At 39.8% G+C, this 144,179-nt stretch overlaps 5 protein-coding genes across 12 annotated transcripts; 3 read left to right on the top strand and 2 right to left on the bottom strand.

The window, feature by feature from the left end:
* The first annotated feature begins 25,453 nt into the window (after nucleotides 1-25,453).
* kcnj13 (potassium inwardly rectifying channel subfamily J member 13) lies at nucleotides 25,454-33,311 on the top strand. The gene is made up of 2 exons (XM_086035982.1): nucleotides 25,454-25,970; nucleotides 32,039-33,311. The coding sequence occupies exons 1-2, from the start codon at nucleotides 25,454-25,456 to the stop codon at nucleotides 32,611-32,613; spliced, it is 1,092 nt and encodes a 363-aa protein (XP_085892108.1). The 3' UTR covers nucleotides 32,614-33,311.
* A 4,112-nt stretch (nucleotides 33,312-37,423) lies between these two features.
* On the bottom strand, nucleotides 37,424-56,990 carry efhd1 (EF-hand domain family, member D1). The gene is made up of 4 exons (XM_086036807.1): nucleotides 56,544-56,990; nucleotides 44,894-45,041; nucleotides 42,840-42,974; nucleotides 37,424-42,376 (listed from the first exon to the last, which is right to left on the bottom strand). Exons 1-4 carry the CDS (start codon nucleotides 56,858-56,860, stop codon nucleotides 42,242-42,244), a joined length of 735 nt encoding a protein of 244 aa, XP_085892933.1. The 5' UTR covers nucleotides 56,861-56,990; the 3' UTR covers nucleotides 37,424-42,241.
* Nucleotides 56,143-76,636, top strand: nlrx1 (NLR family member X1). Of its 3 annotated transcripts, none has more exons than XM_086036797.1 (12): nucleotides 56,143-56,325; nucleotides 58,163-58,229; nucleotides 59,669-59,781; nucleotides 60,120-60,510; nucleotides 62,346-62,577; nucleotides 63,831-64,998; nucleotides 66,666-66,849; nucleotides 67,960-68,055; nucleotides 69,287-69,373; nucleotides 70,069-70,320; nucleotides 70,849-71,059; nucleotides 74,603-76,636. In XM_086036797.1, exons 2-12 carry the CDS (start codon nucleotides 58,210-58,212, stop codon nucleotides 74,738-74,740), a joined length of 2,892 nt encoding a protein of 963 aa, XP_085892923.1. In that variant the 5' UTR covers nucleotides 56,143-56,325; nucleotides 58,163-58,209; the 3' UTR covers nucleotides 74,741-76,636. The 3 variants fall into 3 exon arrangements, with proteins under 3 accessions (XP_085892923.1, XP_085892922.1, XP_085892924.1); XM_086036796.1 differs by lacking the exon at nucleotides 56,143-56,325 and adding an exon at nucleotides 57,711-57,896; XM_086036798.1 differs by lacking the exon at nucleotides 56,143-56,325 and having other exon boundaries at nucleotides 58,213-58,229; nucleotides 60,101-60,510.
* A 734-nt stretch (nucleotides 76,637-77,370) lies between these two features.
* LOC147145349 (Na(+)/H(+) exchange regulatory cofactor NHE-RF4-like) lies at nucleotides 77,371-92,627 on the top strand. Of its 6 annotated transcripts, XM_086036800.1 has the most exons (13): nucleotides 77,371-77,512; nucleotides 77,853-77,908; nucleotides 78,637-78,727; nucleotides 82,410-82,437; nucleotides 83,017-83,078; nucleotides 83,164-83,375; nucleotides 84,683-84,754; nucleotides 87,123-87,255; nucleotides 87,386-87,522; nucleotides 87,621-87,828; nucleotides 89,491-89,687; nucleotides 89,782-89,868; nucleotides 91,001-92,627. In XM_086036800.1, the coding sequence occupies exons 3-13, from the start codon at nucleotides 78,646-78,648 to the stop codon at nucleotides 91,028-91,030; spliced, it is 1,248 nt and encodes a 415-aa protein (XP_085892926.1). In that variant the 5' UTR covers nucleotides 77,371-77,512; nucleotides 77,853-77,908; nucleotides 78,637-78,645; the 3' UTR covers nucleotides 91,031-92,627. The 6 variants fall into 6 exon arrangements, with proteins under 6 accessions (XP_085892926.1, XP_085892927.1, XP_085892930.1 ...); XM_086036801.1 differs by lacking the exon at nucleotides 78,637-78,727; XM_086036802.1 differs by lacking the exon at nucleotides 78,637-78,727 and having other exon boundaries at nucleotides 77,420-77,512; nucleotides 77,865-77,908.
* nlk2 (nemo-like kinase, type 2) lies at nucleotides 91,275-131,831 on the bottom strand. The gene is made up of 11 exons (XM_086036799.1): nucleotides 130,082-131,831; nucleotides 120,590-120,719; nucleotides 120,449-120,504; nucleotides 109,033-109,139; nucleotides 108,834-108,919; nucleotides 107,852-108,061; nucleotides 105,489-105,590; nucleotides 103,936-104,022; nucleotides 102,148-102,346; nucleotides 100,949-101,042; nucleotides 91,275-99,225 (listed from the first exon to the last, which is right to left on the bottom strand). The coding sequence occupies exons 1-11, from the start codon at nucleotides 130,552-130,554 to the stop codon at nucleotides 99,171-99,173; spliced, it is 1,599 nt and encodes a 532-aa protein (XP_085892925.1). The 5' UTR covers nucleotides 130,555-131,831; the 3' UTR covers nucleotides 91,275-99,170.
* Between the last annotated feature and the right edge of the window lie 12,348 nt (nucleotides 131,832-144,179).

Below are 144,179 nucleotides of genomic sequence, written 5' to 3'. Positions count from 1 at the left end.
TAATGTATATCACATTTATGTATTTATTATGTATTATACATACATATGTAATATATTACAACCAGAGCTGTGCCCACATTCTGCAGCGTGCTCCCTTGTTAGCGTTTTTTTGTTTTTTCTGCACAAACTGCTGCATACTCTTGGGCAGTTCAAGCCAAAAACGTATGCTCTACTTTGTACATTTCTGATGGGGAAAATTTGCATTATGGGAAACAAAATGCTCAAAGAATCTTGAATGATAGTGACCTTGCAAAATTAATTCAGTCTTTGTAAAATCTCAATCCGAAAATAGGCTCTGACTAAAAACTCTGTAAACTTGTCTTAAAATGTGAGCAGGTGTGATATGATAGCCTTCCGAGGGTCTTCCAAATCGTCTCAAATTCCTCAGATGTAAAGGTAGCAGAAGGTATCGTCCTATCCAAGGCTGACAGGCTAAGCATGGTTGCTATCTTTAATATGTTCAAATGGTCTGCCAAGTATGACAACATGAATATAGTTAGCTTTTTTTTTTTTTTAATTCAACTATTTTGTGCGTAATGAGTTGCTGCAGCAGGTGATGTCCTTTAACAATGAGGCTTGTTAACTGGGCCCTTACTTATACTAATTCGATTTTGAAAACAATACATTGTCTTGCAAGGATTGCGGGAGTGTCGTTAGTCAGTAAACTCACGTTTATTTCCAACAAAACACAGCAATTGTATGGGTGTATAGCTGACGGAGGAACAATCACCTCACGAAAAGCGCACACTTCTCTTGCTGGAAAAGTGGTATCGATTAATTCCCTAGTTCAGGTTGTACCCTGCCTCTCATGCAAACTCAGCAAGAATAGGCTTCAACACTCATACCCTGTGGAAGATAAGCAATACAAAGAATAGATGGATGGATAGTGTAATGTATTGTGAGATAAGTTCATTATCTGCAATTGCTTATGGAGGTATCCATCTCGCTTGCTGTACTGAGCAGCAGCAAGTCACGGGAGTGCAACAATAAACAGACATCGCTGCAGCCTGATCCGACACAGTTTGGCTCGTCTCTTACTTACTCGAATAACCTACATACTTTACGTGGAGTCAGAAGTTGGTCAAGAACTGGAAACACACAGCCATGGCCACCGCCGCAGTTGAACACCCAAAAATCAACTGGGATGCTGCGGATTTTATCAAGAATTTGTGAGGTTCCGCTGCTGTGCGAATTTGAGCTTCGATGGCCCCCTCGACGAGTTGGAAAATAAACAACGTGGGGAATGGCTTGAGACGTGGATCGGCAAACAAGGTAGAGAAATATACAAAACGTTGGACTGGGCTGATGGTGAGAGGCAAGATCCCGTGAAAATTTTAGAAAAGTTTGCCAACTAAATTAGGCCAAGGAAAAATAAGAGGATAGCAAGACATCATTTCAAACAAAGGAAGCATGATGCGACGGAGAGTTTTGATCGTTTTGTGAAAGACCTAAAGCTTATGCTAATGGGCTGCGCGAATGCCGACTCTGACGACGTGTTAATTGATGCTATAATAGCAGGTGTGAGAGAAAAGAGGGTCCAAGAAAAGTCCAAGAAGATGTGCAAATGTCAACAATGTCCATCAGATCAAAGCGCGCAATGATCAATAAAAATGTGCATGGCCAAGCACATGCAGCCAAAAACCCATTTGAAAGTGGCAGCGGACAAACAATCAAACGGCTGTTTTAGATGTGGCAAGCAACCGCAGCATGCGTGGAACCAAGGAAAGTGTCCTGCAGTGCTCTCACTGCCACAAAGCAAATCACTGGGCAGCTGTGTGTTGCAGACGAGGTGTGAGCTCCATGAGAATTGAACATGCGGAGGAGAACACGCAAGATGAAGAAGTCCTGGCCATTCACTAAAGGTGTGAGGAGGTTCCAACGTCAATGGTGGATGTCGACAAGTGGGTTGTAAATATCAACACACTAGCTCAGGAGGTGGTGTTTAGAATAGATATAGGCGCTATGTGCAACATGTTGACCCTAGACAACTATCAGTTACTGGAGCATACAGGGGAGCTAAAGCACTATAACCAGACCCTAAACTAAGACCTGTTGCTGCAGTAGATCTTCTGCTTAAATACAAAGACCGTCAAACACAAGCTAAGCTAGAAATAATCAACATTGCTCAAGAGAACGTACTCAGTGGCGCTACAGCTGAAGCCTTGGCTCTGGTTGCGTGGCTTAACTCCCTGCAAGATAGTAGGGGTGGAATCAAGGTTGGTGCTGCTGATAGCACGACACTGACACAGTATGCACCATGTCACTGGATGGTTTTACAATCTCAAGCTAAATTTTAATAAGTGTCACATCCTTCAATCTGACGTACAAAATGTTGGCCATCTAATAACAGCTAGCGGTCTTATGCCGGTCCCCACTTAAGACCGAAGCGGTGATGCGCATGCCAGCTCCAACAGATAAAGAGCGCGTCCGCCGTTTTCTCGGGTTTGTGACATACTTGGCAAAATTCATACCTAACGTGAGTATAGAAGATGCTACACTGCGACAGAACCTGAAGAGTAAGGTTGACTTTGCATGGCAACCAGCGCAAAGGCAATCATTTGAGCGACTCAAACAGCTGTGCATGCACCCACCAGTGCTCAAGTATTATGACACAGCCAAGCCGGTAGAGATATACTGTGACGCCATTGTTGCTGCAGGACGACCGTCCTGTCGCCTTCTTGTCCAGGTCGCTAACTGACTCAGAGACAAACTATGCACAAATAGAAAAGGAGATGCTTTCTATTGTGCATGCATGTGTCAAATTTCACCGCTACATTTTTGGGAAACATGTCACAATATATAACGACCACAAGCCTCTTGAAGACATTTATAAGAAACCGCTGCTGTCCACCCCCATGCGCATCCAGGGAATGCGTCTGCAACTATAGTGGTATGACATCAAAGTCAGGTACAGAAGAGGGAAGGACATGCAGCTGCCCAACATTTGTCCAGGGCACAACTAAGTGACAACACGACTGAGGCAGGTGGCCTTGACAGTGTCTCCATGCTCGGCTTTGTCTCCGTGAGTGACCAGAACTATACAGAGCTGCAAGAACGCACAAAAGAGGAATAAAGCTGTCTCCAGCAAACGATCCACAAGGGATGGCCTATAAGCAGGAGGGAGTTAGCCATTTGAGTGCAATCATACTGGGACTCAAGAAGCCAACTGGCTGTGTCGGATGGCACAGTGTACAAGGGATTGCGCATTACAGTGCCACCCACCATGCGTGTACACATGTTAGAGCTCACACATCACACTCATCTAGGTGTGGTAAAGAGCAAGCAACGAGCTTGTGAGGTCCTATACTGGCCAGGAATGAGTGCTGAAATTGAAAACACGATCTGGAATTGCTGTAAGTGTGACGAAATTCAAAACAGACTTGCCAGAGAGCCGCTCAAGCCGACGGAAATGCCAGAACTACACATATGGGGACTTTACATTTTCACTTGCCTAGAGCACAATACTACATTTATCTCTACAAGGGCCTGGTGTCCACTTAGTGGTGAAAGAAGAGTATAACACATTGCAGGTTAGACTCAAGATGGCTGCCAATACACCCAAAAGTTCAGTCGGTTGCTCCCGATCCAAATGTCGATCAGGTAAAAAATTCAGTCAAATTTTGTGGCTGATTCTTGTTCCGATATGTATAGAAGTATTCAGGGTTTGTTACTGAAGTCAAATTTTATAAAAGTTAGTAACTGTAATGATTTGCTGGTAAACATGGTGTACACGTATGTGGACAGAAGGACTTAAGAAAATTTTGATGATCATGTCCACAAATGACAGAGGGGGGCAAAATGTACTTTTTAAATTGTATTTGGGTATCATTTTGATAGAAAAAAAATAGTTTACTACGTTACAAGAAGATATGACGTTATGTTATGTTATAAATAATTATACGTAGATTTTTTTCTTATTTGATTTTTCAAATTTTTTCCCCCTCAGAGCGTTATTCTGTATCACAAGTACTGCAGTTGCTGGGGTTGATTGGTGGAGAAGAGTCAGAGGTGGGAGGATTTGTCACACATTGGTGATTCTGTGGGGGATACTGATTATCAGACCCCATGAAAGGAGCCAAGCAGAAGTGATGAAGACAGTAGTGGGTGTGAGGACCCAATTCCACAGCCCTCTCAGCCTAGCAGAGGATGTAAACATCTCCATGATGAATATGAAAGATATTGTTCAGATCGTGACAATTCCAGAGCACACTTCCACGCATCTCCCTAAGGCACAGCAGGATGAGGGTGGCGTTTCAAGCAATGTATCAGAAGAGAAAACAACAGGACCAAGTCATCAAGAGCAGTACAAGAAAGGCAGTGGTGTGCGATAGAGGGATTCTCCGCTAACACCAAATCGAGCCCAGTTTGAGCATGAAAAGGATAAAGATATTGATAAAGATTTGTTCAAAATGATGGCTGATTGCTCTAATGCTATGACACTGGCTAGACATGGGGACCAACTCAACACATCAACATTTTTTTGGTGCTTGTGTTTTGATGTCTTGTGTCCCATATCCTGCTGTATTTTTCACTTCAAAAAAGAATATCATCTAGTTCCTTGAATTTTGTATTGAAGTAACTATGACCTTCTTGGGTCAGAGGGACAATGACAAGTCTGGCTTTTCAGAGCAGGAAGATGACCCAGATGTTTGGGACCAGGGAAAAAGAACATCCAGTGTCTGCTTATAGGCAGATTGCAACTGTTACACAGCCTTTCACACATAGGTGTTAGGATGTTTCCACGGATGGAACAAAGCTTGAAGTTGTATTTTGGTCATGTAAGTGAAATGTTTTATGTTTCATGACAAGTTCAGAAGTTGAAATGAACAGTTTACAACAGTAACGATGCAAAAATGTTCGCAGCACTTAAAAAGAGCCATGTTGCTCACATGGGCACGATTGTTGTTTCTCATTTAGTTTTTATTCAGGGAAAATACTGCTGTGTTCAGGCACCAAATACAGACTTTTGCACATCATTACTCAACTGTGACTTTATTTATTCTGTGGAAATATAAAACAAATGTCCACATATGTGGACATTCTTTTTCTCAGAAACTACATAATGTGAAAAGATAATTCTTTGTATTAATAGTCATCAGGTCCCAAAGAGCCCAAATAGCCAAGAGGAATTAAAAATGCAAGCCATGCAAGAGTGTGGGTCTTAGGAGGTTATACTAGTGGACTACTACTCAAAGTACCTTGAAGTAGACGAATTAAAAAACCAGTGTAGCAGTGCCACCATAGACGCCCTGAAGGCTCAGTTTGCCAGACGGAATCTGTCGCACCCTTCGTACGGACAATGGGCCACAATACTCTTCTGAAGAATTCAAAGAGTTCTGTAAGGCTTACGGCATCTTGCACAAAACGTCATCACCTCACACACCACATTCAAATGGAGAAGCAGAGCGTGCAGTGCAAGCAGTCAAGTAGCTATAGAAGTTAGAAGCTGGAGTAAGCACCAGACAAGCACCTGGCGCTACTGGACTACAGGACTACACTTGATTCAGTAGGCCTGTCACCAGCTCAGCTACTCATGGGCAGGAGGCCTCGCAACAAGCTGCCGACGGCACGTGCACTGCTGGAACCTATGGCTTATTATGTCCGTAGCGTTAAGCGCTTGCTCGACAGGTCCAAGTCCACCCAGAAGTTCTGTTATGATCGCAAGAGAGCAGCCAATACTCGTCTCAACCTACAACCCGGGGATGCGGTGCGAATGGCACCATACCCAGGCAATCCCAGAGGGTCTCCAGGTGTTGTACTGCGTTCCCTCTGTGCTCCACAATCCTAAATGGTGGAGAGGGGGGGGTAAGTAGTTCCGCCGTACCAGCCAACACCTTCGCACCAGCACTCCGATTGCCAACCGGTCTCGGCTCGTGATCTGTTGCAAGTCCTGGCCTGAAGTCCCTGAGCTGACACCGACTGCACAGGGCCCATCAGAACTGCAGTCCTCGTCACCGGGAGAACGACCTGGGACTGAACAGCTCCACTCAGGTGAACTGTATAGCACCCGGCGGGGTAGAATAGTGAAACCCCCTGATAGACTGAATTTGTAGTTCCAGAAGTAGTGTTACCATCAGAATAGGGAACAGGCGTGGTAAAGATGCCTGACGGAAGTGATGTGCTGGTCACCTCTCCTTCCCAGTTAGCATATGATTTAGCCTGGTTAGTCATGTAATGGGTACAACCATTGTAGTAGGTAGAGCACCACCGCGTTGCAGGGTCTGCTAATTGTTTGCGTTTGTTGTGTTATAAGCTTTATACTGTTTGCTAGCTGTAACTTAAGCCATTTGTCCACTCAGTCTGTCCGCATATGTTGTGTTGGTTGGCCATCGCAGTGGGCTTGGGCACGCGGGATGTGGCCACCGTCGGGACATTTTCAATTCCATTGTCTTGTGTTCCGCAAACATTTCTCCAGCACACGCCTATCATTTACATCTCTCCTCTGTCAAACCGAGCACCGTCATTATTTCCGGCTTTTGTAGCATCATGCGTGGGGCGTCACCGTGTGACGTCATTGGGACGTCATAATGGAATACCGGGTTTTTAAGTCAAATAATTATTTTGTTGTTTTTGAGCATTCCAAAGGCGTAAGGTTATGACTGGTTGAACGATTATATTTTTCTATAATTATGAATATTTTTGTTGGTAATATGGATGTGTATTGATGAAGAAAACCGTTACTTTGGGAATTAATTGGCTTAGGGGAGGGGCCTAGGGGCTTTAAAAGGTGGCCATCCTCTGTCATTAGGGGAGTGTGAGCCAGGAGAGAAGAAGACAACAGAGAAGAACAGCAACATTTTTTTTTCCATGTCAGAACTGTTTTTTGGACTTTATATCTTTATATGTACCAATAAATTGGAAGAAAAGCACAGCACCCTTGGGCTATGGCATATTATTATTGAGGACTATTTTGAACCCCGTCACACTAGCGAGTTAGGAATATTTGTTGTTAGTAGCAGTCTTACTGTCGATCTATGGTTCAGTCTGGATGAATATTGTGGTGCGTAGCTGAAGAAGGGAGATGTAATGTATTGTGAGATATGTTCAACAATCTTATGGCAGTGTCCATCTCACTCGCCGTACCGAATGACAGCAAGTCACCGGAGTGCAACAATAAACAGTGCTGCAGCCTGTACTGACATACTGTTTGGCTCTTCTCTTACTATTCCTAGTAACCTACATACTTTACAGATAGGTTATTCAAATGAAAATATTTTTACACAAGTAACCTACATACTTTACGGATAGGTTATTCAAATGAAAATATTTTTACACAAATAGCTAGTTTAGCTAGTTTTTCAATGAAAATGCAAGCAACACCCTTGTGAGGATAGGCGGATTGGATAATGGATGGATGGATGCAAGCAACCAGTAAAACTTTGGTTGATGTTGGATCGTGGCCGAATAACTTAGTGAAACATCTCACGTTGTTGGTTCAAGCTTTCTTTACTGGCACTCACAAAGTACGAACACTTCTATTGATATTGTACATCTTCTCTCTGTTTTTAACATCTTTACATAGTATCTAACAGGTGAATTCGCCCTCTACTGGGGAACATTGTAAACAGCAACATATGCAATACTTTCACTCTCAGTATACCACAGTTGATGAATGTAATTCATTTTGAGACTAGAGGTTACCAAACCAAAATATCTGTGACCCAAAGAAATGGTTACAATTCAAGTTTATGGAAATAGAACAAACCAATTCCATCCCGAGAACCAAATTACATTTACCTTGTTTTTATGGGATTAGTTAAAAAGAAAAATGTCAATGAACTCTTTTTTTGTCTCTCTATTCTCACTAGATTTCATGAACTCAAACTTTGTAGTAAGCTCAGAAACACCAACACCATTGTCATGTTTAGCTATGAGTACCGTCTTTTTCAGTAAGACAGTAATACTTTGTATTTGCACATGCACATTTGACTTTCATGGGACATCAAACAAAAAAACGATGTGAAAGATGTGATGCACAGAATGATTAATCTTTACATTGTATGAGTAAAAACATAACTGAATAACTGAACATTTTGATGTGATCATAGTAACTACTTTTGTGTTGTGAAATATTAATGTTGAGTTGTTTGTTTTTAAGACAATAAAAATATCAAGAAATAATGGGGTGATCTTGTTTGATTGATGGCTAGTCTTATCTACTGAAGACTATCATTCTTACTGAAAATAGTATTAGGTGTGCAGGCCTATAGCTACAAAAACGTCAATGCTGGCGAACAAGAGTTCCACACATTTTTCAAAATGAATCTGGGTTTATTATTAATAATAATTGCCCACCATCCGCTCGCTTCCTACCGGTCTGGAATATGTGGCTTCTTTATCACTGTACCTTACGAACATAACACTACCCTTGCGCAGGGCTGGGTCACTGACGGTTTGAAAACAAGCTAAACTAAAGGGTAAATAGCCCGTTAGGTGAGATAAGTAGATGCTAATTGCGCCAAGGACTCTGGGGAGTGCCAAAAATCGGCTGAAAACTCACCTTCAATATAATCAAACAAATTATGACTATTGATTTTAAGTCAAAAGGAAAGAGGATAAAATTGAAATAATATAAACAACCAAATAAGTGAAGAAAAGCAAGGGGAATTCATTTGAAATCAGTGTTCCGTCCTGTGCGTCTCCTGCGTCTGAATTAACTCCTGAGTTCCTGGGTATGCCGCCCTTGAAATCACATTTTTAGTAAGAAATAAAACAACAACAGACAAACAAACAAAAATCATATGAAAGCGCAATAAGACTATGTAAATACATTATTTGATGTTAAACTAAAAAAGTTAAAACAACAGTAACAGCCTCATCTATTCTAGAGAAAAGTGAAACATGAGTAAAGCAAAGGCTGTTATAGAAGGTAAAATTGTATGTACTGCGTATCTGTTACTACTTATACTTATTTACAATAACATATTTTCTAATTTATGAGATTTGAAGTGACCTCTTCAAATGCCAATGCAAATGCACTTCATGCATGTCACTGACAATGAGTAATGTAAGGAACGAAACTTCTTGATGAGCTGTCAAATTACAACTGAATGCTAAAATAAAAAGGAACAAAAGGAAAATGTTGCTTGATCACTAAATAAAATCCAATTGTGTGGATGAATGAATCTTTTGTTTTGTTTGAAGTGGGAAAGCTGTGCAAATTTACACTAATTTGACAACTAACCCTGAACATGGACTAGCTAACATAGATTGAAATTTAAAGCTAAGCCCGATTAAAATGGCTAGAAATGATAATACCAAATACTCCCTCCTCTGGCTGATTGGCATACTGCTCTCTCTCTCTCTCTCTCTCTCTCTCTCTCTCTCTCTCTCTCTCTCTCTCTCTCTCTCTCTCTCTCTCTCTCTCTCTCTCTCTGTGGGTAGTGGAAAATGTATTGATGTGACCCCAAGAACTTTCTAAACATGTCAAAATGACCAAAACTATCAAGAGCACAGGGAAGGATTGTGTAGTAGAAGATTGTTTATTCTGTCATCAGTCATAATTACAATCCATAATATATGCACAACATAACAGTTACAATCATATGTCCCATGACAGAATGGCACAGGCAGAAGCTAAAGCTTATTTAAGCCTGGCCTTTTCTCCCCCCTTAAGGCAATGTAAAACTGCATTTACCTATTTACATTTTATGCAAACACAAGACAAAACAAAATAGCAATAAATCCGTCCCCCAAACAACAACAACTCAATCCAACAATCTAACAATGCTATTGTTACAGAAACCTCGCCTCACAGTGAAAATAGACGATTACATGTAATCGTCCATGGACAGAAAAACGTATATACTTAGATTAATTTACATTCCACAAACGCAAAATTAATCACAATGCCGTGTTTCAACTAGTGGGCCTGCTGAGAACATACTCTTGAAAAAAATCTGTTTGGGTTGACTTCTGCTTTAAGCAGCAAAATGCACTCATTTTTAGCCATCTCCGGGGGCGGCCATTTTATCTTCTATCGACTGAAAATGACATCACAACTGCTCACAACGACCAATCACGGCTGACCTGTTTTCTGAATCTGAACCGTGATTGGTCGTTGTGAGCAGTTGTGATGTCATCTTCAGTCGACAGAAGACAAAATGGCCGCCCCCAGAGATGGCTAAAAACAAGTGGATTAACACTTATCCCACAAATGCAATATTTATCAGAATGCCCTGTTTCAACTAGTGGGCTTGCATAGAACATATTCGTGAAGAAAAAATGTTTGCATTGACTTCCCCTCTAACGACAGCCTTTAGGATACAGTGGAGAGAGGACTCTGTCAGTCAAATAATATGGGTGGAATCATCCATTTCGTTGTAATTATGGTCAAAAAGGTACCCGAAAATCAAAAGTGTTTTTTTGTTACGTGTTAGAGGCTAAATTGTTGAAGCTCTTGTGAAGGAAGGAAAGGACAGCATTGAATGCAGTGGATACGCTGTGGGGTTGCATAGCTCCCCTTCTGTTCAGATTGTTTCTCAACCTTGATTTAAAGGGCCTCCCTCACTCCTCTTTCCAACTATGTCTTCTCTGTCCAGAATATGTAAATTATTCTCCTTGAAAGAGTGCTGTCTCTCTTTGAAGTGCAGGTAGACAGCTGGCTGCAGTGGATGATAATGAAATCGTATTTGTTGGGTTATTCGTGCACGGCAAGGCTGCTTTATTAATATAGCGCATTTCTTACACAAGACAACTCAATGTGCTTCACACAAGCAAAGACACAACACGCACAAGCATTTACAAACATAATACTTAAATGACATTCAGAAGCAAAGCAAAAAAACAAAAGTAGCTTCCAAAATTACTAAAAGAACAAACAATGACAACATTTAAACACATTAATAGAAAACTCTGAAAACATATAAAATAAAAAAAATACTAAATTAAAAGAAATTATTTAAAACATGATAAGAAGACTCTAATCAAAGGTAATTACAGGCAAAGTGTTTAATGTGGATTTAAAAGCCTTTGCACTCGGGCAGACTTCACTTTTCTTGGGGTCTTATTTGCCATTTGCCTGCAGCATAACAACTAATGCCACGTCACCATGTTTACTTTGAACTCTGTGAGTTCCACCAATTGACCCAAGTTTGCAGATCTCAGAGCCCTACGGGGTTTATATTCAATCGGACCTTCTTTCGTGTCTTCAGGACCCAAACCATTCAGTGATTTACAGACCAGTAGCAGAATTTTAAAATCTATTCTACAGTTAATTGGGATTCAATGTAAAGCATTTAGGACTGGAGTAATATGTTCTGATTTTTTTGCTGTGGTCAGAACCCGTGATGTAGCATTCTGAATGAGCTGCAGCTGTTTGATGGGAGACCAGTAAGAATAATGAATTAGTGATTTAACCTATAATCAAGCCTGCTGATATCTGAATGCTTGTATGCATAATTGAAGAATGTTAATTTGGTAAATATATAGAATACCAACTGGATGAGGATGCCATTGGTTTGCATTAGCACCCCTGTGGCTAACTGCAGCCTCACAGAACTGCTTGCACAGCTGTAGACTCTGCTGTGTTGTTTAAAGTGGGCCTCAAGATGTCATTCAGCCGGTGCTGTACTGAAAGTGCTGCTCGTGGTTTTAGGCGTCTGTGGTCTATGTTAGACCACAAAGACCTTGAAGTGGCCAAGGACTTGGTCTGAGTGTTATGGCAACAAAAAAAGGGGTCTTCACTTGTAATAACACCACATACTAAATAATCATGCGTGTACTTTGTGTATCCGGGACAATGAGAGGTACAAACTGATTTCCTGCTGCTCAAGGGTCAAAAAGCATCGCTGAGATTTTACCTCCTGTCATGTGCTTTTGCTATTCCTCTTTGTCACTAGCAAAGAAACCCTGTGGTTAATGCGTTAACCACTCTGCGGTCAAGCAGTGATCAATTAAGAAGGTTGCTGTGAAAACTAGTGTAACATATCGTCACTGTCCTGTGAAAAACACTTATGTCAATTTTTTTTTTCAATTTTCTTATTTTTACGTGAATGGTGTTTCCACGTTACAGACATTGCATTAACGTACTTAATAATTTCCAAAATCGGACATAAGTGTTTTTCACAGGACAGCAACGATATCTTGAGAAAAACAGAACTGTTCAGCATTTCATTTAAAATCCTACAAGACCAAAACTTCATGGACTGCAGCTCGAGCGTCTTCATGATGTCCTTTTTAAAGGTATGCTATCGTCTTCTCTGCAGGCTATTGAGAATTGCATTGTTTTCATTTCACATAACATAGAGGTACAGATTGTCTGAACATTGTTTCTTATTAATGATTTATTTATTATTATTTACTTATAACTAATTTAGGTGTAATGTTTAGCAAAAAAACACACATAAAAATATCTTGTAGGATGCAAAACAAATTGTGATGGATTTGCTTGTGTACAAATAAATACTTAAATATGCTGCATGCAGACACATTCCCAACACTTTTTTTTTTCTGCAGTGGCTGCGGGACACCAACCAGCAACAAGCTGCTTTTTGAATGAACTGTGACAAGGTGTTGTTCTTTTCCCCCTCCCTCTGTCGTCTGTCTTCCGGGAACACTAATAGGCTCCATGCAGAGTAATGTGACCAATTGAATCATCCTGGACCCCGAGCTGGAAGTTGCAGAACGGCGGGCCAGAGAGCGTCGCGCTCACTAGAGCTGCAGCAGAATTTAAAAAAAAAAAAAAAAAAAAACTCAGTGGTGACACGAACAGTGTTTGTCTCAGGACTCCTCTGGGATTTATACCCTGTCCTGCCAAAGGAACTACTACAGTATTTGCAGAATTCCGATCGGCTTCGTCTGCTTTTTCCACTTGGCAGACCTCAGACCAGCTCGTAGGTGAAAAGGTCAGCGGGCCCCTCTCTAACCCTGACTGCTGATTGAGGTGAGTACGCAGAATTGACTGTCATGAGTCACGACAATGAGTTGTGATGTGATCAGTTTACTCAATTTGAGGAAACAAAGTAACTTGGCTTCAAATTTTATGACTACAAATGTGTAACTACATTAGCTATATATTGTAAAACTTGTTCGTCCGATAATACATAATACTTCAATTCAGTACATTTTTGACGGTGATGTTTCCACTACATTTAATATACATTGACAGAGAAAGGAGTATGTGATTTAATACATGTTCAGTCAGGAGATTGAATGTGACACGAAGCCATGTGAGTGAGGATTACATTCCTTTTTACTTGTTTGTACAAACTTGGTTGTGGATGGGCGAAATGGCTGACTCATCTCAGTCTTGTGTCACCACCAATTACAAGATGGTAAATCAAATTGTCTTGAGTATTCCACCAGCCTCAGGGTGTTTTTGCTGCACATACTGTATGATAATCAGCGTACGGCTTTTTTTTTGTGTTGGTTCCATCAGCCATTTGAACAAATAACATAGGAAGTTTACTTTCATAGATATTTCAAATATGTCATTCATTATGTATTTATTTAGAGTGGACTCTGTGTTGCAAACAAATTCAAACATTGAATTGGCGGCATATTAGCCCTATAGACCCTATGATAAAGAGCTAATTTTTGTTTCAGTTGCCACTGATTAATTTCATTGTAAAAAGATCTAATAGTAATGATTAGTTAAAAACATCAACAAAAACAGCAAATACTCAGAATTCAAATTTTAGTCTTCAGTTTCAGTTCTCAGTTCCCAAAAACGGGCAGTGGGAATTGTGGTGTTTGCATGTACTCCTTGTGCTTGAGTGGGTTTTCTACAAGTACTCCCGTTCCCCCCTAACCTTCCAAAAATAATGTATGCGACTCCGTATTGATGGCGAGAAGAGAAGGCTTTTTAATGAAATTATTACTGAATATTGTGAGGGCAAAATGTCTGCCCACATGGTTTAGATATGACAGTTTAATTTAGCATGTTTATATATATATATATATATATATATATATATATATATATATATATATATATATATATATATATATATATATATATATATATATATATATATATATATATATATATATATATATATATATATATATATATATATGATTGGCTGGCAGTTCAGGGTGTACCCTGCAACCCTCGTGAGGATAAGCGATTTGGAAAATGGATGGATTGATGTTAATGAATATATATATATATATATATATATATATATATATATATATATATATATATATATATATATATATATATATATATATATATATATATAGTTCCCAGGCACTGTTTCGTTCTAGTTGTATTTTACCTTATATTGCTATTGCACACACGTTCACATAATACTACCTAAAAAACACATTTAATCTCTAATTTAACGCTTGAATTGATTAAAACAGTACACAAACCAAACTGGTGGCAGCCGAGTATTTCAAAGTCCAAGCTCATGTGAAGCTCCCATCGTGCCCCCAGCCTTTGAAAACGTCACACCAGCAAACGTCTGCCCCCCATACAAAAAATACATCTTCATTTAGGCTACAACACCTTCACAAAATGTCTTCTTAAAGGTTTAAAGCAATGAGCGATGCAATAACTAAAACAATGAGCCAACTAACCGTGTCTATAAAGTGAACAATAAAATTGAAACGTCTTTTCTCTGTATGAGCCGTGGCAAAATGTCAAATTTACAATAGAATGCGAACCTTGTCAAGAAGAAATGGTAAGTGAAAGCTCAGGTCGCATGTTGTTATACAGTGAACTGATATTGCAAATTTACAGATATTATTTCTATCACACAAAGACTCCTATACGGTACATTGTGTTAAAGGCCATGTCCTGTAAATTAATGCTCTTATCATCTTTCTACAAATCTAATCAATTTTATTGACTACGATCTCTGTTCGGTAGACCGTACACATAATGACACTAAGCTAAGATAAGATAAAATGGTCTTTATTAATCCCACAATTTACAGTGTTACAGCAGCAAAGATATAGGTCATACAGACACGGCAGCATAATGTTAATGTATAACATTAGCAGCAAACATTCGGAAACAAACCTATGTAAGTATACGCAGTATAAATGTATATGCACACATACCCATGTATATACACACTTACATACAGTACAGTATAAAGGAACTCTCCTATGGCCTGTACATAGTACAGAGGGAAAATAAATAAACACTAAAAGAGATCTCTGAAGCAGAAGTGGCACATATTTGCTCTTTGAAAACCTCCAAAGCTTAATATAACTACAGAATTGCCTAACTTTTAGAAACTGTATAAAGATTTTCTGAAGCACTCAGTTGTCCCTGAACCATGAGAGGTGGCCTCGGGTTTGTCCAATATTCAAATCTGGTGATAAAACTAAGATGAATAATTACAGACCGATTAGAATTCTGACCATTATATCAAAAATGGTAGGCAAGTGGATAGCCAAACAACTCATTGATCAAAAAATATGCCAGGACATCTTGCGACGTACTCAGTTTGGATTTGGGGCCCACCGTTCCGCTGACTCAGCCATTTCTCTTTTCCTGGAAAAAAAACAAAGTGCTTTTTTTGATCAAATAGCGTTTTTTCTGCTGTATTTCTAGATTTGTTAAAAGGCTTTTGACTCTGTTAACAATTTAATTTTATTCAACAAACTGGCCTATTGTACATTTTTCACTCAAGATGATAAGAGGATGAAATCTTTCCAACAGATAGCAGTGTGTGCAGGTTAATGCCATAAAATCCTCGTTCTTTGAGTGTTCTGCGGGTGTTCTGCAAGGTTCCATCCTTGGGAGGGATTTTTTTATTCTCATATTATGTTCATGATCCACCTCAATGTTTGATGTGATGTTATTTTTTTTCAAATGTGTGCAATGTTCATACACCCGCAAAAATGTTGAAAAAAACTGTCAATATCCTCACGCTACAACAATTCAAATACAGTTCTGCTTGTCAAGAGCAGTGTGAGAACAGCATGTATGACGTTAAAAAAAAAAAATTTAAAAAAAGCAGGAGAAGGGCTACAAAGTGTTAGTGAATTTAAAGGGGAAGTCAACGCAAACATTTTTTTCAAGAATATGTTCGATGCAAGCCCATTAGTTGAAACAGGGCATTCTGATAAATATTGCATTTGTGGAATAAGTGTTAATCCACTCTTTTTTAGCCATCTCTGGGGGCGGCCATTTTGTCTACTGTCGACTGAAAATGACATCACAACTGCTCACGGCGACCAATCACGGCTCAGATTCAGAAAACAGGTCAGCCGTGATTGGTCGTTGTGAGCAGTTGTGGTGCCATTTTCAGTCGACAGAAGACAAGATGGCCGCCAACAGAGATGGCTAAAAACGAGTGCATTTTGCTGTTTAATTTATATTCCACAAACGCAGAATTAATCACAATGCCCTGTTTCAACTAGTGGGCATGGGAACATATTCTTGAAAAAAATATGTTCGGGTTGACTTCCACTTTAAGTACCTGCTGATAGTTTCACAGTTTGTTTCATTGAATCACATTCCCCCTCGCAGAAAAAAAAACTCCAACACACAAACATGAACATGTATGACTTCAAACAAACAAGCACTTCAGTGGCTGAGGGTGCTGCATAATTAAAGTGGTATCTCATGGAGCGGCAAATGCTCGCAAATGTAGCGAATGTTGGATTCGCTAACTTTTCTGATGGATGTTGACAAAAATCAGGGCCAGGATTATTTACTCATTAGCAATATTTTGCGACTTTTAGCGATGCTAAGAGACAATTTTCAATGTTCGCACAAATGTTTGGGAAAGTGCAAAAGACAGACGGCCACTATTTACGACTGACTGGGTTAGTATTATGAAGATTAGCAACTATTTGACACTCCTTTGCCGCTGTTTGGGAACCTTTGGGACCTTTTGACACCTCCTGGAGTAGCAGCAAATCTATGGACCCAATGAAAAAGCGTGGAAACCTTCCTCAGCATTCAGTTTTCTGCTGTCCATTTTCGAAGACGGATTTTGAAATTAATTTCTACGGGTCAAGCACCAACGGGGGGGATCTGCAGCATCTTCCGAAGCTGTAGCGGGTTCTTCCTCGGCCGAAACCACGGCATGAACGTCAACGGCTTCCCCTTGTTGCCCTCCTCTTTGTTTGTGTCTTGTTTAGTCTTGCCTGGCATGATGATCAATGTGGAGAATGGGTGCTGATGTTTCAATGAGCAGTGAATGCTTGTGAAGGCTTTGCGCATGAATGGGTCGACATATATTGGAACCATGGTCATGTGGTCTCTAGCAATGGCAAATATAAAAACAACTTTAGCAAGATGAAAATCGTTTTTTTTTTGTCCATACAAACAAAGCAAGAGATAATAGGAAAAGTATGAAAAGGGATGCGTTTGGTTGATCTCGCCAAAGAATCCGACCGTAATATACGAATAGTCGCCACGTTATTAAATCAGTTCTTTACAAAATGCCAGGCAAAAACCAATTCGGAGAGTGAACAGAGGGCAAAAAGCGATCAGGACAGCAATTAAAATGTAGACGACCATCATTTTTATTCTTTACTCTATTCTTTGTTTTTTACATTATGCACATTTATTGTGCAATAATCTAATCGTAACATGTATTTGTTACATGTTTTGATGCGTTTTTATGCATTATAAAACATTTATGTCTGAATATTGAGGGGCTTGGAACGGATTAGGGCATTTACATGGAAAACACGTCTCTACTTACAAAATTTTCCACTTAAGAAATTTCTTCCAGAACCAATTAATTTGGTAAGTAGAGGTACCACTGTGCCTTTTATAATTTCACACTTTATGGGTGTGCAGACACTTGAGAGACACACATATTTGATGCAAGCAATTAAAAAGGCCTCACCCCCCTTGTGTCCGTTTAAAATAAATATTGGAAAAGAAAAAAGAAAACAATGGAAGCTATGCGTTAGAGTTGCTCTGATTGTTGCTAAGGTCACTGTTTCAGACAGCTCTGACAGACTGGCCCAGTATAATGAAGCCTTAGGCAGCACATGATTAACATGTGACCACTTTACAGACTATCATTCTGATGCTTTCCCCACCGCATTATTAATGTCATTCATACCACATATTACACAGTAGCTACTGTATGTTAACAGAGCTGGGCTGTTCGCCTATGTGATGGACCGGTCCGTCTACCTGCCTATGACGGATTCCCATTTTGTAGGCGATAAGCGAAAGACGGGAAACTTAAAAAAAAAAAAAAAAAAGATGCTATAGCAGCAATGGCCGAGGCAAGGCTTCCGTTTCCTGTTGGCCGTAGGCAAGGCTTTTTGACAGCTCCTGGGTCCTAGAAAGAGATGTATTTAGTCTGGCCATGGTGATGCTTCCATGTCACGGGGGTGGGCGGGTGGTAATGGTTCATTGGAGGGGTGGACGTAAGGACGGAGCCGCTTTAAGAGGACGAGGACAGACTGAGTTAAAGGACGATAATTTTTATGAATAAGGACGGAGGGACGAAGTGTACCCAGTTCGCCAACGGAGGACAGACCGGCAAAAAAGGGTCAAGTGGCCAGCTCTGATTAGCTTGAGGAACCAACAGCTGCTGCTTCATTCTTGTTGTGCCACAACAATAAATTAAAGCGTTTGCAGTGTGTTCAGGCACGTTTTCTCCGTGTAGTATAAAAAGAGAAAACCTGGCACTCTTGAATAAAAATGAAATGCCATTCTAAAAGCATTTGTTGGCCCCAGAATGAGGTCATTCACAGAAACATTCATGAAGCAAAAATACACTACGTGGAGTATACATTCGACCAAAATATGATCAAATTCATGAGCTTTGGTTCATTGAACTCGTTCAGGTGCAACACTGCCGAGCTCAATCACATGAGCTTTTGGAGACTGATCTAGTGTTTTTACTCAAGTTGAGTATGTGGTTTGATAGTAACCATTAGATCAAGGGGTTGCTAGGGGGTTAAATCTACCATGCGGGATGAATTTGAAAGCAAAAGAATACTGTAGAGACTCTGCTGTTACCTGATGTGCTCAGAGTTCTTTCATTTCAGACTGTCGGTGAGGCTGTTAGTGTGAATGTAAATAGGTTCAGTTCCAACTTGTGATTGGAAGAGAAAGCCGAGGGGGTAGGCGCAAGGTAAGGAAGAGGGAGACTATGACGAGGTTCACACCGCAGGCAAATGCGACCCAGATCAGATTTTTTTTTTGCCCATATGCAACCTGTATGTGATTTGCGCGCAGGCAGAGGGAATGTCCTGTCACAGGGGGATAGAATCTGCAAAGTTATTTTGAGTAACAGTATTGACTAGTTAACTTTAATTTAATCCAACTTGAAGCATGAAGCATAAAGTGGACATTTATGGTGACAGTAGTAATTCAGCCACGGTTCAGATCGATTCATTTTTACGCATGGTTATGACGTGACGTCATCATGAGTGATGTCTCCATATGACATAGAAAAGCCATGCCTCGTAATTTCCCCTATATAGTGTATTTATTCTACCTCCTACTGAATCACTTCACTGTAGAAATGCCCCGGCACGCTGGGCCACATTTACTTTTGTAAACAATACATCATGAGTGACGTAGTCTCTTCTTCTGTGCATGCGGGTCACTTTGGCATACAAAACTTGCACACAAAAAAATTTTTTTTTTTTTTTTCAAAAATCTTAATTGAGCATTAAGACCTGCCTATGTTGAGAGGGAAAGGGAAGGTCGAGGCACAGACTTTTATATAATGTGCTAACAAATGGTCCCTGAAGCTAGAGGGCAGCCATCTTACTGTGTTGTCACTGTTAAGCCTGTATTCCACTGAGGGGCGTACATTTGCAAGTGTTTACGCTGGTAGCCAATGTTAATTTCTCATTCGCCAGACATCCGCCAATAGTTTTAATGGTTCTTCCCGTCGCAAGGAAATTTAGATTTTTGAACATGCTCTCCAATTTTGAACATGTTCAAAAATCGAAATTTCAATGGGCCAAGGAGAACTATCGGTGACCATTTAAGCTGTTGGCTTAAATGGTCTTTAAAACTTTGAACGAACTCTGACGAAAAATCTATATCATTACCCTTGTAAACACATATATTTCAGAGCAAATTTGGTCCTCATGGACTTTGCTTTTATTTTAATTGTTCATGGTTCTGACATGAGACGACTCTTTGAATGGCACATGGAGATACACCGTGTAAAAGAAATTTCTTATTGCATTATTACTGATGAAATGTTAATGTTGGGTGTCTCCAAGACTTGTTGGTACAACTGTATACTACACATTGGCATTTTCACCACAGGGATAGAAAATAACGTGAAAACATCACAGAAAAATGAATGCATTCAAGCTTGGCGTGCTTAGCGAGTAGCAACGCAAGATGGCCACCATTGTCTTTACTTCTCACTACGGCAAGTGAGCGGTATTGTTTGTCCATTCATATGCTGCAGTGTTTTTCAAACTTTTTTGAGTCAAGGCACATTTATTTCATTGAAAAATCCTGCGGCACACCAGCAGCTGAAATTGTGAAAAAAAAAAGCTTATTTTAACAAGATAAGTGTTATATTGTTCATAGAAGCATTTTTAACATTGAAGAATGACGTTATATTATAACGTCTTGAATAAGAATTAAATAAACACAAAGAAAAATGTATTTTATAATGTTTCTTATTGATACTTAGTGTGAAACATGGGCCTGTTTGGATAAACATGCGTCACTAATTCGCTTGTCTCCAAACAAAGACAATTAGCTATCTGCTGCTGCTGCCACCTGCTGGTATGGAAGAGTACTACAATGTAGTAAAGACATGATTACGCTGCCAGGCGCTAGACCGCACAGGCACACAAATTAAATGATTTCTCACAGCACACTTGAGAATATCTCAAGGCACACACACAGTTTGAAAAACACTGATATATAGCACATAGTCCATGTGTTGAGCAGGCAGCTAAATTTATTTTGGTGCAGTTATGGGTGACGGGGAACCAACGTTTATGCATTAAAGAGATATTTGATTGACCCCCTCTTTGTCAACCTTCTAATGTCTTGTCGGACGTTACAGTCAGAGCTAGGCATTTTACTAAAAAATTGTGGGCCGTTTATCGCCTTCTGCCTACAGACAGGGTACTCTTCCGCCGTCCGTTTATCCGCCGGATTTTGTCCGGCCGGAAAAAAATAGTACCCGCCTATGGGCCTGTCTGCCTATCATTTGAAACGGGCTGCCATTAGCGTTTACAACTACAAACTATGACCAACTACCGCAAAATTGATCAATCCATCCATCTAATCAAGTGCACACATAGTCGAAGTGCATGAAGGGTTCGAGGGCAGTGTACAAATATTGCAGAATTGCGACACTTCGGGTGACGTCACTGACGTTATGCCCTCTGCGTCAGCGAGCATGGCGGCTGTATGTTATGTATATTGTGTATATTATGTATTTGGATAATATAAAATAAAAATTAAAAAAAGAGGAAAAAAAAGCGAGCATGGCGGCACATGTTGTTTTTTGGGCAATTTTGCTGTTTGAAATTATATTAAAACGTCAGTAAAGTAGTAGTAATGTAAAACGCGGTCTCTGTTTTTCAGTCGATGGGGGCTATGGCTCCATTATTTGGACTATTTGCGGCACCTGCACGATATGCGGCACATGCGCAGAAGGTTGCTAAGTACGGCAGCTAAATGAGGACAAAATATGCACTGTAAGTTAACGTTAAAGGGTAAATTTTGACTTTCAAACATGGATTGAAATTTCACATATACAAATAATAAACTGGTTAGCACGTCCACCTCACAGTTCAGAGTTTGAAAGGTAGTAAGACGCAACAGCGCTCCCGGCTCTAGTGCTAGAAACGTGGTTATGCGCTCCCGGGTTTCATGGGTTAATCAATGAGAAGCAAGTTATCAACTTAACAGTAAACTGTGCTAAATTATTGATATGAGGCGTTTAAAGGGACGGTGGAGCCGGGATGGCCATGTTTTCACTAATAAGTTCATTTTATATAATGTTTGATCAGGAAAATGAAAAGAGTTGTCCATCCCATCCCATCCATCCATTATCGATACCGCTTTTCCTCACAAGAGTCGCGGGGCGTGCTGGAGCCTACCCCAGCTGTCTTCGGGCAGTAGGCGGGGGACACCCTGGGGGACACCCTGAATTGGTTGCCAGCCAAGCGCAGCGCACACAGAGACAAACATCCGCACTCACAATCACACCTAGGGGCAATTTAGAGAGTCCAATCAACTTACCATGCATGTTTTTGGAATGTGTGAGGAAACCGGAGTACCCGGAGAAAACCCACGCGGGCACGGGGAGAACATGCAAACTCCACACAGGGAGGCAGGAGCAGGGATCGAATCCACGACCTCTGAACTGTGAGGCGGACGTGCTAACCAGTCGACCACCGTGCCGCCCGAAAAGAGTTGTCATTTTCTATTTTTATTAATAAATTGGGGAGAAATTAGGAAATAAGTGACTCCATGAATAACGCCTCTTGTTAATGAGGAGAATGGCTGCGCCCCCTACCGTTCTATCCTTGTCCGGCCGGAGTCACGGGAGGAACCAATTCCAAACCCTCCATTGAAAATCATTGTACTTTCATTGCTTATAACTTCCAAAAACGGTGACCAATTTGCACCAAAATTTATGTGGACATCCTTACTAATGACCACTTCAACATATCAAAAAGATTAACCTCTCTGTGGCTGATTTATGTGAGAATGAGGAAATGTGGAAGTGAGAAGAGCTACATAGATTTATGTTGGGATGAGCGCACACTGCCTCTTTGCTGATCACGGTTCGAAGGGGCGAGGCATTAAACACCAGTCAGGATATTTACATAGACTGAAGTGGGAATGAGCAGACGTGCACATTTATTTGGATGAGGAACGGTCCCAGTTTTTCAACCTACAACACACCGTCCAATTTGGAACGTAACAGCTGAAATGGCACGTTCCAATGCGGCCACAGTGCAGTCAGCCTCACTGGAATTTTTTGTTCGCTGAACATTGGCGCTTGTTCGATGAGGGCTTACCTCACTCACGCCGCTTCACTCAGGCAGAAGGTGGCGGCGGCAAGCAGTGTCGGACAATGCATGCGACTGCTTGGTCGGCAACCCCGCAACATGAAGACGCAGGCTCATGTTCACCTCCACACACTGCGCGGACAGTAAGGAGCTAATGTTGTTGTGCTAACACCTGTTGTTTTAACGGCCTGAAGCTAGTTGTTGCTATTAGCCGTCCCGTTATCCTACCTTTAGCTGGGGAGGGAAGGGGGTGGGGGTACAAAGATGCAATCTGCCCGCCCTGCTGCTCGCTGCAAGCCGCCGTCTCCCACCTGGGAGTTGACACCAGTTTAGCGTCGCTAAATTTCCGAAATATAACCAGTCGGGGTTCGTGTGCGCATTCCTGCTCTTGTCCGCTTCAGCTTGTGAAAGTGGAGGAGCAATCGCTACTGTATTTTTGATTTTGTGGAGGTGATCATGATGATATCACGTTTTATGTCAATAAATCCAAACTATTGTGCAGAGTACTTTTAAAAGGGGGCGGGGCAATTTGTCGTAAATCTAATCACAAAAAAATACCTTAAATCACGACAGAGTATTTTGGGGGGGCACTTTAGTACTCATTTTTACATGCAAACCTATTATATAAGTGCCAATGTTGAGCTCACCCAAGTGTCCCTTTCAATTGATGATTGATTTCATTACTGTATTTCTAGTTCTTCTTCCCCATGTTTGTCACGCTTGCAAAGTTCTCTGGGGTCACATCAATAAATGCACCCCTCCCCCCACAGACAGCAGGTATTAATGAGCAATGGGCCGGAGCAAGACGGGGAGGGGCTTTATTTGGTATTATCATTTGTAGTACTATAAAGTGGGCATTGCTTTACATTAGAATTGATGTTAGCTTTTCTATTTTAAAAGTTAATAGTACTTTTTAAACCATTTTTTTCCCAGTCGATTTTTGGTGTCCCCGAGAGGCGGTGATCAGGTGCTCACTTTCTTTCCATCCATTTGCTGTCCTGTTCGTTGCTGGAGCCTGTCCCAAATGACTTTGGGCAAAAGGCGGACTACATCCTGAACTGATTGCCAGTCAGTCGCAGGGCACACCATTTGCATTAAGTGATTCCTGCTTTACTTGGTTATGGTTTGGGGGTCAATTTAGGTTTATTATTATGCACAGATCTTCACTAGTTGAATTCATTTTATTTTTTGAATTGATTAAATTATCAATTTACCCTCCACATGTAGAGGATAAATTGAAGCAAAGCAAAAGAAGTAAAATGCTTTACTTGAGTTCCTGTTTAAGAAATCAGAGACTGTTTTTCATGTTTTGTAAGAAAAAAAAAAAAAAAAAAAAAAGGTTTATTAAAGGGGGGAAATAAATCCAAACACATTTTTTAAAGAATATGTTCCCAGCAGGCCCACTAGTTGAAACACGACATTCTGATTAATATTGTGTTTGTGCAATATGAGTGAAACAGCAGAATACACCGGTTTTTAGCCATCTCAGGGGGCGGCCAATTTGTCATTTCAAGGCTCAGCTTCAGAAAACATATCATCCGTGATTGGTCGTTACCTGGGCCCTGAGTAGTTGTGATGTCATTTTCAGTCAACAGAACTGACAAAATGGCCCCCCCCCACAGATGGCTAAGGACGAGTGGATTAACTCTTATTCCACAAACGCAATATTTATCAGAATGCCTTGTTTCAACTAGTGGGCTTGCATAGAACATATTCTTGAAAAAATATGTTTGGGTTGACTTCTTTAAATATGAATAATTTACTAATCTATTTGTATGGCTTTGCAAGTGAAAGACATTATATTATTATTTATATTCATTATGCTATGATTTCACTGGTCCACTTGACATCAAACAGGGCAAGGTGATCTGAACTACAATGACTTTAACACCTGTGCACTCGACCACAAGATTACCTAAAATTACCTGAACTAAGATGCCTGAACTTTTTCATTTTGTTGTCATTCAAAAGATATCCAATGTGCTATATCCAAAGTAAAACTTCAAAGAGCGCTTTAGAAATATGTAAAATCCCATTAAATGTGAATAAGAGCCATATCGAGTCGTGCAGTGTGGTGGTAAGTTTGGAGCTCCCTGCAGATGAAAGACACATTCCTACTCTGCATGTTGCTGTGTTCCTCAGACAGATTTCCAGCTGGGAACTGCTCTAATCACCTGGCAACAATATTGACATAGAAATAGAAACTCTGGAGAGGACAAGACTCCAGCTCTCTGCCTGTCACACATACATCTGGCTGTCAGAGTTCATGTACACACTGTAGGAGCAAAAACATGTCACATGCACATTACGGAAAATTCTGGAATAATTAACAATATAATTGTAAATTAGGGAGCATTTAAAATTGAACCAGTACAGTAAGCAAAATAAGACCCTTTTCATGTTAATCATACAAATAATATCCTTGCTAATGTGGTGGCTTTTTATTGGCGTGTGTATTGGTAATAAAAAGATGATTTGCGTATGCTGTGCTGGTAAACGTATTCCATTTTAGCTTTGAGACACCAAACTTGGGTTCCTTTAATTTCTTCCAGGATCTGTAAAAATGACAACCAAATCCAATAGCAGCGTTCTGGACGGCAAGGTGTCCTCCTCCCCTCTTCTGTCATCACCAAAGCGGCAACGTCTGGTCACCAAAGACGGACACTGCACCCTTCGCCCTCCGCTGTGTCCCTCTGGCTCGTGGCTCGGAGCGTCAAGCCGGGCCTGGCTGTTAGCCCTGCATGACGTGTGGGGACAGTTAGTGGGTCTGCGCTGGAGATGGGTCCTATTGGCCTTCTGTGCGTCCTTTGTAGCCCACTGGCTGCTGTTCGCTTGTCTTTGGTACTTGCTGGCCCACATTAATGGAGACCTCGATGTGCTGGATCACGACGCCCCCCCGCAGGGCCATGTGGTTTGCGTCAAGCACATCACCAGCTTCACCGCCGCTTTCTCCTTTTCCCTTGAGACGCAGCTCACCATCGGCTATGGCACTATGTTCCCCAGCGGGGACTGTCCGAGTGCTATAGCACTGCTGGCTGTGCAGATGCTGCTGGGGCTCATGCTTGAAGCGTTCATCACAGGTACACTCACTTCTTCAAGCCTTCTTTTGACCAATATGCAACTGAAGACATTTAGAATTGAATAGAAGCCAAGGTGCATATAACAAATGAATCCAAATTAGTGCTGTCAAATTTGCCACGTTAACGAGCGATAGTTCAATTTTGTAATTGATCGCGTCAAAATATTTGACACATTTAACGCATGCGCAGAATGACCGCCGATGCATAAAATCCCACTCAAAGAGCACAGTGAGCAGCAGAGCGAACACGTGTAGCCCGCGGGAGTATAAAAAAGCATTTCGAAAGAAGAGGGCAGTTTTAAATCTCAGAAAAGTGAATAAATTGGCCTCAGCGACTGAGGATGAATAGAGAAGAGGGCTGTCTTGTTTTGTGATAATAAAGTCAGTTTATAGGAGGAACACACGACGTGCTGATAACTGTACTGCGTCTCACTATCACAGTGCATAACACTCATAAGGCAATCACATTCGTGTGCATTTCAGGGACCACTCGGAAAACATACACTCTAAGAATATAAAGAAGCATTTCGAAAGAAGAAGGCAGCTTTAAATCTAAAAAATGTCAATAAATTGGTTTGCCTCAGCGACTGAGGATGAGGGTAGAGAAGAGGGCTGTCTTGTTTTGCGTTAATAGTCATTTTAAAGGAGGAACACACGACGTGCTGATACCGCCCACAGCATAGCACAACATAACATCAGCCAATCATGTTCGTGTGCACTTCAGTGACCACTCCGAAAACATAAACTCACACAATATTACCAGAGGCACATATAAATCTGTACATTACACACGCACACACACTTTGTTTGCACACGTTTCAAATATTTCTGGCATTGTTCTGAGGCCCTTTTGCGTTTTGGTTTTTGTAGTGAATAAAAATACTGTCTACTACAGAAAGAATGTTAATAACTTTAACTTAAAAAATTAATTTTTTTTATCTCATGAGGATTTGTTGTAATAAGATAATAGATTACATAGGAACCGTATGTTGAATGTATGTATCCGTCTTGTGTTTTTTATCTTTCCATTCCAACAACAATTTACAGAAAAATATGGAATATTGTTTTGGAGATTAATTATGATCAATTATTTTTTAAGCGGTGATTAACTGGATTAAAATTTGTAATCGTGTCACAGCCCCTAATAAAAATACATGTTTCTTTGGCGCTGGAATAGATAACACTGGTAACATTGTTTTACTAAATGTTACAGTCCGAGATGCAAGTAAACTTTTGCAGGTTTTTATTTTAATTTTATTTTTTTGCGCTGATTCCAAATCTGCTCTTGTTTTTTCTCTAGCACATCAGGTTTTCAACATAATGATAATATAATGACAATGATCTACTGTAATATGTGGTATAGTAATATATTTAGTAATATTTTGAATTAAATGTTAGGTTTAGCAACAGGTGGATTTTTTTTTCTGAAACGTCATGGCTATAAATTATAATGCATGGTAAAATTTTTCGCAAGTTTTTATAGGTCAAACGTAAAAACAAAATTGAAAATATCTCAAAAACCTGATGTGCTAAAAAAATGAAGTAAAGACATTTTTTAAATAAGCATACAAAATGTGTTTGGGGTACATAAAGTCATCTATGACTAAAAAGTTGCTGTTGACAAGTTTAATTAAATGTGTTTGAGGCAAGTTTATTAGACTTCATGAAAACTAACAAAAACCTAAAACCAAAATTAAAAAAACATTTTTGTTAATGAAATAATATAAAAACGAGAGTATGTTTTGAATAACTGAAATGATCATTTTTATTAATTAATTTCAAATATCAGCTTTCAGGGTTTATCCTAAATGTATTTATTTCTTTATTGATGTTCAGTCCTAAAGAAGAAGGAAGGTCAAACTGTTGTTTATGAATTGAACTCGCATTCAACAAGGCAAGGCAAGGGAATTTATATTTCGCATTTCATATACAAAGTAACTCAATGCGCTTCACACAACCAAAAGCACAATATATGCAACACACCCACCCAATTAAGAGCACTTTTACCCTTAAAATGCGGCAGTTTAAAAAACAGTTGTTATCAATAAACTGGCAGAATGTCAATCCACCACAATACCGTTTAATCGAATCCTATGCTGTCCATAATGTGATACTACATTCCTAGAAAAAAAAAATTACGTTACATGCGTTTCCTTCTGTGTCCACAAGGTGCCACCAACGATCTAAATCTGTAAAGTACTGTATACTTCCACTGGAACGACTTTAAGTTGATCCATAAATTCAATAGGTTCCCTGCAAAATGCAATGTTAAATACATATTTTTAAAATTTTACGATGACCAGGTAAGCTACATGTCAAGCGTGGGGTCCAATGTTATTGATAACGCACGTTCAATAAAATAGATCGATAAATTATTCCGTGCAAGTTGCACACGCTATTTTCTTGTCATATTCCAGTGCGTGAGTACGCAGGATTAAAAAGGCATGCAGGTCAGCTGCAGGCATTTCCTATGTTGCAAAGCGAACAGCAAATACGCTGTGGTGTCCATGTGATTGTCCAGTTTAACACTATGTAACATGACGGCCACTGTTCACCATTCAATAAGTAATTTTCTAAATATAATTGGTAATTTTTACCAGTTTTTCAACTGAATAGCATTGTATGAAGGTATTGAAGCTATTCAAGTGTAAAAAGAATCGATTGAAAAATATTTTTCTACTTGAGTGCTTGGTGCCTGAGCACACTGCTGGAAGATTGGATTTAAAGCATATACTGTATCATTTTTACCTGGATTTGTATTTTTGGGCTTTCGTGTCACACTCCTGGACCACAGTTTTTCAGAGCACCCCATAAACTAAAACCAATATCAAACTTATTAAAACTAAACTAAAACAAAGCAAAACATTTTGAAAAATGAACAAAACTAATACAAACTAACAAACATGCTCTAAAATCTAAGTAAAATGCATTATTAAAACAAAACTAACTGAATTTGAAAAAATAAAAACTATAATGAAAAACTATTATAACCCTGGTGTGAGGCTGTGTGTATAAATGGACAAAAATGTACAAGGGGCATTTTAATTCTTGTTTGCTTGTTTGTCTGTCGGTTTTTCCTCCATTTACAATCTCTGCAATACCTCTCCCCAGACGTGTCATGCACCAAGCTGTGGGGGTGTTTTAACACTGATACATTTTCCCCCTGATATTAATTTTAAGTAACATTGAGATGTGTGATAGTGTTAACCACTGCTAATATTAAAACTTAATTAAAACCTCAGTCTTAATTTGAATAGCAGAGACGTAATGCAATGTTGAGTCAGGTCGCAGATGCAGCAATTATGCTTAACTTTGATAACAATTGATGACTACAGTCTTGTTTTTATTATCGTTGACTCAAAGTAACAAAAATATACACATCACAAACGACCGCTCAACGAGCAAGTCATCCACCCTCTAACCTTCTGCTATCATTGAAAGTTGATAGGCAGACATTCGAATGAGACGTCGCCGCCGCGGAGGGCCGGCGATCAGCTCGAGGTTATCTAGGGGTAGAGGTTTTGTGCTGGAATAAACCTCTACACTTAGATAACCTCGAGCCAAGCACAAAACCTCTACCCCTTTGCACTCCTCAAAATAGTCATCCATATTTCCTTTTTTTCCCCCATTTGAAGGGGAAGTCAACGCAAACTTTTTTTTTCAAGAATATGTTCTATGCAAGACCACCTGTTGGAACAGGGTATTCTGATAAATATTGCGTTTGTGGAATAAGTGTAATCCACTCGATTTGAGCTATCTCTGGGGGCGGCCATTTTGTCTTCTGTCGACTGAAAATGACATCACAACTGCTCACGATGACCAATCACGGCTCAGATTCAGAAAACAGGTCAGCCGCCAAGACAAAATGGCCGCCCCCAGAGATGGCTAAAAACGAGTACATTTTGCTGCTTAATTTATATTCCACAAACGCAAAATTAATCACAGTTTCAACAAGTGGGCCTGCTGGGAACATATTCTTGAAAAAAATATGTTTGGGTTGACTTTTGCTTTAATGCATTTTCAGGAAATCATTCTCTAAGAAAACACAAACTAAGTATGCATTAAGTAATTTTCTACTAATGTGTCGGCATAGCCGATCTTATTACTTTCCAGTTTAAAGTCAACCTTCTCCAACTTCATTTCAAGGATCAATTCTTTCAGAGTTGGTGTCTTTACAGCAGTCCAGTTTTTCATGATTACCTTTTTTGTGACCAAACATAAGAGCAGAAAAATAGTCTGACTCTTTGAAGATACAATGAAGTTAGAAGCGGGTAAACCAGTACAGATTTTTGTCGCGAGAGCAGGATATCAATATCAGAGCTAATCATTACGGCAGAGTTTATGTAACTTAAAGCGGAAGTCAACCCAAACATATTTTTTTCAAGAATTTGTTCTATGCAAGCCCACTAGTTGAAACATGGCATTCTGATAAATATTGCGTTTGTGGAATAAGCATACCTGTCAACTTATACGTTTTACCCGTATTTTATATGTGTTTTGATTATTTCAAATTGTGTATGCCGTATAACAATTTTTGTACAGGAAAAAAAAAATTTTAAACTCGTTTTTTGTTAGACCGATTTTGTCTTGCCCATTTTGGCTCAAATCCAGATCGCCTCGGTCACTGGTAGCAGACGACAACGTCATCGTCATCAATTAAATCGTCAACAAAAGGTCCTCAATTGTCGTTTTGCATTCCCTGTAAAAAGGATGTGAAAGTTGCTGCAATTGGATTTTACGATCTGCCGAACCATTTTAAAACTGCCAGACACGTGGAAAATATAGCGAGAAGCAAATCACACGTCTTATTGAGCAAGCACTTTGTCTCTCCAACGGCATCCCACAAAGTTACAAATGCAGAAATTTTCTTCTGCCATTTTCTTGTGGAGAACAATGTCCTGTTTATGTCTGCTGACCGCTTCTCTGACTTAATAAAAGCTATGTTCCTGGATTCACAGATAGCTAAGGTTAAAGTTTTTCATATGTACCCTAATTTCTTACTGCCTTTACTGGCATAAAGTCGATGATGGTGTGATTGCCATTGCCATAAAAATCATTTGAATTATTTTATTCATAATTATTGATTTCCATTTTTCCTATTATCGTGTTTTATTAAAATTATTTTGTTTTCATTTAATGTAAATATTTGGCCCTACTAACAAAAGAAAAATATTTTTCATTTCAAGTCCTCGACATTGCGGTCTGTTTAATTGCAAAAAAGGGGGGGAATAGAATTGTTAACTGTGGTGACAATATATATATATATATATATATATATATTTAAAAAAAGAATTATTTGTGTTATTTGGTAAATAAAATAAACTTGTTTACACAAATTACCTTTGTTCTTATTCTACATAGTCTGTCTTGCTGTGAGTAAATAGGTGCCACGTTGTGTTTGTTTATCATTGCTTAATAAAGAGAATTGCAAACATTAATAAGGGGAGCAATTGGCTGAGGTTGACAGGTATGAATAAGAGTTAATCCACTCATTTTTAGCCATCTCCGGGGGCAGCCATTTTGTCTTCTGTCGACTGAAAATGACATCACAACTGCTCACCAATGACCAATCACGGCTCAGATTCAGAAAACAGGTCAGCCATGATTGGTCGTTGTGAGCAGTTGTGATGTCATTTTCAGTCGACGGCAGACAAAATGTCCGGCCCCAGGATGGCTAAAAACGAGTGCATTTTGCTGCTTAACTTATATTCACTTATATAACTCAAAATTAAGCAGAATGCCGTGTTTCAACGAGTGGGCCTGCTGGGAACGTACCCAAACAACAAAAATATGTTTGGGTTGACTTCCGCTTTACATTTATTTTTTGTATAATGGAAGGGCTGCTTTGCATTTTTTTATATTTACATCCAGGAAATATCTTTGTCCGGCTTATATAGGTCGCTTTTCCATTTCACTGCGCAAGCCTTGAAAGGATGAATGGTGCTTTCATTTAAAAATGTCTAGAAATCTTTCAATATTTATTGCCAGACAAGTTGTGGTTACAGAGTAGGTTTGTGAAAAGAGGTGTCCACAAGGAAGGTAATTTGCCAATTCTCAATTGTCTATCAGGTGCATTTGTGGCCAAGATCTCTTGTCCTCAGAAGCGAGCCGGAGCCATCCAGTTCAGCCACCAGGGCGTGGTGGGCCAGCACCAGGGGCAAACTTGCCTCATGTTACGGGCCACAAACCTGCTGCGGCGTCCTCTGGTGGACGTGAAGGTGAGTGCCGTGCTCTACGAGGAGCATGAGGGTCAACCCCTGCACCAAACGCCCCTGGACTTCTACGTGGACCATCTGGGCCAGCATCCCTGCCCCTTCTTCATCTTCCCACTCACCTTTTACCATCCCCTGGACCGCCGTAGCCCACTCTACCCTGCCCTGCGCGAAGGCACGCCCAATCACTTTGAGCTGGTGGTGTTCCTGTCAGCCTCGCAGGAGGGAACGGGGGACACCTGCCAGAAGAGGACCTCCTACCTGCGCCAGGAAATCCAGTTTGAGCGTTGCTTCGCGCCTGCCTTGGGGCTGGATGCCTGCGGACGGTATGTGGTGAGCAACCATCACTTTGACACGATGCACTCTAAGGACCCTTTGGACAAGGACTGTGTTGTGCAGATCAACGGTGATGGCAGTGACAGAATGGAATAAGGATACTGGAGAGGAGGTTACCTGGGACAAAGGGCCGTTCATGAGGTACAATTTTGGAGGGTAGATATGGAGCAGTATTTTGTCAGCTGGAAAGTAGATGATTTGGGGAAATTACAGTTTGTGTTGAATCATTATTTTATTGTTAAACATTTGATCTGTTCCCAGCTCGTTATTTTCAGTGTTTAACCCAACAAGCCCAATTCCGATTAAAATCCATCAATCCATTTTCTATACTGCTTTTCCTTGTAAGGGTGAACTTGAGGTAGGGTCCACCATATTGTACTGGCCACTCAATTGCAGGGCACAAATATCTATTCACACTCACATTCATGGGCAACCTGGAGAAAAGCCACGTGGGCATTGGAAGAACTGAGCCAAGATTCAAACTTGGTGCCTTTCGACTGTACGGCAGCCACGCTTTCACATAATCCACTCTGCTGCCATCAATTCATATCATATAGTGCTGTAATGTGTTTTATTTTGATTTTCACTATCTGGACCATTCTGGTGCAGTTCACGTCCTCTCTCAGTGCTTGCATGGCTTTCTTACAGATTCTCAGTTGGTCCACTCCACATCCAAAAACATTCAGGTTAAGACAGATACACTGAAAATGTGAAAGATGTGTGTTCAGCCAAAGTTTGGCTCTGACCACACAAGTGAAAATTTGTGATTATTGGTCAATGTGTTACATCTGTCTGTTGCGACCTTTTTCCAAGAAATGGGAGGGGGCTGGGGGGGTCGCTCATTACATGGCCCACACAGACAACTAATCAGTCGGGACAATGTTTTACAGGCATCCGATAATCCGGCCTTTGCTGACTTTGAACGGAAGGGGGGCAGTCAGCGGCAAATTTTGCACAATGTGTGTATCCAAGATGAAGTAACACAATATTTGTTAACGTCTGAACCTAACGTGACATCGCACTCGACAACTACTAAACTTTATTTCTCCCCCAAAAATGCATAGATTCAAGAAAAAAAAAATGCACCGGTTGAACACCCACAGGCACTGAACATTATCCACTTGTATTTCTACTGTAGACTAGTGTCTATACAACCCCGCTGGAGTCACATGCAGACAACCATATCACAGCATTTAACATTGTTGAATGTGTTTTTGTGCCTTCCAAACAGTCGGCGCTTTCAGTTATTTAATTTCACTTCGCTGTGGCCACAAGACTAATTCGTGACATTTCAAGCAGCCAAACCGTGTGACCTTTGGTGAAAGCTGAAGTTATGGATTGTTTTATACTGTGTGGCTGTATAAAGGGACTCTTTTAAAAAAGGCAGAAACTTCCGTCAATGGTGAATGTCTGAGCAAAAAAGGCTTTCAAACTGCGACACACTTCAAACTACCTTTAATGACGATGTGGCATTGTCCTGATTGGATCATCTGCCCCACTGTCATTCCATCAAGTGAACAAAGACATTCAGAGTACAATTGCAAACATTCAAATTAACAGTGTATAATGTTTAACATGGTCAGCAACTGCTCATATGCCACAAATAGCCTATAAGAAAAAAAAATGTTGATTGATTGGAAGTTGTAACTGAACTTGTTGATATGGACCTTCAATTTGTTTTTGTTTTTTGCGTTGTTTTTTTGTTTTTTACTCTAACTGAGCACATGGAATATTTCTGAGTTGGAATAGCGTGTGAAGGCGCAGTAAAGTATCTAAGTGTGTATGTAAAGTATGTAAAGAAGGGACAGAGAGCAATGACTGCACTGTCGTTCTTAAAGGGCATCGATGCTGCTGATCCGTGACCATCAAACACTTATGATGGATAAGACTTTAAACATCAACAAGAGGCTGGCATGGTTCGATATTGTCCATCCTATGTCAGTCTTTTTAGCTGCATTATACAACAAGCAAAGCTAATGGTCGAGTTGGGTTCCACGCAGCAAGGCCAGATCAAATCCCGAAACTCTGAACTGTGAGACGGATGTGCAAAACACTCACTGCCTCACCCAAATTAAAAATCGGAACTATCAACATACAACAATAACCATGATCTCCTATAACAAACAGTGCTGGAGACCTAATATGTCATCAATACAAAAAGGTTGAATAAGCACACCGTTGATGTGTTATTGTAGCAGTTCAATTAAATGTAGCCATCAGCAATGTGACAGGGGAAACGTCGTAGCTTGGGTTTCAATTGAGAGTGTTGTGATTAAAAAGGGTTTCAGGAAGATCTGTGCTTTGAAGAAACCCACAATGGCCAATGGCAATCCTTTATTTGACATGTTCGAACAAAGAAACTAATGAAAAAATACTGACAATTGACTGATTTGTAGATGACTACTTTTAATTTTGAACAATTAATTGCACAAATCATCTCGTAAATCATAGTTTTTAATGATCAAAAATAACATTTTTCTGTTGTATTACATAAATGGGTGCTTCTATTGTCTTTGATATGATAAAGAATCACCGCACAATCAATCTGTTTTAAATGAAACCTTTTTAGCTGTTTCAGCTAAATGAGAAGGAACACTCCACAGCGTATGATTGTGATGGGTGAGATGTCACATGTTGTGGTGCCTTTGTACAGTGTACATTACAAGAAATAAATATTTTCGAAACAAGCCTGGCAGAAGACCCTTTTTTTTTTTTTTTACCAATGTCACAAGTGATGTAAAAGGTGGAAAGGGAAAAAATGACACATGGAGTAGCAATGCTGCCCCCACGTGGCGGTTAGCCTTAATGCATGTCTCTGAGCACAAAGAGAACATTGACGGAAAGACGGGGAGCAACATGCAAAAAAAAAAATCCAGAAAGGAAGGCCGGAGCTCTGACTCGAATCCTAAACCTCATAACCAGGAGTCATACATGTTAAACCTTTTGGCCACTGCACTGCTCATTGGAATATTTGGGAGGAATCCGTTTATTTCAGTTGTTCACCTGAAAAAGTGAAATTCACACAGGCTGTTTAGAACAGTGTTTTTCAAACTTTTTTGAGTCAAGGCACATTTCTTTCATTGAAAAAAATCCCACGGCACAGCACCATCTGAAAATGTGTGTGTGGGGGGGAAAAGCTTATTTTAACAATATAAGTATTATATTGTTTATATAAGCATTTTTTAACATTGAAGAATAACGTTATACTATAACGTCTTGAATGGGAATTAAATAAACACAAAGAAAAAAGTATTTTATAATGTTATATTGATTTTTACTCAGTGTGAAACGGGCCTTGTTTGGATAAACATGCGTCACTAAATTCGCTTGTCTTTAAACAAAGACAATTAGCTACCTACTGCTGTTGCTGCTACCTACTGGTAGGAAGAGTACTACAACGTAGTAACTACACGATTACCTGCCAGGCGCTAGACCGCACAGGTACACAAATTAGATAATTTCCCGGCACACCTGACAATATCTCACGGCACACTGGTGTGCCACGGCACAGTGTTTGGAAAACACCGGTTTAGAGTGACTCATTACATTCCTCACAAAGTGAACTATTCCATGATTTTATTTTCTTATTTTACAATTTTCATGTTTATCTCTTACAGCTAATGAAAATTAATCACCTGAAGAAATTTGAATATTACATAAGAAACAATCAGTAATTTTAATCTAGAAATGTCATTAGTAGCTGACCTCTGGGAAAGTAAATTGGGAAAGTAGTGTTTTATGACTCAACAACAATAACAATAATAAATATTATTGTAAATCATATAAATATTGATAACATTATTACAATTACTATTAATTGTAAAAAGAGTTTTCCCCTTCTGTGTGGGACAATCAAGCAGCACATTTACAAAGAGATCCTGCTGCATTTGCTTTATTAAGGGTGCGAGAAGAGGTGAGAGTTTTGGCATTTTCACCATGACATTGCGTCATCTTACAATGTTGAGGATCTGACAGTTCCTGGCCAAGACGAAAATTGCTGTGCTGGCTCTGTGATTGTTCCCTCTTTCCCAAGCTCAAAGGGGTCATCAAGGGGGATCCATTTTGAAGACATGTACCGCATCAAGATGGCGGTGACGACAGAGCTATGGGGATTCCCGGAAGAGTCCTTCCAGGAGTGCATGAAGGTGTTGCAGAGAGGGCTGGGAAGGTGCATTACACTGCAGGGGGTTATTTCAAAAGGGGGGAAATTATATTTTTATGTTGGATTTCTTCATTTGGTTAAAGGGGCTAAACATTTGAACAATAATCCATAACCTTGTTTAATAGTAATGCGACTATGTGAGCTACAGAATTTTTAAACAAAATCACCAAAGCAAACATTTGACGGTGATTTCTTTCTTGCAGTGATGCTAATTGGCTTTTACTTTGTATATGGACAGCTGAACTTCAGTATAAGAGTCCATTGAATGGGTCTGTCTGGTGTGAGGATCATGTGGCCTGTATTGTATGTTGGCTATCAAACCAACACAATGGACACTATGACTCATACAAGAAAGTCTTCCCTCATGGTTGCTGGATAGGGTTTCAGAATTCCAGGATTTGCCCAGAATTGGAAATTGTGTCAATTAATTGGAATAATGTGGAGATTTGCAGGAAAGGAAGGAAGGAAGGGAGGAAGCAACATTTCAGATTTGTCACTAAAGGGACGTTTTTAAGAAAAGTCGTACTGTGTAGTGTACACACACACACACACTAATATAAATATCCCTGCTCATGACAAAAAAATGGAAATTGTGTTTTAATAAAAAAAAACAAAAAACAAAAAAAACATGTGGTCCAACGTGAATTTCAAAAAAATCCTTTGTCAAACTTCCCACTGACACACCATTTGCTTTATTCATGTGGCAATAGTACCGACTATAAATAATGAGACTGTTTCACTTCATCATATTTTAGTCTTTTTTTATTATAGGAAGTCTGATTACAGAATATATTTTCAGATGCGCAAAAATATATTTCACTGATCATTTGTATGTTACCGTTTTTATCTATGAAAAAATACATGGTCATTTTTCAACAAGAAAATACAAGAGGCTAACTAAGTGATACACACAGTAGTCACTCATTGCTATACAAGTACAACATGCAACCAGTTAAAGAAGAGAGAATTAAGGGACAGGATCAGACCTCTTGAGCCATTACTGACGTGTCATTTCACTTTGTGATTACATTGCTGCTTATAAACTGGACTTGACTGCTCCTCTATCATGTGTTACATTGTGGCTAACGATTGAGTGAAGTTGCATTTTGAGTAAGTTCCACATAGTGTTTCTTTTATCTATACTGCTTAATATGTAACACTAGTACTTCACATCTTTCTGCAAGCAATGGATTTTAAAAGTACACATGGCTGCAGTAATGACTGGAGGAGAGTGGGATTCGAGGCAGAGGCAGCAAAATATATTAACACATAAAGGTGATTGATCAGAACTTTTTTTTTTATTCTGCATACAAAGAAACATAAAATCAAGCATTAGTTTAGGAGCTAGCTGCACTTCAAGCTATGACACAAAATAGCTCAAACTCAAAAGAACATTAGGAATGTGTACAGAGCTCACTTGTTTGGGCAGAAGGGGGGGTGTAGTCTCTCTAAATATGCAACTCTTCTTGAAAAAGTGAAACTCATTTTAAAAAAATTGCTTGCATACGAAAATTTGGTCACTGAAGTACAACAAACTAGTATTGTTTTTTTTTGTTAGCTGCGTATTTTCAAAAATGTGGCCGTGACCAAGCCATTTGTAATTTTGCCAGATTGTGACTAACTGTTCAGATCATTTACATAATAGGACTCCTACACACAGTTTCTCTACCCATGACTTGGAGCCGCCATTTCCCATCGACAGAGGAGCGATGCGGGACCAGTTAAGATATATTTTGGAGAAATGCGGCGACTCTTTTGGATCTAATTTCATGGAGATGTCTACTAAAGGTGACAGGTCATTGCCGCGTGTAATAAATGAACAGCCTCCATGGCTGAATTACCACACGTTAACGATATGCTTCATGTTTCACGTGGGATTAAATTAGAAGTCAAATGTAAAGTCAACAGTTAATCAAAGCAACTTTGCAGATTCACAAACAATTTTCACATTCCCCGGCCGCGGGGCATCGCATATTTGGCTTCTGGTACTGTAGGTCAGATGTGTACGGATGAGTGTTAATAATGCAAACGCATCACTTACATATCAGATTTATATCCACATATGAATGAAGCCCCGGTAAGATTTGGGAGGGGGGAGAGAAAAAAAAAAAAAAAATCGCAGATGTACTGGTCAAACTGCATGAAAAACAACAACAAAACGCATCACAAATATGAGCAAAAAAAAAAAAATTGAATTAACCTGCAGTGTGTACATAGCCTGCCCTTGACTCTGGACTCATGTGCAGTAGCTCCGGCCCTAATTGCCACAGTGATAAAAGCCGTTCTCCCATTGGCTCATTTGCATGAGGAAAACATCCCCAAAATCAAGCTGATGTCAAGAGACTAGGAGAAGGGTAAAACGTCAAGTGTGCTATAGTTTTGATCAATCCTTGCTGAGCTAACTAAATTTTTCACAACAATGAGATTCCTGAGAACCGTGATGAAAGCATCATTGCATATTTTTAATCAGAATAAGGCAAACTTAACTTGGCAGGTGTCAAACTCAAGACCTGCGGGCCAGATGTGGCCTACTACATAATTTTGTGTGGCCTGCGAAAGCAAATAGACTGTTTCTTGCTAAAATAACAAAATTGCAACTTGTCCTCACTTTCAAAAATGTTGCGATACTGCAAACATTTTAGGAATCATTACGAATCCTCTTTTTTTAAATAAATGTAATATTTGAACAGTTTTTACCGGCCTTCGATTTCAAAACGAATTCTTATTCAATTTGTTGTGTTTATGTAAAGAGGCGATCATAGATTTATTATTTGGATTTATACTCACACAGTAATGGCCCTCTAAAGGAAAACCGTAGCAACGATGTGGCCTGCGACAAAAATGAGTTTGACACCTTCGAATTAAAGGGAGAAAAAGGCTAGGCTATTAGGTCTCCTACATCTGCAGCAGCTATCGATCACTAAACATTCACACAACTGTATCCAATTTCATGAGGATGTCACACTACGCATATTTTGGGAGACAGAACAAGACAAGATCTAAACAAATTACCATTACATCAAACACAAAATGAGAAAACACTGACTGCATGCGCCTAATCAGTGGCTGGCCATTCAGCAGGGTCTTCCCCAACCTGTTAATACCATCACGTTGCAATTAAAAGGAACCAACTACCCATCCATCCATTATCGATACTGCTTATCCTCACAAGGGTCGCGGGGCGTGGTGGAGCCTATCCCAGCTGTCTTCGAGCAGTGGGCGGGGGACACCCTGAATTGGTCGCCAGCCAATCGCAGGGCACACAAAGACAAACATCCGCACTCACAATCACACCTAGGGGAAATTTAGAGAGTCCAATCAACTTACCATGCATGTTTTTGGAATGTGGGAGGAAACCGGAGTACCCGGAGAAAACCCACGCAGGCACGGGGAGAACATGCAAACTCCACACAGGGAGGCCGGGACCGGGATCGAACCTACGACCTCTGAACTGTGAGGCGGACGTGCTAACCAGTTGACTACCGTACCGCTGAACCAACTATCAATACAAAAAAAAAAACTCACAATGAACACCTTAAATTGATTAAGTATGCCCGAACCTCAATTTCTCCTCCGCCAGCCACCCAAATTTCAAATGCATTGATGTGTGCAGATCGCTACTGATGTTTTGCAAGTGGAACTTGACTGTCACAGTTCTGCTGTGACCAACATAAAGAGAGGATAGATGAATGTTCTTACCGTACAGAAGCTAGCATTTGAAATCACAACGGTCAGTGAAACAGCCCCATTGCTAACGGTAATATAGTTGAAGTTAAAGGGCCAGATTGACATTGAAGTGCCTGGGACTTCAAATCTAACATCCACAGTCACTTACTGGAAGCAGTGCAGCCAGGAGAAATGCTTCAAAATAGAGAGAACACTATTGAAAAGAATCAATACAATTTTATGGAAAAAAAGATTCGAATTTACATTGTAAACGTAGGCCAGCAGAAAGGTCTACCTAGTCCCGACGGCCCACCAATGTTCAAAAGCAACGTAAACTTGAGACATGTTGGCTGCCAAAAATAGCTGCAATTGCAGAAATGCTGATCGATTCTTGAATCGTATTAATATGTAAATAAATTAAGAGTAAAAAAAATTTAAAATAAAACAATATCCCACAGCAAGATCTTGGATAAATAATTCTGGAATTAACAAGCACTCTGAGAACGATGGCATCACGTCATAACCGGGAATTAAAAAAAAAAAATGTCTCGTTAGTGACGTCTCCATGAACTAAGATATTAAAGCCTCGCCTCAATTTCCCCGAAATACTCAATTTCTACCTCCCATCTAATCGCTTGACTGTATAAATGCCCCGACGCGCTGGTCCACGTTTACTTGCGCAAACACAACGTCGGGAGCGACATCGTCTCTTCTTCTGCGCATGCGGGTCACTTTGGGGGTGGTGTGTAACACATGTGTTCATACAGCAGACACACTGAGGTCGCATTTCTAATGTAATATGAACACTTAGACCAAAAATTCAGATTTTTTCTTCAAAAAATCAGAATTGAGCATTAAGACCTGCGGTGTGAACCTAGCCAAAGTGGTCAGTCACTGTCATAAAGAAATGCTGCTAATATTCATTTACGGAAAGCAAATCTGAAGTTAAATGTTGAGGGCACTCAAAAAACGTCATACATTACTCCAACAGTATGATTTGAAATAATGCTGCTTCAGGTTATTTTTGTTAAATAGTCACCTTCCAAAAATAACGGCCTCAGTCATTTGTTTTGTTTTGTTTTCTCATAAAACACAAAATACTAAAGCAAAGATGGGATATATTTATTAATAATTTAATTTCAGGGGTGGAATGGCATGACGTTGGCGCTTCTAGCAGATGGCCAACATCATGAGATGATTTAGGCAAAAAAAAAAAAAAAAAAAAAAAAAAGAATTCATGTTCAAAAATGACTCAGGCCAGAATGGTTTTATGTTAGACCCAAGAGCCAAAGGCGGGCGCTAGCATTGCATGAGGCTTTTTCCTCCTACCAGCTGAGTGAGCCAACATCACCATGCAATTATGTATTGAAATATATTAGTCAAACAAACACACAAACTGAATGTTTCTTTCCAATATGCACACATCCGAATGGTAATGGGGGAGATAAAGGGAAAAAAAAAAAAAAAAATGAGGGTGAAACAACATGAGCATACTGGAACATCACACTTCACAGACCCAAAATAGACAAGAGTACACTGAAGCCAATGAGGGGATGCAAGACAACATATACTGTACAGTGTTTACGGTATACACCACCAAAGGGATATTTTGACTTTCGGGTGAAAATGCACTCACAGACACACACACACATTTGGACTCATCCCTATTTGTTTTCGTATTTGATGTAGTGCATTTACCTTTCCATTGCTAAGCATAATTAATCATAATAATGTTGATCAAATATCTAAGTGAGTGCTTATCTAACTTTGTTATAAAGTGCCAAATTACAAGCATTATCATTTCAGAATATACTGTAAGTCACGTGAATGTACTTTTAAAATCTGACTAACATTGAATGTGCATTTTCAGGATTGCCGTCTGCTTCCTGTACAGCGTCATGAGCAGAAAGCCGACTGCAGCTGTTTGAAGGCGGCTTGCCTCTCTTTTTTCTCCACTTCCTGCTTCTTGCGTTCTTCCTTCTCCTCTCGGATCTCGGCCTCAAACTTGCTGCCCACAGACAGTGCCTGCATCTGGGGACACACACACAATTTCTTTACATCAATGTCACTATAGGCAGCCTTCTGTGCAAAGCATCACTATCTTATGATGGCCGAAGATTTTGCACAGTACTGTACATGAATTACCCTACGCAGTTTTTGGTTGAGAAGCTAAAAGAAATGAGCTTCCTTTAAGGGTGTATTTATTTCTACATATGTGGCTGAAATAGTCCCACTTGTTCTTTCACAAAGAATACATACCAGTGTAATCCACCTAGTCAGCACAAGTATAAGCTCCTTGCCTATTTCCATAGAAGGGCATAACATGAGGTGTAAGAGAGCTTAAGGGGGTCAAAAGGAAAATATGGCAGGATCAGAAAATCCTCAGTAGCTCTTAAAAGAACACCTGTGTTTAATCGAGTCGGTAGCACATATTAAACGGATAACTTTACTTGCATTTCACATGACTTACCTGGCCGAGCACGAGACAACGTACCTTAGCTTCAAAAAAGTCTTTGGCCCCGCTCACTCCCTCAGTGGAGACGTTGATTTCAGACAGTCTGGCCAGCGCCATTAGACCACTCTCTTCTTGCAGCTCCCCCGCTGCTGCTCTTCGGAAGATCAACAAAAACTGCGGGAAGGTGAACAATGGTTGAGTTTTGACTAGAGTTGGGACATGCAGACAGTATAAATATAAATATATATATATAGACACGAGAGAAAAGTTTCTATCGTGTCATTTTTCCTCATATAGTTTCTATCGTCATTTGACACCTGCATTGTCACCCACGGCAAACAGCAAGTAATAAGAACGACAAATGCCGCTCAGCTGCCACTAGGTGGCAGACTGAACTACAACAAAGGGAAGTGAATCCTAATGCATAGTCATCATACATAAATGTATGGTGCCAAATTACACCTAACAAGTTAATTAATTATCAATAAACAACAAATAATTAAGTGGGTGAAGGCAAACAACAAATTGCCAGAGCTGGGAGTCGCCTAACCGCAACAGTGTTCCGTCCTGCATATTTAATCGACCATGTGGTCCCGGTGCAGACGCCGCAGCAGCAGACACGCCGCCAAACAAAGAAAAAAATATCAAACAAAAACAACAGACAGACACACACACGCACAGCATGGTGAGATGCGTGAAATAAAAACAATATGCGGCACGTCATTCCGTCTGTGGGCCCGCAAGGTACACAACACTGTTTTATTTTTTCCTTACTCGGCCGCATGTCACGAGTGTGCCACCTGCGTGTGACGTGGTACAAGTTAAGTCGGTTCTAGACGTCGACGACAAAAGAAAAGAAGGCACTTCAAGGCATGCTGGGTACTCCTTTAAACTACACAAGGTACGCACATTTTGAGTCTCAACAAAACATAAGGAATAGAAAAAGTGACAATCACAGATTAAGTTTTTCCTGATGATTGCACTGCGGAAACTGTCCCAAAAAGCTTCGCTGGGCTGCTTACGTTACCCAGACGCGGTGACTCTGCAGGTTGAGGCGAGAGCGGTTGGACTTACGCCTCAGCAGCTAGCTAGCAATGAGCCTTGGTTGACCATTACTGCAGCGGAACACGTGGTTTCGCTTATAAGTCAGTAATCGTAGCCTCCATGGCGGCGATAAAGCTACACTTCTTTCAACTATCATTCTCACGAAGGGAGTAATTAACAGAGGGAAAGACAAAGAAGCCATGCTAGTTGCTAAGCTAACCTAATATTGTAAAAGTTGTTATAGGTTTACTTCTGAGGTTGGACTGCATACGTTGTAGAAATTTTAATGTACAGTTTTGTATCCTTTCTCTTATCTTTTCCCCTGTTTGTTTCTCGTGTTGATTGTATGGACCCGTGTATGCAAACAAAGAATATACTAGTATTATGGTAAGAGATCGGAATTAGGTGCTTTAGTGATTGAGTACAATTTTGACAAATGTCTCGCTGCAATTGCATTAAAGTGGAGCGTGTCCATCTTTGAACAGCAAAATGATTTCATGTGATTTGTTTTCTCAATACAGTCCTGAGTTTGGATTTTGACATTTGCACAATAAATGTTCTCAAAATTACAATAAAGGTCTGTCTGTCAATCTCTCTCTCACAAACCCATACTCTCACACACTCACACACTCCCTCTCGTAGACTGACTGCAACGTTGTTTGGCCGGCCTGGATATAGACTTGATGTCCAAAAAAAAAAAAAAAAAAAAAAAAAAAAAAGTTTTGCGATATTTCGGTCCAAGCAGGGTTCAAACTCATCATGTGGCGGGTCAAAGTGTTCTTGAAAAAGAAACGCACAAGGAACAAAGAAAGATAAGCACTATTACATTTATATTGTAAGACAATTATCCACCAGGCTTATAATCCACTGGGGGAAACCCTGTCAAGGATGCAACAATTTTAAAACGTACCGATTCGGTTTGTCAAATCAACTGATTTTCCGATTGCAATCATTTTTTGTTACACCCCCAACAAACCTGTATTTTGTTCATGAAACAAATGCGCATATCCATGCATCACATGGGCAAGAGAGTGTATAAGCACGCTCACCTCTCGAAAGCTCAATTTCCCATCAAAGTCCTCATCCACCTCTTTGATCATGTTCTTAAGGCCCAGGTGAGTCTGTGGAGCCCCAAGCTTCTCCATCATCAGCTTGAGCTCCATTAGGTCGATGAATCCATCTTTACCAGTGTCATACCTAGAAGCACAAGTCAGTTTCACTTGTCTTGCGGCTCTTTTTCTCATTTATTAATGACCCGCAGCCGTGTATAGTAGCGCCGATAATAGCTATGTAGCATTAATACTAATAGGTGCACTTTTTGTACCTTTTTCATTGCTTACCGGTATTTATGCACCATTGATTCTGCTAACATTCGTTATGGCCACCAGGACCTTAAAGGGATACGCAACCAGCACCCGATATCCGTTCCGAGCGCCAGCGAGACCAGCGTAGTGCTCGCTTGAAATCTCTACACGTTTATACAGACACGTCAGTCTACGTGCATCAGATAAGATTTCATCATCAGATTGAGCTTTTTATTTAGGTGAGTATTGATTAGAGCAGTTGGAAAGCAACCTTTGTTGAGCCAAAGTACCTATTTCACATTAGAAAAATCTCACCAAGAAAAATATTAAGTATGAGTACTGTATTGAAATAATGATCTTGTCTACTCTCAATTAAATCACAAATGTACTTAGCGTGAAATCTGGGCTTGTTGATTGTACACACAGCTGATATATTTGCAGGGTGAAGGAGATGATGATGGGAAAGACATCTCTCATTTGACTCTGCCACTACAGATATAGTACAGGTACTACTCAGTAAATTAGAATATCCTGAAAAGGTTGTTGTATTTCTGCCATTCAACTTAATAACTAAACTCTTGCACCTGTATTTAGAACTTGCTTGGGGCCCTTTAGCGCGAATAACCTCATTTATCGGCGTGGCATGGATGCTACCAGTTTGTGGCATATCTCGGGGGTTATGGAAGACCAGCATGCTTCAATTGCGGCCTTCAGCTCTTTATTGTTTGGGCTCTTCCCGTACAGTTTTGTCTTGACAATGCACCACAGATTTTCGATGGGGTTCAGGTCAGGTGAGTTTGCAGGCCAATGAAGCATGGCAATCCCATGGTCATTGGTCACCAGGACTTTATACTTTTAGCAATGTGAGCAGGTGCCACGTCCTGCTGGCGGATGAAGTCAGCATCTCCATAAAAGCTGTTCCACTGAAGAAAGCATGAAGTGCTCTAAAATGTCCTGGTACACGCTTATGTTTGACTTAATGAAGCACAGAGCGTCAACACGAGCAGCTGACATGGATCCCCAAGCCATCGCAGACCGGGGAAACTTAAAACTGGACTTCATGCATCTTCTATCTTGCTCTTCTTCAGTCTCTGGGACCTTTGTTGCCAAAGGGATGCAAAACGTGCTCACATCAGAAAAGAGGACTTCTGACCACTGGGCAACAGACCAGTCCTTCTTTTCTCTTGCCCGGGAAAGGCACCTCTGGCGATGCTTACTATTGAGGAGAGGCTTGACAACAGGAATTCGACATTTGAAGCCCATGTCCAGCGTCCACATTGTTTCTCTTGAAGCAACAAACTCCAGCATTGATCCAGCACTTCTTGGGAAGTTCCCCCACACTTTTGAATGGCCCTTTTCTGAGCACCCTATCCATCATGTGGTCATCTCTCCGGCTAGTACACCGTTTCCTTCCACGTGACTGTCACTCTGAGAACACCCAACCTCTTTTGCTATTTCTTTCTGTGTTTTTCCCACCTTGTGGAGGGACTCAATGAGAGTTTTCTGCACAACTCACGATCACGAGTCTTCCCCATGTCTGAACTCTTCCGAGACAACCTAAGGCAGACTTTTTAAAGGCTCGGGACCCTTTTGCCGGTGTTTTGGATTACTTGCCTGATTAGAATTTGATTCTTTTAGCCTACAAAACTGAAGCTTTTCACAGCATTCTAATTTTCCGAGTTTGTGGTTTTCAAGATGAAAATGTTAATCAGCAAAGTTACAACAAGGAACTGCTTGAGATATGTCATTTCGCGTGTAATGGCTCAATAAAATTTGTTGTTTTCATCTTTTATGTTAAATTGCGAAAATAAAACAACTTTTACTTGATATTCTAATTTTCCGGGTAGTGCCTGTAACAAGTATGTGTTGTGCTAACATCTTTAAGAATTGAAAGATATTGCACTTTTAAAGGATGCATTTGAATTATTTTGGCTATAACATCACTATATCAGTGGCATTAAAAAGAACAATTATACAATCGTTCATCATGATGATATTGTCCGGAAAATGTTATGGTGGCACCCTACAAGTAACAACTCGTTTGTGTTCCCCAACAAAGACCCATTTCGACTTGACATTACAAAGTAGATTGCCTGATAAGAGCCAGCTGTTTTCACCAAGTGGGTGAGCCTAATGTCTGATAGTACATGTATTTTTAACAGCATTCAGCAGCTGCTCACGCATGCACACTGATTTGGCTTGTTGACCTTGGAGACTTATCAGCTGCCACCAGGAAACATGTCATTGTTTAATTCGAGGTCTTTTAAAGGTCCATGAGGGCTTTGTTTTCACATAGAAATAGCCAAAGGGTAACAATCAGTATGGCCTTCATTCTTCCAGGTTATGGCTCATGCAGCTATACACTGTAATCTTATTTGACAGCAGCTGTATCGATGATTTGTCCCAATTCAATTTTTTTTCAACAACTGTTCAACAGAGCAGAAGTTCCTATTGGATAAGAAAAAAATAAAAAAAAACAGTGCCTGGCACCCAAAAGATTTGGTGGGATAGGGCAGTCGTAGTTACATAGAATTTACATGCTATATGTTGCATCGAGTAGTGCACCGTGATATTTGGCCAGAAAAAAAAAAAAAAAAAAAAAAAAAAAGATGTGGCAGGGCCACCATGGGGCTTTGTTGGGCCACCATGCAGACGCTTATCGGTTGGCAAGTACAAAGTTATGCACTCAAATCGATCAGGGCATTTTTCGGTCATTCTTTGTGCATCAGATTAAGCCCGTCCAGTAAGGAATGGCTTGAACACAATGAATAGATATTCGAGTCAGCATATGTACTTTGCAACGTTCACAGCCATCTAACTTTGCTTTTTATAAAAGGACGGCATGTGGCGTGTGCACAATTTAAGACGGCTTTCAAGATCTCACCCGTTCACTAACGTGCAGCGCATTCGGTACCTACTTGGTGCATTTTGCCGACGGAGACGGCTTACAACAACAAAGTAGGGCTACACAAGTGACATCTTATTAACACACTGCAATGTACTGTTTTATATATTTTTTTAAAAACCAACAACATTAAATTAACATTTAAACAGTAAATGGGCTGACACTTCTATCAAGCTTTTCTACCTTTGGTACTCAAAGCGCTTCGCACTGTTACCTCATTTACCTACTGATGACGGAGCATCAGGAACACGTTCAGTATCATGATCAAGGATAGTTCGACATGGTCACAACGGCCGGGGGTTTGATCCCCCGTGTTGTAGTCAAGACCACACCAACCGAGACCAAGACATTATCGAGACCGAGACAAGACCAAGACTGTATACATATTAGGCCTGCACGATGTGTCTTTTGAACATCGTGATTGCGATGTGCGCATGCGCGATAGTTACATCGTAGGATGTGCGGTTTTAACTTTTTTTTTTTTTTCTTAGAACACGCTAACTTTTGTTTTGCTTCAAAAAAGCAGTAAGTACTCGTGCTCTTACACAGCCTGTCTCGCTCACCCCCTCCTTCCTGCCAATCAGTCACCAGCCCCTCCCCCTCCTCTCTGAAAATAACAGGCGACATGGAGCAGCGGCAGAAGCGGCAGTGGTTAAACTGCCAACATCCAAAATATGAAATATAAAAAGGAAGATTCAGAACAACAAAACATCCTTTGCCAACAGTGCCTCGCCGTTGTTGCTGCAATCGCCGTCACAAGCCCCTGTATGAGCAGTTCAAACTAAGAAGTGGTACCCGAGATGAAACTTCATCGACTCAAAAAACAATTACAGACGCCTTCGCCAGCACAACTCCTTATGATAAGAAGTCCAAACAGCACAGACAAATCACAGATGCAATATGTTTTACAGACAGTTTCAGTTATTGTTATATTTTTGTGAACAACTCAGGGGACTAATGCACCTGCTCTTTAAGTTGTAATATTTTTGTTGTAATTTGTTTACAACTTTACTGCAGTTTTTTTTTAGCTTAATGTTTTTTAATTTTTTAATATTTTATAGTTTAGCTTAAAGGTGTTTATAACTCTGCTGCTGCTTTAGAGGTTTTTTATTTTCTTCTATTTTTTGAAATGGTCTAGTGCACCTGCTCTTTTTATTTTTTTGTTTAAAATATGTTTAATATTTTGCTGCTGTTTACATTGAAGTGTGAAATACAATGTTAAATAATCTATTATGTTACAGAGACATGACCGCTGTGATCCCTTTTACATACAGCAATCATCATTCACAGGTGAACCCCTTACTCTGGATTGAACGATATTACATGAATACAATGATGTCATGGTGAGTTAACCAAATTATTCCCAAACAAACCTATTCAAGTCATCTGGTGAAAATTCTATTTTCAACATCGTAATATATATATCACAAACCCCTCAAAAATCGCAATGTCATTTTTTTCCAACATCATCCAGCCCTAATACATATACACATACATAAAGAAGAATAATCACGAAAAACTAGAACAAAATGACCAGTATCTTTTTTCCATTACACTTTGGCAAGAAAAAACAACAACAAACAAGTATGTGCTTAGTGCAAACAAGCATTAAATTATAGAAGCCAGAGAAACACAATATGCATCACTACATAGTCAAAATTCACTTTTCTTTTTAAATGAAAGAAATCCCATTTCACTTTGAATTTACTGCTTTTAACGAAATTTTCTTTAACATTACCCTTACTGAGTTTTTATTCTTAAAATATGCTTTAACTTTTTTTGTCCAATATTCATTATGAAAGGGGATGTCAACCCCCAAAAATTCTTTGTAACATTTTCTATGTGCCTCCACTAGTCAAAACACGGCATTCTGATTAATATCGCGTTTGTGGAATATGAGTTAAGCAGCAAAATCCATCAGGTCTTTTATCCATTTCAGGGGTGGCCATTTTGTCACTTTCTGTCGACTGAAAATGACATCAGAGTTGCACTGGGCTCAGGTAACGACTAATCACGGCGCACTCATTTTTTGAAGCTGAGCTGTGATTGGTTAGCCAATCAATTGGTGTTCAGTAGCAGCTGCATTATTGTGTCTTCAATTTCTAAAAAATAAAGCTCTTGTGAAAATTAATACTAAATAATAATACAAAAATAAATTATTAAAATAAATACACTGGTTAAAAACAGCCCTTGAATAAACCATGGTAAAGTTCACAAATGGTAAAAAGTTCTTAACATTTGAGAACAGAAGTTCATGTGATTTGTTCAAAAATAACTTTTTTTTTTTTTTTTTTTGTTAAGAATCGGAATCAAGAATCGTTAAGAACCTGAACCGAATCAAAGAACCGGAATTGGAACCGGAATCATCCAAATTCAAACGATGCCCAACCCTAATCAAGAGTAACTATTGGGGTCTTAATGGAGCCAAAGTGGTCCTTTCCCTTGGAATGACGTATCCATGAGACACAACAAGCCCTTTCTTTGCTTTCCTTTTCTGGGATGCCAGGGACCCACATAGCACACAAAAGGGTCCTCATTCCCTTGCAGTGGCCACACATCACTGCCCTGTGGCATCAAGAAATTAGCAAAGAGTTGATTTGAGGACTAGGCCCAATAGCTGAGAAAACAGTCTGGATTTTTTTTTTTTTTTTATATACTTTGTACATGTATTATAATTGTGTGTTTGCGCGTTTTTTTTAAACGCTTAACTTGCCATTTGTTTTGATTACCACATACTGTTGCCTGCGCGAGGCTGTAGTGAGACTCATTTAAATTTTTGCAACCATCTGGTTCCGTTCAGTTCACTTTTGCTTAAACCATAGACAATACTTACGATTAGGGATGCTCCGATCGATCGGGCACCGATGATGATCGGCCGATTTTTGTGAAAAATTACGTGATCTGAATATTCGATCAAAGCCTTTAATTGCCGATCAAAACATCCGATCACCCGCAGCTCACGCTTGGCTGCCGCGAGACGAAATGGCAAAAAGTTGATTTGTTTAATGACGTCCGCCCGTCCAAAAGCATCAATCGCGCCGCCCTGCACGCAACCGCGCCCGCAAGCTACATTGACTCTAATTGAAACACGCCGCCAGAAAGGCTCCTATAAGGCAGCCGTGCCTCCGCTCCGAGCAGAGGGGAGGGACGCAACACAATGCTGCTAAGCATGAGCTGCGGGTGATCGGATGTCTTGATCGGCAATAAAAAAAACTTTGATCGAATATTCCGACCACCACAGTTGATGTGAACATAGCATTGTCTGCTGTGTGTGTGGAGTTTGCGTCTTGTAAATACTGTATATGCCATGAAAAGGTACCTCGCGCGGGGACCATGGCCAAAAGTTTCAACACAACCAACTTAATCCAACATTTGAAGAACAAGCAATTGGGAGACTATGGTGAGTTTACGAGGCTCACTGCATTGAATAAAGTCAAGGCAGACACAGCGCAGTATAAGTGGCATTATTGCCACAGGGAGATTAAAAGATTAACAGTGACTTTTTTCTCGTTGACAAATGCACAAGATAGTTTGTCTATGCACAAGACAATAAAGTTCCTGAGTCGTTTCAATTTAGGAACTCATTGAATAGTTTATTCAAGTGAAGTCTGCATGTGACTATTTTTTCTACTTTGATTATATTCTGAACCATGCTATGTTTAGGTGGCATGTTATTTATTTGACTTTTTGCATAATTAAGTCTTTTGAGACTGCTGATTATTTTGATCTGTTAAAAACTGTGTTCCTAAAAGCTGGTAAATTTAAGTTTTTCAGTTATCTTTGTGACTGAGTAATTGTTGTATAGTGCCAGCAACGGTTTTGTATTCCTTCATGCTTTTGAGAATATATATAGATTTTTGTCAAAATTACGGCAATAATATGGCTGGGGTTTTTTTTTTTCAGATAATATTGCATATTAGCAGTCACCATAAATAAATGGAAAAATATACAGATATCCCATGTAATTGGAATCGGTATCGGCCGATCTCACTCATGCATGGTCGGTGTCGGTGTCATAAAACCTGATCGGAACATCCCTACTTACGACCCCATTCCAAAGATAGCTTTGGCAAGGTCAAGCCTTTCTTTTTTCTAAATGATGCCATAAGGAAAACAGTCTGTTCAAGAAAAATGGGACACTGGGTTGTGGCTGTCGCATGGAGATGTGTCGTGTTTGTGTAATCAGTGCAGAAAAATAAGTGAAGCTAAAGGCATTCAAGACAAATGGAACTGAATATCGTCCAAGTTTTGAAACTAAATTGTATACGGTTGAGTGAGAGAACTATGCCTACTTTGTAACAGCATATCGACAGTATCTAATAAGGACTCTCTGGGTGCCCCACATTTTGGATGCAAGAGCAATTCAGTAGGAAACAAAACAATCAAAGCAGTCTTCTACAGAGCAGTCGTCATCATTTGAGTAACCACCAGTGTGGAGTTTGAGGGGCAAAAGCAAATTAGCATCAGCACAGAGTTTAACCACTGTATGTTGAACCAATAATGTTCCATCTCCAGATCACATTTTGCCCCACAAAGCTCATTTCTAAAATACCGTAGCTTCAAAATGTTGGATGAGAGAGAATGTGTGCAAAGCAATTAATGACTACAAAAAAAAGGACGTTGACAGCCAATACCTATTAGACGACCAACATCCGAGGTTTTGCTCTACATAGTGATATTCGATGAGACTTTTCTCAGAACAAATAATATCCGATTTTGACAGACGAATTCTTTTTTATTTTATTGCACTGCCATGTGACTGATCAAAGGTTCCTGATATTTCAGCCTTGAACGGCACTTTCAATGAACATCTTTTGAACACTATCGACCAGATTGTTTAAAAAAAGAAAAAGAGTTGAACCCAGAAAATGTTTGGAATTATGTATTGATAAAATGTTCTTAACCATAGTCATTATCGCTTACATTACATGAAGTCATTCATATTGGTACAGTATGTGACCGGCCAAGCCTTCCAAACATTAATAATTAAACTGTACTGGTGAAACATTACAGGTGTTTGCAAATTTCAAAACACTGCCACTCTTTCTTTGCCACTTTCCTGCTGTTTTGTTTGCAACATCACTATTGGATTTACATCTACAACAAGCAAATAAGTTCAAATTTCGGATCTAAAAGTCAAAATCAAGGCTGGTGATAAAAATGACTATTCATTGTTTTCAAATACTCATATTTATTCAACTACAAAAACTCAAAAACCAAAACTGCCATCACATCCTCATGCCCATTCATCCCTGCACATTGAACACGTGATTCTTTTTGGTCAAGTACAAAATTACCTTTGAAATGTTATATGAAATCCAAGCGTCCTGCAATTTTATTCTTCTGCAGCCACACCTTTGCTGCACTGCATGTTTGCACACATTCGAACCATGAATATATATCTCCCTCGTCTCTTTATCCTATTTATTTTATTTTCAATTTCACAAGCCTTGGGACTTACTGGTCTAACCTGGATGTTAGGAAAGTTACTTAATACGATGTAAATCTCCCTTTGATAGCTAATAATGCCATGATAAAAGCACATCTAAAAAGGAAGCACATTGTGGCTGATGCCCGATTTCATTTCTCACATTGAAACAGTTGCTTTCTGAAAGCTAACTTTGGTTAGCATACACAGGCTACGGTGCATGTCCTGTTGTGGTATGCTAACATATTGGAACGTCTACTACGGATTATGGAGGCATTAGTCAGCGAACATTGAGCAGCAAGAGGACGTGCTGCCTCACTGTGATTACGCACCGACTGTTGCGTTAAAGAATCGGCAATCTCAGTACTCCAAGTTAGCACAACATGACCTATTTTTCACAAACCCTTAATGGCAACACCTAACAATAAAAGACATAACATACTGACTCATTAGAATATACTCATTTAGATGGCTAAAAAAAATTATGTTCCTCCTAATCTTTTTTTCCCATTCCAGGTGCATACCACATTTTGAACGTGTAGATCGAATTATGCATTTTAGAGAAGCAAAACAAAAAGTTTTGGATTAAGGTTAAATAAAAACACAATTAAAAACCAATACAAGTGCTCAGTTTAGTTTTATTTAGCACAGTGTTTTTACTCATTTGATTTCACTCTCTTCTACATTAAAAAAAAAAGGATTGGTGCCCGAAAAATTGAAATATGTTTACAAGTGGGGTTTTTTGTAATTATAGGTAGTTTCATAGCATTAGTGCAACTCAGCACTGTTGTTGGTGATGAGTTGACAGGCAAAATAATAGTTTGTGGCAGCCCTACTTGACACGCTAGCGCCAAACATCATTGCGTATTGTGTTTGCAAATGGATGCAGCACCACACTATTGCACACAGACTAGCATGGTAGTGAAAATCAGGAACTGAAAATCGAATCGAATCAGGGCTTGAGTGAATCGTTACATCCCTACATTTGACCGATGAAATTACCGAACATGTCACAGTGGACCAATGACACTGCAAACATCTGCTTTGACCGAGCCAGGAACAATCAGTTTTCAAAAGGTTGGTGAGTACAACATCAGTCACTCTCTTGTGACATTGCTTCATTGTTTTTAGTTGTTGTTTTATCGCTCAACAATACCAACAACAATATTAGGCCAATAAACAATAACAGAGGGAAACATGGATCGTAATACACTTTTATTCAAAACAAAATTTGATCAGTCCTTAGGAATGAGTATGTTTTTTTGGGGGGTTTTTTTATAGCCCAATTTAGCGGTTGCGGCTTTGAATCAGGTGTGTTTTGTTGTCCGCAAATTACCATACATTTCAATTAATTGTCCAGCCCTAATGAAATGGTATACTATTAATGTCATATCACATCAATAAACTACAGCCGTTTATTTATATACACTTTACATGCACTTCATGCAGTGGGGATAAGGACCCAGCCTGTCTGTGAATAGCAAATATATATGCGAATGCCAAGCCACCGTCATTTTATTTATATTTAATTTAAACTATTTGAAAGTGTTAACTTGCCATATACAGGGTGGCCCCAAAACAACGGGCCCCAATTTTCAATAGACATCATTTCTTTTTTTTCCTTTTTCTTTTTTTTACGGAATCAAATGTAACTTGAGGTATTACTACTTTATTGTGTTTATATGTTTAGAACATTACATTAAAACATTACTCATTGGCCTTTTCTTCTTCATATATCCATTTCAAATTTCTATATCTTCTTTCAGCGCCCTTTTTTTGGGTGGTTCACCCAGTACAAACTGCATATAGTTAAATGCAGGGGTGCACATAAACATGTTGCCATTGTTGTCAAATGAGCACCAGAGGTTGTTGTTTGGTGCTCATTTTTTCTCATATTTTGAGGGACTCTCGAAGCTGCAGAGCAGCGCACAGGGATAACCGTCTTGCCGGCTATCATCCGGAGTTACAATACACCGTAGTATTGTGACAGCGTGAGCACTATCACAAACTACCTCCTTATGGCATCTGACAAAGGCCTTGTTTCCATACTTGTCCTATATGACTTTGTTTTAGCCTTGGTCACCTTTGACCACCACATCCTTTAACCCAGATTACAGCATGCCACAGGTATTAAAAGGAACTGCCCGAAATTGTTTTAAATCATAAATATGTTTAACTAAGACTCAACGCATGTAAAGCTTGATTATAGGGTCCTGCAGGAATACATACTTGGACCAGTAATGTTAAATTTTTACATGGGTGTCTCTCTAACATCTCTTCATTTTAATAACCCAATTTGGCATTCAAATTTCTAAATAAAAAGACAACAGTTCTTAACTACAACAATTCAGTGAGACCAAGCCACAAGTATGAGCCGTTCATGTGATCAGGAAACCTTTTTATTTCAAAATGTAATATGTACACTATTATTCAGTTGTCCTCTTTGGGTAACAATCTAGCCTTTAGTTCCGCTTTAGAAGTTCACAGTTGAGAGTAAGAGGGGGAAATGACTAACAGACGCGTGTTGGGTGTCTAAAAATGTTCGGTTCCAACTGATCCCTATCTCCAAACTATAATTTGCCCAAATTACGCAAAGCAATGCTCAACCCCCTACTGTTTGGGTAGGGTGTGACGTAATTAGCCTCGTTAATTCGCTCATTTAGTGGGAGTTGTTTTTTCTTCTTCTTTTGTTTCTTTTTTTTCAGATGGCATAAAACCATTTGGCCATAAAAACAATTGTACCACAGCAGCGCGATCTCGGTGGAATAGTCTACTGCGACTGCAACACAATGCCAAAGAACCAGAGAGTAGAAACTGGAAGGGAAGGCTTCATGTTGGCTACACGTGAGTAGGCCCGCACCTAGCAAATGAGGAAATAATTAACTTAATCAAAGAGCCAAGTGTTTTCACCTGGGGGCTGCGCGTCAGCATCTCCATCATAATCTCATCACGAGCTTCCACGGCTCATTCGTCTCAATCCGCACGACACGGCGATACTTCGGCGTGTTCGTGGACAAATGACAGCACTGAGTGTAGAGTACTTGAATCAGTATCCTTCTTACCGCTTAAACATCACCTCCATGTCCTTAATCTGCTTTCGGGAGAACTCCTTGAATTCCGTGTAGGGGTTGAAGACGCGGCTAGCCCGAGGGGGAGCGTTGCCCTCGTTGATGTCCAGCCGTCGGTTTAGTTTAGCAGACAGCTCGGACGTGTCGCCACAAGCTGCCTCGGACTCCTGATGTTTGGCCGTGCCGATGGTCTCCTCGGGCTCCGGCCTCTGCTCGGGCTCCGGCCTCTGCTCTGGCTCCGGCCTCTGCTCGGCCTCCTCCGATGCGGCCAGTCGTGACTGTAGCTTCTTTGCGAGCTCTTCCGACGCCATACTGTTTCGGGGACGTTGCTCACGATGACTGCTTGTCAGAACTCGGAAGAATGTGAAGCTGGGGACCCGCTTGTTGTGCTACTGTCAAACTACGTGTCTCCCGCCTGAATGACGCAGGCAGCTTCCGCTTATGTCCTTCACAATAAAGCTCAAGAGCCATACCGCGTTAGCGAAAATAGGGACAAATTCATTGGGTGTAGACTCCTCCGCTCGAAATCAGATTGAGTACAATGTAACACACTTTCGAGCCAAATAAGTAGCAGGATAGAAAATGGATGTATAGCCTATAATTCTATTGTATGACTATCCATGAAAAATTGCAAGCACATTCTTATTTTGGGGTTTGAACCTATACGAAGTTAAAATTGCATTTGTAATGGATGTTTTGTTTTATCTCATAACTCTGCTTTAACAAGTGAATAAACAGCCAACATTAGAGTAGCAACGGAAGGACGCCTTTAATAAAGGGACGGACTAAGCAAGGGCAGAGGTGGATTTTAGTGGATTTGAAACGCCCCCCGCGGGAACGTTACGCTCCCCACCTGCCCTGTACAGTAAGGACACGCCCCCTTTCCCGCTACAGGAAGTCTCAAAGGACAGAAGTTTTATGACATTAAAACACGTTAAAGATTTTTTACATTAAGTGATTTAAACTGTCCTGATTTAAAAGTGTAGTCACCCTCACTGCATGGAGCTAAAACATTTGTGACGCAGCAGTAGTGTTCTCTGTCTGGGATGAACTGCGTCCTTGCATCTTGTGTAAAAACCGTGACAGTCAGGTCCGCTCCTTCAAAATAAATCTGAACGTCATATCCGCTGTTATGTTGGCCGCGGTCAGTTTTATTTTGAAGCAGCTCTTGTGGACGCAGAGTGAAGGCGCTTCCTTCTAGGGAAACGAATGACGCTTGATCTCACATTTTTACGAGTTCATTCGACTCATGCAGGACAACTGAGATGGAGGAAAACCATTAAATGAGTGACATTTAAACAACGACATCTACTGCTTAGTGCTCTGCTGCAGACAGTAAAGAGGACGGTAAGACATTGGTATACATGCATATAATATACACGACAGCACGAGCTGTTGCTTCATATTACTTTTGTATAGCGGTTTACATTGACAGCTGACAATGCATGCAAACGCCCGGACAATAAGGTCATTCACGTTTGAGACCTTATTGTAACGATCTCGGATAAACAGAGGTGTAAATGTCGTTAAACGTGAGGATTAATTGTGTTTTGGGAAGCAGTTGGACAAGGTAAATATGAGGGAGAAAATAATGAGTGTTGTTTTCCATACAGCTAAAACCCGCATGCAATTTCCGCTGGCGTTGTAGCAGACCAGAAGGATGAGCTCCTCGTTACAGCGGTAAGTTTTAAATTAATGATCTGGAACTTTCACAATTTAGTGTTGTATTATTTTGCTTATCGTTGAGTTGTGGAACTCGAGTTCCACAGAGAGGAGAAGGATCCTTCTCGTCACTGACAAACGAAACACTGACAAGACGTGAATTCTGGAAAGTTTGGAAACACTTAATTGGATTAGTAGTCATAGTCAGGTGCTAAATTGTACATATTGAAATAAAAGTAATTATTATTAAAACTTAAATAAAATTAACTCACCCTTTGTTTTTGCTTGACAGAGGTGTACACAGATGTGAGCTGAAGGAAAGCACATCCATCCATCCATTTTTTACCCAAAATTGTGTTAGTTTTAACCCACCTGTTTTTAGAGTGTATGCTGTAAGTGTACAGACCTGTCTGACTTTACCAGAACTGCAAGCGTGTAAACTATGTGACAGCTGTCTTGAAGTCGATGTTTTAAGTGCGTGTGAATGAATTAATCTGGTTTACGTGGGAGTTAGCTGAAGTGCTGGTAATGATAGTGTATAAAGGGCCATGGTATGCATTATATGAATGACGATTCTCATGATTATGGGGAAAAAAATGAGCATGTTCTTGAAGAGCAGCATTGAAGAGTTTTTTGTTCAAATAAAGGGTGATAATTTGGTGAGCTCTCTTAAATCCCCTAGTCAATGCCTCAGGTATGTTAATATACCTGTTTCAACCTGCAAGAAGGACATTGGCAGCTGTTTTCTGCTCTTAAAACTAAATTATGTGAAGCAGGCACTTGCACAGACATTTATGGGTCAGATGCTCAAGCCCCAAAACAGGACACTCAAAATTATGAAAAACTGGAAATGGTCTTTCACTTGCCTGTTGAGACACTCAAATCGCTTCATACTCATTTCACATTCACCACTCTACTGCTGAACCATGCTGGCCCCATGCTAAGACTAGTAGTCCTTTCTGTTAAAACAATCCATACAGTCAACAAATCTATTTACAAAGGAGATGAAGGCAAGATGCAGTGCATATAAGTCTACACACCCCTGTTCAAACGGCGGGGGCTTGTGTTCAACTGCAGATCAATCAGCAAGGGGCACAATTCTCACAAGAACTCAAGTAAATGGCCACCTGATATATAAAACACATTTGGGCGGAATTGATGACAGAGAGAGTTAAAAAAAACAACAGCACTTAAGTATTGAGGAATATGAAGCAAAAAATAATGGGGCTTGAGGCAAAGGGCATGTTTTTTCTCATCCAGCGCAAAAAGGCTGGTGCTAGAGTGTCTATCTGTGCATGTGCCTGATGTGAAGCACAATCATACTGAATCAGACTTACTGTCAACAACATGATGTGTCAGGCCATCAAAGTGAGCTTTTGAGTTGCGGGAGTGGAGCATCATGTGAACAATAATTTCCTGCTGGACGGACCAGAATGATCAGGCTGTGTTTTTCTCAGACACTTGAGTCACCTTTTCGTATTTCGGAAGTGGCAGAGGAGAGCGGATGTTTGCCTCTACCCAGGTGTTGGATTTTACTGCAGGAAGGTCTGCTCCACTGCAGTAGAACCAGGTGAACAGCTCATTCGTTTTCTTTTTTTTTTTGGCCAAAGATGTGTTAATTAGCCATTAACAGACTAATGCTCAGTTTTGACACTCAGATGGATTTTAACATGTTTACTTTCAACTAGATTGCATTATATCGAAAGGGTTTATCTCATAACTATTTATTTGAGCAAATGAAGTTAAGCATGGCTGGTTTGAATTAAATCCAGTAGATCAAAGTCATTATTCCCCTGCTTACTCGTGTATCTCTCAGCTGAAATTATTTGTCAGATTAGGGTGGAAATGAGGAGATATGTTTAAACACCGAATGCTTTTTTTTTTAACAGCCCCATTGACTTTTTGCAGATGTCACTGAAATCCACAAGAGGAAGCTGTTCCTCTGGTTCAGCCATCTTCCCCAGGAAGAGAAGCAGTTTGGAGGCTACTTTAGCCCAGAGACAATGCATGTGGACCCTCTGATTCTGGAGAGGAAGCCAGAGGAGAGAGCAGGACTCCTCAGCTCCCCGCTGAAGATCCAGGCTTCCTCCGGCCCTTCTGTGGCTGTAGAGCAGCTTTTCGAAATGAAGGAAGACCGGCGCGAGGAGCGAGGATTAAACGTGCTTCTGTACGGGGCGATCGGAACAGGTAAAAGCACAGTTGTCCGAAAGCTGGTGCTGGATTGGTGTGCTGGGACCACGTTGACTGACTTCAAACTGCTGATTCCCTTCTCGTGTGAGGACCTTGGCGAGCTAACCAAGTAAGACATTTTTGTATATTCTCTCTGGGTATAAGTCCAAAAGCATGTGCTCTAAGTTAGGTTCTGAGAGGACACTACTTGTCCACAAATGTGAGCACAAATGCTTGTCCGTCTTGTATGTGGCAACCCTGTGATGAACTAACTGGTGACCAGTCTTGAAGTTACCCGGCCTTTCACTCTGAAACAGGCGTCCCCAACCTTTTTGAAACTGAGACTTCCTGGGTATTGATCAATTTGAAGGGCTATCCGTTTGATGCACACCTCTGAAGTAACACATTTGCTCCAGTTACTTTTAGTAGCATGGTTATTGTGTGTTGCTATTAATAATTCATGAGATTCAATTATGTGAAAACAAAAATCATGAATCACTTTCTCACAGCAATTAAGGAACCGATCAATCCCTAAATCTCAGCCAGTGTTTACATTTTCAAATGATCACTTCTACAGCATTCTTAGAAAATCACAGGACCCCATCATCGGTGAGATATGTTTTAAACAAGCCCGCTGGCTACTCGTGCTCCTCGGGTGTTCTACCTGGTTGGTGACCCATGCTCGAGACAGTCATTTTCTGTGTCCTCTCTGACCTTGGAACACATGAGCAATACAGAATGTGGGTCTATATATTGTCATAGAATAATTACAATTGCTTGGCTAAGATCACACTACAAGGAATGAAACTAAAGCAGTGCCAGGCAGATGGGCTTGAAGGAATATTTATAGTCAAGTTTGCCTCAAAAAACACCCGCACACGAGTATTTTGTGGTAAACAGTATTTAGTACCAGTCTCAGGTACAAGGTCATACGTTATAAAACATTTTCAAAAGCTGAAAAAAAAAAGAAAATGTGGCAATACTTTACCTTTGACCTTTAGAGGTTTCAAGAAACGATTCAACTTGAATTTACCAATTCAACAAGAATTTTTAGATTTAGGCAAGGACATTTTTGCATGAAATCTTTAGTTGCTGCAGATTCAGCACTGTAATGTTGCAAAATATCCACCTACTGTATACATCTAATTTGAGCTACGCTGGTTCTTATTTGCTGTCCTGGTCTCATCTCCTCTTTTAGAGAAGCACTCACGACCTGCTTGCCAGTTTGAGACTTGAGCAAATAAGCATGTGGGATTATGATTATTCCACGGGAAAATTCCAAAGTCAGATTATTATCCAATATGAATTTCCTGAATGATAATGGGTAACTCAAATAACATTGTTCAGACCTCTATGGGTTGCATTTTTAAATTAAAGACCCTGCTCAACTTAGTAGTAGTAATTGATTTCTTTGCACTCAGTAATGACTCTTTTCTTGTCTCTTATTGGCATTTTACTACTACAAGAGCTGGCAGGAAGAAATGAATTTGAAAAACGTTTTTTTTTACTTGAAAAATAAACATATTAATTGTGGGAAGGGAATACTCATCAATAAACAACAATCAATTAATTCTGGCGGTAATCAGAACCATTTGTGTTGTTGTCCATGCAGGCCATTCCTGTGTTTTAGTCAATACAACACAGCTTGGATATGTCATTTCAAAACAAAAGCCTACACCCAGACTTCTTAGGTTACGGCATTTATGTACCTCTTTTCTACCTTCGAAGTCACCTCATTCAACCCTTCAAACACTGAGTAATGATGATTACACATGTTGACATGGATGGAAAGTGAACAACTTATTCACACACCAATGACGCAGTGTCAGGAATAGTTGTTTCCGTATCTTGCTCAAGGGTACTTGAGAACAACAAGAGAATTGAGAATGCTCAGTTGAAGAGACTGTGCCAAGCAATTTTCCGCTAACTGTTTTGATTTTGTTATTTGTGATTTATTTTGACCAGGGTGGCGTCTTTGAGAGACCTAGTCAGTAGGAAGTACCTCCACTTGAAAAAAAATCCTCTACTGAGTGGGGAGGGCAACCAGGCCAAAGATGTTCTCTTCTTATTCAATGGGATGGAAAAGATGAAGCTTGACTTCCGGATTGGCTCCACAGAGCTTTGCAGTGACCCCAATGAGTCGCTGCCCGCTGGTGCAGTTGTGGTCAACCTTCTTCGCAAGTACCTTCTCCCTGAGGTAAAACAGCATGGACAATGGGCATGCTCGATTAGGGGACAAAATATTTAAAAAAAGATTATTTTGGTCATAATTGAAATCACGATTATTCAAACTATCATTTATTTTTGAGTACAAAACAAGAAAATGTTTACATTTTACATTTCTTGTAACACTATAATTACGTAAGTTCCTTTTGGACCAAACAAAATGTATATAATTAGATACTATAAAATAAAAAAAAGGTGCAAATGTATTAATTCAAGTATGATTTCCTTGTATAAACAAACTTAGTGCGTTGGATATAAATGCATATTAATAATAATTTTTGCACAGTCCTAATGGAAAATGGAACAGAACAACCAAGATGCAACTTGCTTAAAAATTGGACTTCAACTTCTGTGGGATTATGTTTCTATTCATTATCTCAAATGTACAGAGTAATTCATATTGAGTGATCAAATGAGAATTCAGTGGATGAATTTGAATTTGAATTGGCTCCACCCCACAGGATGTTGAATTGAAAAACACAACGAAACTCAAATTCAAAAATAATTAAATAATAATTGACTAAAAATGTAAAAGTATATATTTTTTTCCTGAATCTGAATGTGTGCACACCCAGGCCCACCCAGGGCCGGAGCGCCCCTGCACTGGCAACGTAACCCGAATTTCCGCGTAAATCTGAATTTTAGGGGAAGTCATATTTTTTTTTCAGATTATGTTCTATGCAGGCCTACTAGTTGAGATACGCCATTCTGATAACTATTGTGTTTGTGAAATAAAAGTTAATACACCCACTTTTAGCCATCTCAAGGGGCGGCCATTTTGTGACTTCTGTCGATGAAAAGTTTCTCAGGGCGCAGGTAACCGCTAATCACGGCTCAACTGTTTTCTGAAGGTGATCTGTGATTGGCCGATACCTGAGCCCTGGGTAGTTGTGATGTCATCTTCCGTCAACAGAAGTGACAAAATGGCTGCCCCCTGAGCTAGCTAAAAATGGGTGGATTTCTCATACTATATTCCACAAATGCAATATTAATCAGAATGGCTTATCTCAACTAGGGGGCCTGCATAGAACATATTCTCGAAAAAAATATGTTCGGGTCGACTTCCACTTTAACGCTTTAATACCCCCTCATTCTCAAAATAAATATCCGTTGTTCGTCGGGTTAGTTGAAAGGTGCAGCATAAATCTGAGTTATCGGTAGTATCAGTAGCAGTGATGTAAAAGGTTGCGATGTTTGATCATGTGTTTGTTGCATGTTTCTCAGGCCAGTGTTTTAGTGACCACCAGACTGTCTGCCTTGGATCGCATCCCTGCGAAATATGTGAGTCGCTACGCCCAGATTTGCGGCTTCAACGACCCAAACCGTCAGCGTGCCTACTTCACCAGCCGCCTCCTGCAGCAAAGTGGGGAACTTGTACAGGCGCCTGACGCTCAGGCTCTCGTCGAGCTGCTCTACCTCAATCTCCAGAGGGAGAGCCAGCTGGCCGCAGCCTGCTTTCTGCCTTCTTACTGCTGGCTCACATGTGCCACCTTGCACTTCCTGCATTTCACCGACGCCGCGGCGCCCATCCGCACGCTGACTGGCATTTACACCAGTTTCCTCCGGCTCAACTTTGGGGGGGAGGTACTGGGCAAAGCTACTGCGGCGAGTGCACCCAGGCAGGATCTCCACAGTTCTTTGATGTTGTACGTCGTCCGCACAGTAGGCAAACTGGCTTACGAAGGCGTGACATACAAACGCACCTCATTCTCGGAGGAGGAGCTGGAGCAGTGGATCGGAGGAAAGACCAAGACGGATGAGGAGTTGCGTCAGCTGGCTGTTTTCAGAACTGATGTGCTGGACTTTTTTCTGGCTCCCTGTGTTGAAAGTTGCAAGCATTTACCCACAGAGTTGTGCGAGCATGACGAGAGGCGATATGTATTTGCTGTTCCGGCCATGCAGGAGTACCTGGCGGCACTCTACGTGGTCCTAGGGGAGAATAAATCCGCTCTGGAGAAGCTGACCAAGCAAGTGTCCGTGGCCATCGGTCAGGCGACCGAAGACGTCAGTGCCATCGTCAACATCTTTTCCAAGTTCATCCCGCTCAGAATCTTTGCCGTCTTCAATTTGCTCAAGCTTTTCCCAAAGCTTTACGACAAAATCAGTACTCGAAACAAGGGCAACATTGCGAGGACCATGGCGGCCGAGCTCTTCCGCCAGGAAGATAGCTACAATGAGGATGTTCTGGATCAAGTCGAGCAAGGCCTCTTGGGAGTGCATGGGCCACCATCAAAACAACAGCTTGAGGGTCAGCCTTTTGAACTGTACCCCATCTTCATGGGCGGTCTCTTGCATTATGGCAACCGAGTCCTTCTTCAGCAACTTGGATGTAACATCCAGAGTGCCACCGTGGCCCAGATCACACGAGCTCTTCGGAAATACCTTGTTCGAGGTGACACCTTTCCGACATTCTGTGCTAACTACCACGCTTCACTTTTAGCTTGTATTTTCATTGGCTGAGTATTTCAAGTATGCAACAGTGGCCTAATATTTGTGTTTCTTCCGCTGGCACAACCCCCTTCGGGACTCATGTTTTGAAGGCTAAATCCAGAGCTGGGCAGTCCGTCCCGGGGCCGGACCGGTCGGACCCTCCGGCCCGGCTGGATGCCCATTTTTGTGGCCGGGGTTGGGGGGATTGGGGGTGACAATTTTTTTAAAATGGTTGGACTAAGCATGGCCGTAAGTGGATTTTAGTCCGGCCCACTAATCGGCCCTCATGCGTGCGACGTGCTCGCTAGGCGGCAAAATGTAATCTCAGCCTACTCTGTGAAAGGCTTCTTTTTAGGCTTCTTTCTACTCCCTCGTCGGCGCGAGCGACAACTGCTGCATTGATTCAGGTGACCTACACATTGTTGGCTACAGGTCTGCCACACATGCCACGCACACATCAGCAATTGTTGCTGCTCTGATCAGTCCATTATGTCACATGTTGCGATGACATACAGTTTCCCACACGGAGAGGATTGAGTGGATGCAGCACAAAGCTCGTTGCTGCTACAAAAGCAAACTAGTTTGGCAATAAAATTAAATGCATAGTCTAGTCATCTCGGTCCCTTTATGGTTGTAGCAGGCACGATATCCATTGTTATCGCTGTCTTTTTGAAGCGACGCCCCCCGAAACTCAACTGCTTCAAAACAACTTGTGTCCAGAAGTATATTAATCTGCACGCAGCACTCAAGTATGACGCTGGCACATCAAGGTGGAATACATGCACTTCTTTTGGCGTCTTTTCTACTTCCGGAAATATGCCATAGCAAACCTGCTATGTATAGTGGTTTGCTGGTATGCTTTAATTTTGAAGGCTGTGAACGAAGGGAAGTGTGAAAAATAAATAAGTAACTTGTTGACTGCGACTTCTGGCCGTCTGTTGGACCCAAATAATTATACAATACGACAAAACCAACCCCGGGGCTCACAATGGAAGTAATCCCACGCAGTTGGGTAAGTAGTAAAGTACTAGTGCCACATTTTGAAGCGTGTTGTCGGCGGGTTCGAATAGTAAATTAGCCAGCTAATGATCCTTAAAAAGCTTCTGCCGTTAGCATCCCTCCCACGGCGGCGTCAATCACGGACACTTTTTTTTTTGTCGGACCGGAGGGCAGAACGGGGCGGGGGCCGACAATGTTTATGAATAAGGGCGGGGGGTCGCGTCGGAAGGCTACCCAGGTCAAGGGTGGAGGGTCGCGGCCGGACCGGCAAAAAAGGGTCAAATGCCCAGCTCTGGCTAAATCTGTACGTTGAAGCATTTAACAGCAACTTGACAAGATTTCCCATCAATGACAGTCTGTGAAATTGCTGCGTCTGGTCGAAATGGCCACTTGATATTGACCACTATGCACATTATTACACACACTGTTATGATGTTTTGGGGGGTTTTTTTGCCAGCGATTTGAATACACACAAATTAACCATCACTATTGGTAATAAGTAGTCACACTTTAAGAAAAAAAGTTATTTAGGGAGAAAGAATTACAAAAATGTGCCTTTTAAGCAGGAAGACTCATCTATAAACTTGAGATATGGTTTAACTAACATATTTTTGTTGCTTTTCATGCTAGAAATCAACAAGCCGCAGCCACCAGAGGAGTTGATGGATCTGTTGGTCCTTCTGTATGAGTTTCAAAATCCCCGACTAACAGCAGAGGTCCTGGCCTCAATCAGAACCATCCGCCTCCACAACATACGCATGACCTCACTTAAATGCTTTGTGTTGAGCTCGGTGCTCTCTTGCGCACCTCCAAGGTAAGCCGGGGATTGTTTTTACTGCCAACTACATTGTGTTCCAAAAGCTCAGGCGGATGCCATTTTTGTTCATTTTCCTTCACTCCATGAAATTTACATGGAGTGAGGTAACGGTTACATTAAACGAGGTATCAGTGTGAAGCGCTTTGAGTGGCAGCCCATTTGTGACTTTAATTTTAGCACATAGGTCATTTTACGCAGAATTAAGTCTCAATACAATCTGTAGAATGGCACCAAATGTGTGTGTGTGTGTGTGTGCGTGTGTGTGTGTGGGTGTCAGTGTATGCGCCCAAGTAAACTAGAGTAGAACAACTGAATGTGCAACCTCGGTCGCACTACTAAAACTGTAAGGGATGTGGGAATGGTGTGGTGTCCTGTTTCTAGATAAAATGGGGTGGAAATGAATGTAGAATGAATGAGTGTCGAAAGGTAATGTGCGCAGTGTGTGCGCCTGAGAGGGTGAGAGCAGTGCACATTTGCTTACACGTGCAGCTTAGAGGGAACGTTGCTCCCGGTGCTTGGATGGGTGTTCTCTGGCTATTAAGGCATCCTCCCATATTCTTAACACATGCATGTTTTCTTGTGAATGGTTGTTGGTTTATGTGGCTGCCCTGCGATTGGCTGGCAACCGGTCCATACAGGACAAAACATTCCAATCACTAGGCACCCCTCAGTAAGATATTGTACATTGAAAAAAATGCTGGTTGAATTTGACTCAATTTTATTTTGGTGGTGGTTGCACAAAATTAAATCACCTGTATCCAGATACATTTTCAAAGTAGATATATAGTCTGCTTAAAAAATCTATCTGGATTCAGATGAATTTATTTCATACAACCACTTGCTGAAATCAAATTTAGTAAATGATGCAGAGGATTTTTTTCAGTATAGAGTGCAGTCCAGCACAAATGCCAACTACCATCAAAACAATAAACAATGTAACTATTTCTTCCAATTAAAGTGACGATTATTATCTATAATGTTTATTTTTTATTTTTTTATTTTTTTAAGATTTTTGCAGGTGGGCTAAGTGTTGAGACTGTTGACTGTATGAGAGATGGGCATAGAATAATACATTTTAAAAGAATTGCCATTGGTGTCTTGTCGTAGTTATCAACTGGAAGAGTTGGACCTCTCCTCCTGTCTCCTGACTCGAGAAATGCTTTGCACGCTGTCGCCTGCCTTTAGACACACTCGGAACCTCAAGTGAGAGAAACTCAGGAACTTGTCCATTTTTCTGTTCTTTGCAGTGAAGATCTCGATGCATTTAGCAGACCGGCAATGTTTTTATTTGTATTAATTTAAGTGTTCTGTTATGTGCACTAACTAATAATTAACTCATATTTTGTTCATCATCTGTTTCTTCATGTTGATTAGGGATGGACCGATTGTCGTCCGGGCCGATTATCGTCCGGGCCGATTATCGGCGCCGATATTCTGCATTTTGACGAATATCGGCATCAGCCTTTTTAAAAAATCTGATGGCCAATAATGAATCAATTTAAAACTGTGTTGAAATCAAAGATACTGTATGTGAAAGTTTATCATTTCTGTCATTTTGAAATTTTGGAGGGCTTTATTTACTGTCGAAAATTATATGGAGCTATTGTTTAAGTTTCCATTGAACTTTTGAAGATATGCTGACGACCATGGGTGCTCCCTGAAATTTTTGTTAGAATTGTATAACAAAGATGTATATTGTCAAAATTTTAGTAATAATAATAAAAAAATCGACATTATGCAAATATGAAAATTTGTTCAATCAACATATGCTCAAAGACATTTCAACAAAGTTAAGAGTTAAAATTCTTTTTAGATTTTGATGCCAATATTTTCCTTTCTACTGAAAATGAATATCCTCTCTAAATATCTGTTATCGGCCTCCTTGACTACTAATAATCGGCATCGGTAAAACATAGCTCAAACTGAAAAAAAAAAACATATCGGTCTATCTCTAATGTTAATCTCAGTAACCCAGATGATGGTCTTGAAAAAAAAAAAAATTTGCCAAGATTTTAAAATTAAAAGTAAAGTACGAACTATAAATTTATAAATAAATGTTGTTCGTGACATCAGTAGTACTATGTAGATACTTGACCTTGAATTCTAATAAAGATCCATACTAATTATTCAGTGACTTGGCCAAACAATATTCAGCCAGTCACTCTGAAAGCTCACATTTACTGTTACACTGTGTTACATGACGTGGAACTGCTAAGAACTAAAATAAAGACAGACAAAGCCATTGTTGATATGGATCGCTGTTCTTTGTTTGTAGTGTAGCAACCTGACTGTCCTTATTTTTGAACAATAACAATGCAGAACATGAGCATTATCTGGGTTACTAGTTGACTTGTGAAGTCCCTCGCGTACCAGTCAGCATGGATATGTTGTGTTTGTTGTGATGTATGCCCCTGCCTGTCTCTGTTGTCCTCAGTCTGCAGTTTAATAGCCTTGGCCCTGACTCCTGCATCTTCCTGAGAGATCTGCTACTGGACTCCAAAAGTTGTGTTAGAGTGCTACAGTAAGACAAACCTTGAACAACATTTCTTTGTCTCTTCAAGTAGTATCAATCAATCAATCACATTTTATTTATATAGCACTTTTCATACATAAAAATGCAACTCAAAGTGCTTTAAAACATTCAAAGCAAAACATAGTATGTCAAGTCCCTTAATCCATCAATCAATCATGGGGAAATATGTACATGCAGTCATTTGTCAACTTGTATTTGTGTGTGCATTTTTGCAACGGGAAACGGCAGCAAATGCTAAATGAAGCATGTTTTTCAGAAGTAAATCTATATTTCAAGTAAGAAATGTACTCAAGACTGACTGTAATTACATTTTGGGGTGGCGGAAGGTAAAGGTGAAGGTGGCAGATCTTTAGCCACTAAGGCAAACCTTTCAAACATCAGAGTTAGTGAGTACTGCAGTAGCAATGGCTGCAAGCTGGTTCACGGGAAGATTTTGAAGCCATATTCAGCAGAGTCAAGTCAGCATATTTGTATTTTTCAGCATGTTGGATTTTATCAATCAGGCTTTCATATGGTGGACTTTTTTCCCAACTGCGCACTATTTACCTAAAATTGCTTCTATATTCAATATCGGACAGGGGCCATAATCTGTCACCATCACATCAGTGTCTTCATTTCATGTCCCCGTGCGCATGAATTAAAAAAGCATAAATGTCTGACTCTCTCGCTGTCTGCACTTCCAGACTGTGTGACAACCCACTGCTAGACTCTGGAGCCTGCCTTCTTCTGGAGGCCCTTCCGCAGAACCAGTCCCTGAGGCATCTATCCCTGATGCACACCGGACTAGGGGACCAAGGGGCCCGCCAGCTGGCCGAGAGGCTTCAGCAGCACGTTGGACTCCAGGAGCTCAACGTTGCCTATAACAACATCGGAGACAATGCAGCTCTGGCCCTCGTGGATGTGTGTAGGGAACATCCCAGCATTCACACTCTGCAGTAAGAGGGACAATTCTGCTAGTTCAAGCAATCATAACAAACCATTACCATCACTAACCATCGCGCTTTACATATTTGCGATAATTTACAAAAATGGCTGTATTTTTGAAATTGTTTTAGTTTGTATAGTAGCAATTCTAAAGTAACCCACACTCCAAAAACAATTGGGTCAAAAATAATCCACTATGGGTCAAAAAGGGACTGACAACTTTTTGGTTTGTCCAATTAAACCAAAAAGCTAGGTCAGATGAATAACCCACAAAACAACCTATTTTTTTTTTGTTCCAAAACTACACGTTTTGGAGGATTTGTACAAAATAACCCAATGGTGTGGGCTGTTTTGAGAGTGATTCTTTTTTACCCATAGTGGGTTATTTTTGACCCAACCGTCTTTAGAGTACAGCTATTCTAAACAAATGGATCCACAGATATTGCACTGATCAAGTTGGGTCAAAATATGATGAAAAGCCTTTGTTGTTTTTTTTTGTTGTTGTTGTTGTTCAAACCTTTTTTTGTCTGTTTGTGTAGTTTGTACCTAAACCCTCTGAGCGACGTTGGCAAGCAGTCCCTGTACGTCCGAGGCATTCCCAAGAGCCACAACGGCAGTGGGCGGCGAGTGAGGGTGCTGGCCGCGGTCACTGAGGGTTCTGACCTCTCCGAGGACTGGCACCCCATCCTCAGTGTGATTCGTGAGAATGCTTCCTCCTGGGACAGGGAGCGAGTTAAACAGCAGCTCAAGGTAAACTCTTTCTAAATATACAAGCAATTGTGGATAAACCGGCTTTTCCCAGTCATTGGACTTTTCTTTTGGTATCCCCTGTGCCCCGTGGTGAGACTAATATTTTCTATTCCCCAATCCACGTCCAGTTCCTGCTCTCACCTACAAAACACACGGAGAAAAATATCCAGATGTCAGTAGGTCATTCCTGGAATAGATGCAGCAGAGTGTCAGTTTTACAGTAGTTGTAGTCAACACAACTCATCAAGTTGTTATGTGACATACAGCAGGGGTGACCTCACTTTATTTAAAATTTACCTACTGTAAAAACATATACAGTATGTATTTGTGAATATATATATATATATATATTTATTTATATTTTATTTATTTAAGAAGGGACAGTGCATTTTGATGAACATTAGCATGTAAATATGATAGCCGTTGTCGAGTTTCTATCTGTAGTCCCTCAGTAGGTTAAGTGAATCTTAAGTGAAAAGACAGTAAAAATGATTTTTAAAAATACTTGAAAATGTAGTATTCTTTACATGAAAATATACAAGTTGGTGTGACTTGCATAGCTGCAATCAAACTCCGTACTCTTTTTGTCCTGACCTTATTCTGATGACTTGCAGTGAATGACAGAATGAAGCATACCGCCAAATGATCATCAGTCATGTTAGCATAGAATTTGGATGTAATCACCTTTATTTGGGAAACAGCCGGCTCATACAAATAAAGTGAAGTCGAAGAATACAGTCAACAACTAGCACATTTCCTCCTCATGTGTCCTTTGTGAGTAAGTTCCATGAGCCCTGGACTTGACCTCACTGCCATTGTTAAGCTCTCATGAATCATTCCAGATGAGTTCAGATGAAACAGTGTTGCAATTGTTGATGCAAGTAAATCAACGTCGGTTTCTTCCCGAAAAGGGTGGCATGCGATTGTAGCGACTGGCTCCAATAAAGCAACTGGGATTTTAGCTTTTTGTCTCTTTCCTTCCCAGCTCGCTGTTATTCCAGTTTTTGCTATCCATCGGTAAAGTTATTATGTTAACATGCACAAATATGACAGTGGCTCAGATGACCTATCTTCACCTCGGTGTACAAGCTTCCATAACACTTCAAGGATCTTAGTTTATTCTATTTTTATTGGGTTTAATTTGTTGCTTTATTTTTAAAGGCATTGACGCTATGAATCTTGAAATAAGCAAGTAGAAAATTTAGGGGCGCACACTGTAAGTCAACTAGCAAAGTAAATATTCATTACAGTGATTTTCACGGTATTGCTGATAAATGGAGTGACGTAAGGAGCTGAAGTTTGTGAGCAATAAAAAACATAATCAGAAATAGTCATTTTAAAACAATGTGAATGTTCTAGTTGCACAGGGGCGAATAGATTAAAAAAAATTACTTGCACGATTTTAAGATTGTAAATACAGTGGACGCCCACTATTCGTGCAGGATCATCACCACACCTGCCCACAAATATTGAAAATCTGCATATAATTGACGCCCATTGAAATGCACTGGCAAAAATAAGAAATATATTTTGAAACTCCCCCCAAATTCTTTAAGAAACACTGATAAACATTCATTGTGCTTTTTCCACGAACAACAGGGAGAAAATGGGGGCGAGGGCCCAAATCTCCCCAAAACACTAACAAACAATAAATAGAAAAAGAAAAAAAACTCAAAATGTGTGAATCTGCTGGTGCCGAACCGTGACTAAGCGGGGGGTGCACTGTAGTCTCAAATCTCAAAATAGCTTATTGAGTTATACCTTGTGTATGACATGCACTATATAAATTTAGCTGCCTTGCCTCCAGATATGCTGCCCTAAAATTATGGCATTCACGAAATATGTAGGATCTTAAGAACAGACAGTGTAATGACAGCGTCTAGTGGCCGTCCAAAATAATTACACTTAATAACGTACATGGAAAACCGACATACAATTTATCAGAGCTGGGCATCGCCTAACCACCACCGCGTTCCGTCCTGCATATTTAATCGACCATGTGGTTCCGGTCCATCCCTCGTCTGTGACAGCCAATCGGCGTCGAGAACGTAATCCTAACGTCACACGCAGGCGCCGCACGAGCAGACACGCCGCCAAACAAAGAAAAAATATGAAAACAATAGACACGCACCGACGCACGGCGTGGTGATCGGTGAAATAAAAACAATATGGGGCACATGTCATTCCGTCTGTGGGGCCGCAAGGTACACAACACAGTATTATGTTTTATGTTTCACTTACTCGGCCGCGTGTCAGGAGTGCGGCACCTGCGTGTGACGTAGTACAGGTCAAGTCCGTTCTCGATCGTTTGGCCGGACTCGGACCGACTGGGACCACGTGGGTCCATTAAATATGCAGACGGGGAATAGGTGATGCCCAGCTCTGCAATTTAACATCATTTCCACGCCCTCCCCACAGAAACTTTGTAAGGAGCAACAATTGTTAGATGATTGGAGCAAATAGCCAACGGGATAAGCACATAATAAGTTCAGTGAACAACTGCCTGGGCCAATGCTAATTGGCTAACATGGCTAACTGACGCACAACCATAGGACTAACAGCAGGGCACAGAACATGTACTTATTTTTCATCATTAAACAATGCTGGGAAGAACATCAATGAGGTACGTAATAAAGAATTACAAAGTAGCTAAGCTTTTATTTAGATTTACTACTGCGATCGCACAAAAATCACGAAACTAAATATCCGCAACAACACCAGACAAATATTACATATTTCTAACATTAGACATTAAATATCATATTGGAATGGAAGTGCACCTTTTTATTATCATTGTTTTTTTATAACCTTAAAGGCACTAGCAAATTGTCGCTGTCCTGTGAAAAACACTTATCTCCAATTTTGGAAACGATTTTAATTTTCACTTTAATGCGATGTCTGTAATGCGGAAACATGATTCATGTAAAAATAAGAAAATGAAAAAAAATGGAGATAAGTGTTTTTCACACAACAGCGACGAAATGTCCATAAAATGTGAAGAATGTTCCAAATTTTTAATGACCCTTGTACAACATGGCAGGGCAATTCTGGATCTTTTTTTTTAATAGCACATTATTAATATGAAATTACGATACATCTATTTACACTTAGCTTAGAGTTAAGAATTTTGAAATGATGCTTAAAAGAATGCCCGTTCAGTATTAAAGGTTTTATGATGGCAATAGATACTGAAACATGCTCATTCAATTTCCTAATAGGAAACTTGTTTAGATGTGTCTGACCATGGGCTGTGTTGGGCAAGTGTTGTGTAGCGCTGTAAAGTAGTCACTGATAGCTATACATCTAATCAAACAAACTAGTTCACCATTCCGTTCATATGCATTTGTAAATTCAAACCTGCACAGGAAGTCAACAATGTCATTGAGTCCTGCTGGAGCGGTCCAAAGTATTCAAACTTATTGCCTGTAGGCACCCTGTCACATGATCGTTAACAGAGTGATTACATTTGTGAGTTAAATATTGTTTGATAAGGTAATGTGACATGGTTTGTCATTATCAGTCACGCGGCCCTCTCCTGTGCAGGTGTTCCTCAGGGATCTGGAGTGGGGACGTCAACAGCAGCAGAGCCTCTGGAAAAAGCTTCACTTCCGAAGGGTGGAGAAAGGCATCCGTCAAACGCTGCACATGTTGGAGAAAGACACGCCGCCTCCATTTGCATGAGCTAAGTAACTGGAATACACTCAGTAATTCTACTTTTTAACATCCATGATGCATTTTGATAGTCACCACTAGGTGTGGTCCCCACAGATGGGCGTGCGTGTTTGTGTCATTCCTATTTGGTTATGACACACACATGCACACACCCAACTGGAGGACCACAGTGTGCAAATGCCACTCAAAAAATTCAAAGTAAAATGCGTGTGAGACAACACCCCTCCCACCCCCCTAAAAAAAAATCTGACATTTACTGTATATCACAGTGAAGGCTAATAAATTGCCCTTTCATAAGATGAACATGAATATTCCTAAAAGCATGAGCACATTTAGAAAAGGCTTAGATTCCAGAAGTGGATTTGCGAAATGATTCGCATCACAGCCTTTCCAAAAAATCAAAATACTGTATAGAATTAGCAGCTCAAAGCTGGCTAATTGTTGAGCGCTTTTGTCGGTTGAAGCGGGTTCGTAGATTACTGTATATCAGTACCAGGGTTATTATAGTTTTGGATTTTTCATTTTAGTTTAGTTTTTATTTCGTTTTGACTTTTTATTTCTAATTCAGTTAGTTTTAATTAGTTTTTAGAATCGATTTGTTCATTTTTATTAGTTTTAATTTTGGGGAAAATGGTTGGTTTTGGTTTAGTTTTTTAGAATTTGATGTATTTGTCAAGTGCGGCTCCTTTTTTTTTTTTTACAGTAACAAGTGTTATTTATTCAAATAAAGATACCATTTGAAAAATGTATTAACTTACTAACAATATACGAATAACCATAGACAAATAAAACATAACAGTCCACTTAAACTTAAGTGCATTAAGGCCAAGAAAAGTGCAGTGCGTTAATGCTTTTTCTAAAGTGAAAATGCAGATGAAACAAGCAACATGAAACATAAAATTTTTTGTCTCTTTTGTCCGAGACACAATCATAATCAAAATAATCCCAAATGGGGCTCCGTCGTTTTCTCCCAATTTTCGCCATTATAATGTTTTAGTTTTGTTTTAAACCCATCAGACCGAATTGTAATCGCGTTACGTCACTTCAGACGTCGAGGTGCCATACGGCTGTACAACTGTCGTAAAACAGTCAGCGCCGTGTTTCACATTTTAAATGATCACAAAAGCTTACAAAGACGAAAACGAATGGTACGATGGTCGTTCGTTTTAGTTAGTCTTGTGAGAAGACAATGTCGTTTTAGTTACCGGTAGTTATCGTTTTTCAAAAAACATTTTCGTTTTTATTTCGTAAAGGAAAATGTTTTTTTAATTGTAGTTTTCGTTATTTCGTTCGTTTTCATTTACGATAACAACCTTGATCCGTATTAATGTGTTCCTCGTGACAGCAGCAGGAAGTCAGTTGTGAGTCTGAGGAAGTGAAACATTTGGCTACACTGGGAAAAAAAAAAAAAAAAGATTTCAATGGTATGGAGACAGGAGTCACATGATCCAGTGTTAATTATTGTATCAACATATCGAGGCTGCTTTCTGCTCATACAAAATTAGCACTTCCTGGATGATGAAATCATTTTAAAGTGAAAGGGTTGTTGTGTAACTCAGCTAATGTTTGTTGCTAAAAGCAACAGCTATAGAATTTTCCTGAGTACTTTCTGTTAATAAATAATTTTAATCCTTGTCGGGATGCATCATCATGTGGATTAGCCACCACCTAGAGTGTTGCCTCTCTCCTTCGGTATTTTGGAGGACCACTGCACATTATGATTACACAAGTTTGTTTTCATTTGTTGATTTTATTGTTTGTTTGTGTGTTTGTTTGGTGACATTTTTTTATGTGTATTTACTGCCAACATATTTCTGTCAAGGATGTTTGTACTTGTAAAACATTAATTAACAATGGTGCAATGCTGCCTTATTTATTTGTAATTCATTTCTTTTCAGTACAGGACATGTCTTAATAACATTGTTGTGATGTTTGTCCTGTGCTCAACTTGGAAAAAAAAATTGTCTGTCTGTATAATTTCAATTTCCACCATTTTCTGTAAATCTATGCCATCAACAAGTTTGCCTTGTTACTTTTGGAAAAATAAATTTTATAAGAATACCGATCCAGACATTTGAATCTGTCCAGCTTATCATCTTCAATAGAGACTTTTTTTTGTTGTTGTTTTTTTGCTTGCCATTGCTTTCTCAATTGAATCAGTATTCTGTATTAAATACAAAATACAGCGCCTGGTGGGATGCTGAAGCCTTCTGTCCTGAATGCAGAATGCCACAGGGTTGAGATCAGGGCTCGGTGGACTCAAGTCAAATTCTTCCGCCAACCATTGCTTTGTCTCCTTGATTGGAATGCTGGCAGAAGTCATATTTTGTTATGTGATGTGCAAAATTCATCTCTTTGCATGGACACCTTCCTCACCATGCACTGGTTTACATCCAAGTTCAGATTTTAAACACCGATAAATGATCCAAATTCACTGAAGTAGTGGTTCACTCAACTGACTTCAATCCTTACAGCCAAAAATCAGGGGTCTTCAAACCTGTTCCGGGAGGGCTGGCTTCCTGGGTGCTTTCGAGCTCCCCCTGCTGCAACACACTTGATTCAAACGATCAAGATTGCTATCCAGCTTCTGACTTGATCATTCGAATCAGGTGTGCTGCAGCAGGGAGAGATGATAAACAGGCAGGATAGCAGCCCTCCAGGAACAGGATTGAAGACCCCTGGCCTACGTGTAGTGCGAGGACAAGATGGGACGGCATTGCTGACCTGGCTGCAGCCGGCCCCCCTGGTCTGTACCACGCAGCCTCCCAAAGCGTGCGCGATGTGAGTCTTTAAACTCCAAATTGTATCAATTAAACGTTTCAGTTTCCACTGCACTTCTCTGTGTTTTTGTTTACCATTATTGTTTGTACACCAAAGAATACTAGGTTGTTTAACCCTTTTGCTGGGTCGCTGCAGATTTGGGGCAAATTGGTTTACCAAAGGTTGGGTTAATTAGTTTGGACCCAGCGTGTCTTGTTTTGTTTCCTGCTTCACACTAACTTTGAGCACACAGCTCTAAGTGGTTTATAGCATGCAATGAGTAAATATTTAAACAACATGGTTGATGAGAAAGGAGTCTCTGACTTGCTGATAAAGTGTTTTATTATCCCTGAACTCCGAGGCTGCTCTTCAGTCTGAGCCGATAGCACGGCGGGAACAGTATGAGGCCCATCTCAGGTAAGCTTCTCTTCCGCTTTCAATCTTTTACACAACAAAGCACTTACCACTATTTGACCTGGAAGATGCTTTTTGTAAAAAGTCATCGACAAGCGTGGCTGATGTCTGATTTTTTTATCATTGTAGGTCATTTTCATAAGTAGTTTAAGGGGTTTGTTTCAAGTGTTGTGAAAAATACCTGCCCACTCTCTTCCGTTGGCACTGCGTCTGGATTCATCGCGACAATTGTTTACCTTTTGTTAAACATTACCTGTGTAGTCATTACTATTGTGCATATGAGCAAAAACTGCCCTGCTCTTGTTTAGATCACAAAGAAACACCTGAGCATGAATATTACATTGGTTAAAATAGTTTTCATGTTCAGAGGAAGTTTGCGGATAGAAGTCTACTAATTGTGTTTCACGGTGATCAGGAGTAAGTTCAATTTGATTTATAGAGTACAGCACCAAGTCACAACAATCTCACGACACTATCCAAACAGAGCAGGGCTAGGACTATGCTCTGTCTTCACAAATCAGAAAAAAATCAGTATCACTTTACAGGAAGAGTGGCTTTTTTTTAGGCATTGTGAATTATTTTTAAATAATTTGTTTTTTTAATAAACTGGTATGCGGCGAGTCAGGACAGCAAGAGCAACGATATGGCTGCTTGCCATACAGTATTCCTGTGCTGTGAAAAACACGTATGTCCAATTGTGTCTTTTTTTTTTTTTTTTTTTTAATTTTCAGGTTAATGGGATGCCTGTAATGGGGAAAGAAGCCTATTCACACAAAAAAATTGACCTAGCCAAATTGCTTTTCACAGGACAGCGACATTATGGTAACTCCACTTTATCTTAAAGGGACGGTGGGGCGGGATGGCCATGTTTTCACTAACAAGTTCATTTTGTATATTTTCTGATCTGGAAAATGAAAAGAGTTGTCATTTTCTATTGTATCAATAACTTTGGGAGAAATTAGGAAATAAGTGACTCCATGAATAACGTCCCTTGTTAATGAGGAGAATGACCTTGCCCCCTAGCGTTCTATCCTTGTTCGGCCAGATTCACGGGAGGAACCGATTCCAAACTCTCCATTGGAAATCATTGTACTTTCATTGCTTATAATGTCCAAAAATGGCGATCAATTGGCACCAAAATTTATGTGGACATCTCTACTAATGCCCACTTCAACATATCAAAAGGATTAACCTCTCCGTGGCTGATTTATATAAGAATGAGGAAATGTGGAAGTGAGCAGAGCTACATAGGCTGGGACCAGCGCACACTGCTTCTTTGCTTAAAAAAGAAAAAAAAAAACACTGCTTCTTTGCTGATCACGGTTAGGACGAGCGAGGTATTTAACACCAGTCAGGATATTTACAGAGACAGAAGTGGAAATGAGACACGCACATTTATTTGGATGAGGATTGGCCGCATTTTCTCGACCAACAACACGTCGTCCAATTTGGAACGTAAACAGCCGAAAAGGTACGTTCCAATGTGGCCACACTCTGTTGTGGAGTCAACATCGCTGGAACTTTTTGTTCGCTGAACATTGACGCTTGTTCGATGAGGGCTTAACTCACTCTCTGGCGGCTCTCTGTCTGACAACGCACGCGACTGCTTGGGAGGCAACTCCGCAACTTGAAGAGCGGCGCAGGCTGGACGCAGAGTAAGGAGCTAAAGTTGTTGTGCTTTTGTTGTAAAGACCTGAAGCAGCTACTTGTTGCTATTAGCCGTCCTATTATCAGCCGGGGAGAGAAGAGGGGGGCATAAAGCTCCGATCTGCCTGCTGCTATTGCAAGCCCCGAGAGTTGACACGAGTTTAGCGTTGCTAAACGTCCGAAATATAACCAGCTGGGGTTTGTGTGCGCATTCATGCCCTTGTCCGCTTCAGCTTGTGAAAGTGGAGGAGCAATCGCCATTTTGTGGAGGTGATCATGATGAGATCACGTTTTATGTCAATAAATCCAAACCATTTTGCAGAATACTTTTATACTTTCACAGGTTGAAGTGGACAAGAGTAGTAATGTGCATTTGCATTTTGGTGGCGATCGGTCACCGTTTTAGACCGAACTGACAAAGCGAGCAATATTACCACGCCTGGCTCCCTCCCGTGACGTGGACAGCTGAGACCGAAAAAAATAACATGAGCCACGCCCCAAAAAGGGGCGGGGAAATTTGTCGTAAACCTAATCACAAAAAAGCCCTTAAATCACTACAGAGTCTTTTGAGGTGGGCATTTTAGTACTAATGTCATTTTTACATGCAAACCTCTTATAAGTGCCAATGTTAAGCTCACCCAAGTGTCTCTTTAAAGTGAACCTGTGTTTTTGAATCATCTGTTAAATCTCAAGGTTCCAAGCGTGTTCGTTTTTGATAAAGGACTCCGATAACGGCGATGTGTTAAAAGCCATCCAATTTATTCCTGACAAAGGAGTCTTTACATACTTCAGAGCTCTGGGTCACCCACATGCCTATCCTAGCCTTAGCAGAGATGGTGTAGACCGTAACGACACGATTCTATTTCTAGACCCAGCGTTTATACAATACATCAAAAGTGTAAGTGTAAAGATGAAAGACGTCGTCGCCTGGTTGGTCCAGAGTCCACTGACGTCCTTGTTGTCATGCAGAATGATGGTCGTTGCCATGGCCTCAGTTGAAGTTGGTAGACTTGTGGTTTTGCACAACTGCTTCGTAGCGACAGTTATTTCCAACCGATGTTTCTTGTGACCTGCATCTGCACTCTACAGGGAACTTGCAAACAGTACATTTTCACACCTCCTCTTCACTTTACTTCATCTTTATTGCAAGACAGCATTATTGTTTAAAGCACAAACCCAGCCACTAGCGTGATCATATCATTTTTTGCTATCAGCAACTTAAACAGAAATAAACGTATCCCATTAATCTAAGCCAATTTATATGGTAGTAGTTTATTTATTTTATTTTAAAACGGGGGTCCGTATGTCAGATTTAGATAGCATCAGCTTATGGTGACCGCAGGATCAGTGCTTTATCATAAAAGAAATAATAATATCATCATCATAATAACCCCTTTGCAATATAAGGAAATAATTAACCCTTGTGGTAAATTGGTTCCAATTAAAGATGTGGGAAGATGTATAGAGTTGCCTGTGGTAGTAATAAGCAGAGGTGGGCATTTTACTAAAGTTTTCCGGTCCGTCATTTGTCCTCCATCAGCAGCCTGTGTACCCGTCCGTCATCCGTCAATTTGTCTATTTTTCAAGCCGGACCAAACTGTAATCGTCTGTCGGTCAGTCCGTCATGTTAGTTTAGGTCAGTAAACATCAAAGGTCCACCAGTCCGTCTATCATCAATCCATCCATCTGAACCGATTTGGTTAAAATGGTAAAGTTTTGCTTACCTACCAGAATCCCATATCACATTGTTGCCAAAGGTACAATGCTAGTGGATTAAAATGCTTCAAGTCCTTGCAAACCGAAAAAAAAGCACAAATTACAATAAATGGTTTATTTCCTGGCGGCATGTTGGTCGGCTGGTTAGCACGTCCGCCTCACAGTTCAGAGGTCGTGGGTTCGATCCCGGCTCTGGCCTCCCTGTGTGGAGTTTGCATGTTCTCCCCGTGCCTGCGTGGGTTTTCTCCGGGTACTCCGGTTTCCTCCCACATTCCAAAAACAAGCATGGTAAGTTGATTGGATACTCTAAATTGCCCCTAGGTGTGATTGTGAGTGCGGATGTTTGTCTCTGTGTGCCCTGCGATTGGCTGGCAACCAATTCAGGGTGTCCCCTGCCTACTGCCCGGAGACAGCTGGGATAGGCTCCAGCACGCCCCGCGACCCTTGTGAGGATAAGCGGTATCGATAATGGATGGATGGGTTTATTTCCCTTCTAATTTGTTGTCTTTTTCTTGTTCTTCTGTCTTATAGCGGTTGGAAAACAACATTTGGTGCATTACTGCCACCTTGTGAAATGGGGTGTGGACCTGAAAAATACCATTTCACAACCTCCTAACCACACTCTTTCCAAAAATAAAAATGTAAAACTTAACTCACAAGAACTTCTCCGTAAAACAGTCTCTGTATTCAAATTACTGGTACCTTGTTAATTCTTATATAAGCGGTTTGGATAATATGATTCTCCCTTTGTGCATACTGCCACCTGCTGTATGTATACAGTCAATGCAGTCTGGGTCGTGTTTCCATCTGTCTTCAGCAAAACGGGCATCCGTCAATAATGGACTGTGAGGTCCGTTTGGACTTGACCACATTAGTTATGATTACACAGACGGACGAAAATCCACTTCGTCTATGCGTAGTCTATTTTTTTTTTTTTAAGTTTCCTGTCTATCATCTAACGTCAGCAAAACGGGAATCCGTCACAGACGGATAGACGGACCGGTCCGTCAGTCAGACGGAATGCCCACCTCTGGTAACAAGGTCTGCAATCAATTTTAATGTACCTAATTCCAAATAGTTGCTAAATAGATTTTACCGGTCCAGATGATACTCTTACACACTGGTTCTGTGTATCCCTTAGGCTGCCAGGATGTGATGGAACTTCCACGGTGAGTAAATCCTTAGCGTCGCCTTCTTAGTGGCATAATTCAGTTTACAGTCAAGAGGTCAAAGACGGTTTTTGCCCCAAATTCAAGATTTTAACAAACATGCACTAAAATGTCAAAATGATGACCAGGACTTGAAGGCAGGATTAGTAGACACCTGTTTATAGAGTTTACCAGGGAATGGGAAAAAAAAAATTGATTTGGGATTGGCTACCTATCTAAGATCGCCGATAGTACAGCACTTCTCATTGGTCAAGACAGATATCGCCGTCTTAATGGCATCTCTAAGTGGCTAGGCTGGGCACTTACTTTAGAAAAAATATATATATATATATTGTAAAATGATGTGCAAATGTCTGGCGTGTGAATAGCTACGCTAGTAAAGTCATAGATTTTTTCCAATATATACTTACAGCTAGTTACTGCCTCCATGCCTATAATTTGCTTGCTCTGGTCCGAATTAGTTGATGAGTTTGTCAACACTGTCTCGATGAAAAGATCGGTTTCAGGTCCGGTGCATTTATTTATTTATGTGCTGCTGTATTTAAAGCAACCGTGACTTTTTCACATTTGTGCTGACAGTTTTACCTTCAACCCAAAGGAAGGGATCGATAATCCAGCTCTGGTCATCACTGATGATTTTGGTAAGGTTTCCATGAACAGGTCATGCAATGCAACTCTAGTCTGCACCTCATCATACTGAACTTGTTTGGATAAACTTGCGTCCAGAATCAGACCAAAATCCACTGCCTGAACTGCACCACTTGAGGTGTGTGGAGGGGCAGAATTTTGGCTTCTACTTGCAGAGGGTCACAGACAAGCAAGGCTTGGAGATCACAGACGTGGACCCATGGAGCCCAGCTGAGCACGGCGGACTTAAAGCGGGCGACCGTGTGTTGGAGGTCAATGACGAATATGTGGTCAACATGGACTTCGTTAAGGTTAGAGTAGAGAATTTGCTTCTGTTTTTCCAAGAGCAAAATGTTATACCGGCTATCCATTTACTATTTTGTTCTGACAAAATCTAGTCAAAACAGAAGCCACGAGCCTTATTATATTAATAAGCAATACAGCCCAGAGATATCTTTGAGCGAATCAATGAAGAGTTTGTTCAATTGTGGAAGGTAGCTGTCCTGGCATTGGCAATACAATATACGTTTTTGTTTTTTTAGTTAGTCTTGCAATGTGCAACGGAATGTACTTGCAAAGGGGGAATTTTCCGTGACACAAAAATAAAACTCTTATACTTCACTAAATTCTTTCAAAATGATTTATCCTTATCATTGAGCTGTCAGATTTCTCCTATATGCTGAACTTACTGTACAAAAGAGTCCGTTTCACTACTGGCACTAACAATGTCTTGCCAAGACAGCATCCTGAACATCAATATCTACGTTTTTCGCACTCTCATGTAGTATTCCATTTAGCTCAATTCATAGTTATGCTCTGGTGACAAGACCTTCACATACTTTAGCACAATGTTTTCAGCTGAAAATGACATCATAAGATCAATATTTCAACACCATTGTGGTTCGTGCCTTATGAAACATTTTCAATTTCATTTTACCTTTGATTATCGATATGTTTGTTCTATTTTACTGGCAAATACTGTACAGGTAGCAGGAGTAAATATAGACCCTGGAAGTGACTGATTGTAGTCTGACATCACATGAAAAGAGTCTACACTACAGTATAATACACTGAAAAAAAGATTTGGTTCCATTGGATTTACTTAATTCAAACATGTACATTGGTTGTGCATGATTAAAATGTGTTGAACTAACATATATCATTTGAATATTTTGGAGGAAAAGAGTAGAAAATAATGCTAGTTGCCGACCACATTTTAATCATGTGCAACCAAAAGTGAAGCACTTTCTTTTTCAGTGTTAGCAGTTCTTTTTCAACATCAGAACATTCTTCTTCTTTCTTCTTCTTTGTCAAGGACACTAGTTGTAGTTTATTTTTGCATTCTTTTGCTTGGTGTCTTTAAGCTTATTTACTCCTCAAGTCTCAGAAAGATCCTCTTCCCTCCAAACTGCTTTGAGCCTGATTCTCAATGAGAAAATTCCGAATAACATCGAAAGACATATTGGGGCCAAAGCATGAGAGAACACCTTTGACTTGACTTTGACTTTGACAACAATGCAAACTGCAACCATAACAAAATTCAAATCAATTCCATACTGCTGATTTGTCTGATTTGAACATCTGCTGGCCAAAGTGTCACACTGTAATTATCTGACAGGTGGCAAGGAAAATCCAGTCATGTGGCTTGCATTTATTTCTCCTGGTGCTGAAGAGAGATGACTATGAGCAGGTACCAGAAATAGTTCCCCGTGCCATTCACCATCTTTGTTGATAACATAGCTCAGACTAATTATACACTATATATTAGGGGTGGGAACGATAATCGTTTTTACAATGCATCGTTAGGCGTATTAAAAAGATTCTGAATCAATTCATGGGTATTTATAATCGATATTTAAAGTTTACCTAAAAAAACTAAAAGCATGCGCAAACGATTACGTGCATTTGTACATCAGACATCTGTGCTAGGCTAAACTAATACGTGACAAGATGGCGGAACAAGCAATTCCTCATACTAGCGGAGCGAAGTCAAAGTGTGAAATATAAATCTTAGCTCTTCATTGAGTTTTTTGCTTGAAAAAAGGTAGCAGTGTTTTACATGGACTATCAAATATAAGCGAATGTAGTAATGCATCAAAATCGCAATCAAATCGAATCATAGGCCTCTGAATCTGGATTAAATCGAATTGTGAGGTACCCATAGATTCCCACCCCTACTATATATATATATATATATATATATATACTGTATATGAGCCATTCTACCAAATTGGTTGAAATTGCTGTCCCACAATGAAAATCAAATTTTAAAAAACAATGAAGTGTTCAGACCTTGCATATTTAGTAATATCTTGTTATGATGTAGTTTACCACAAGGCATTAATTAAGACACTATTAAACTGAATGTATAAAAAGTCATCTTTTCTATGTCACTTCCTATTGGGAGGTGGCTGTCCCAATCTCTAACTCCTGAATTTCAATTCATGAAAAAAAATGTAGAAGATTTTTGCCAATTTACAAAATAGTTGACTTTAATAGAACATTTTTGTTGCTTTTAAATGTATGGTGAAAGATTTACATTGATTTTGTGCATTTCTTTCAAATTAGAAGTTTTTATGTAAAAAAAAAGCTGTCCTTTTCATGTCACTACCGAAACGCAAAGAGTATTTGTCTGTAGGCAGGGCTTGGTTTTAGCCACATCCCCAGAAATTTCACCAGTAAGAGAAATTATTTTTATTCTTCTGTAATTGTGTGTTTTGGTAGTGACACGCACATTTTAGGGACAGGCAAGATATTTGGAAATAGCTAGAAAATACTATTTGAAAATTGACTGTACTTTTACTATATTTGTGCCCCTTAGATATGATGCAACATGAATACAATAATAGTTTTTCTGAAATTTCACACATTTTCCAACTCTGAATTTGAACCAATTCAGTAGAATGGCCCATATATATATATATATATATATATATATATATATATATATATATATATATATATATATATATATATATATATATATATATATATATATATATATATATATATATATATATGAACACACACACGCGCGCACACACACACACACACAGGGTGCACATAACTGGTATGCATGCGCAACAGAAATCACTGATGCGTACCGTCATTTGCGTCACGATGCGCATTTGCGTACCTGTCCTGTACACATTAGTGTTAAAAAAAAACACTAGTGGTTCAGTGGAACGAATCATCTTTGATTTGTATGTATATAGGTAAATACACAAAGGTACACGTATACAAATATACATTAAGAGAAAGTCCATTTTAAAATTTTGTCTCAAAATTGACACTTTTGTTATATTAATTCAGCACACACAAAGTGAAAATTTTAAGCCTTTATTCTTTTCAATTTTGATGATTATGGCAGAAAAGACACACACCAAATCCAGTTACACAAAATGACAACATTATGAAAAAGGGTTCAACATTTTGGGCTTTCTGTGTGTCAGTTTTGAATGCCAGTTTATGCAAAACAACTGCAGCGGTTTTCCTCAGCTTTTAAAATGTCTCAGTCTGATTTGGTAGGTTTCAGAATCATGAGGAAGACTAGTGCTGACTTTACGGTTGTGCAGAAAACCATCATTGATAAACCTCCACAAGGAAAAAAGCTTTCAAAAACAAATTGCAAAAGAAGCTGGATGCTCACAGAGCGCTGTCTCAAAGTAAATATATTAGGCAGGGATGGTTGCAGCCTTGAGAAACCTGTCGAGCAATGCTGGTTCAGAAATCGGGGGGAGCTTCATAAGGCTGAGGCTGAATTGAGGAGAATTGAAACAAATAAAGATTGAAATATTTCACTGTGTGTGGTTAACTAATACAACATACAAGTTTCACTTTTTGAAACAAATTATTGAAATAGTTGGACTCACCCCGAATATTGGAATTTTTGGGCACCATCTTGTATATGCATGCTGATTTCACATCTTGTGACTTCTGCAATGGCGGTGCAGTCGGTGCCGCACAGATGTGTCTCCTGACAGTTACCTTGTATGTTAGACTTTCACTACAAAAACACTCAACTTGTAGAGATTGTGTCTGTGTTTGTCCGGACGTAGGCAGTTTGTTCAGGTGTGGACCTACGGATGCTGGCTACAGCCTCCAAGGGAGGCCTTTGCTCTCGGCCCAGGCTGTGTCACATCAACCGGGATCAGCACTGTGGCCTGGGGATGACCCTGGTCTCATCAGAAGGTACCAGCACCAAACGTTACAATCGGCATACTGATAGTCAATATGGTGTAAACTACACACAGCACATGTACTTTGGAATAATGTGGAGGGTTACCCTTGCGGTATAAATTAAGCCCAAGTGTCTTTGCAGGCCTAAAAGGACACTGCATACTGAGCGTAGGGACTGGTGGTCCAGCAGAGAAAGCAGGAGTCACCAGTGGGGACAGATTGGTCTGGATGAATGGTGTCATGGCATCCAAGCTCTCACACGTCTCTATTAGCAAATCTGTAAGCAATACATTTCCTCAGATTCGTAGCTGCATTATTGTACTACGGTATGCTAAATTAAGAATGTGAGTGAGTCCTGCAGTGTGTTTGGTTCTCAGCTGAAGAAGAGTGCAGACTCTGTGACCGTGTTGGTCATTGATGGTGACAGCGAGTCTTGCTATATCAGGAGGAAGATGCCCATCTTACCTGTGTTGGCAGGCCACTGGAATCTCCCACACTCAGCAAAGACAATGCATCTCGTTAAAGGGCCTGAGGGATATGGTTTCCTGCTCAGGCAAGAGAAGTTTCCAGATAAACGACAAACAGGTGAGGCATTCATTACGGACGGAGAAGTAGTTAATTCAGGAAATGGACAACAAGATCATCAAACTAATGTAAAGTTCAGACAAAGATGACCTTAAGCAAATGTAAAATGCAGTTTTTAAATGGCGATTTATCAGGGGGGAATTAAACTAGTCAAAGCTACCTGATTCTGCATGAAAATGTACTTGCCCCCGTTGTTAAATCGTGAATTTACTGTGGCTATTAATCACATTTTTCAGTTCACTTTCACTGACCACACTCAAGCCTGCAACTTCAGTTCTGTTCAATCAAGAAATTACTAAATAAAATCTGTCTGACAAAATGAAGTCGGCCAAAAGATCTCAAAAAGCTGTAACAAAATGCCATGAGCCAAAGAAATTCGAGAACAGATGAGAAATAAAGGAAGTCAGTCTGTAAAGGGTTACAAAGAAAAATGTTACATCTGGCATAAATGTAACCAGCATTTCAGAAAATGAACATCATGCAGTCAAACATGGTGATGGTACTATGATGATCTGGGGCTGCTTGGTTACTTCAGGACCTGGATGACTTGCTGTCATTGATGAAAGCAAGAATTCTGCTCTTTACCAGAAAATCCTGAGAAAAGAATGCTTGGCCATCAGTTTGTGACCTCAAGCTGAATCACATTTGGCTTCTGCATCATGACAATGAATAAAAACACATCAGCAAGTCAGCTTCTGAATTTTATTTTTATTTTTTTAAATGAATGTTTTGGAATAGACGGCACGGTGGTCGACTGGTTAGCACGTCCGCCTCACAGTTCAGAGGTCGTGGGTTTGATCCCGGCTCCGGCCTCCCTGTGTGGAGCTTGTATGTTCTCCCCGTGCCTGCGTGGGTTTTGTCCGGGTACTCCGGTTTCCTCCCACATTCCAAAAACATGCATGGTAAGTTGATTGGACTCTCTAAATTGCCCTTAGGTGTGATTGTGAGTGCGGATGTTTGTCTTTGTGTGCCCTGCAATTGGCTGGCAACCAATTCAGGGTGTCCCCCGCCTACTGCCCAAAGACAGCTGGGATAGGCTATAGCACGCCCCGCGACCCTTGTGAGGAGAAGCGGTATCGATAATGGATGGATGGATGTTTTGGAGTAGGCTAGTCAAAGTCCAGACTTGATTCCGATTGATATGACACAACCTTTAAAAGACTGTTCATGCTTTGAAAACCCATTGTTGGGGAATTAAAGCAATTCCGCGAGTAAGTGTGGGCCACAAGATCTCCACGGAGATGGCAAAGCCAGTTATAGAAAACACTTTTTGGTTATTGCTGCTAACGGTGGCCCAACCAGATATTAGGTTTAGGGGGCAATTACTTTTTCCACACAGTGCCATTTGGATTTGGATTTTTTTCTCCCTTAATAATAAAACCATTGAAAAACTCACTTTGTTTTTAATTGAGTTATCTTTGACACATTCTTTGATGATGTGAAACATTTTAAGTGTGACAAACATGGAATAAAATAAGAAATCAGGAAGGGTGCAAACACTTTTTCACACCACTGAGTACATTAAATATCTATTGTTTTGGGGGTAGCCCATTTGGTGGTGGGCTTGGTGAATAGTTGTGGATTTTCAACGCCATCTTAACTAACATTCTTAAAAGCCTTATGTTCAATTAAATTCTAAAAACTGAATGATCTATGGTTCAGTTCATGTGCTTCGGGAAGTGGATAACGGGAGTCCAGCAGAAGAGGCAGGAATGAAAGATGGAGATCTACTGCTGGCGGTCAACGGAGAACCAGTGGAGTTCATGGAGCATGACGATATTGTCAAAAGGGTTCGAAAAAGTGGTGAGAGAGTCAGCTTTGCCGCTATATCGATGCCAGGGAGACGCCTCTTCAGAGAGGTAGGTTCCAATACGTTGTACTTTGCAAACAAATTCAAAATCATCATACATGTATTAGAGATGGCCTCTCTTTGCTGTGTTGTTCTTCCCGCAGCTCGGTATTTCTCCCCTGTTCTTTCATGATGAATTCATACACCACGATGACTGTGTCCTAGGTCAGACCGGAACTCAAACAGCACGGGTATTAAATCATCTCTACTTCCTACCGTCTGCACATCTTGACAGTACAAAGCCACTGACTTATATATATATAATAAATGCTAATTTAACAAACATACATTTCTACCATCTATTTAATGATCGATTGTGGTACCAAAACAGCACGACTCCCACGATGACAGCATTATATGACTTGCTTTGAAAGGAAGGTAGAGGTCCAAAGGCATGCAGTGGAGAAAAATATTTGAGCCTTTGATTTTTTTTAAAGTAATTGAATGCTCTTTTAATTAACAAATAGCAAGGAAAAAAACAGAAAACCATCTGACTGAATTTTTATGATTGTGGCAAATATTTATCCTCAAGCAAAACTCAACTAACTTGAACAATCCTTTTTAGCAAGCAAATGCCAGACACGGCACCTACACAAAGAATTCATTGTGGTACACTTTTTCCACATTTTGTTATGTTCCAATATGGATCCTGCCTTAAAACATTTTACACACTCTACCCCAAAATGATAACCCTAACCCTAACCCTTATGAGGATGGATTTCCGCCACCAAAGAGTGACGTTGCTTACGGATAATACATCACAGCAAATAAACAAATTTGATTGCACGGTTCGTTTTGAAGCTCTTTGCCCTGCCAATAGTGGTGGAGAGCATGGGACAGAAGATACTGATTCTATCTGAGGACGGTTTTATTTCATACACTTTAATGTGAATCTTCTTAAAGTGACAGGACTAGTCTGTGTGCATCAGGATCATGTTAGGAGTTTGTGGAAGCCATCAATTTTGCTGGTTAGTAGGGGACCATATACTTACTTTGCTTGGTCCGTTAAGTATGTTATGTATGTATCATTTACATAATTTTTTATGTTTTAGTTATATTCTATTTTTCAGTTTATTTATTATAAGTGGGCAACATGGGAAAAATCAGCTGCTTACCAAATGTTTTCTCACGGTATATTGTCAAATTCCATTGCAGACTGTCTGAAGTTCTTATTAATGTATCCAACAAAAATAAATGTTGGATAATAAACTATGCAACTCTGAAGGAACACTTTCAAATCAATATCAACAATTGTTAAAGCATACTAAAGCTTAGGCTTTGACGTATGAAAAGTAAGCAATGTGCTTTTACTGTTTTGTGCAGGCACAAAGGTTTGGTGATGCTCTCTTGTGACGGCACAGTGGAAATGAAATGAGTCAGTCCATCCAAAGCAGGAGCTGAAGGTTGAAGGAGATTTGGGCTCAAAAACCTTTTAATCAATTTTCACGCGGGCACTGGATTAAATCTGTACAGTAAATTGTTTGTCATAATCTAAAACGTCAGTTGTCTAAATATTCAGTCAAGATAGAAACAACGTAATTTCATGTTCTTTGGATTAAAGATTTCAGATAAAAATAACAGTCAGACAAATTATGCATTTCTTTAAATGTCACATTTAATCATTTAATTTTGTTAACATTTTCCGGCTGAATCTTTTGGGTAGATTTCACATCTCCAAACTGACAATCATCAAGTGGATACCTAATCATTAACCTTGATTTACAGTTCAGGAGGGAATCATTCAATAGATATATGTATGAATGTTTGTATGCATTGTGTGTGTATATATACTGCAGATTTATTCAGGATACAGTGCATCTGATTAAAACATCAAACATCATACAACATTTTTAAAATAGGAAATTAAACAAATCCAGTGGTTTCAAAATTGTGGTTAGATTCACAAAAAGGTATGTCAGTTATTACTCAACGAATACTTGAAAAGAGGGTACTCTGATTCAAGTACTTCATTCCAACACAAAATAAAGAAAAAGGCATTATCGACAAGATAGTCATGTCAGCGACAGCAAGGGAGAGTGACAACTTGGACCACAAATAGCTGCGTTCATTCCTGAGAAATTTCCCATCAGTTTCCAATTAGCACTTTCACTATGCTTTTCAATTCATTAACCTTTCGAAGGAAATTTATTGAAGGCAATGATCTGTCAACAAACAGTACTGATAGTTCAAGTGTAGATATGACGTCTGAACAACTTTCATATATCTGTTAATGTACAGTATATCTTTACATTATTTTTATGTAATTAATAGTTTTTTGTCAAAATTGTATCTATTCTCAATTGTGCCTGTCTTTCAGTAAAAGAAGTTCACTGAAGAAAAAGTTGGATGCCAATGAACCACTCCAGTAAATATACCGTTATTTTCCGGACTACAAGCCACTACTTTTTTTCCCCACTTTTTGAAACCTGCAGCTTTTGATGTGGCGTGGTTTATTTATGAATTTTACTGATGATCTTGAAGCCATCAATAGATTAACCCATACTCTCGTCATATCTGACCAATGAAATTACCGAACACGTCACAGTGGACCAATCAAACGGTCCCAGCCCGCACAGACCTACGTAGTGTCTGTGTAGGAGTAAATATAGAGAATATAGTATATAGTCGAGCAAAAGTAAGCATCAGAGTTTAATTAACATAGGGAACGAGTGCCATAAATACAGCCATCTCTGCAGTGCGAACCCCGTCTCACTGTTTGTTTGGCGACCGACTCCCACCATCTCTGGCAACAGACGACAAGACAGCAAGTCCAACCATGGAGCGACATACCTTCACGGATTTATGTATAGTATGTGCATCCCACGTGTTTCGCCAAACCGGTTGAAGCTCGTCAGCGAATTGGCCTCATGTGACAACATCAGAGATTGAGAGGTTCTGCAACGCCACTGTGTAACTAGCTACGTTCGCCGTTGTTTGGGGGGGGGGGGTGTCTACCAGCTTTTAAAGTAAATAAAAGTTGGTTTTATTTAAATCCATCTGTGTGACCTCTTTCTTGGCAAATATCCCGTTATACCGTGATGACCTGCGCCTTTTAACATGAAGCGGTCAATGGGTATACAAATGTGTTTTTAGGCTAAATTTAGCTCTTTCAGCTTTTAATCGGGTGCATTTGGCAGTACGGAAATTGCGGTACAAGCAGCCATTTAGCCTAGCCTATTTTAGCATAAAAAGGATGTGATAGTCATACACCATCAAGAAGCTCATTTTTGCATTCAGACTTGCTTGTATGAACGTGTATGTTGCAGCCTTTTTCAAAAGCCATTTAAATTCATAAAATGTGACACCTTATAGACAGGTGTGCACCCTTTCAAATCCTATGGAATCAATTTGATTCATCTAGTGGAACATCTCAAAGACGATCAATAGAAATTGAATATTGAGCTACACTGACATGGATGAAAAAAAACCCGATATAACTAATATAATTAGGAGAATCAAATTATTAGGATCATTTACTTGAACTAAACCAACAAAATTCTAGTACAAGAACGTAAAGATAAAATGACTCCTGGTCTCAGGTCTAACTCACTTATTGAAATTATGGCTCTAGTAACCCAAAATAAAACTTTATTCTTGTAAGATTAACACTTTTTCTTGGAGTATTTCAACTTTATTCTCCTACCATGTGTTTTTTCTAGTATAATTTTACCAATAAGTTAACATTTGTAATTTCACGTCCTGTATATTTTTTTTCTAATCAGAGTGGGCCTAATACTCCTTCAGATTATCCATGTAATCAGTGGTGCCTTGATTTACAAGTTTTAATTTGGTCCATGACCACGCTCCAAGGTCAAATCTTCAAGCTCCTAACTCAATTTTCTCAAATCAATTTTTCCATTGATAGCAATGGAAATGCCTTTAATCTGCTCCAAATTCCCTAAAAAATTCTGTTACATCCTATGTATGGAAAAAAATACCACTGCATTATAAAATATAAAAATGTAACAAAATATAATGTAAAGAAAAAACATTGTTTTATGAAGCGTAAATGTTGGGGCCTGGAGAGTTCCGTAGCTCTCAAGATCTCGCTCTCTCCCTCTACTCAGCAGCTTTGCCTGCTGGGACGCAGCAGGCTTAGCGAGCCAGCGAAAGCTCAGCAGACGGCATGCTTTTAAAGGCTAATTTACAGAAACAAAAACAAAAGAGAAATACTTAACGCAACGCAAATGATGTTAAACTGTTAAAGCTCAATTGAGTGTTGATGTCTAGAAGCATACAGTGGCTTGCGAAAGTATTTGGCCCCCTTGAAGTTTTTACACATATTTTACATCTTATTCTTTGAAGCCTGAAATGTGGCAAAAGGTCAGAAATTTAAGGGGGTCGAATTCTTTCACAAGCTACTGTAGTTTGTGAAGCCATGCAATTTTACTCAGAAAAAGTGGATGTAAACCAATTTTCCACCTTAATTGCTCCATTTTTTCCCACTTCATTGGAGCAGTGGAACCATTTCTGGGTGTACCCCGCCTGTCGCCCGAAGACAGCTGGGATAGGTTCTGTGACCCAAGGCAACAAAATCGGTCCAGCAACAACTCGCACCTTGAAAAACTTGTACGTTGGGCACTTGTAAGCCAAGGCATCACTGTATTTCATTTTTTCAGTTAATTTAGTCAATTTAGCACAGGGCTGCAACAAAACTGATATTAACATTAACATTAACGGTTGACTAATTTCTGAATGCACCGTGAATCCCTATTAAGCTGATGATAGATATATATATATGTTTCTTTAGCTAACATGCTAATTCCTATCTTAAATTGATTGATCACATTCTGGAGTCTAATGGCTCCTTCCATTTTGGTTAAGCTTGACACTAAAACTTCCAACAGCATAACTGTAAGCGTCACTTAATACAAGAGTATGCTTTGTAAACTACATATCCATATAGAATGTCATGATTTTCTTAGGTATCCATTTACGCCCCTGACACTTTGAACACAGCCATTTGGAGTTAAGAAGTAACTCTTCCTCGCCAAAAGCTAATGTCCTATTACGATTATGGCGCTAGAACTTGCTAACAGTCTGGTAACCTTTGGCTACTAATGGGAAATGGAACAAAAAACAAACTTTAGATGACTCAAATTTGGAGTTGAATGCTTAGTAGAAGGTAAAGCATAGTGAGTGGTGGGGCCATAGATTTGATCATTTCCATATAAAAGCTTGAATGAACATTCAAGTGTTTTTGATACATCTCCATGAACATTTGGAGGTAAACAAAGCCAAGTTGGAGAGCTCAAGAGGTAGAGACCAACACGGTGAATCCTTTATATACATATTCACGCAGTGTTGCTGCAACGACAGAGTGAACATCAATAACAAAAACAAGGCTTCTCCTTATCTTTAGCTATAAATTTGCTGTACACACAACATACAGCTGACATTACTGTGTATTCCACTGGACAGCATTGTTTGTCCTCTAGATTTACTAGGTGCAGGGTAAAAATAAAGAAAATATATACATTTGTATGCAAGGTTTAAAAATAAAATCAACTTCACAGCCTTAGAAATGTGCAGGCTAATACAATTTCTATACAGTGGTACATTTTAGGTTGGTGTGTATATTAGCTTCTCTATTTCACATATATACATAACCATATTTTTGAAGTGTGAGAACGCATGCCTTAGAACAAGAACAGGATAGAAAATAATTCTAAAAATATATTAAATAATTTACTTCAAAGCTATTTCTTCTGGATACAGTGTACAAGTATGAAGAGGAGCTGGGCACACCTCCAAATGGTATTACCATTTACAAATAAAATGTTAATATGCTACTTATTTCCTGTCTAGACAATTCATGAAGAGAGAACGAGTCAATAGTATATGGTGAGACAGTCAAGTACACTAATTACAACCTCGAGAGACTGCTATTGCTGGTTTTACTGATTTCTAGCTTGGTGCATTTTCTATTTGATGACAAGTCTCCATTTATCCATATGAACAACACGCATAGAAGAAATGTTCCAAAATAGGCAGTTTCCAAAAGGAAGACTGGATCTTGCCTGCCTGAAGCGATCACTCATTACTCAGCTTCCTTCCTTCTCTTTCATTCTTTTGCGGGGCTCCCTTTTCGTTGCATGACCATCTCAGCTGACATGATCTGATCACTTTATCGTACGTCACGGACTTAGAGGAAATGAAGGATGGAAAATGGCAATTCAATTGTAATTGCAGAAAGGACTCACATCCTGTTGTAAAGTGTTACAGCACTCCAAAAATGGGCTGCAGCATACAAAATAAGTAACTTCCAGACCTGGAAGTTATTCTGCAAAATGAATTTGTCATTTTCAAAAGGGTTTCAATTCATCTGATCGATAGAAAACCTGCTACATTGCTTTTTATTTTCCTTGGTGTTTCAGGGAAGGAGAGAGTTGACGAATATTTCAGTCTCCTTCTACTGGCCGTTGCTTGTTTCGATACAACTGAACTTACTTGCATTATTGTACCATATTTAAAGACACACAGACGGCAATGAAATGGCTTGATAAGCAAAGAACTGGAACGCAGAAAAAAAACCCGATTTGAAATCTTTATCGAGAATTACAGATAGTGAGTCAAGGAAAAGCTCAGAGGGACAAGCGAGGGACTCAATTTTTTTTCTTCTTTCAACTAGAAATGTGCAACTTTTGAGGGAGTTCAACATTGGGGTGTTTAAATTCGGAGGTGTAGATGTGATGAACATACATGGAACAGTGGTTAACATATTTTTACTTGTTAAAATTCAACATTTCACTTGAAAATTTTAATATAAATATATATTTGCATATTTTAGCCATTTTGCTCCGACAAATCTATTTCTTAGTCATCGCTTAATTTTGCTCTTCGCGTGGCCTTAGCGGACCAGGTCATTTGAAAACATGTTTACAGTGAGTACGGAAAGTACTTGGACCCCTTTGAAAGTATTCAAGCTCCTTGAAATTTTTCACCTTCTGTGTCATTGCAGCCATTTGCCAAAATCAAAAAAGGTCATTTACATTTTCATTAACATACACTCAGCACCCCATCTTGACAGAAATAGAAAATGAAATGTAGAAATGTTTGCAAATTTATGAAAAAAGAAAAACTGAAATATATGGTCTTAAGTATTTAGACCCCTTGCAGCAAACTTCATATGTAACTCACATGCTGGCCATTTCTTCTGATCCTCCTTGAGATGGTTCTGCTCCTTTATTAGATTAATTAAACACAAATTAAACTGATTGGACTTGATTAGGAAAGGTCTATATAAGACCTTACAGAATCATGAGGTCGAAGGAGACAGAATTGTGGCAAGGCACAGATCTAGCCAAGGTTACAAAAGAAAGATTTTCTGCAGCACTCAAGCTTCCTGAAGCAGTGGCCTCGATAATCCTCAAATAGAAGAAGTTTGGGAAGACCACAACCCTTCCTTGACCAGGCCGTCCAGCTAAACTGAGCAATCGTGGGAGAAGAGCCTTTGTGAGAGAGGTAAAGAAGAACTCAAAGATCACTGTGGCTGAGCTCCTGAGATGCAGTAGGGAGATGGGAAAAAGTTACACAAAGTCAACGATTGCTGCAGCCCTCCACCGGTCGAGGCTTTATGGCATAGTGGCCCGACGCAAGCCTCACCCACATAGTTTGCCAAAAAACACATGAAGGACTCCCAGACTATGAGAAACAAGATTCTCTGGTCTAATGAGATCAAGATTGAACTTTTTGGTGTTAATTCTAAGCGGTATGCGTTGAGATTGAGAAACCCAGGCACTGCTCATCACCTGCCCAATACAATCCCTACAGTGAAATGTGGTGGTGGAAGCATCGTGTTGTGGGCGTGTTTTTCAGCTGCAGGGACAGGACGACTGCTTGCAATTGAAGGAACGATGAATGCGGCCAAGTCAGGACATATCCTGGCGGAAAACCTCTTCGAGTGTTCAGGCCCTCTGACTGGGCCGAAGATTCACCTTTCAACAAGGCAAAAACCTGAAGCACACAGCTAAAATAACCAAGGTGTGGCTTCAGAACAACTCTGCGAACGTTCTTGACTGGCCCAGTCACAACCCTGACCTAAACCCGATTGAGCATCTCTGGAGTGACCTGAAAATGGCTGTCCACCACTGTTCACCATCCAACCTAACAGAACTGGAGAGGATCTGCAAGGAAGAGTGGCGGGGGATCCCTAAATACAGGTGTGAAAAACCTGTTGCATCATTCCCAAGAAAACTCATGGCTGGACTAGCTCAAAAGGGTGCTTCTACTCAATACTGAGCACAGAGTCTGAATACTTATGACCATATATTTCAGTTTTTCTTTTTTGATAAATTTTTAAAAAATTCTACATTTCTGTTTTTTATGTTAAGATGGGCTGCTGAGTGTACATTAATGAGAAATAAAATGAACTTTTTTGATTTGGGCAAATGGCTGCAAAGGAACAGAAAGTGAAAATCTTCAATATTTTCCGTACCCACTGTGTATCACACTAGCATGTGAAGCTCAGAAAAAAGCTTTTGCTCAGTGAAGAACTTAGGCTGTTTGATCGCTGTTGCCAATTCAAATTGTAGGTGCCTCTCACATAAAATGTGTTTGCATATATCATCTCTTAGATTTCATGCATAACAACATGCATACATTTTGAGTGTAAAACTTCACATACATTTTCAAATGAATTACATTCCTGTATGGTAGTCCACTTTGGAAATAGCTAATTTGAATTAAAATTCGCTCTGTGACCGATACAAAGAGTGTGATTCATAAGTAGACAATGGAGGATGTAGCCAAAAAATGTTTTCTTTGTAACAATACGTTAAAATTGGCCTGATATCCAACAACACACCTATTTTGCACGCAGTCATAAATATTTTTGTTTATGTGGATATCTCATCATCTTTGGTAAATAAAAGTCTCTCCAAGTTTTTAAAAAAACATGTGGAGGAGGACAGGACATAAGAATCTCCTATTACAGGTATCAATTAATCTATGTATGTATTGTAATGTATTCAGGAGCTTTGTTGTGTAAAAACGGGGAACTTCAAAAGTTCCTGAAAATCTGATGACGCGGCTACAATCGATTGTCTGAATATTAGGTTGGGTTTCATGCCAATTTGGTAACTTAACAGTGCAGAAGGAAAGACAGCTGACAAGCCTTGTCACAAGGGGAAAGTCACAATCACAGCTTATGAAAAGCACTTTTTGAAAATACAAAACCATTTTTGAAAAATATATACATAAAAACAAATGTACTTCATGTGTGTGATGTTAAATCTTAGTGGATGATACATTTGCCACATTCTGATTTGGTCTACAGAATATTTTTTTCCTAAATTTGCAACCTTCGACACCACCATAAGCAGTAGTTAGTGATTTTTTTTTTCCTTCATATTTTAGCAGATGACCAGCAGGACGGGGGAGCCCTGCTATCCAGTGAAACGCTACCCAAATGACAGAAGACATTGAGACGCTTTCGTGATTCCATTTTAGCATCTTGGCTGGTTGGCAAAGATGACCGACCTCACTACAGCAGCTATTCCCACACCAGTGGAGAAGGAGGCATTTCTGAGGGCTGAGCCACTGTGGAACTGAGAAGGCAAGCAAGAAGTGGGTGAAGTTAATATTAGCAATGCACAAGTGTATTACTTCAGGTCATACTGCATCCTGGCTACAGGTGTGGGCCGGGAAGGTTGCTTTAATAGCACACATTTCAAGGAGAGCTGCTTTTAAAATTGACAGAAATGTGGCAGGTTTATTTTGATTTTCGTCACAGTTGGCCTTAGAGGAAGTCGGTGCTCTAGTAAAAAAACAACCTTGACCTTTCGTGTTCAAAACATCACAATAGGTGCCACCATGCGCAACATGAGTAGCCCACGGGTCTGTTCTAAAAATAGCTCACCAGTGATGGGACACTGTGACTTGCTAAGAAGAATTAAAACAGAAGAAGTTCATTTAGTTATTTATTCATTCATTCAAACTTAACACGGTACATGTTTCTTAAAGGGAAGTCAACCCAAAATATTTCTTTACAATACAATTCTCTGTAGCCCCACTAGTCTAAACACGGCATTCTGATTACGTTTGTGGAAAGTGAGTTAAACAGTAAAATCCACCCATCCATCTGAAGGAACGGCCATTTTGACACTTTCTGTTGACTTAAAACGACATCACCGTCGCTCAGGGCTCAGATAACAACCAATCAAGGATCAGCTTCAGCAAACAGGTGAGCCGTGATTGCCTGAGCCTGAGCCCTGGGCAACGGTGATGTCATTTTTAGTTGACAGAAAGTGACAAAATGGACGCACCCTGACATGGATAAAAAACGGTGGATTTTGCTGCTTAACTCTGAAGGGTCTGACTCTATAAGAATGGCTTTATATTAGCCAACAGGTTAACCAAAAAACAAATTGGGAATTACACATCGCATAATCAGTTCAAGGTCAGCGTGCCCTGATCTGAGCACGAGACCAGCTGGTGAAGATCAGCCCCATAGGCAGGGCCAGCCAGGGAGGAGACCAACCCACATTATGTTTAGTTTTTGAAGACAGTATAAATTTGAGGGCTGCATGTTAGACCGCGCCCCTTTTCTGCCCTCGCCCCTCTCGGGTGCGAGCATTCGCGAGGATGGAAAAGCTGTCCAGATTTGCTTATTGTATGATTCCTGAACTTCAGAGATGGGAAAGAACACTGACGAGAAAATTCAATCGATTTGTGTGAGTCTTTGTTATAATTATTATTTACATATTGGATGCCTAATTAAAAGATATAACAAACATGCAGTGAGTTGTTTTTGTGAATTGATAATTGGGCTTGCGCCCTGGTGACCCTATAGCAACCAACAACTCCAACAACTTCTATTCCACAAACACAGTAATAATCAGAATTCTGTGTTTCATATAATTCATTTGAACATACATGGAACAATGGTTAACATATTTTTGCTTGTTAAAATCAAAATGTTACTTATTTGCACATAGAACATATTGTTGTCAAGAAAATGTTTGGGTTGACTTCTTCTTTAATGTACCAAATACTCTATATTTTGTTTAAAAATAAAATAGATTGTGTTCAATGAAGAACAAAAATGCTGTTTTTATTAAGCCAAATATTTTAAAAAAGGACATTTTAGAGCTGTAATCTTAATACCGTGATACCACAATATTTTTGCTCATGGTTATCATAACGTCAGAATCTATTATTGACCCGTTGTCTAGTGGTGGTATTTTTCCCCAAACATAAAACGTAAACTTGTTTCAACTAGCAAGTTTACATTAGAAGCAATTATTGCTGAGCTATAAAGACGGCGCCCACCTGATAAAGCTCTTGAAAGCAGCTGACTGAGGGTTGATGCACAGTGGTACTCGACTCCCCTTTTGCTGTTCCAAAATGAACTGATTGATGATCTCTGTGGGGTGGAACCAGACACACAAAGATTAAGAAACTGATCCATTCTTTGTCAAAGATGGTGAAGATGCAATTCAAAATCCTAACTTGAATTTGACTGGCACCAAGGCGCAATACTTCACACAATACATTGTCTTAATAATTTACAAAATTAAGAGACCTTTATTGTTAGTGGATTTTTTATTTTGGTGTAATTTCTTAGAATATCACCCAAATGGTTCACTATTATTTATTTTCTCAAAAAAATGTACCATTTACTTGTCATCTTTTCCAAAAAACATAAAAAAAAAAAAAAAAAAAAATCTGTTTTTGTACCGAAAATATACCGAACCGAAGTTTCCCCAAAAAACGAACCGAACCGAAATGTGATTTAGCATACCGTTACACCTCTAATATATACATGTATATATATATATATATATATATATATATATATATATATATATATATATATATATATATATATATATATATATATATATGTATATACATATATATATATGTATATATATATATATATATATACATATACATATGTGTATATATATATATACATATACATATGTGTATATACATATACATATGTGTATATACATATACATATGTGTATATACATATACATATGTGTATATATATATATATATATATATATATATATATATATATATATATATATATATATATATATATATATATATATATATATATATATATATGCTTTAGTCGAGGAGCCGAGCTTCAAATGTTTATTAAACATGCTGGAGCCCCGTTAAAATGTTCCATCCCGGGCGCATATTAGCATATTAGCATATTAGCCAATACAAAGGCACAAGAGCCGTGGTGGGGCATGAGCTGTCCTCTGCTGCGCCGTAACTCTTATTAAAATGAAGTTAAAAGTTACTAGTTGGCAAGTGCTATCTGCCTCACCGCCACCCTCTGTAGCGCTGATGAAAAATTGTGGCCACCATCAGTAAATTGCCCATCCCTGCTTTAAATTATTAATATAGGAAATTATAATCGCGCATCAATTATTCCAGACTATCTGAGATCCACTGTACACTCTTTTAGATTAGGTTATGTCAAAAGTGCAGCTGTTCCCAACTTACCTTTGACTTGTCTCACAGAGCTTAGATTCTTCTCAAAGCCATCATCAAACTTGGGGTTGGTGACAGGCTCAAAGTCACTTGTGTAAACGCGGCCAGAAGATGTTGTGTAGCAACATTTGCACATGCACGTGTGGTAGCGCAGTCGACCCTCATCCAGGTATGGGTGAGCCAGGGCATCCTTTGCTGAAATCCGCTTCGACTGAGAACCAAATAGACAGGTTACTTGAAATAGTGTATGTAATAATATGTTTCAGTTATAAAGTGACAGTATTACCACAGAGTTATTTTGCCAATCGAAGGGCAAATTGCAATATTATTTAACAGGAAATATCGGTGCTGTCCTGTGAAAAACACTTTTGGAAACTTTATTTTTCACATTAATGCGATGTCTTAATATGAATGGAAACACCATTCATATTAAAAATAAGAACATGAAAATAAATGGGAGATAAGGATGACGGCGCCGATATAATACATTAGGTTAAATAAAAGCAGCAATCATTGCTAAGTTACACAGTAATCAGTCAATCAGATTATGCATATTGCACTTTCAATTTATTAAAGTATTTTAATACTGTATTTTAATAATATCAATTTTGTATAATCAATATTAATTTAGTATTAAAAAATTACGCTAAATCAAATTAAGTTTAAATATGGTTTTATACATTTTTTGTGATAGGAGAATTTAAAGACATTTGTTACAACAAATGCTGCCATTGGCACTTTTTGAAATTTGCGTTGAGTCTGTTGACACGTAAACGAGGTTGCCTTGCCATTTTAATGAAAGTAAAACTTTGAAATATAAATCCTTGCTCTTCCTTGAGTTCTGCAATTGTTTTAAAAAAGGTAGCAGTGTTTTAGATGAACTATAAAATGTAAGCCATTGTAGTGATGCATCGGAATCTAATCGAATCGTGTGCCTCTGAATTGGAATTGGATCGAGTTGTGAGGTACCCATAGATTCCCACCACTGTGTACAAGTAAAGGAGTTCCCTCTCTTTGACATGCTAGCGCCAGTTAGCATATCCGACCCTCGGCATCACACTCAAGTTAAAAACAAGCAAGTAAAATATGAATGGACTATGGCAATAATGAGTCCACAAAAAAAAAAATTAGGCCTAAGACGTTTTTTTCAACGATAATGTATGTGCTGCAAGAGAGTATTAGTTCACTGACCGGTACATTGTATGACCATTGAATGGCTGATGTATGTGTATCAACAGTACTGCTTTAGGGTAGCACCTAATGCAACGCAAATAAGGATTTACAGTGCATGATTTCAAGAGAATTGCAAATCCAATCGAAATCGCAATATCTGTCAGAAAAAACGCAATATAATTTTTTCCTAAAATCGTTCAGCTCTACCACTATCCCTAAAAATAACATACCCACATGTTAAATTACGTCACAGAGGATAGTGACAAAATGTCTTTTGTTATCTGCACGATTAAAAAGTAGAACAGCAAGAGTTGCAATATTTGTTAACTATTTTTTTAAATGCACATTATACTTCGCTTGAAGAGAAGTTTGATTCTTAAAAAAATGGTTGTGACAATATTTAATTTGGATACAATTTAACAAATTACATGCAATTTCAACAAGAAAATCGAGGTTGGAGAGTCAAGCATTCTAAAAAAAAAACACAACTGGATGAAGAACGCACTGGAGTGTAGTTCTAGCTAGAAAGTTAAGCTGAAATGACAAATCTTTCAAATAAAACATTGACCTTTGTTCACGAAACAATATGAAAAATAAAATACAATCCGGTGGGAAAGAATAACTCACCGGATCAAACACGAGCATCCTGCAGAGGAGGTGGACAGCTTCATGAGTCGCTTGACTGGACAGTGTGTAAAGAACAGGAAGGGATGGCTGGAAACCAAGCAAAAATTATGATATCAACCATTTTCTTGCACCTTTTTCAGCAGTTGTTGGTGCAACATAATATAATGCACAGCACATTTAAATCATACAGAAAGTTAACTGTTACAATTTCATAGCTTCTTGGCAACATCACAGATTTTTGTGATGCTCCTTCTATCAGTTCGCACATTAAAATCATCCCCCCTTTAAAAACACATGCATGGACATTCTCAAGTTATATTTCTTCTACGTGACCACAACACGCAAGAAGAGCAGTGATGGGAAGTGCCTTTACTTCAAGATTCTGGTTATGTGAGTCACAAATGTGGGTCATGACTGAAAGAACAAGATCCCGGATACAAGCGGTCGAAATGAGTTTCCTCCGCATGGTGTCTGGGGTCTCTCAGAGATAGGGTGAGAAGCTTGGTCGTCTGGGAGGGACTCAGAGTCAAGCTGCTGGTCCTCCGCATTGAGAGGGGCCAGAAAATAAAAAATTAATATTTTTAATATTTAATAAATGTGAAATTATATTGGAAAAAAATCTGCGAATATGCGATTCTGCAGGGGTCGAACCGCAAGTATGCGGGAGTCAACTTTAACTGCTTTTTATGTTACTTTATATTATCGTTTGTGTGTGAATATTCATTATCTTAAGGTAAATCCCTCCTGTGATGTCTAATGCAAATTAGAGGCAGCCGTTTCTGCAACGAGTGGAGAGAGCATCGCAAACCATCAGGGGAGCAACAGCCCACAACTCTCCTAAGTCACCATGGCCTCCACCGCTCCAAAGGAAAGGTCGCAAAGCCTGAGCAACATCCTTGTGGTCCTCCTCCAACTATCTTTGGGAAGGTCTGAGTCGGCTTCCTCCGCAGCATCCTCCACACCGGAAGGCTTGCCATAGGCCTCAAAGAGTTGATTGAACAGCGGCGGGAAAATCCATTTCCGCATCCTCCACCTAATCGCCCTGAGAGACACTGTTTGCAGCCCGTTTGTTCCCGTGTTTTGCATCAGCGTCAGAGAGAGAGTTCAAATTTGAGGCCTTTGCTATATGCAGCCAACGCTCCAAATTCCTCCTCTGCATAATGCAGTCGTTGCTTGCAAGACTCCAGGACAGTAAGAGAAGCTTGCACATGTTTTGCTCCCAAAGAGGGGATGAAGAAATGTGGAAGCCTATTACAACACCCCCTTGAAGACAAATAATCTTAAATTCAATAGACTAAATTGAAGTCACAACCCCAGTTTCATGGTAGAGACAAGTTAGAAAGCGGGTTAAGGCACCATGGTGTTTTAAACCCCCAAAAATGGAAATGATTCATCTGACACATAACCGACATTGTGTCATAGGAGCATCAGTTAGTAATAGGCTTGTCAAAAATATCGATACATCGGTACTCATTACCAAAGCAAAGATGTCATGCGACAACTCAGCATGTCAGACAGAAAAAGAAATTCCTTACAAGAGCAAGATAATTTACCTGTTTGTTCGGTCCTCTGAGTATGTGTGCACGAGCTCCTTCGCATGCTGTCCTCATGGCCTCCATAGAAGGAGTCCCCAACAAGTCAGTGATCAAGTCCAGCTATTGAGAGACGAAACAATGTGTGAAAACAATGGCCAAATCTAAATATTAGATAGCTGTGCCCGGCCCCAACCACCAGCTCAATTTTGAAATCCTCAAAACGGTTTTATACAGAAGTAGATTCTTCATTTAGGCCATATAAAGGAAGTGTGTACAATTATTGATCACTCTTGTCTTTACATCATTGGTTTAGTGCTTGTTGTTTTCCTTGAGCGTTTTGAGAGTCTCAGCTATGAAGTTGATCACTGAAAAGATGTTGAAGAGATACCAGTCTGCTTCCGGTCTACTGGCGAGGTGCTGCCTTCAATTTGACCTTATATCAATTCCCACCCTTTGAAATTATAAGTCCAGAGAGAGTTTCTTCCTGCACCTCATTGGAAGACGCAAGAGTTGCCGTTTGAAGGTCCTGTGCACCCCGATTGATCTTGGGTTTAAGGATGGATTTCAATAGGGTTGAGGTCAGGGGATGATGGAGGCCGCACCATGAGATTTTGTTCGTTTATACCCAGAGCAACTGAAGCTTCAAATGGTATTTTTGACACCTTAGTGTTTTTTGTTTTTTTTAATTACTAAAAAGAAGAAGCACCTTAATTCATAAATGTGATCTAACAAAGGTAAATGGCATATATTAATAATGTTTGCTGTTCATATGATTTGTAGTATGGATGTAGTAAACATCTGTTGAGGGTCTATTATTCCGCGCGGCTCTCATGCTGCAGGTCACATCCAACAGCCTTTTTTACTACACACGACACAGTTCCTTTTTTTTTTTTTTTTTCGCAGACTTGCTTTGTGTCTACAATTCAATCCTCAGACTCATTAATATTTTAAAGCAGATGTAATGCCTACTCTAATTTTTATAGATCATAGTGACCAGCAGAGTTTTTCAATGCAGACGCTGGTTGCTATGGAACCCCGGCGCAACGAGCTTAAGATAAGTGCAGCCGTCGGGCGTGCAGTAGTTGCAGAAGTTAAACTCGTTAACTATTTTTATATTGTTTTATACCATAAAATTGCACAATGGGAATGAACTTTATACAGAATTAGAAAAAGTCAAGAGGCCAGGAGCAATGTCAATCTATATATGCAGAGTAGTAACACAGAGTCTGAAAAGCTCTAGTAGTCCTAGTGTTAAGACTCCAGCAGCTTCAATGTGACATGCCATATTCTTGACCTATTTGAATGCAATTCCTGACAATCCATTGTTGATATTGACAATACATTTGCACTGTTATGGTCAAGCAAATATGTTCATTTAAATGGTAATGACTCAACGTAATGTTGTTTTGAATGTGTGTTCATGAGTGTGTGTCTACTCTTCTCTAGTCCGCTCCCAGCTAACTGAAAGCCTCGTCAAATAAAACAAATTCTGAACAAAATAATTCACACTCGACTTATTTTTGAGGGAAGTGTTAGAAATGCATCACAACCTGTCGTTCGTTAAACTGTTGGTATGGAGCTGGATGCCGGTCAGCGAGGTGCTTGGCCATGTTGACAGTGTTCCCACCTCGAGCCACTGTCGTTTTCTAACAAGAGAACGTTACTTTGCCATGTCGGTTGGCTTGCCGTGGCTGTCGGCCATGTATGCAAAAAAATTCCATATCGCACTTCTGGCGTCATTCTTTTCAACGAGGAGCGGAGAAGCCGCGGGCGCTTGTGCCATCTTCCTCACACATGCAGGAGGCATGTTAAGGCGTCAATCACATGCCAGTAGACAGGCGGCTTTGCACGTATGTACCTGTATACTTGCCTTAAGGCAGAGTTGGTGACCTGTGTTTTTTTGTTTTTTTTTAATACCGGTGTTAAAAAAATGATATCTAGCCGTTTTTGACGCCCAAAAAATCGGTATCCCGTGCAACGTTTGTCCAGTGTTTTCATTATTTTTGCAAGGGACTGAACTATTTTGTGCTTTTTATGCACAGAAGATTATTCTTCCTAGCCAGTGTGCATAAAAACAGACTTGCTTAAAGTGGAAGTCAACCCAAACAGATTTTTTTCAAGAGTATGTAGGCCCGCTATTTGAAACAGGACAGACTAGTGAGCCTGCATAGAACATATTCTTGAAAAAAATATGTTTGGGTTGCCTTCCCCTATAAGTTGTAGGAACAACCCCATTAGGAATTAATTAGTCAGGCTTAGTAGGGAACCTATAAAACCTGTCTGAGATTGATGAGATGCAATTGTTTATTTCAGTTAAATTCTGTACACATAACAATTACTGAACAGTGAACACAATGTGTATCTTAAGTTCCATTGTTTACCTGCTGGATGGGACTCTGGGCTTGAAAGAGAATTCTTCGGCCCAGCAACTCAGCAAAGATACAGCCCACAGACCAGATATCAATGGAGTTGGAGTAGTGACGGCTCCCCATCAGGATCTCTGGTGCTCGGTAGTATTGTGTCACCACTTCCTGAGTCATGTGCCGCGACTCATCAGTCTCCTCCACTCGTGCCAGGCCAAAATCACAGATCTGAAACAAGATCATTCAAAGTTTCAATTCCATTATTTTTGCTGTTGATTGAAAACATTTGGATTTGAAACAACAAAGCATACAATAAGAAAACAATTTTCCAGCTTTTATTTATTTCCTGGTTTTCACAACTGAGTCTGATACACAGGGTAAAGTAATCATTGGTAAATACTCATTTAATAGGTCATTTTATAGATCATCAAAACTACAGAAATAGGGTGAATATGACATTTACTTGCAAATCCTTTTCTTGCAATTGCTGCATCGAGCCTGTGACATCCTGACCAAACCTTTACATTCTTCTTTCATTATCATTTTCTAGCTTTCACATTTCAGTAGTTTGTATTGGGGGGTTGCTCCCTTCCGTCTCCACTTTGCCCCAATGAACTCCACTGTTGTTTTGGGTCATTCTCTTGCCCAATAATAAGGCTCTTTCGATCAGTTTGGTTATACCTTCCCTAATTAGTGAGTATATAAACCTATATTCTTCTGAGTTACTGCTGATGTCATCATCTGTTAACGCCATGGAGATTATTGAGCCAGTCCCACAAGGACACAGATCAGCTTTTAAGATCATGAGCAGATACTGCCAGCAGTCCAGACCTGTCTCTTATTGAAAACGTGTGCAGCAGTAGTGTGTAGTATATTCAATTAAATGTGGTTGAACATGATTGGCAAATCATTGTATTCTATTATATGTATTTATGTTCAACACAATGTCCCAACTTCATTAGAATTGGGGTTGTATAATCATTGTCACATGCGCACACACCTTCAGTACGCAGTTGCTGTTGACCAAGAGGTTGCCAGGTTTGATGTCTCGGTGAAGAATGCCAGCAGAATGAAGGTACTTCAGTCCTGGTGCGAGTTGATCACAAGAATGGCAAGTTAAAACAGATTCACATCATAATAAATACAACCAATAACGTCAATAGCACCAATCCTAACTAAAAATGACTGGAAAATCCTACCTCGTAGAATCTGATAGAGAAAAACTTTGGCGTGGTCTGAGCTCAGGGGCTGTGGTGACACGATGATCTTATGGAGGTCACTTTGCATCAGTTCAGTCACTACATATCTGGCCAATGGGAAGTTAAGGCAAAATTGAAAATGTAACCAAGAGCATAAAAGCTGCAAACAGACAACAAGAGAGTACATTTATTGTTTTAACATGCACTCTTGAATCAGCCACTTCCACCCCAATAACGGACAAAAGTACTGCAAAGTAATCTGTCCAAACTTCATTTTACAATGTCTGTTGGCTTTATTTTAACGTTAATGAAATTCAGTTTGATCAGTAGGCTAACGGGTTCAAGTCAACACATTGGTCAAGTGGTGAGCACACAGTTCTGAGATTGGGGTTTTGCAGATGGGCATTTTACCCAAATGTTGCTGGTCTGTCATCTGTCAGGTGGTATCTGTAAATAGTGCTTCAAATAGCACACAATGGTATGTATTCTAGCATAGTGTTTAATCACATATGGTGAACGTGTATGTAGTCTAGTGATTGCTACAAAAACGGTGATGATACTATACAATACCATTTTATTTATATAGCGCATTTCATAACAGCTCGGGCTGTAACAAAGCACTTTACAAACAATACAATAAATAGAACAAAAACAATAAAAGGCTGTGATACATGTATTAATAAATATAGATATAAATAATATATAAAATATAAATAAATAAAGCTAATAAATTGACATAAAACACGGTATACAATTGATACCGGAAAAGAGCCGAAAATTTCAGGTCTGATCAAAAGCCAGAGAAAAGAAATGTGTCTTCGATGGAACCCAGGGGCAGCAAATACAATGAGAACAGCAATGGTCCCAAAAAAGAACCCTATGGAACACCATACGATAGAGGGGCAGAGCGGGACTCAGAGAAACCTCGGCTAACAGAAAAAGTCCTGCCAGCTAAATAGGATCCAAACCACTCTAGAGCGCATCCACTAATGCCCACTTGGTGTTGCAAGCAATTCAAAAAAATACTGTGGTCTACCGTATCGAAAGCTGCAGTCGAATCCAACAAAACGAGACATACGTGGTCTCCAGTGTCATTTGCCAGGATCAGGATGTCATTGAAAACACATAGCAGGGCTGACTCTATGCTATGCATCTTCTTGAAGCCAGACTGGAAAACTTCCATGACATTGTGTTTATCCAAGTAAGATCTTAGCTGTGAGTGCACCACTTTTTCCAAAATTTTAGACATAAAAGTCAGCTTGGAAATGGGTCTACAATTTGATAGCACAGCTTGATCTAGGCCAGTTTTTTTCATGCCGCCGTAAATCTAGTTGAAACGTGTGAGCCAACACCAGCCTTGGGAGATTGTGAATACAATAGGGTTTAAGAAATTGCACTGATCCTCTGCACCTGGCCTTGAGGGAGTTTTGGGTATGATTGAACTTATGGTGAACTTGCACGTGGACTCAACACGTGAATGAATACTGTCGTGCTGAGGATGATATCATGTTACTAATGGAATGTTTAAAGAACACAAGTTTTAGCGCTAAAGTGTTTTGATGGCTCCTCAGGGGCCTTTATTGTATGTCCAGTACAATGTATGTGGCACCAATATAAGTCAAAAGGGACAGTAATGGTATTAAGATACCATTAAATTCAAATGGCCTCTGTTTTGACCATAAAAAAGGACAAAGCCACTTTCTTGCCCAGCTTGTCAGACCGTGGGGAGTTTGCATATGCTCCCCGTGCTTACTTGCGTGTTTTCTCCTGATCCTCCGGTTTCCTCCAACATTCCAAAAACATCATTAAGTTCATTGAAGAGTTACTTGTGAATGAATGTGATTGGGTAGTAACCAGTCCAGGGTGTATGCCACCTTTTGCCCAAGTCAGCTGGGATAGGCTCCAGCACACTCGCGACCCTAGTGACAAAAAGCGGTATAGAAGATGGATGGATGATAGTACAAGTTAACTGTGGATAGTTTGAGTATGAATCGGGGAATGAAGTACTTTCACCATGCAGTCAGTGTATATTTATACGACACAATTATTTGTGCAGTATGACTTCATCATTTAATACAGCGAAACTTCCAACTTACAAACGTCCTCGTTTACGAACAATTTGAGTTACTAACTACATTTCCGTGGAAAAATTACCACTATTTGTGTGCTACTTTCAATATACAAATGGTCTTGGCATGGACTAGCGGATGGAGCTGTGTTGTGCTTCTTCTCGGGCTACATCATTGGCATTGTGCATAACACATTTATCCCTCCATGGGGGAAGGCAGAAATACGTTGCAGATGTCGGCAGAAGTTCCGCATCCTAAATCATCCAATAAATGATTGATGTAGTAGCCTAATAGAAGTCTGAAAATCTCTGCAGATATTATCTGCAGTATGTATGGTATTTATTAAATTGTAACATCTCTTGACTTAAACAACGAACGGTTAATGTCAGTGTAATCACATCAAAATAGCAATTCACACATTAGCACGTACAATACATTCACCCAGTCACAGACGCCAGAAGCAGCTGCATCCACTCCAAAGAAGCACTGCTTTCTGGAAATAGAAAGGCGGTCACTGGTAATAGCGCAAGAGAGATAATCAAAAAATTATGAAAATTACCAAAAGAAATTAATCTTTTAAATGACGTAACATGCCACTCACTTTTTTCTGACATAAAGACAAGTTTACCAAAATCAACCAATGAATTAAAAAAGAAACACTTGAATCAGAATTGCCTGTTACTATGGAAGAATAATATTTTTCAATGAAGGAGATATAGCATTCATTCCATTTTCCAATCCTTAGTTAAAGTTAAAAAAATAACTACTTATTGCTCATTAAGTGTTTTAAGCAAGCTGTCATGCACCACACAAGCCAACTTAAAAAATAACAGTCTCCAAAGGCCATTGCATTGGCGTCAATGTATTATTTGGTAAGCTTTTATTTTGAAGTTAGACTTTGAGTTAGCAGCATATTACATTGTGAGTATTTTTGCAGCTTCCTTGACATGTCGAAATGACAGCACACTCCAAATAAACTGTTACTGGAGAGAGAAACTATTTCTTTTAATTATTTTTATACTATTTTCTTTCTTTTTTTTTTTTTTAGCCCCCCAAATAAATGAAGTAGTATTAGAATGACAAAAAAGTGCAGAGAGAAATAGAACAAGAGAGGGTACCGTGGGTTCAAGCGAAGTCCCGTTATGCCGTAAAAAGTCCCAGAGCGCTAGAGGCTAAAATTGAGATGTGCTGGTACTCCGCACAGCTGCATATCGGCCACTTAAAACACTATATAATAGTGTGTTTTCACTTATTTCTCTTTTACATTATATTATTTTTAACCACCCATTGGTTAAAAAACTTAATTTGGGGACTGGAACAGATTACTTTTATTTACATTAATTGATTTATAAACGTTTCATGTTACAAATTGGCTCATTGAACTAATCAAGTTTGTAATTTGAGGGTTGTAAGTTATGTGTCACTTGCCACTTGCCTGACTTCAGTGCAGGCAGCGTGTGCTCATTTCCAACTGTATTATGGTGTGAATATGAGTGTGTTTGTCTGTCTACACTTAATCTGTTATCAATTCAATTTATGCCAACATTGGACACAGTTGAATTCACGACACGTGTACCAGGCCCATTTTCTTCGCACTTGTCTGCATATATTGAACAGTCACAATTCATCCTAAATTGCATAAGCCGCGCCCATATTTCCCCCAAAAAAGGATGTCCATTTGACGCATCTCGGCCAATGCGTGGAGGTTTAAAATTGAGAGAGATTTAAAAAACAGACACACACACACAGTTTGTACATATGTCCCCAAAACATTCATAACTTTCTCAATCTTTCTGATTCTGAAAAGGTTTGTATCATCGGAAAACGTGCTGAAACACAGAACCTGATAACATACAATAATGATGTCAATCATTTTCGATTAATACTGACCAACTTAAATTAGAGAATGCTATAAAAACATGCACAGAAAAAAAACCGAGCCGATCAATAAACACTGTTGTTGAAACAAGTAGTAAGGAATAAAAGGAAAATACTTTGCACAGCAAAGTCAGAGTTATATGTCACATTCACAAGCAAGCCGGCGGCGACGCATGTAGGATCTTTTGGCTGGTCGTTTGTCAACTGTAAAAGTCAGGAAATGCTGTTTTGTAGCGTGTGTGTGTGTTTGAGAGATACTAAAACTTTAAACCCTTGGATTAACCAGGAAATGCGAGCTGTTCGCTGGCTTTTCCGGGTGCGCGGTCAGCGTACTGCTGTCAGTTGTTAAGTGACAACGGCGGAGTCATTTGTACAGCAAGCACAGACACGCACTTGGTACAGGTGATGGGAAGTGTCAGTTACGTAGGACATTAGTCAACTCATTAGTAAATTATTAATGTGAGAAATGAAATCGGGCATCAGCCACAACATGTGTTCTTTATAGATGCTCGTTTTTTTGTAAACCCTGAGGAAGCGCCAGGAATTCTGTTAAAATTGTCATTAGTGTTTATATAAATGACCGTAGTTTCAATAAGTTGTGCATCTTAGGTAAAAGATGTCTATTTTGATTTTTTTTTCACAAGCTGGTCCTTCAACTGCAAGAATGCTAAACTGATAACTTGAGACAAATCTGTAGTCAACACATCGCATCGCTTAAGCAGAGATCCAGTGTGAGTGTAAGTGACATGAATTATAGTGGGAAAATGTGGACATGAAGCAAACAGAAATAAATAGAAAGCCAATGCGTTGCAGTTGAGGTGGTCGATTAATCGAGTCATGGAATAATACATAGGATAATTGTTTCTTAGATTAGTGTACGACAGTCCTAACTTGATGTTGACTCCAAGGTTCAGTGCAATGTGCAATATTAAGTTTTCACACCACTGCTTTCTAGAACAGAACCACTAACAACAACAGCTTTAGGAATAAGAGTAGCACTCGTGCAGTTATAGCCATCAACAAGAGTCCAAAAAACTGTAAAATGGGTTATGCAAGATATCATTTATCCCATTTGTTTATTGCATCATTCCCAATAGTCAGGACTGGAGCGAATTCTGCATTTGCAACTGATGGGAAGTACAAAAAAAATCCCACTTGGACAGTAAAAGGTGAATTTGTGTGTTTAAAAAAATATATATATAATAATATACAAAAATATATATTGAACCAATAATATATACATACATACAATATATATATATATATATATATATATATTATATATTTTTATTTTTTTAGTTTATACAGTCCTTTATGGTCTCTTAACATCGCTTCCAGGGTATCCCTGCATCATAACAATGCCATGGTAGCATTAATTGACAATCAGGAGGAACATTTGTTTTAGGGTGACCGAGGTCATATTAGACACACTGTAGCACACAATTGGAGCATATGGCTCTGCTGATTATCATCTAAAAACGACAATTGACATGTTAAGTTATTTTTTTTAACATTAAAAGGTAATGTTTTAAAAATTAAAAATTAAATTGACTTAATGCTATGTGTCATCTGTCAGTCACGTGTGACAGCTGCTGGAACTAATTCCAAAAGCTTAAACCCAAGGAGGATCACATCAGGTAAGTAGGACTTGACGCTATTCACTTTCAGCAGGGTCACCTTAAGGTAGTCATTACTATGAGACGTTCAAGTAAGAGACTCAAGAAAATACAGTTGTGGTGAACAAAGGCTCTGTGAAATATCCTGCTTAAAATTTCTGTTCTGGGAAAGGGGTTGGGCAGCCATGGAGTAAGTACCACGTTTGCGGTTTTCCTCGATCAGATAGGGCAACGCCGTACTATATTCATTAGTGATTTGGCAATTTGACTTAAGTTAAGAGGCGTTGACGACATGCCCAAATCGAACAAAAAGTTGGTTTCACGGACCGAAACAACACACTCAGACGGATGATTTCGCCACAAGCGACACAGACAACCGCTATGAAGCGGTTTTATTCCATTAGCCTGTAGCTCCCTAAGCTACAGGCTAATGGAGCTACAGCTAACCTACAAATGATACTTCAAAAACTATGGGAGTTCCGGCGTGAACACACACACTCACCGAAATCAAGGACGAAATTAAGACAACTGACATCAGAATAGATGAAGTCGAAACGCGTATGTCGGGGACGGAAGAAAGAGTGCAGGGGTTGGAAGAAACTACGAGGGAGCTGCTAAAGTTACATGTTAAACTCGAAGACAAGGTAACGGATCAAGAGGGACGAGCGAGACGGTAGAGATATAAGAATTCATGGTATTGAGGAGGGGGCCAAGACTGACTCTGCATCGATGATCGCGAAGAGGGTGTTGCGGGAGAAGAAGATACGTTTTCAGACTCCGTTTCCATCCAGAATGAGAGTATTCTACGAGGGAGAAACGTGCCTTTACAACTCAGCGCAGGAGGCTACTACTGACATGAAGAGGAGAGGTTTTTCCGTGGCTGTCTACAAACCTCCAACGACCTAGGCTGACACAGAATTGAAAACCTGATGTGGCACTGGCCTGCTAGAGGAACGAACAGCAGCTGGAAGCTCCACGTGATGGTTTAAAAAAAAAAAAACTGGAGACATACAGTCGAGCGGACAATTGACATTGTTTGTATCCTGGTAAGGTGACAAGATTTACTTCCGTGAGACAATCAAGTGATAGTTGATCTGTAAGTTATTTGGGTTTTAGTGTGCAAACGTGTATACACGTTTAGTGTGCATGCATGTATGTGCATATGTGTATACACGTGTATGAGTATGTATGGAGATATGTGTACTTATGCATTTTGTGTGTGGAAATGCGTGTGTATGCATGTGTGTATGTATATATGTATGTGTATGTAATAGGGCTGCTCGATTAAGCGATTTTGAACCGACACCGAATTTTCTGGATTAAACGATGTTAAAAACGTTCAAATCGGCACGTTCGATTTTTTTATTTTTGGTGTATCTAAGCCACCGTAGTTTCCTCTGCATTTGCGCTTCCTCCCACGAGCGCGCAGTCCGATAACAACAACAACATCCATGGCTACCAGTGATTCTGCTATTTGCTCAGGCAAGTGAGCGTTTAGTTGATAAATCGGGCAAATATAGATCTGTAGTGTAGTGTGTGTCCTGCATGTACAATACAACCCGTGAGCTAGTTACTCAACGTCTGAAAGGCGTCCCTTTTTTTCTCCTCTACAACGGACCTCTCGTCCAACTGGTCCATTGACAGTGCATTGTATTATTGAGTGACAATTTTGCACTAATCATTGATTTATGTTTAAGTAAGACTAAGGAGAAAAGTGAAAGGCTAGTCACTAGCTGGTTGGCAAAATGACTTGCTGACAGACAGACAGTTTACAGACTTGACTGTCTACCTGTGTATTAAGTTAAATTGACTGGCATTTTGAGTTCAAAGAAAGAAAAATTCAGTTTAAATAAAAGACATACAAAATACTTCATTTTTCATTATTTCTTATTTTACAAAGAAATCATAATCGTAAAATCGGGTTTGAGAGAAAATAATTGGGATTTTCTTGTTAGGCAAAATCGAACAAACCTAGTATGTATGTATATGTGTGCATGTATATATATGTAGAGGTATATGTGTGTGTGTATGTATGCATATGTGTATGTATGTGTATATGTAGGTTCTGAGGATGCTTGGACTTCTATATGTAAATGTTTTCGGGTGTGGGGACAATTGATGGAGGGCCCTCTACAAGGAGTCCTGTGTGGAGGCTTTCCCTCCGAGCCAGCAGAAGATCCTGGCTTTCCTGGGGTCACATCTGGGACCTCACAACAGAACGCTTACCAGGAGGTATTTATTTCCCGGAGGAAATTACTGAGTTTGTTTTTCTCAGAATTTGTTGTTTTTTTCTTAGTTAATATGTTGTTAGACTTTGAGTGGAAATGGGGTTACTTAAGCAATAGGTGTCAGTTATCCTTTAATGTTAAGTCACAAAGTACCACTTAAGTTTGCTTCTTTTAATGTGAAAGGTGTCCTTAATCCTATTAAGAGAAGGAAAATTCTTGGCCAAATGTCAAAAGATAGGGTAGACAGACTATTCCTGCAAGAAACCCATTTCAATGATTCAGAACATTTGAAATTTAGAAAACAGGGATTTAATCAGGTGTTCTCAGCCTCCTACGAGAAAGGGCATAGAAGAGGGCTTGCTACTGTTATTTCGGCAAAGGTAATATTCCAGCTGGAGTCAGGAACTAAAGACAAGGAAGGGAGATAAAGTATGGTTGTGGGTAAAATGGAGGGCTCTGTGGTGACTCTTTTGAATGTTTATGCTCCTCCAGGTGCATCATGGGGGTTCTATAGACACATTTTCGATTTAATGATAACTAAAGCCCAGGGATTGGTTATATGTGGTGGTGACTTTAATATGAGACTGAATTTCAAGACAGATGTGTCACGAACATCACTATCGAACAATAGTCCAGTAGCTGATAAAGTGGGAAAGATGATAAAGGAGATGGGCATTTGTGATGTATGGAGAGAGCTCAACCCAACCACCAGAAATAACACTTTCTACTCGGCGCCACATAACACTTTTTCTATCCAAAGTTGTTTTGAAAGATATTACAAGGATCTCTATTCTTAAAGGGCCCCAGAAGGTGGGGGAACACTTGATGTTTTGCTGGCGTCGCTAAATCTCCCCACGGTATCTGGAGACCAGAATGAAGTTTTAATGGCTGAGGTGACTATGGGTGAATTACAGCAGGCAATCTCTCGACAAAAGTCGAACAAATGCCCGGGCGCAGATGGTTACCCATCAGAGTGGTACAAGACATTTTATTTCCACTATGATTGAGAACTTTCAATTGGATCCTATTGAATGGTGTGATCCCCCCTTCCTGGCGAGAGGCGATCATGGCTCTGATACCAAAGGAGGGGAAAGATAAACCTGATTGAGCTCATTTCCGCCCAATTAGTGTTTTGAACCAAGATTAAAAACTCTTTACATCAATTTTAGCGAGGTGTCTGGAAACGATACTTCCAAACATTATACAGTTAGACCAGACTGGTTTTATCAGGCAAAGTCAGACTTTGGATAATATCAGAAGAACTTTACATATAATTCATCATATAAAGATACATAATTTAGAGGCTGTTTTATTGGGGTTGGACACTGAAAAGGCCTTTGACTCTGTCAATTGGTCCTTTTTATAAAAGGTATTACGGAGGTTTAAACTTAGTGAAAATTTCGTGAGAACTATACAGGCGATATATGATAACTCATTGGCCAGAGTAAAGCTAAATGGTGGTTTAACGGATTCTTTTGGTTTAGAAAGACGATGTCGACAGGGTTGCCCTCTTTCCCCACTCTTATTTGCCATTTTTATGGAGCCCGAGTCAATCGATAAGGCAGAACGACAAGATAGTGAGGATTACTATTGCCCAGGTTGATCATAAGTTAGCCCTATTTGCAGACGATATATTAATATATCCGGCAAAGCCATCTACTTCTTTCCCCGAATTGCTTTCGACCGTGAGGGTATACAGAGGATTTTCAGGGTACAAACTTAACACTACAAACTTAACACCCACAAATCCCAGATATTGTCTTTCAAGTACACTCCTAGCCGATTGATAAGAGAAGCATTCAATGTGAACTGGGATTCGGAGTCAATTAAATATTTAGGCGTGAATATTCCAAAAGATTTGGACACAATTATATCTGAGAATTATTACCCTCTCCTTGCCCAAATTAAGGCTGATTTCAATAGATAGGATCTTGTTCCATTTTTGGGATTATTGCAGAGTGGAAGCAATTAAAATGAATGTGTTGCCTAGACATACCCAAGGGTTTCATTCATTTCAAGAGTTGGATAAAATAATATCACGATTTATTTGGCAGGGGAAGAGTCCATGAATTCGATTTAAAACCCTTCAGCTCGCAAAACACAAGGGGGGCCTCGCCCTTCCGAATATAATGAATTACAATAGGTCAACTAAGGTAAAGATTTTGGTTAACATCTGCAATCCATCCTACAGCGCCAAGTGGAAAGATATCGAGTGTCGTGTGTCCAGTGATATTCCCCTGCAGGCTATCATAACGGATGCTGGTTTGATTGTTTTAAAGGTGTTAATCCTTGGATAAAAAATTCAATCATGATGTGGCACGGAACAGTAAACCAAGACAAAGATAAAAGCCCATATTTGCTCTTTAAATGGATTGGGTATGATTCAGATTTTTTACCAAATAGAATGGATGCAGGATTTAAAATTGGGTTGGAAAAGGGTTAACGATATATAGTGACCTTTTCGAGGGAAGCATGCTGAGACAATTCCAAGATCTTAGAAACAAATTTGGATTGAGCAATGAAGACTTTTATCGATTTCTGCAAAGACATTATGTGCAGAGAAATTTATGTAAAGGTTGGGTCCAACAATTAGGCTTGGGCTTAATCAAGATATTCCTACTTAGCTACAAGTCGGACTCGGCACGTGGCAACATATCAAAAATATATAAGGAGTTGCAGGGTCTAGGAGGAGGGGATCCAACATATATAAAGTGGGATCGGGAGGGTAATATTACAAGTCAGGAGAAAATATTGTCACAGCAATGGAGGAGTACACCAGCGCTCTCTTGGAGGGAATTTGGGTGGAAGAATGTGGTCAGGTTTTTTAGAGTTCCAGCTCAAAAAACTTCACAAGGAGGGACCACAGCATGCTGGAGATCCTGTGGTAACAGCAAAGCTTTGCATTTTTCATGTGTTTTGGGAATGCCCAGTCATTTCCAAAAATTGGGAGGAGACAAGGTTGACTATGGGGCGAATCCTGGGGGTAGTGGTTTCCCTGACTTTTGCGGCCCTGTACTTGGGATTGAAACCTGTCTCGATTTATGATTTGCTCAGATATACATCTACAACATCTTGTTATTAGCTTGCAAAAAAGCAATAACAAGAGGATAGTTGTCAAAAGATCCCCCAATAGTCAAGGACTGGATTAAGGTGGCTGGGGAGATTTTTGAAATGGAGAAGCTGACGTTTATTCTTAAATATGAATGTGAAAAATTTGAGACATTGTGGGACATTTGGATAAAATTCAGAGTAACCTATGGTATTGCTGGATTGGATGGATAAAATACCCTTTTGTTGTTATTCCACTCAATTGTTCAGTTATTTTGTTTTATTTTTTATTTTTTTGTTTTTCTTTTGTTTTTGATGTTAGTTTTTTTTTCCATATTGTTCTGTGATTAAGAAATTGTATACGTGGATGTACAAGAAGTGTAACTTTTTCTTTTCTGGAGTTATCGCTTGAGGAACTGTGTTCTGATTTGCTGCTGGGAGTTGATGGTGCTCCATCTATATAGAGCTATATCCACATTATTTCCGTGCTTGTTCACTAATAAAAAATTTAATAACAAAGAAAAAAGTCAGTTCTTGCAACAGACGAGATCAAGTCAATTGTAAATGTGAAGGATACATTTCTTCAAAGTAGTCAATGTGTGGAGGTTGCAGGATGTCAAGAGCAGAGAGCACCTGAGGAGAGAGCATTAGCACATAGTTGAAACCACCTCTGCATCACTGTTTCACTATTTTTTAAATTCAATACGGCAGTACTCACATTTTCATGCTTAAAGAAACATAGCATCTTCAGTTCCCGAAACACCCTCTTGCAAGAAACGAGGTTTTGGAAGACATTGGGCATCTTTTTGAGGGCAACTCGCTTTCCATCTCTGGGATCTGTAACTGACCTGAGAGAAGAGTGCAAAGTTATTAATAAGAACTAATTGTTTTTGTGAACAGCCAGCATTGACATTATACATCAATTATCCGAATCGCTTATCCTCACAAGGGTCGAGCCTATCACAGCTATCTTCGGGTGGTAGGCGGGATACACTCACAACTGGTCGCCAGCCAATCGCAGAGCACACATAGACAAACAGACATTCACACTCACAATCAGAATTTAGAGTGTTCCATTAATCGTTTACTGTATTTATAAGTAACTTAAGTGACTTTGATTTCGGATAGCAATGCTGCAGGATCAAAAAAAGAACAAACCTTGTCACACCTGAATCAAGCTAGGGTACTCTACAGGATCACACTATAAATAATATACGGTATTGCACTCAAGTCATTTCATAAAGGAATGAGTTAAGGCTTTTTTTTTTTTTTTACTTCCTGTGGGTGGAAGACGAGTCATGCGGCCCTGGCATAAAATATGGTCAAGTTTTTAACACCTATACACTGATGAGTCAAAAACATTTAAATCCAAGGATATCGAGATTGAAGCCTCGTGAGCAGCACAGTAGGAATAAGTAAGAGCATTCACACTGGAGCCCTTTTCAAAGCACCCTTCAGTAAACCTTCTCAAATAGGATCAGTCAAGGAAAACAGATGGCAAAGGAACAAAAATCCCTGGCTGCACCAAGACTGTCACTCAAACATCTTTCAGAAAGCGCCTAGAACAGTCGAAGGAAGCATGCAAACTTATTATGCAGTCAAACTAGCATGTTACGTTACTATAAATGTGCAATTATTTTACTGGTTTTCATTGCAATAGGCTTATTGAAGAACCAGGAAATTAAATTAGTGTTAAATACAAAAATTAATATAAATATTGGGGATGTAACGATTTATCAAAAAAATCGATATAAATGCTGAAAATATGCATCGATGTAAAAATATAAAAGAATCGATTCTCAACACCATGTTAACTATAGCCGCTCTCTCTCTCACTCATCACCTGCTTTGTCTGAACGCACATGCGCAGTAGTGGTAATCCGGGTCGCCCGTGATATAAACAGAAGCATTGTGGGTAATGGTGTCATGGCTACCCGAGTGAAAGTTAACAACAGAATCCCAAAGTCCAGGCGCATTTCACAAAATTAATTAAAACGTAAATCTCCCTTTCATATCGGCACGCCGGTGATGAACGAGCATCGAAAAGGGAAAAGAACATTGTGGCTGATGCCCGATTTCATTGATGACATAGGGACTGTCGTTTCTGGAAGTTAGCTAGTTTCTAGCTAGCACACACAGGCTACCATCTGCGTCTGAACACCACACGCATGTCCTGTTGTGGTACGCTAACATTTTGTAGCGTCTACTACGGACTATGGAGGCATTAGTCAGCAAAGACACGTTTATTAAAAACCAAAACACAGTTTTTGTATTCCACGATCCCACGGTTGACATCAAATAGCAAGAGATTATGTCAACATGCGCGGCCTCACAGTCACTGGGACCACGTACCGAATGTTGCGATTAACATCTCGGAAATCCCACCACACAGTTAACACAACATGACTTATTTTTCACAAACCCTAAATGGCAACAGCTATCAATCAGCTTTCCTGTGTCTATTGTATACAGTGTTTTGTGTTAATTTATCGATTTCACTTGTTGTGTTATGGCTATTTTATTGTTGTATGTAAAGTGCTTTGTTACAGCTGTAGCTGTTGTGAAATGCGCTATATAAATAAAATTGTATTGTATATGATTTCACTCTTTACATTTCTAAATTCTCTCTACATTTAAAAAAAAGACTTAGTGGCCAAGAAAAGTTAAATAAGTATTTCTTTTAGTGTTTATTGGTAGTTTCATAGTGTTAGTGCAACTCAGCATAATGTATAGTTTTGGGTTCCATTTTAAAATGCACTCAACATTTACAACTAAAAAAGAACTATTGCCACAGTATCGCCTTCAATTTCAATTACTCCATTTATAAACATGTCAGGAATGTTGGTACAATCTGCAAAGTTTAATACAAGTTGAATGTACTTTCACCTTAATTGTCTTTATTATTCTGTTGTGCATACCTGCAAGAATTCTAGCTGTAAGCTACCGATGGTCATATAAGAGCCTGGTGCGATTATGCAGCGATTCACATATGATTCAATAGTCTATTATTCGCATCTACTTTTGTGTGTAGCAGCCTTACTTGACACGCTTTTGCACCAAACATAATTGCGTATTGCGTTTGTGGATGGCTGCAGCACCACACTAGCGCGCAGAGACAAGCATGGTAGAGAGTTTCAAAAAAATGTAATCGAATCGAAAAATCGGAAACTGAAAATCCAATTGAATTGGGGCTTAAGTGAATGGTTACATCCCTAATAAATATATATATTTTGCTATCTTGTAATTATGATGACATTTGTCAAAGAAAACTCTTTAAGCCTACCATGGATGAAGAAATAAAATGTGGGTGGTTAAAAAAAAACATGGACCAACACAGGGAGGCTTGTTGACCTCCAATTAGTTTAGATGCACAATACGTTGCAAATACAGTGGAACCTCTAGTTACAAACTTAATTGGGCATGTGAGCCCATTTGTAATGTGAAATGTTCATAGTATTTCCCATCGATATGAATGGAAATGCAATTAATCCGATTCAGCCCCCAAATTAAGTTATATTTGCCTTCTTTTATCAAATATAAAACACTTCAAAAAGATAACCATTTATTGCTCATTAACTTAACCAGAGGAGGTATGTACTGTATGCTACATCACACTTATCCCTTCAGTTGGGAAAAATGCAACTGAAAGTGACTCTAATTGTGACATCTTAGAGAGTACCAAGGCGTAAAAGGCCATTTGTCTGTTAGACTGTTGAAGGGTGAAGTTCAAGTTATCTATTAGTTAGATGAGGAAAATTTGATCAGACAAGGCTTGACCAACTCCCAGATCCTCTTTGTCACTCTAATATCCCCTCTCTCTCGCTCACCTATAATTCATGAAGCGATTAGTCATGAAGAATGCAAACCAAAAGGAAGGCTTGATCTGAACATGAATAAGATTCTGCTCACATCTGGCTATATCTCTGGGCAACACAGACACATATATTGATCATATGGCCCTGATGTCTATTATATCGCAATCTCAAAAGCAAGTAGGAGGATAAAACAACACAAAAGGGACAGATGTTGCTTTCTATAAAGTGTGACGCATCGTCAGTGTACTTTTGTTGCCATATAGAACACATCCAGCAGACGAACGCATGCGCTGCTACAAGAGCTTTCGAGAGATTTCCCGTCTGCATATTTCATCGACCCACGAGGTCCCAGTCGGTCCGAGTCAGCCAAATGACGTCGAGAACAGATCTACTGGTAACCTGTGCCACATCACACGCAGGTGCCATGTACCCGTATCTTGCGGTCCCACAGACGTAATGACATGTGCCCCATATTGTTTTGATTTCACCGATCACCACGCTGTGCGTGTGCGTGTGTCTGTTGCTTTTGTTTGGTATTTTTTCTTTGTTTGGCGGCGCGTCTGCTCGTGCGGCGCATGCTTGTGACATGAAGATTACGTTCTCTACGCCGATTGGCTGTCGCCGACGAGGGATGGACCGGAACCACGGGGATGATTAAATATGCAGGACGGAACGCAGTGGCGGTTAGGCAATGCCCAGCTCTGGAAATTGGTGTCTTGACTAATGACTTGTGGCTCATTCATGTTTGCTCACCACTGCGCTCTGCCGTCGTCTCTCATGGTAAGAGACTGTGCATAAATGCACAATTTTCTTGATATTAGCTAACTGCAAAGAACTAACACTCTGTAATGCAACTATCAATCTTAATTATACACCATTTTGATTAATTGGGAAAGCTTTATTAAGACGGCAAAAATAATACGGCAAAATTAAAAATGTTAACTTTTAATGAGACTACTAATTTCCAAACTGTATATCGTTGAATTGTAACTCAAAATGGGGCTGCCATTTAAGAGTACTGGCATCACTGGTAATAACCAGAGGTTAGCATTCCGTCTGACCAGTGCGTCTGTCTGTCACTGACGGACGCCCGTTTTGCCATTAGACGGGAAACTTAAAAACAACAAAAAAGACAAACTAAGCACAGACTGAAGAGGATGTTCATCCGTCTGTATAATCATCACTAACCTGGTTAAGTCCTCACAGTCCATCATTGATGGACGCCAGTTTTGCTGACGAGAAACGGAAAGGTGACCCAGACCACATTGACTATACATTCTATTTAGCAGGTGGCGTTATGCACCAATGGGAGAATCATGAGTTACTCAAGCTGATTAAGAATTATTGTAGGACCTTTGAAAACAGAGACATTTTTTAAGAGAACTTCTTGTGAGTTAGGTTTTACATTTCTATTTTTATTTTTGGAAAGAGTGGGGTGGGGAGGTTTTTTTTTTTTCATTAATGGAGAAATTTTGCCCGGAGTTGAAACGTCCTTATCGTTACTGTACGTCAAAGGGGAAGTCAACCCAAACATATTTTTTTCAAGAATATGTTCTATGCAGGCCCACTAGTTGAAACAAGGCATTCTGATTAATATTGTGTTTGTGGAATATGAGTTAAAAAATCTGTTTGGGTTGACTTGCTCTTTAAATGTGATGCATTACAATAAACAGTGCTAGGCAGACTGTCCCGGGTCCGGACGTCCATTTTTGAGGCGGAGGACGGGGGGGGCGATACGTTTTAAAAAAGGGTTGACTAAGGAAGCTAGCTAGTTAGCACACACAAGCTAACTGTGTGTACCCTTGGTACGTGGATTTTAGTGCACTAATCTTCACAAGGCGGCCAAAGTTAATCTCAACCTACTTGCCTAAATGGGCAAACTACTTTTCAACAGGAGATACAGCGCAAATTCTACTAGTACAACAAGTGATGAGACCCGGTAGCGCGAGCAGCGTCAGAGCCTGCACACCGGCGAGTGACATCAGCTGTACGTAGCTTTAGTTGTGCTAAAGCTAATGCAAATAAATATTCAGTCACTGCATGTTCTCTTCTACGGAGCTGCCTTCATTAATTGCCTGCACAACTCTTTTCATGTGCGTACCAGTAGTCACAATGCACATGCATATTCTGCCCTCTAGTGGTTCAACACATATAAAATACCATGGATAATGCCACAAGAGTCAGCCATTTCACCTCACTAACGCAAACACGACCAGCTCGTCTTGTGTGCGTAATCCGGGATAGTTTTGTTAACATTTAGCACCTTATCCCTTTGCTTGCAAAGTATGTCCTTGTGTGGGACATCTTTAGACCGTACAAATCTCTACCAGCGTATACATTTAAACGACCCAGAAGTGGAAGTCTTTGTTTCCTCTTAAAATTAATCTTGCGTTATTTTGCAATAATTCTTTTATAAAAAATGAAAACGTCTTGTTTTGCAATAAAACGCAATAGCACTGCGTTATTACTCTATCTTAAATATTCTTATATTTAGTAGTTTCCGACTACCAACTTCAAATGGAAAAGGGAAAAAACAAAAACAGATTCTTGTTCTGTCTCCAGTGATCTCTGCATTGGAAGCACAATGAGTCCCATACAGATACACGCCCAATGAAAGTTTCCATCCCTTACACGGTCACGTGAGAGCACTTTGACATATTTGCCCTGGCCCAAGTGCATTGGGTCTGTTCAATGTAAATATTGATGTTGGTAACAAGGTGCAACCAGAGTTCTTCGGTAAAAACGTTCAATGTTCAAAAGCACGTCATCTATATCACTACCGCCAAATATTTCAGAACTCCCGCTATAGTCTGCGTCCGCCGTGAGTGCTGGAAAAAAAATTCAGGAAAGGCTTCAAGGGCTCACGACACCGCCATGTGTATATTCTGATGCATTTCATTGGTTAAGAGAGAGAGAACTGGTAAAAAATAAATAAATAAAATGACCGCTTATCAGCTTTCCCGCGTATCCGCTTTCCCATCATTAAAAGTAAAAATACGTAACAGCGCCCCCGGCTGTAGTGGTAGAAACAGTATAATGCAATCCCGGCCTAAATGGATGAACTTTTGAATATTAATGTTTCTCATCAACTAAAAAGTGTGAATTTGACAACATCCTCCTCAGATAGAGTCCTTAAAATGCTTCTTGAGCATTATTATCTAAAAATATTTACAGAAATTGCTGAGAATATGAATCAACATTTAATATAGTTTAAACTTTCATCTGTTTCCTCTCAGGGAGTCTTCATTTTAGTTTGTACACTTCCAAAACTTCTACCAGTATAAAGAATTTGTCTCATTCCTAGTTAGGTGGTCTAAGCTCATACTGTAAACGCACAGGCATCAACCTATGCTGCATTATGGTGCATGCTAAAATGCTAGCTGCTCAAGTTATGTTGCACAAAGGCTGTTGAAGCTTTTTTTAAATCAATGCCTTACATTTTTAATACAAGAAATGCTAAGTTTAGGTTTAAATTTTGTTTGTTTGAAATTGCCCCACAGACAATGTTTCTACAAAATGAAATACAATGTGAATTTAAGAAATAAAACCTGTTGATTAAAAAAAAAAAAGGAAACCAATTCAAGTAAATATATAATTTATCTGAATACATTATTGACATCATTTGTCTAAATACATGATTGTTTGATCATGTATTGTGATTGTTTGATCTTTGAACTTTCAATAGGATACTCAAATATTGAAATATTCAATAGCTGCTGACTTACATTCAACCTCCCTGTTATACTCATATTTTTAATTGTTTAATAAAACACTTGCTTCATATCCCTGCAGATTAACCTGCAAAAAAATAATAAATCACTCCTCAAAATGACTGAATCGCTCCTCAAACTAAGTCATTGATTAGCAAAACTGCTACTATTTCGAGCCTTGAATTGTACCTTTACCAACTATTCACAGCGTAAAATTTTGATGAATGTATTATTTTGTTCAGCTTATTGATAATAGGGGTACATTTCCAGCGAATCCAACGTGATTAATGAGTTCATTCATTCACTTATTATCTGAACCGCTTGTCCTCACTAAGGTCGTGGTAGTGCTGGAGCCTATCCCAGCTGACTTTGGGCAAGAGGTGGTGTGCAACCTGAACTGATAGCCAGTCAATCGCAGGGCTGGTCAAAATGCAGAGGATGGATGTGCCGTTTAAATTTAAATGATGCCAATTTCAAAATAAAATGCAAATGCTTTGCTTTGATGACAATGTAAGCTTTGTGGGCCATATATACATTTACAAACTGGGAGGAAATAACACATATTTGTTTGTTATGAAGAGAAAAACATTAATTTAGACCAGGGATTGGCAACTTTAATGCTGGAGTGGGCCACAAATTTTCATCAATGTTACGGGGGGGCCACGCATTTCCTAACAAGATGTATGACAAAAATGCTATTTTAAATATGGACAAAATACTTCCATATGTGCAAAATAACCCAACAGCAAAGGGTTTCAAGAAAACAACAAAATAATATCCACATGTCTACCGAAAAATTTTTTTTCTTGCATAAAAATTTTCAAGGACGGCAAAAAAAAATAAAAATAAAAAAATGAAAAGCAAACCAACATTGAGTGCAAGAAATTATTTTGGACATTTTTTTTTACAAATATCAACTCACTTAAATGTTTAATATTATTCAGGAGCAATGTTTGTCCTACCTGTAATTCCAAATCCACAAAAAATTATGAGGCTTACTCGCGTTGTAGGCAGGCAGTATAAGACCCGGTGAAAGCCTTACTAGGCCATGTCTGCCATCTAGCGGTGACTGGTGATATTACAACTTAAAATTATACAGTGGAATGAGCAATGTTTGTCCTACCTGTAATTCCAAATTCACAAAAAATTATGAGGCCTACTCGTGTTGTAGTATAAGGCAGTATAAGACCCGGTGCAAGCCATACTAAGCATTGTCTGCCATCTAGCGGTGACTGGTAATATTACAACTTAAAATTATACAGTGGAACTCCACTATTCGCGCTGGATAGGGACCGGGCTACCCAATGAATAGTGCAAATCTGCGCATAATTGATTTGAAAAATTAACATTAAATATTTTTAAAAAAACACTGACAAGCCTCCAATATACATCCATCCATCCATCATCGATACCGCTTATCCTCACAAGGGTCGCGGGGTGTGCTGGAGCCTATCCCAGCTGTCTTCGGGCAGTAGGCGGGGGACACCCTGAATTGGTTGCCAGCCAATCGCAGGGCACACAAAGACAAACATCCTCACTCACAATCACAACTAGGGGCAATTTAGAGAGTCCAATCAACTTACCAGGCATGTTTTTGGAATGTGGGAGGAAACCGGAGTACCCGGAGAAAACCCACGCAGGCACGGGGAGAACATGCAAACTCCACACAGGGAGGCCGGAGCCGTGATCGAACCCACGACCTCTGAACTGTGAGGCGGACGTGCTAACCAGTTGTCCACCTCCAATATACATTTTCTTCAATATACATTTTCTTCAATTTACATTTTTCAAGAAAAGGTGGGTTGTTCCCCCCCAATCAAACAAAACCAAAAAAAAAGAAAAAAACATTTTAAATAATTTAAAAAAAAATCTGCAAATAACTGAATCCTGTGGATGCTGCTAATAAGTGAACCCGCGGGTGCAGAGCCCTGAGTATGAGAGGGCCCATTGTAGTAGCGGAAACATGCTTGTCCCACCCAATTAAAAAAAAAAAAATGGGGGGTGGGTTGTAGAAAGGGGATGGCATGAGCTGGATAACTCAAGTGTGTCCCACGGGCCACCGATTGCCCATCCATCCTTGGTACATCCATAGCAGATTCTATGGCTTTTTCAACACACTTTTCCTAGGAGAGGCTAATTCTATTGCCAATGTCTGAGAAGTATTCATTTGACAATACAGTCAACCCCTGCTATTCGCGGCGGATAGACAACGGGCCGGCCCGTGAATACCAACAAACCACATATAACAGAGGATTGCAAATGCACAATGTAAGTAAATACATTTATTGTTTAATGGCAGAAAATTATTGAAAAAAACGGGGTTAAATATCCAATATGCGCTTGAAAAAAAAAAACAAAACGGGTTGATGCCAATCAATAAAAAAATTGATTTTTTTTCCTAATATTGGGGGGAAAAAATCCACCAACAGATGAATCCACAGGTGCCGAACTGCAATTATGTGGGGTTCCACTGTAGTGTAGTTGAAGCTAGCAGTGGTGTAGGTATCCAAAGTAAACTGTTTGAAACATTTCTAACATTTTGGTTACTGATGAGAGGGGTGCAGTTGGTGTAATTGTTGAAAGTGTTTTTAGTGGAACAAATTGTACAGTAGAGTGTTATGTGTACTTTATGAAGCTCCATGGAAAGGCCTGCCAATAAAGTGACTAACATCAAAGTGTACTTACCAGACAACCCCAAACGCACCATAGCCAATAGGCCTGTCAGGCTCTATATCAAGGTGCTGCTGCAAGTGGTGTGTGTGCTGCTGTTGCTGCTGCTGATGATGGTGGTGGTGGTGATGATGGTGAGCTTTGACCGCGGCGGCTTGAACTTGGGCTGGAGCCACGGCCGCTGCAGGCCCGGGGGCCTGTCCAGGGGCCGGAGAGGGAAAGTAAGGTTGCTGTTGACCGGGGTTGAGCATCACAGCGGCGGCGGCAGCAGTGGAGGTGTGCTGTTGGATGGTGTGAACGGCAGCGGCTGAGCCCGGGTGCTGCAAGTGGTGCTGGCCCACGTGGTGGTGGTGATGCATGTGTGGAGGCGGGAGATGCTGCAGCTGGTGGTGGTGATGAGGGTGATGTGCAGCCACGGCTGAGGAGCCACCATTATATGCAGCCATCATTTTTGTAACATTTGAAGCTGTTGTGCCACAAAGAGTCATTCACTTAAATCGAGGTTGAAGTGATGATAGTGGCTACCAGGCTCCTACAGTACAATCAATGAAACTTGTAGTGAACATAAAGACAGTACTACTAGGGCCTTGAATTCTTCGACTGTCTCTTCATCTACAGGGAGTCCTGCCATTCTGGTTCAACAAGGATCTGGCAGGGGGAATAACGGACATCTGAAAATATGACAACACGCGTGTCTTACTTCTACCGAGACTTAGAAGCACCAGTACCTACTACCAACAATGGAAAACCAAAAGAAATAACTGAAAACAACCCGCCCACCCATCAATAAATAAAAACGGAGGCCCTAAATGTCCCTCATGATCGTGTTGGCACCCCCCCCTCCCTGCTGATTAAAGTCTGCTTCCTTACAGTGTGCTCTGTTCTGTCTTGTCACATGGGAAAGCGAGCTCTCATCTTTTTGAAGTGTCCAAGTTTGCCAGACGCTCTGGTCCAGCGCTGTTGCCGTTCCTGCCACCTGTGCTCCAGGCTGCCTGTAAATCGCATCAATTACTCCAAACGAAAGCCTCGCTCTCCGCGGAAGTGTGTGCAGGCCAAACAGCTACTCCGTAAACAGTGGTAATCTCCGAGCCCTAATTATCGCCGCTGATCCGGTACAGACGAAGTGTATCCTCACCCAGGCCCCACTAGAGCAGGCGGTCAAGCAGACAGGCAGGCCCAGGCCTTGGTGACCCACCTCACTCACATATTACACACAACTACAGAGCTGGGCGCCTTCTCAGAAATCCTCCACATTTTGACAGCGAACACGCATCGAGCATGCATCAAAATAGCAGGAGAGAAATCCTCGCAGACGGGCTGACTGGCAACTTACTTCCCCCATCGACAGTCTTTGGCTTTTCAACACACACGTAGTCCTCCTGGGCTTGACAAAGTTCACCCAGAGCCACTGGGTGGTGTTACGAAAAAGTTAAATCCTTTCAAATGCTCGCATGGAGACTCTTGTGACGGAAAAAGACCGCGGTACTGAACCTGACAGCTCAGTGTTAGCTCCTGGGTGTCAGTGTCTCCAAATCAAAACAGTAATCCCTCCTTTCTTTCGAGAACGTGTCGCGCACTTCTGTTGTCATCGATGGAACGGGAAGGCACCGCGACGGAACTCCACTTTTAGCCCACGCCGAGAACTTGTCACCGGCATAATACGCTGTTATACACAAAGCGATATAATGATGATGAACATTTCATCCAACATGGTGAACCAAACCTCGATAACTGGACAGTGAGATTATGGTGGGCGGCCAACCAATCGGCGACAGCAGCGTCATGATGTAGCTGTAATCTCCTTGATTGACACTCGAGACAGCCAATGGCTCACGCGGGCTGCGTGACAGCGATGTTACTGCGTTCTTACGTCCCTTTGAAGCATACGAGGAGAGCAAAGGTACTTTTACGATGGTGTTAAACGTATCACTGACTAAATTAAGAGTCACGCTTTTTATACGTCACTGCAATCTGTTTGATACTATGTTGACAACTATGATTATTGAATTTAGTTTTTCTTCTCAACAACCACGTTTCATGGATATAGAAACTGTTTTACATATCTTTTAGGGCTGAACGATTTAGAAAAAATAATCTATATATGACTTTTTTTTTACTCAATATTGCGGTTTAATATGCGATTCTTTTTCAAGGTCCTCTTCCCATGTATTTTTTTTACATTCACAAGCAATAAATTAATCAGTATTACAATAAATAACCTCAGATTTATTAGACATAAATGGATTTGGTTTTATAGGTTAGGTTTATGCTCAAATGGATGGTATGTTAACTGTGAATAAATATGTGAGGCAGTTTATTTATCTACTTCAATTAGAGCTGCTTGACTTGCAGTTTTAAGTGTTCCCTTAGACTCCACAAAATTCTAACAAACAAGTATGGCGTAGGCACAAATAATAAATCAGTAATCATAAATAAGATTACAACAATAATGCAAACAAATCTGTGACTTTATCATTTCAACTTTTCTTGAAACAATTTTCACAAAACAATGACATAAACATGTGGAGTTTAGTTAAATAAATAAACATACTATTTATAAAAATTAATTCTATTTATAAAAATTAATTCTCCTGACCGACTGAAAAGAAGTAGAGTTGGGGGTTTTTTGGGCTGTTGTTTTTCCAAAGAGCAGCCTTTGAGATTTGTCAATTGTATTAAGATAAGAAGGCCTTTATTGATCCCACAGTGGGGAAGTTTTCAGTGTTACAGCAGCAAAGATATAGGTCACACAGGGACGGCGGCATAATGTAACCATTAATGTATAACATTAACGGCAAACATTCAGGATCAAACCTATGTAAATATACGTAGTAATTATGTGTATATGCACATGTATATACACACCAACATACATCTCCATAAAAAGTATGAGAAACACTCATTTTAGCCTGTACATAGTACAGAGGAAAATACTCTAAGTAAGTGACAGTGCTCCAATGCTGTAGTGAAGTGTAAGGAACAGCATTTGATCAAAATAAAACTAGACTAACAGTAGTGGGGAATGTTGAGTATTGCACGGTATTACAGTAGTGGGGAATGTTGGGTATTGCACGATATAAGCTCAGGCGCAGGACTGCACAATTGCACTAATGTCCGCCAGTTTGTAGAGACTACACAATGTTCTTGTTAAAGAGTCTGACAGCAGCAGGCAAGAAGGAGCGGTGGAATCTCTCCTTTGCACAGCGAGGGTGTAATAGTCTCTCACTGAAGGAGCTGTGGAATGCTGTTAGGGTGCCCTGGAGGGGGTGGGCCGGGTTGTCCAGCATTGATGACAGCTTGGCCATCATCCTCCTGTCCCCCACCGAGTCCACAGAGTCCAGGGAGCTGCCCAGGACAGACCAGTTTGTCCAGCCTCTTCTTGTCCCGGGCCGAGACGCCGCCTGCCCAGGTGACCACTCCCTGGAAAATGACCGATGCAACCACAGAGTCATAAAAGTTCCTGATGAGTGTCCCCTGCACCCCAAAAGACGTCAGTCTCCTGAGTAGGAAGAGTCTGCTCTGACTCTTCCTATAGAGGGCGTCTGTGTTGTCGCTCCAGTCCAGTTTATTGTTCAGATGAACACCTAGGTACTTGTAAGTTGAGACTCTCTCAACATCTGTTCCCCGGATATTCACTGGCGCAGGTGAAGAGTGATGGCGCCTACCGAAATCCACCACCATTTCTTTGGATTTCCCCGCTTTGATCAGGAGGCGGTTCTGCTGGCACCAGTCCACAAAACCCTCAGTAAGTTCTCTGTACTCCCGATCATTTCCGAGTGTGATGAGGCCGACAATCTCAGAGTCGTCAGAGAACTTCTGCAGGTGACAGGTAGGGGTGCTGTAGTTGAAGTCCGAGGTGTAGAGGGTGAGCAGGAAGGGAGCCAAGACAGTTCCCCGTGCTACAGAGGAGCACGTCAGACACACAGTCCTGTGTCCTCACATACTGTGGCCGGTTTGTGAGGTAGTCCTGGATCCATGTGGTGAGGTGTGGGGCCACTCCCGCCCGCTCCAGGTTGTCTCCCAATAGGGTGGGCTGGATGGTGTTGAAAGCACTGGAGAAATCAAAGAACATGATCCTCACAGTGCTCCCCGCCTTCTCCAGGTGGGAGAGTGAAGTGTGGAGGAGGTAGATGATGGCATCATCCACGCTGATACCAGGCTGGTATGCGAACTCTAGTGGGTCCATTGAGGAGCTCACCAGGGGTCGCAGGTGGACAAGGACCAGTCTCTCCAGGGTCTTCATCAGGTGAGACGTCAGCGCCACTGGTCTGAAGCTGTTGAGCTCCTTCGGGTGGGGGGTCTTTGGCACCGGGACCAGGCTAGATGTTTTCGACAGCTGTCTGGTGTAGCTGGGAGCTGGAGACTGTGGAGAAAAGAGGGGACTGGGTGACACACCCAGCAGGAGGAGTAGGTGGAGGCTGCAGCAGGAGAGACTGAGTAGGGGTAGGCATCTGATCGAACCTATTGAAAAAGAGGTCATTTGCCCACTGCAGGCCCCCCCCAGTCCGGGTCTTGGGTTGTCCGTGGCCTGAGATGGTCTTCAGGCCCCTCCAGACTCCCCTGGCATTATTCTGCAGCAGCTGCTCCTCCATCCTCTTCCTGTAGGACCTTTTCCCCTCTCTGATCCTCCTCCTCAGCTGGCGCTGCACAGTCTTCCGCTCCACTTTGTTGCCTGATGCAAAAGCCCTCTTCTTCTCCTTCAGGAGAGATTTTATGTCTGGTGTGATCCAGGGTTTGTTGTTGGAGAAACACCTTACTGTCCTGGTGGGTATGGTGTTCTCCATGCAGAAATTTATATAGTCTGTAACAGTGTCCGTTAGACTACTAATGTCTTCCCCGTGAGCATCGCTGAATACTTCCCACACAGTTCTGCTGAAGCAGTCCTTTAAGGCCTCCTCGGCCTCTCCAGACCATCTCTGAACCGTGCATGTCACAGCTGGCTGCCTGCGGACCAGAGGTTTGTACACAGACTGGAGAGCCACCAGGTTGTGATCAGCTTTGCCCAGCGGGGGGAGGGGCAGTGATGTGTATGCCTCCTTGGTGTTGACGTAGAAAAGGTCCAGTTCTGCTACATTGCGATATTTGTTTGAATTTGATTTATTGTTTAGGCCTAATATCCGTGTAAAATTATATTATCAGGGGTGCAAAAAGGAAATTCTTCATTTTCACCTATTTGTCATAAAAATAATATCTAGTCATTTCGAATTTACAGTGCCCTCCATAACTAATGGCACCCCTATTAAGTTATTTTCTTTTTTCTTTTCCATTCACACAGGTTTTCATCGGGGTTGAAGTCCGGGGACTGAGATGGCCACGGGAGGAGCTTGATTCTGTCTGGTGAACAGGCCCACCTTTACCAACGGGCTTCCCTGGGCTCAGTACTCAAGGGCCTACCAGAATTTAAAAATAAATACGTTTTAAAAATCCCAATTCGTTGATTCGTCAATCACTTTACTTGGCATGAGTTGACCAACCTACAGGCAATTTTGTGCAGCACCGTGGCCATAATTATAGTATCTTAAAGTCTTAATAGTTTCATATTATTTGCCACTTGTTGAACTTTCTGTCAGTCACTTCACCACTGCAAAAGTTGACAAAGAAGCCCGCTCTATGGGACCTATAACTTAATGCCAAAGGGCCTATTGGAGGGCATGAAATTCCACATTATTCTGCCATATGTTTATCCATCCATCCATTATCGATACCACTTATCCTCACAAGGGTGTGCTGGAGCCTATCCCAGCTGTCTTCGGGCAGTAGGCGGGGGACATCCTGAATTGGTTTCCAGCTAATCGCAGGGCACACAGAGACAAACATCCGCACACCTAGGGACAATTTAGAGAGTCCAATCAACTTACCATGCATGTTTTTGGAATGTGGGAGGAAACCGGAGTACCCGGAGAAAACCCACGCAGGCACAGGGAGAACATGCAAACTCCACACAGGGAGGCCGGAGCCGGGATCGAACCCACGACCTCTGAACTGTGAGGCGGACATGCTAACCAGTCGCCCACCGTGCCGCCCGCCATATGTTTATTCATCTGTCAATCATATCATTGGAGCATCCACAGACCAATCATACACCTGTACTATAGACTTTGGCCATCAAGTGACTGATGACCGCATGTATTTGGACTCTTGATATTGAATTCCTTGATAACAGCCACAGTCTGTAAACAGAGTAGGCAGATGCAGTTGTTTTATATTTCAGTGAAAGAAATCTGCCAATTTGCACTTGTCCCGGAAGCAACGGCATATCTTGCCAACTTTCTTTGTCTTCGCTACAGTCTCTGTTTCAGAAATGGGCTGGAAAGGGCCACACAAAGGTCATGCAGTGAGGGGTTCACTCTGACACCTAACGTGACTTCGAGAGTGGTGTGTTTGGAGAGGCAGGGCATGCTCGGAGCGATTTTCCGAAAGCACTCAAGAGCGCGGCCACATTGTTGCCGCCATCTTCTGATAAAATCAAAAACATTTTTGTACGTGTGTATTTTCTACTGTGGCTGGCCAACAGTACTGACAGGCTATATATTATTAATTTTATGCCAGAGGCTGTGGGCCGGTGAAAATTTGAACACGGTCGCATTTGGCCCCTGGCCAGACTTTGGACACGCCTGATGTAAAGGGAAACCTTGGAATAAGGATGATTTTATGAAAAGATCTCTAAAGAGAAATAAATGATAGAGGAAAGCTATTAGAAATCATACTTTGAACTGTTATTACATTTACAAGAAATACAAAAAATAATTTCACACTTTGTTAGGAAAAAAAAGCTTATTATGCTAATACGTTCATTCAAGCTTTGAGTAACATCAAATCAACTTGCAACCTCATCAATAAATTACTTAATTGAAAGCAAACTTCAGTTCCTGTCCCTGTTGAGATGATGGGAAAGGAAGGGGAACTTTGTGACCTAAGACACATTGATGAGGGTTTTAATTATCCATCCATACCGCTTATCCTCACAAGGGTCGCGGGGCGTGCTGGAGCCTATCCCAGCTGTCTTCGGGCAGTGGGCGGGGGACACCCTGAATTGGTTGCCAGACAATCGCAGGGCACACAGAGACAAACATCCGCACTCACAATCACACTCAGGGGCAATTTAGAGAGTCCAATCAACTTACTATGCATGTTTTTGGAACATGGGAGGAAACCGGAGTACCCGGAGAAAACCCACGCAGGAAGAACATGCAAACTCCACACAGGGAGGCCGGAGCCAGGATCGAACCCACGACCTCTGAACTGTGAGGCGGACGTGCTAAGGGTTTTAATTAGTTTTTTGTAAACATTGGAAATTCTTTGGCATCTTGTATCAAGAAGTCTGATGTGAACCCATGTACATTTTTACCACTTTTGGTTTTTGAACCTTCAAGTGCAGAAGAAGTACAGTATATGAAACAATTAAGAATGTGAAAAAAAAATCTGCCAAAGGCCACGGTAGTTTCAAAAGTATTCTCATCAAAGAAACTATAGATTATATAATTTGTCCCTTTACCCGTCTTTTTCTCTTTATATTTCTAGTCTGGTATAGTTTCTCAAGAACTCAAAATTGCTAAAGTCATTCTTCTATTCAAATCCGTCAATCCAAAGGCCTTTGATAACAATACTGTCCAAAGGCCTTTGATAACTAGCGTCCAATATCTATTTTACCATGTTTTAAGATCCTGGAAAAAACATCTTATGTAAGACTTTCACAGCACCTAGCTATGAATACAGTACGCTCACTAATATGATTTTCATAAGAAACATTCTACTGAACATGCTTTGATGTATCTGGTTAACCACATCTCATCTGCAGTGAATGGGAAGAAAATTGCCGTTGGTGGCTTTCTTGATCCAAGCCAGGGGTCTCCAAGCCCGGTGATGATCTTTTGAATCAGGTGTGTTGGAACAGGGTAGCATATAAAACAGGCTAGATAGGGGCTCTTGAGGACCGGATTTGGAGACCCCTGATCTAAGCAAGGAATTTGATACAGTCGATCATAAAATGTTCATTTCAAAGCTTAGGAGATATTGGATTCAAGAAGTTGCTCTCAAGTGGTCAATTGGATATCTCGACAACAGAGAACAATTTGTTTGTTTGAATGGTGTTTCATCAAATAAATCTAGAAGTCACCTTGGTACCCCAGGGATTACATTTTGGGCCTTTATTGTTTTTAATTTTTATTAATGACTTGCCAATGTCATCTTCCTTTACTATTTGCTGATGATACCAGTTTTCTAGCTGTTGGAGACGACATTAAATCTCTTGCTGAATGTGTAAATAGTGAAATGTCAGATATATCTAATTGTTTTCAGATTAATAAACTAACCCTTAATGTAAAAAATGTAACTACGTGATATTTTGTGGCAAGAATAAATCCCACTCAAGAGAACAAGCCAACATAACATTAATTAACAGAACTAGAATTTCTCAAATACCTCACACTAACTTTTTGTGTGTACTTTTGGATGACTATCTCACCTAGAATACTCATGTTAATCTAGTAGTAGCAACAAACTCAATGAAAATGCTTGGTATTCTGAAAAATGTTTATCCCCTGTTCTATTCGTCTGCTCATGTATCTCCATGAATTACTGTAATATTGTTTGAGCTCAACCTATGCAACATATCTGAGCAAACAGCTGTTAATCCAGAAAATATTTTGAGAGCATTTTGTTTGCCTGGCATATGCAAATTCTACTTCATTTCTTTTTAGAAAATACTCAATATTACCTATTCATACAATACAATACAATACAATACAATACAATACAATACAATACAATACAATGTAATACAATATAATACATTCATACACACAACTTTGAGATCTATATACCGCTTTACAGCCTTTAAAAAGTCACTGAAACTGCAGTTAATCTTATTTTAAGTTTTCATATTTATTTTAGTTTCCTTTTCACTGACACTGTAATGAAGTCTCAGTTCTGCATTTATGTACTTGTTAGAAATGTCCATTTTGTCAACATTTTATTTTATTTGGTCTTCTCACTTGTACTGTCCATCCAGAAATGTTTCATTTTATGGGATTGTCTGACTGGGAGTGGAATCTTGTAAAAGTCCTTTTGGCTTCATTACCCCCTTGCACCATTTTTAAATTGTGCTAAATAAACAAAGAAAAGAAAGAAACAAACAAATGACACACGCTCCTGCTTGAAACCTGGTGACTTTGCCAACCAGATTTTATTGCCAAAAATAATGGCTTCTTTTGCCCAAGTAGAGTAAAAGCCTGATTGCAGCTAGCCAACCACATGCCCCCTGCAACTCAGTGCTCAGAGTGACCACAACCACTGATTCGTTTGAATGAGCAGTAGGAATAGTACAGTTTTTCCATTGTGTTTGCCAGGTCTCCATGATTTCTTTCTTAATGAGATTTAGTTTACACCTTTCCTATATGAATGATATATGAATATCAATGGTATGCTTATTCAGAGCACACTTTGCATAAATATCTGCAAATTCCTTTCTCCTAATCCCAGCATGAGCATGAACCCAAATCGATTTCTGTATGTGTACTGTGATTTCTTATCTCAAATAACATCATCAATATTTCACATATAAGATCTTGTCTTGCTCTTTCTTTATTATGACTTAAAATATTCAATGCTGACAGTGAGTCAGAGCATATTATGGCCCTTGATGGGTTTTAACCTGTTCTAGCCTGTGTTATTCTGATGGCAATGATTTCTGCTGATTATACTTACAAGTGATCTGGTAACCTTTCTGCCTGCTTTATTTCAAATGATTAGGTTTAGGGCGCAACCACTTTTACACACAGGGCCTCTTGGGTTTGGATTTTTTTCTTCCCTTAATAATAAAAACGTTCATTTGAAAACGGTATTATTACTATTATTTGTGTTGTCGTTTTTTTTATGATGGGAAACATTTCAGTGTGACAAACATGAAAAAAATGAAGAAGAAGAAATCAGAAAGGGAGCACACACTTTTTCACACCACTGTAAAAACAAACGATCACTCACATTCACACCTTTGGATATTTTATAGTCTGAAATAAACCAGCATGCCGCGCATGTTTTTGGAACACTGGAAGAAGACATACCGTTATGAGGAAAACTATAGATATTTAGCTTGAAATGTACGATTTGTTTAAACTAAATACATCAACTAAAAGTATGACAACAAGGATTATGAGAGAGCGGTGAATGAAAATGAATACATTTTACGTATTAAAATGCAGTGAGAGAAAGGCAGTGAAAACACTGCACCGCCATCTGGTGGATGTGTTATCGCCAACACAAGCTGACTTGTCAGCTCAGTGATTGGCTGGCCGCCTTTACGCAATGTTTGCTCTGTGGTGTTTTATGTTGAAGGGCTGGAAAGGAAGTTCTCTGACATCCTTTTGCATCCTTTCAATTTACAATAAAACTAGTTTCCTATGAGGCGTGACTGAATGCCACGTCAAGCGTTCTGCTCAACTTTTCGGCGTGTTTGGATTACCGTACCAGTATGACTACTGTAAAACAGACGTTTTCGTCACTGGAATAAACCACGGAGGAGCTGACAAGGGTCTTTTTTATACGTGGAACTCCTACGCAGTCCGTACTTGTAAGATAACTCCGTTCAAACTAACATAACTCTTCGTAAGCAGTTTCCTGACAGTCCTTTGGCAGGCATGTTTTTAAATACTGTCTTGTCTATAGCGTAGCGTAACTAACATGCATTACGACCGCAGTGTTGGCTAAATACTGAAATATTTCTTATCCTTATGCATCAAAATCATAATGTAGCGAGAGCGATTTTCGCCATATAGGTAATTTTGGGGAAGTTGGAGACAGTTCAAGGACCAAACTGTATTGGCAAAAAATATTCACCAAAAATCAAGTAAAACACCTCTTCTCTTTCTGATTGCTGTAGTAGATGGAAAAGGGAGGCATCTAACTACTACACCTAAAGTTTTCGTCAAATAGGTCATTTTGGAGAAGTTGGAGCCAATTCAATGACTAATATCAAACTGTATTGGCAAAAAATATTCACTAAAAATCAAGTAAAACACCTTTTGTCATTCTGATTGCTGTAGTAGGTGGAAAAGCAAGGCCTCTAACTACAACACCTCAAATTTTCATCATATAGGTAATTTTGGAGAAGTTGGAGCCAATTCAAGGATGAGTACAATGCTAAATTGACACAAATATTCATAAAAAAATCAGGTGAAACACTTTTTCTCTTTCTGATTGCTGTGGTATATGGCAACACAAGCCCGCTAACTACTACACCTCAAATTTTCGTCATAGGTCATTTTGGAGAAGTTGGAGCCAATTCAAGGATGAGTATAGTGCTAAATTGATACAAATATTCATAAAAAAATCAAGTGAAACACTTTTTCTCATTCTGATTGCTGTAGTAGGTGGAAAAGGGAAGCAATTAACTACTACACCTCAAATCTTTGCCATATAGGTCATTTTGGAGAAGTTGGAGCAAATCCAAGGACCAATATCATACTGTATTGGCAAGACATAAATACATAAAAAATCAGGTGTAACACTTTTCCTCATTCTGATTGCTGTAGTAGATGGCAAAGCGAAGCCTCTAACTAGTACACCTCAAATTTTCATCATATAGGTAATTTTTTAGAAGTTGACAATCCAAGGATGAGTATGGTGCTAAATTGACACAAATATTCATAGAAAATCATGTGAAACGCTTTTTCTCATTCTGATTGCTGTAGTGGGTGGCAAACTAAGGCATCTAACTATCCATCCATCCATTATCTGTACCGCTTCTCCTCACAAGGGTCGCGGGGCGTGCTGGAGCCTATCCCAGCTGTCTTTGGGCAGTAGGCGGGGGACACCCTGAACTGGTTGCCAGCCAATCGCAGGGCACACAGAGACAAACATCCGCACCCACAATCACACCTAGGGCCAATTTAGAGTATCCAATCAACTTACCATGCATGTTTTTGGAATGTGGGAGGAAACCGGAGTGCCCGGAGAAAACCCACGCAGGCACGGGGAGAACATGCAAACTCCACACAGGGAGGCCGGGGCCGGGATTGAACCCACGACCTCTGAACTGTGAGGCGGACGTGCTAACCAGTCGACCACCGTGCCGCCGGCATCTAACTACTACACCTCAAAATTTCTCCATGTAGGTCATTTTGGAGATGTTGGAGACAATTCAAGGATGAGTATAGTGCTAAATTGACACAAATATTCATAAAAAGAATCAAGTGAAACACTTTTTCTCATTCTGTTTGCTGTAGTAGATGGCAAAGGGAGGCCTCTAGCTACTACACTTCGAATTTTTGTCATATAGGTCATTTTGGAGAAGTTGGAGCCAATTCAAGGACCCATTTCAAACTGTATTGGCAAAAAACATTCAACAAAAATCAAGTAAAACACTTTTTCTCATTCTCATTGCTGTAGTAAATGGCAAATGGAGGCCTCTAACTACTACACCTCAAATTTTAGTCACATAGGCCATTTTGGAGAAGTTGGAGCCAATTTAAGTAGAAGCCAAAGTAGGAGACATTTAAGTAAAACATATGTACATACATAAATCTCTCTCTCGCTCGCTCTCTCTCTCTCTCTCTCTCTCATATATATATATAAATGTGTATATGTGTGTGTGTGTGTGTGTATATATATATATGTATTTATGTATACATATATATGTATACATATATATATGTATATATGTATATATGTGTATATATATGTATATATATATATACATATATATGTGTGTGTGTGTATATATGTATATATGTATACATATATATGTATACATATATATGTATATGTATACATATATATATGTATATGTATACATATATATGTATATGTATACATATATATGTATATATGTATACATATATATATGTGTATATATGTATACATATATATGTATATATGTATACATATATATGTATATATGTATACATATATATGTATATATGTATACATATATATGTATATATGTATACATATATATGTATACATATATATATACATATATATGTATACATATATATATGTATACATATATATACATATATATGTATACATATATATGTATACATATATATACATATATATGTATACATATATATGTATACATATATATGTATACATATATATATGTATACATATATATATGTATACATATATGTATACATATATATGTATATATATATGTATACATATATATGTATATATATATGTATACATATATATGTATATATATGTATACATATATATGTATATATGTATACATATGTATATATATGTATACATATATATGTATATATATGTATACATATATATGTATATATATGTATACATATATATGTATATATATGTATACATATATATGTATATATACATATATATATATATATATATATATATATACACACACACACACACACACACACCGGTATATATAGTCCAACTTCTCCAAAATGACCTATGTGACAAAAATTTTAGTTGTAGTAGTTCGAGGCCTCCCATTGCCACCTACTACAGCAATCAGAATGAGAAAAATTGTTTTTCTTGATTTTTGGTGAATATTTGTGTCAATTTAGCACTATGCTCCTTGAATTGTCTCCAACTTCTCCAAAACGACCTATATGGCAAACATTTGAAGTTTAGTAGTTAGAGGCCTCCATTTGCCATCTACTACAGCAATCAGAACAAGAAAAAGTATTTCACCAGATTTTTTATGAATATTTTTGCCAATACAGTTTGATATTGGTCCTTGAATTGGCTCCAACTTCTCCAAAATGACCTATATGACAAAGGTTTGAGGTGCAGTAGTTAGAGGGTTTGTTTTGCCATCTACTACAGCAATCACAATGAGAAAAAATGTTTCACCTGATTTTTTTATTATTATTTGTGAAAATTTAGCACTATACTCATCATTAAATTGGCTCCAACTTTTCCAAAATGAACTATATGGTGAAAATTTGAGGTGTAGTTGTTAGAGGCCTCCCTTTGCCATCTACCACAGCAATCAGAATGACAAAATGTTAATTAACTGATTTTTGGTGAATATTTTTGTCTATTTATGACACCCTAGAAATGACGTTTCTGGACGGTCCCTAACTCTTGAATCGCGAATGTCAAGTCAACTTTTTCTCGCTGAGAGTGCGAA

This window comes from Filicampus tigris, chromosome 7 (genome assembly GCF_054856515.1).
Source record: "Filicampus tigris isolate MCC_2025a chromosome 7, RoL_Ftig_1.0, whole genome shotgun sequence".
Taxonomy (NCBI): domain Eukaryota; kingdom Metazoa; phylum Chordata; class Actinopteri; order Syngnathiformes; family Syngnathidae; genus Filicampus; species Filicampus tigris.
The sequence above is the reverse complement of the archived record's forward strand: the minus strand, read 5'-3'. Positions and strand labels throughout refer to the sequence as shown.

What these genes read in the sequence shown, in the direction of transcription:
- kcnj13 (XM_086035982.1), top strand. Translation starts at nt 25,454, where the DNA reads ATGACAACCAAATCCAATAGCAGCGTTCTGGACGGCAAGGTGTCCTCC. An exon ending in GCTTGAAGCGTTCATCACAG is followed by an intron (nt 25,971 to 32,038) that starts GTACACTCACTT and finishes ATTGTCTATCAG; the next exon opens with GTGCATTTGTGGCCAAGATC.
- efhd1 (XM_086036807.1), bottom strand. Translation starts at nt 56,860, where the DNA reads ATGGCGTCGGAAGAGCTCGCAAAGAAGCTACAGTCACGACTGGCCGCA. An exon ending in ATGGAGGTGATGTTTAAGCG is followed by an intron (nt 45,042 to 56,543) that starts GTAAGAAGGATA and finishes TTGTGCTTCTAG; the next exon opens with GTATGACACTGGTAAAGATG. An exon ending in AAGACTTTTTTGAAGCTAAG is followed by an intron (nt 42,377 to 42,839) that starts GTACGTTGTCTC and finishes GTGTGTCCCCAG; the next exon opens with ATGCAGGCACTGTCTGTGGG.
- nlrx1 (XM_086036797.1), top strand. Translation starts at nt 58,210, where the DNA reads ATGAGCTCCTCGTTACAGCG. An exon ending in GACCTTGGCGAGCTAACCAA is followed by an intron (nt 60,511 to 62,345) that starts GTAAGACATTTT and finishes TATTTTGACCAG; the next exon opens with GGTGGCGTCTTTGAGAGACC. An exon ending in TCGGAAATACCTTGTTCGAG is followed by an intron (nt 64,999 to 66,665) that starts GTGACACCTTTC and finishes TTTTCATGCTAG; the next exon opens with AAATCAACAAGCCGCAGCCA.
- LOC147145349 (XM_086036800.1), top strand. Translation starts at nt 78,646, where the DNA reads ATGCCTGTAATGGGGAAAGAAGCCTATTCACACAAAAAAATTGACCTA. An exon ending in GACCCTGGTCTCATCAGAAG is followed by an intron (nt 87,256 to 87,385) that starts GTACCAGCACCA and finishes GTGTCTTTGCAG; the next exon opens with GCCTAAAAGGACACTGCATA. An exon ending in CCGGAACTCAAACAGCACGG is followed by an intron (nt 89,869 to 91,000) that starts GTATTAAATCAT and finishes TGTTTTGTGCAG; the next exon opens with GCACAAAGGTTTGGTGATGC.
- nlk2 (XM_086036799.1), bottom strand. Translation starts at nt 130,554, where the DNA reads ATGACTCTTTGTGGCACAACAGCTTCAAATGTTACAAAAATGATGGCT. An exon ending in GGTGCGTTTGGGGTTGTCTG is followed by an intron (nt 120,720 to 130,081) that starts GTAAGTACACTT and finishes CTCTTCTCTCAG; the next exon opens with GTCAGTTACAGATCCCAGAG. An exon ending in GCTTTCAAGAGCTTTATCAG is followed by an intron (nt 99,226 to 100,948) that starts GTGGGCGCCGTC and finishes TTGCCTTCTCAG; the next exon opens with TTCCACAGTGGCTCAGCCCT.